The sequence below is a fragment of the Ambystoma mexicanum genome, chromosome 9, assembly GCF_040938575.1.
Source record: "Ambystoma mexicanum isolate Mex_15411 chromosome 9, UKY_AmexF1_1, whole genome shotgun sequence".
Taxonomy (NCBI): Eukaryota; Metazoa; Chordata; class Amphibia; order Caudata; family Ambystomatidae; genus Ambystoma; species Ambystoma mexicanum.
The window spans coordinates 1121452649-1121596827 of NC_090931.1; positions in this window are offsets into that span (position 1 = coordinate 1121452649).

Genomic DNA, 144179 nt, shown 5'->3' on the forward strand with positions numbered 1-144179 from the left:
GGTGTCGGCATGGACAGGGCGGGCTGCTGGGCAGGTAGATGGGCACATCCGTATGTTCCTGTACCAGGGTATTTGGTCGTCTGGTAGATAGGCAAACTCCTCTCGTGGCGGGTGTCTGGGCCGTGATCCTCTAGGCCAAGCGCGAGAGGGGAAGGGCGGGAGCTTGGTCTTCCATTCTCCCACTTCAGTCCCCCCTCTGGTCGACTTGTCCACCACAAACATATCCTTTTCTTTATCTCCTCTTACTCTCCATATTTTAGTTATTCCTCCCAAATGTCCATAGTGGTTAACATGGTCTTCAAATGACCAATACATATATTCACAGGTTCCTCCAGGAGTGCAGTATACCGATTTCCCTATGTAGCTCCTGGGGTTTCTTGGGTTCTCGAGCTTCACAGATGGTGGGTCCAGGTGGTTGGTGATGATCTGGCTGCGCAACTTCTCTCTCTCTTTTATGATTGTGCCTGTGTGTTGGCCGTCATCTGTTGGCATCAAGAGGTGTATACCAACCATTTCGATCATCTCGTCTGTGGTGCGTGCCTTCCGGGCTTTCCAAAATCTTATTATGATCAGTGTAGCTCCAGCCAGAATAGTGCATCCAACTATAATCTTCAGTCCATCTGACAGCCAAGATGGCATCCATGACCATAATATTGAAAACCAGCTCTCATCTTTTTTCACACCTTTACTTTCATCCATCATTTTTGAGTGCATCTGGGCCAATTGTGAGACAGCTTCCGTGAGTGTACCATTGTCAGCATCGTTAGCAGGGATGAATGTGCAGCATGATTGTCCTATCTTTGTGCAAACTCCTCCTTCCATTGCTGTGAGGAGGTCCAGTACATATCTGTTCTGTAGTGCAACCATTCTTACTGCTCGCAATTCCTCTTTTATTGCGTTGAATCCATTTACTGTAGAGTTAATTGTCATCATTAGTTCCCACCTAGTTATCTGGAGCCATTTTGCGTTTGCGTAAGCCTGCAGTCCAGGATGTATTATTGAGGAGAAGAACATAGCTGCTCTGCTGAATAGTCTGTGTTCCGGCGGTATTGAGGTCAGTGCTGTTTCCGACCTTCCCCACAGGTAATTTCCTGTCAGAGGTTCTCCTTGTCTTTTCCTTCTGTTGAGGACAGTGTTGTTGCCGTTGCGCCTGTTCTCTGGCCCTTTCCGAGGCTGTGCAGATCTCTTCTTCCTTTTGTTTCCTTCATCCATCTTGGGGAAATTCGCCATATTCACATGCTTCTGGGGTACCACTAGTGATGGTACATTAACGTGTACTATAGTGCATACACCTTTCCACAAAGGGGGCAGTGTGTGATACGCCTTGTCTCCACAGGCCCAGTAATGGTCCATTACTACTTCTGTTCCTGCTCCCCCCTCAGGTAACTCCATCACGCTTTCACAGTTGGTATTGTGTCCTACATCCACCTCTCCTTTATGTTGGTAGCATACCTTAGGCGCAGTTAACGGCAGTATTGTTATTGGGTCTTCATCCTTCTCCATCCACGTGAGCATGGGCAGTTACTTGATCCAAGTCATCCAACATCTATGGTTATGTCCATCAATAGTTGAAATATTTTCTCTAGTTACCATGTTGCTGCCAACCACTCCTATGTCCCATTTGTTGTCCATGTACACCTTCCCTGTTATTATCATCAGTGGTCTTTCCCAACATCCGTTTTTACCAGGGACTTCAGTGGCGTACCAATCACATGGTAGATACTGCAGTGTTACCTTCTTTGTTTCTCCTTTTTCAGGACCACTTGTTATGTATTTGAATCCTTCAGCATGTAAACTGCTCTTGTGGTAACTCAAATAAGTCTTGAGGAAGTTGTTTTCATATGGATATGTATCTCGTGTTTTCCACACCAGATCCACCACTGTCCCTTGAAATCTTCCTTTCGTCTGGAACAGTGCCAGGTATATTATACATCGTGCTATTTTTCCATCTATCTCCGTAGCAACAAATGTTCGAGAAGCGCTCATGGCGTATGGGATCAATGAGCAAACGTAGCAGCTGTCTTCTGTTGTCTGCTTGCCTATTTTGGTCATGTGTTGGTACCACATGTTGTTAGAGACGTGTGCTGAATCTTGTACATAGTTGTCAATGCCTTTATTATCTGGGTATGTGCTGCGTTTAACTCTATTTTCCTTGTGTGGGATTTTACTAGTACCACCTGACATAACACCTGTTGCAGCAGGGGGTGGGGGTATATTAGGTTTGGGTACAGCAATAATATCAATAGCATAGCTGTACTGCCATACAGAGGCAGCCAAGAACCCGGTGATCATTAAAATCCCTATCAATTTTATTACAAATGCTAATTTCACCGGCATTTTGCTCTTACCTTGCTGCAGTCCGGCAGCTTATTCTTGCGACGTTACAGTTGCCCGCCTGAAAATTCTTAATATGCTCGTTATTAAGGTTAGTTATTGTTATTAAGCTCTCCCTATCAAGTAGTCATTCAGTGCCCAGGGGAAGAGCTGTTCCCACGCCAATCTGAGCGATCTATCTCTCAGAGCAGGCAAGTATGGTTGGAGGTGAGGCATTGAATGTTCTATGGCCAAGAGGAATGCTGTGTAGTAGACACGTACCCTCCTTTTTTTCAGGTACGTTGGCCTTTTTACTTCATATACAAATTGGTGTGACAATTCTTCCAGGTAATTATCGTCTGAGGGTACCATCTACTCCTGGGCAGTGAGTTGGTTAGTTATCTACTTTCTTAACAGTACAATAATACGCTTTACCTGCATGTGCGAGAGAAAAGAAAGAGAACATTCAGGTGTTTACATGTGTATATGTGCAAAAACAGTGTCCTTCAGTTCAATTGTTACTACAGTGGGCAGGGGGTCAATGGGCAGAGGGTTTGGGGTTCAGCTGGCGGAAGTCTCTTTACCCTTTGATCGTGTAACCATGGGGTGGGCGGTATGGTGATCACCCCTTTCTTTCCTAATAGTTGTCTCTGGGGAATCTGGGGGGTGGCAGGGTATAGGGACACTTAGGCCGTTAGTTGTGGTAGAAGTCTCTTCCTCCGTTGGTGACGCTGTCGTTGTTCTTCCAGTGGCCCTGTCGGTGGCACTGGGGCGGGTCTGGAGTTTGTAGATCTTTACGTCGTGTAGGTGGTTCCAGGCACGTTTGTCCTGTAGCTTTACTGCTCTCGTTGATACCTCCTCTACCAGATGGGGGCCAGTGAATCGTGGACTATTCCACTTTCTGTTGAAATTGCGAAGTAGTACGTGGTCACCTTTAGTAACTTTGCACAGTCTTTCCTTTTCCAATTCTTTATCCACGTCTTCTTGTTGATTGCTGTTAGACCCGCCCCGCGTGCGCTCGAGCTGTTGAGACACAAACACTACACTAGTAATCAAAGAAGACACATATTGGTACATTTCATCACCAAGAACACTCGCAGTACTCTCGTGGTCGGTAAATGCTCTTGATGTTGGCGTTAGGGGAAGGCGCATTTGACGTCCGGTAACCACCTTGTGAGGGGTGAGGTGGTGGTCGGACCCTGGTCTATTCCTTAGCTCAAATAGGGCTAATGGAAGGCAATACAACCAACTCTTCTTTGTTGTTTGCTGTATCTTTGCAATTGCCTCCTTTAGAAGACCATTCAGGCATTCACATATACCATTGGCCTGTGGGTGGTATGCGCATGCAAATTTATGCTTGATGTTCAGCAAGGATGTAATGTGCTGGAACATTTCGTTTGCGAAATGTGGGCCATTGTCTGACCTTAATACCTCACACACTCCCCACCTGGGGAAGACCTCCCTCACTAGGAATTTAGCTGCTCTAAATGCATCTGGGTGTGAACAGGGCCCTGCTTCAATCCATCTTGAAAATGGGCATACTACTACAATCATATACCTATTTCCTTGACATACGTTGATCATATCAACATAGTCAATATGGAGATGCCGGAACGGTCCCTCTGGCTGGGGTATAGTACCTCTTATCACCTTCAGAGTGTGGCCGGCCGTAAACTGTTGACATGTGAGACAATTGCTGATAAAATTTGACACATGAGAATTTAACTCAGGGCAGAACCAGTCTTCCCTAATTCGTGCTGCAATTACTTCCTTGCCTGTGTGGGCAGTAATGTAGTTGGCTCAGGGCGGTGTTCCAAAGTGCCAATGGTATTACAACCTTTCCAGTGTCACCCTGGCGCCATAGTGCGTCGGTTGGTGACATTGTGCATCCTCTTTTTACCCATATTTCCTTTTCGGCCATTGGTGCAGCAGCTTGTAGCTCCATAATCTGTGTGGCTGGGAGATGGGTGTACCCTTCTCTTATCAACATCTCCTTAGCCATTCCCCTCCCTCTCTGTGACTCTGGGGGGTTCCATATCTCACCAAAGTATGCAGCATACTCCGCATGTGCATCTGCTGCTGCATTCCCTTTTGAGATGTGGTCTTCACCATTGGTGTGGGCGGTGCATTTCACCAAAGCTAATTCTTGGGGGTCATTTATTGCTTCAATTAGTTCAGCCAATAGGAGGGCGTGTTGCACTGGAGTGCCATCAGCTCTCCTAAACCCTCTTCTTTTCCATTTCGACAGCCCTGAGTGGACAGTGGATGTGACATACGCGCTGTCGGAGTATATGGTCACTCGTTTGTCAAAGCTTTCCCTCAACGCCAAGATCAGTGCAATCAATTCCGCTGCTTGAGCGGAGTAATGCTGTGGTAATTGTACACATTTCATGGCCACACACACCGGTACCTCCATCATTTTTACCACTGCTGCCCCAGTCCTCCTTATACCATCCCTTTGGTCGATAGTTGATGACCCATCAATGAACAGGAGCTCACCTCCCTCTAGTGCGTTTTCTTCAACCTTTCTAGTACATGAGTACATTTCAGTTATCTGCGTACAATCGTGGGCATAATCTCCTTCCTCAAGTACTTCTGCTAGGAACCTTGCAGGGTTGACCGTGCTACATCTAACAATTGATAGTTCAGCTCTGGATAAGATGATCTCATAACCTGATGCCCTTTGTGTGGTTAGGGTGGACTTAGGTTTATTCAATATGGCAAATAGTGCATGTTCCACAAACAGTGTAGTTGGGCACCCCATGGTGATTGCTGATGCTTTCTCTACCACAAAAGCAGCTGCGGCGAGACCTTGTTCGCAAGGGAAATGACCTAGCATCACAGGATCTAAGTGGCCGCTGTAAAATGCTACTGGTTTGTAGCCCATGCTTGTTTTTTGGGCCAACACTGCTTTCATTACTGCTGAGTCGCAATGTGAAAATATAAAGAATTGTCGCTCATAGTCTGGGGTTGCCAGTACCGGAGCAGTTGATATTGCATCTTTCAGTTCATCAAAAGCCTCTCTCATTTCCATTGTCCACCCCAACTTTTTCTCCCCTTTATTAGCTTCCTTTAACCCCTCAAGCAGGGGTCCTATGTATGAGCTGTAATCAAATACCCATGCTCTACAGTAGTTGCACAGACCCAGGAACTGCTGCAGTTCCCTCACTGTTTGTGGGATTGGCATTTTTGAAATGGCCTGTGCCCTTTGTGGTGCAATCTTTCTTCCATGTTGGGATATGAGTTGACCAATGTAAAGTACCTGTTCTTGACAGTACTGTAGCTTTTCCATGTCTACCTTGTAACCTTTCTCAGCCAATATTGTCAACATCTTTAATGAGTCCTCTCTGCATGTTCTTTCGTTTGTACTGCAAATTATTATGTCATCCACATACTGCAACACTGTCACACCTCGGCACCGTTCCACACTAAGACCCCGTGCTTTATACTTACCTCAGGGCCGACAGCGGAAAGGGACATCTGGCAAAACTATTGCGCTTCGCCGTTCTGTTCGGCATTCTGTAGCGCCATTCCTGATGAAGTGGAGAATGCCCTGGAGGCTAACGACTACCACACCAGCCAGACGGTCTTCGAACTACGGTTCCCATGAAACCTAGGGAATCTGTAGTCCATGACATCACGAGTGCCTCCCTCACTCTGCTCCACCTCCTCATTGATTTAAGCGGCTGCAGCCCGGAGGACGCTGCTTCTGTTTGAAAGTTACAGCCGGCGCTTAAGTTCCGTTTTATCGCCTTGTTTCTGAAGCTCATTTGTATCGTTTCCAGTCCGCTCCGTGGATTCCTGTCCCTTCATACCGCGCTCCGTGTATCGAACCCTCTTTCTGAACTAAGGACTGCCTGCCTGCTGATTCTGTTTACTTATTGCTCGCCCGTGTACCGACTTGAGGATTGCTGTAAGGACTGCCTGCCTGCTGATTCTGTTATCTTCTTGCTCGTCTGTGTACCGAATCCTTCCGTTTTGTGATACTGTTAAAGGACGTTGGCTATTTTGGATTCTACCTGGTTCCGCCCTTTAAGTGCACCTTGGGACGCCTTGCAGTGGTGCACCCACCCGGATCTAGTGCGTCCCTCGTTCCGCCCGGGAAAAGCTACCCAACTAACATTCCCCCGTTTATTATTTTGCACTGTCGTTGTGTTCTGCATCCTGGAGTATAAGGGAACTTCGACTTCCTAGGGTAAGACCTTCAGTTCCCTTAATTTTGTTCTCCTTGCTACCTACACCTCTTAGGATAATATCTAATTCCTTGTCTATAACTCCAGGGGGGGGGGCCAGGGCATTGTGGGTTCAGGATCCAGGGACTGGGTTGTTCCGGTATTATTCTGTCTTATCTCCACTTATTGGTACTACTGTTATTCCAAGTGATTAATCGTGTATTGTTTCTTGCAGCTGGGTCCGTGGCGGCGTGTTTCTCCCCGCTCTTTCGGGTGATCGGTCCCTCTGTCTGGCACAATAATCAGCAGTGGGTCATATCATCAGGAAGGTCATTTTTTCCCTCATAGAGAGGAGGCTCGGGTGGAGGCTCCAACCCGAGCTCTTCAATCAAAGCACCGTCTCGCCGGTTTGGCCTCCTGTCTTGTCCACTCCCGTTCGGTGAGTAACAAACACTGTGCTTTCCACTTCAATGTTACCCAAATCCATCTGTATTACTCTGTTGAAAATTGAGGGTGATTCGCAATACCCTTGTGGCAATCTGGTGCGTTTCCACTTTGTGTTTCTGTAAGTGAAGCTTGTCAGATCTTGTGAGTCTGGGTGTAATGGTATTGAGAAGAATGCATTTTTAAGGTCGATCACTGTAAATCGTGATGCTTCTGCTGGAATGCCACACAATATTGTGGCCGGGTTTGCTGCTATGGGATATTCTGCTTCCACTATGTTGTTCAAGGGCCTGAGATCTTGTATGAAGCGCCAAGAACCCCCTTTAGCCTTGCGCACTGGGTATACAGCCGTGTTACATGGTGATTCTGAGGGGACCAATATGCCATTATTTATAAGGGCCGTTATGGTTTCATATATGCCCTCATCTGCCTCTTTTGATAGTGGGTACTGTTTCACTCTGGGGAGTATTGCACCTTATTTCAATTTTATCCTTACTCCCCCTATACTTTTTATGCACCCCACGTCATAGGGGCTAGTAGTCCACAATGATGTGGGTACCTTTGTCATATCCTCCTTAAAGAAGGGGACTAGGGTGCATGCGGGTGCCTCAAGTGCCATTGCAATTTTCTGTGCTACTTGTTTGTACGCCACTCTTAGCCATATTTCCACACTCATCATAAACACCATTTCACCTTCCTCCTTTTCTTCTGAGAACAGCTCCTCATCTGACACCTGGGTGAGCCTACATCCTTCTGCTAGTGCCATCACTGCCCTCCATGCTCTTCCTTCTCTGTCTTGGGCATGTACAGCAATGTAATCAGCTGTTGCTATAATGCTCTCAATGTCCACTGGAACCACCTTTCCTTCTGGTTCATTAACTGGTGTTTCTGGTCTGAACAGATAGGCTGCTGGCCTCCTCCAGATTTTTCCTTCTATCCCTGGCATCCATGCAAATGCCATGTCTGTCCCGTACTGGAAGAGTTCGCCATCTACTGGCTCCGCCCTAATCGCTGTCTGTCCGCAGTATGCTTGCATAATCTGTCATGCTGTGAGCATGTTAATCCCTGGAGTAGAGCAAATTATGCCATCCTCAGTAAAGGAGATCGTCATATTCAACCTGTTCATTATGTCTCTCCCCAGTATATTTACTGGTGAGGCACTATGATATAAAAGTGGAACTGACATGTCATAATCTCCTATAGATAAGGGAATGTTATCAGTAAAAGGAACCAACCCTCTAGCCCCAGAGAATCCTTGGGTGTTCATGGCTTCGCCTGACATCTTAAATTTACCTTCCCTTATGCAAGACCGGGTCGCCCCGGTGTCAACAAGGAATGATAACTTTTTGTCACCTATCGTTACCTCTATGCGTGGTTCCTCTGCACTATTAGGTGTTACTGACAGGATGGGACACACCAAGGCCGTCTGTGGGCTGTCCTATTGAGGGTACAACGATTGGCCATTTCCTGTGTAAGGGTTGTGTCCCAGGACCGTCACCCTACCCAGTTGTGTTTGTTGTGCTTGGGGTTGTTGTGTTATCGCTACCTGTTGTTGTGGCAGTGAATGTGTCTGTGGCTGTTGTTGTGTTATTAGTTGTTGCTGTTCATTTCCCTGTTGCAACGTCTGCTGTTGCTGTATGCCCTGCTGTTCCTGTAAGGGCCTTGGTTGTCCCTATTCACTCCATGATGGTGTTCCTGGTCTAACTCTACACGTGCGTGACATGTGCCCTAATAATCCACAACTCCAACACACCGGTGGTTCCCTACTCTGCCATGGAAAGCTCCCTGTGTCGTCCTGGTATACTGGTTGCCCTGTGGGGTAGGAATTTCTAAGTCCTCCCACCTGCTGTTGGGTGTTATATCCATATCCTCTCCCTCTCATAATTCCTCCTCTCCCCCTGTTATAATTATAATACCCAGCTCCTGGCATTGGGTATCCTCCTCCCATGTTGGGCGTGTATGGTTGGAGTGGCGGCACCTGTTGTGTTATAGTCTGTGAAGGTGGTATTTGGGAGGAATCTTGTGCAGCCACTACTTGTGTGGGGCTTTGGGTCATTGTTGTAGGCGTAGTTATTAGTGCTCCTTCCATTGTGTATTTAGTAAGCTTTTTCTGTACTAGTTTGGCCTCTTCCGTTTTCCTGTCCTCTTCCTTTTGTTTCATTTTTCCTTGCCATGTCCTGCAATGATGCACTATAGTCAGTTGTATTTCTGGCCATGCTTTTGCTTCCATTCCCACTACTTTCTTTAGTTGTTTCTGAACTCCTTCTGGGAGCCCTTGTACTAGTATATGATAAAATATTGTTGGTGTTTTGTCCCATTGTTCTCTAGTTTCCATGCGCCACTTCTCTTGGATTTCCTGAATATAATCAACAGGATCTTCGTTCTCACGCATCTTGCGGGAGGTAATTGCTCCTATGTCTGATGTGTCTGGGTACTGTACCCTCAGTGCCTGCCATAGTGCATGTCTGCAGTTTGCGAATGGTGCCCCATCATGCGATGTGTTTGTTATTGTTACCCCAGGGAATCCCGCTCTCTTCCAAATGTCATCCGCTGCATCCCCTAATATCGATATTAGAAGGCCCTTTACATCTCCTACTGCCAGTTTCTGTCCTGCGGTGCGTTTTTCCATTTCATATATCCACTTACCCGCACCTCCACTTAATGATGGGAGCCTGCACTTTATATTCTCTTTGTCTGTGTGCTTCCAAGGGACGTACTGTGGTCTAACTCCTCCCCTCTCCAGAAGTGGCATTAAGTTATGTCTAGTTTTACCCTTTGTGTTCCATAAAATCGAGTCCTCACACCCTTCCTCTTCTTCCCTTTCTTCTACATCGTCAATTTCATCCGTATTTCCCCTGCTCGTAACTCTTTCTTCTCCATCTTTTCCCCTTCTTCCATCATTTCCTGTATTTACTGTGGGCATGTGTATTCGTCTTTCCTGCCTGCGTCTAGGGAGGTCCCTAAGCCGACATGCATAGGGTGTCAGTTCGTCTGTGAAGGGCGCAAGTTTTATTGTGCGTAACGAGCGTGAGGTGGTTGAGCATGTAGGGTGCGATGGGAGACGGCGTGATGGGGACGGTGCGGCCTCATGTGTCTGCCTTTCCGCTATTCCTTGCTCTCCCTCCTCACTTCTCTCCAGCTCATCCTTTCTCCTACAGATCCATGGTGAGTCTGTGTTGGTCCGGGTGATGTATAGTTTATCTAGGCTTTCCCTTTCACTGTTTCTTCCTTCCTTCTCCACTCCTTCTTCTTCCTCACTACAAAAGTCAGTCATAAACGGCACCCCCACTCAGTCTTTTTCCCCTTGATTGTTACTGTTTGTAAGTCTATTAGGTCCAGTTCTCCTTTTTCTCCTTTATCAACCGCTCCCCTTTGCGCTGATGTTGTTGCTACTTCTGTGTCTCTATATACATCCCCCCATACTTCACTCTCTCTTCTCCTATCTTCTCTTTCTCCTTCATTTCTCTCCTCCATCTCCCTACCATTTTCCTCCCTTTTCCTTTTTAATTCCTCCATTACTTCACTACTCATCTCTTCCAATATTCTTTCATCCTCTTTCTTCCTTTCCCATTTCACCCTTTCCCTTTCTAATATACTCTCTATCACCCTCCCTTCTTCGTATTTCTTAGTCGTTTCTGATAGTAATCTCCTCTTCCACATTGCCATTTCTCTTTCTTTCTCTTCTTCTTCCCTTTTCTTTTCTCTCAGCACTGCTCTTGATACCCTTTCTGCTGCTGCTTTTACCCTTTCAGCTTCTCTCCTTTGCTCCTCAGTTCGTTCCCTTATTTTTTCCAATTCGTTCTTACCTTCTTTCCTTTTCCTCGCTCTCTCTCTTATCTCCCTCTCGAGCTGTTTGATCAGTTCATTCTGCTCATCCCTTAACTCTGCTAGTCGTTCCTCCAAAATCTCTTCCTTTTTTCGTAACAGCTCTTCCCCCCTCATTTCACTCTCCCTGGCATTATCCTCATCTGTTTTCCTTACTACCTCCTTCTCTTCTCCTGTTAATGAACCTCGTAATTTTAGTAGTATCTGTGCAGCTACCCACTCATCATGTCCTATTTCCACAGTTTGTTCTTCTCCAGTCCTCCCCTCCCCTGCTGGCATCTTCCTATGAGCCACATATGGTGGAGGGCTGTATGCCGGGTTCGAGTACCCCTCAGCCGCCCTTAACTGTCCTCTTCCTATCTCTCCTAATTCTCTTAAAGGGTACAACCCCCCTCCCTCTGTTTTCACTCCCTTTGCTAGGGGTATATCGTTGCTCGGTTCCTTTTTTATTTCATTTGATGTATTATTCTTTTCTCCTCCCTCTTGTCCGTTCCCTGTGTTCTTTGGGTCTTCACTCCCCTTTTTCCCATCTTCTCCTTCCTCCTTAATCTCTTTTTCTTCCGGTATTTCCCCCACAGTGAACATTCCATTTGGTCCTGGTCGGGACCCTTGGAACATCCTCCATAAGTTAAACACCTCCACGTGGTTTGCCAACTTCTTCCCTTTGTATGTATTATGCAGATGGTTTAATAGTGAATGTTGGGCATATGGATCGAAGCTACCATTAGGCGGCCACGGTGTTATCATTTTGTTTTCCGTCCCCTGGGTCCATTCTATGCTATACTTAATCAGTTTCTCCCTATGGGGTGACAGTGTGGTACATATGTGTTGTAGTGGGGTAGTGAGGGTGTTCCCCCACCCTCCCGATCCTGTCCCGTATGACATAGTAGCGCTCCACTTGTTACCCTTCCCCTTTATGGTAGCGGTTATCTCAATAGCAGTTTACAATATACAGCCTTATATCGTTACCTGGCCCCGTAAGTTTGGGGACTTGCGATAGTCCGCTAAGGAAAATTATAAAAATATAGTATTTACATTTGTATATTTTCTTCTGTCTTTCTTCCTTTACACGACACCCTTACGGCCCCCTGCGGCCGAGGCGCACGTAGCCCCCTGCGGCTGCGTACCCCTTATGACGTTCTTATACATTCGTCCCATTTTCACTTACTCCTCCTCCTTCTTCTACACTTGCCGTGGCCGGCGTTCTCCGTGCGCAGCCACGTCCCCCGTTTCACCTTTCCCCGATCAACTCATTACCGTTTATCTCTGTTTCCAATCCCTTACCACAGTTCTCTTCCCCACCACTCTCAGAAAGAAAGATGCCTTGTGCTCGGGATATCCTATGAAAGCCCTACTGGTGACGTCACCGATCTCTTCGAGCTACTGGTAAGTTCTTCATATATTCTTCAAGTTCAAAATACACTTGCAATCTACCCCCGTTAACCTCACAGCTGTCTTCCTGTCACTCCTGGAACAAGGTAATCAATAATATAATCGGACTGCGCACGCTGCGTCGCCTCGCGTGTGATACGCCCCTCGACAGGAGGGCTTAACCAGCCAATTATCTTCCGTATTTGGCAACTAACTAGCTACCGCCTACAGGGAAACGTCATCTACCTATCGAGTTTCTTGCTCGAACAATAGGGATCCTCATCTACTCATTGATCAATAAATGCCAAATCGTAGGAAACCACACACACACACACACACCCTTACACGTAGTCGCGACCTAGGCCAATCAGTGTCTACGAGCGGCCGCACGTGATGTTTTCGTGCTCCACCCCCCTCTCTCGCGCAATGTAGCCGACTGCTCTCGCACTCGTTCGGCTACCATTCATTCCATTGCCAACACTAAACTGTCAAACCTTCGCCGCGCACCTGTGCAACACCTCCCACCTCCCGTATTTAATTCCTCCCCCCTCCCTCACAATTTCACATTGCTTGTTGTGCGTGGCATGCTCACCAAGTTCTCTTGATGCAGGGCCGCTCGACTGCGTGCACCCCTCCAAGCGGCTCACCACCTCCCCTCGTCTGGACCACGTCTGGACACTCGCCAACCGCGGGCGGGATACTTCTCAACCGGCTCCCGAAGGCCAATATCCGGATTGCGCTGTCCGGTCTTCTCGCAGCTCCGCGATGGTCCTGTAGTCCTCAGAAGGGGGCAACGGCAGAGGGGGCCGCGCCGCCGGGCCTCCTCGCAACGCGATTACCTGGAAAAAGTAAAAATAAAAAAGCAGATCTTAAACAGATCTCAGCAGTGCCTCCAACTTGTCGGGGGAAATTCTGCCGGGGTCGGCCGGGCCGTCCGTAGACCTCCGGGCAGGGAGGCCCCAACTCCTCCCGTATATCCCAAAAGAGATAGAGTATGAGACACACGCAAGAAGCAAGGTGACTCTGCTGTTTATTAGACAAAACGGCAGGGATGGGTCAAGGAGCGTATGCGTCCGTCCTGACACACACACAATCGCGGGGCTCGCAGGCCCTTTTTACCTTAGTATGACGCGCTACTTGCGTCACTTGGAAAGTTTAGCAAACAACCTATCTCCACTCTGGATTGGGTACTCGAGTGGTAGGGTTAGTATAGCATACATATAGAGAACGGTATTAGTGGTTGAGGGTTAGTCAGGTGGTATACCTGGGCTGTCCCTTCAATTTGATACATGAAAATTGTTACATGAAGACCTCTGAGGATTGGTCAATGTGAATGGCGTCAGTGATAAGAACCCCATGTTCTAATTGGTCCGCTCGCGAGCCTCCCAGTCTGGGACTATCGCTGTTCCCAGCTCGCGGTGCACCTGTCATTTGCAACAATGTTTTAATATGGGTAGGTGTAAACAATGTGAGGATTTATTCATATGTTGGGAGGTCGACTACTCCCACTGCTGCAGATGTCCAATGAGTCTTTTAATTGTATCTGCCTGTGTCTTGAAACGTGGGATTCAGGCCTCTCCTTCCTCCTGGGCTTGTCATCTTGTCAGGTTTGGCTTTGTCACGTGAGGTGGGACCGTGTTTGAGGCAAAATTCAACACAATTAATATTGTTTTTCCTACTGTGTGCCTGGTTTATCTTGCAGGTGCGACCTTGGCGTTGGCTTGCAGCGTGCGAGATTGCAACATCGTGCCCTTGGCGGTGTGCTTTCGCCGGGCTCATTTTGCAGGGTCAGCAACCTAGTTCTTGCTCATTCAATGTTCATGGAAGCTTTTGCCTGCGGCCTACTTGGACCTGGTGCATAGGTATCGTGTCCCCGTTATATTCTTCATTATGGTACATGGCTCTTAGAAGAAGCGTGAGCAAGCCTTTTTATATAAGTTCATGATGCGTCTTGCGTTTCTGCATTTTGAGAGCCTATGTGGAAAATAATAAAGATGTACGTCCGTGAGTATGTCTGTCGCCTACGTCATAGCACTGAGTATATTCTTCGTGTAGATTGGTGCGGGAGTGTCCGGTGTGTATATTTGCACAGGTGTGCTGACCGTTGGCTAGGTCGTCATGGCATCTCTAACGACGTGTAGGTTTAGTCGAGTTGGTCCGTGCCGCAGGTGCATGGACAGGGCGGGCTGCTGGGCAGGTAGATGGGCACATCCGTATGTTCCTGTACCAGGGTATTTGGTCGTCTGGTAGATAGGCAAACTCCTCTCGTGGCGGGTGTCTGGGCCGTGATCCTCTAGGCCAAGCGCGAGAGGGGAAGGGCGGGAGCCTGGTCTTCCATTCTCCCACTTCAGATCCATTGGTCGGAGATTTCTTTGTTTCCATTCAATTGTTACCACATTATGGTCGCTTTGAGGGGCCTTTGTTACCTTTAAGGTCCCAATCTCTTGCTCCATTGTTTCAGTTATGAAGAAATAGTCTAGAATTGATTTTTGAGAGCCTTTTTCCCAGGTCTCTGCTGGGGGGATATCACCCCTTATGGCTCCATTCATCATACACACATTTATTCAAGCCACTTTTTCCTTTTGTGGTTTTCCTTATGGTTTGCTCAATTTTTTGTTTGATCTTTATGATCTGGTAGTTCCAACAGCTTCATGTTCAGATCACCACACAGGACTATTTGTGGATCAGCATTTTCTGTAATTAGACTATCGATGGTATCTAGAAGTTCATCTTCAAACTTTGAGTGGTCTACCGCGTTGGGATTCCAGTAGACATTTAGCAGATATACTGTTCTTTTTATCTTTTTCTGCATTCGGCTGCTTCAAGCCTTACATGTTGTATATAGGGGGAAACAGTCTGGGCTGTTTTATGCTGAATCCACATTTACAGTTCACAACGATTAATTGGCCTGACATTGGTCTACCCTTACATTGAAGAATGCCAGATTTATAGCCACTTCAAATCTGTCAAAACATGGGCTTTGGCTAACCACATCTCCTGGAGACATATTATATCAGCCATCTTGAGAACATTTGGGAGGGAGTTAGCTATATGTGAGAATCCTCTCGTGTTCCAAGTGGCTAATGCAATATTTTTAGATTGCTCATGGCATTGGCTTTCTGATGTATCATTTAATGCTTTTGCTACCCACGCCCTTCAGTTTTTTTCTTCGCTTGTATACTCATTCTTGTCTGCTTCGCATATTCCTGTGTTCGTGCCATTTGTATTTCCCACAGTAATTTTTATTATCTTCCTTATCAATTCATCTCGTAAGGCTGTAGCTTGTGACGCCGACTCACCTGTCTTCCAATCTATTGCCTTATATTGTTCGTTGGCTGGGGTCTTTGGTGTTCTGTTGGTCATTGGTTACTTCTGTGCATTTTTGCTTTTGACACATGTTTGTGTAGACTCTGATAGTTCCTCATTCGATAGAGCATTATCAACCTCATAGACTTGATAGCCGGCATCAATCAGCTGTCTCACACATATCATCACAGATTGTGCGAGTTTCCAATATCCAATGTACAGCAGAGCACACTTACAGTGCGAGTCATCCAAGATTTCGACACGTTTGATTTCTGCTCTTTTTATGGATCTTAGTACCGGGATGAAATAAAAGAGCTGTAGTATCATGTGTCGATTTATCAGCGGATCCTCCTCTTTGTAATCCATTCGCTCAATCAGAATTCAATCAGAATTCTATACAAATAGTTAGGGCACATCAGGTCTAGAGACCGTGAATTTTGCTTGTCGCTCTGCTCATCTTCCTTTTTTCACCTGATTTCCTCTCTCTTACTTGGACAATAAACCACTCTTTGGAGGGGTCTTCTTTCATTTGGGACCACATTTCCAGTCAACTGCGACTCAATGTTGTTCACGAGGTGTGTCATAGTGCTGTTTAGGATGCTTTGCTTCCGTTTCTCTTCAATAGCCTGAAATACTTTTTTCTCGTACTCCTTCGTCGATTCTCCTAATTTTGCTTTACAGATTTTTTTGGGTGACGGATTCCATGTTATCATGCGTTTCTTTGTTTGCCCACACTCAATTGCGGTTGGTAAATTCACTGCTTGCGCCGAACTCGGCATGTTTTTGCGCTCTTCCACATCAGGGTGTGCATTTCTTTCAGCTTTATTTTCTGCATTTGCACTGTGTTCCTCGTCCTCACCCTCGTCTTTGGATATACTATATGTCGACATGTTCAATAGCTCCTCATTGTCATTCTCCCCATCACTGACCTCGACTGTGTCTTTTTTTCTGCTCACCTTCGCAACCCCTCCGTCCATGTTTACTTGAGTGTCTTTTCTTTTGCATTCTACTGCATGCTTTCTCACTTCTTCATTAAGAAATTGGAGGAATTGTGTGCATTCCTGTTCTTTTGATTTGGCATATTTTTTGTCTTTTTTTTGCATTTGCCATGTTTCAACTCAGTTTCATTTCCTTTATTCTTTTTTTGCACTTTATTCGACATTTGAGGTTTTTCAAATATATCCAACTATTCCACTTCTTTTGATTTGGACGACGATGTTTGGGGCATGGTCTTCGGTTGATCAATTTGAGCGTCCTCCCTCGCACAAGACGTGAAGGAGTTGCTTTGGGCGTTTGGATCTCTGATAGCTCTGTCTCCTTTGGGGGGGACTTCGAAGATTCAGTGACAGCTGGTGCAGTCTTCCTCCCAGTAGTCGCTGATGCATCTTCATTATAGTTGGAGCATTCTTTAAGTCTGTCATCCGTCACTTTCTATTCTGGTGCAGGATCATTTATAATCTCCTGAGCTTTATCTGTGTTCTGTTGGATTTTATGGTTTTCGCTGCCTCACCCTGTTTCTTGTTGGTCGACAGTTGTTGGTTGACATGGAGTCCGACAAGTGCCTTCATACTGAGTTTTTGGATAAGGAAATGGCTGTCTCTCTTTCAATGTTTGCTTTGGTTCCAAACGAGTTCTTCCATCTTGTTCTTTTAGCAGTAGATTTAAAGCCTGTCTGGTTACTTCTGCCAAAAGTCTTTTATCCTCCAAATTATTTTTCAGAGATTCTTTCATCACAGCTAAGGAGATATCATTACCTCACCTTGTCACTGTGATTTGGGTCATCATATCGACCAGATCCAATTCAAGTTTTATTATTTTTGAATTTAGAAGCGCTATTAAAGTCGTCTGATCGCGATAATTCTCATTTAGGTTTTCAAATAACTTTGTTAAAGGTGCGACTGATATTGCGCTTGCTGACATCAGAATTGGGCGTAGTTCACTTATGACTTTCTCAACAATCGCTGCTGATGGTTGTTGTGCATTTTGGTCATTCGGCAGTTGTCGAATAGAAGCATGATAGTTCTGTTGGTGAGTGTACTCTTCATCAGAGGATGAAGATGAGGAAGTCTCAGCCAATTCCTGTTGATTCCTTGGCAGTGGAGGCACTCTCCATGCTTCATTGGGGTTATTAGAATTACGCTTTTCACACTGGCCGTGACTCTTGAAGCGTTTTTGTGAATAGCAGAAATCGCTCTCTGGACTTAATTCATGTATGGTCCTTTTTTGTGATGGCATAATTTTGTCATTTCTTATGTCAAGTGGAGAAGTATTCGACTCTAGGCTGCCTGCGTGTCTCATAGCTTTGACCTGATACTGCATGCTTGCTGCCGGAGTCGTTGGAATCAAACTTGACGTTTTTTTTGTTTAATCCCATTGCGAGCGCCATCTTGGCATTCAGGGCTGCAAGGTCTCTATGGACCTGGTCAGCAATTACTATTGAATTGCGTCGGATGGCATTCGGGCTGTGATTTGAGATTTCCTCTTGGATCCTGTGATTGCCTGACGGTTCCCATGCTTCTTCCCACCTCACTTCTTTAAGTAGACTATCTACGGGCTCAGTGTGCATTGTCTGCGATGGGCATAAGACGGAATCGATCCGCTCTTTCTTCCAGTGCTAGATCTTTCCACACTAGTTGTGCCGCACTCAGCTGTCTTTTTTTCGGCATCTAATGTACTTGTTTTAGCGACTATCTTCCACGCCATTATTTTTAATGGGGGAATAGTCACCATACTCTTGCTGTTCATTGAGGGCTGCACTCGAGAAGCTGGCTAGGTATTTAGTCTCGAGTTAGCCTCCTCGAGTGTTGTTGTGTAGTCGCCAGGGTTTCCGCTACCAAAATGCCTCACCTCAATTCTGTTGGAATCCTCAATGTGACTCATGGATTTGTCAACAATAGGCATGGAGTGAACCAGAACTTCACGTTTGTGTTCACATTCACTTTAATCCAACCAAAGTGGCTTTGAATGAATTGAGTGCTGTTCATCGGGCTCGTCCAACCCTGCAGAATGAATGCGGTCGCTGCTGTGTACATATTGCTGGGCACATCCTTTCATACTTGGCACAGCTAACATCCGCGCAGGACTGCTGACTCGACGGTCACTACACGCAGGGAGCAGGGCGTCGGATGACTGCAATGCGGGCTCCCGAGTGGATTGCGATGAGTCTTGGGTAGAATTAGTAAGTTCGGAGCCAATATCAACACCCGCACCCCCCCTCGGCCCGATGGGACTTACTTCTTGAATCGTATTTGCAGGCTCCACTGCCGTTGTTATGGGGGCTAACTCTGCTGCTGCTGGTGCTGCATTTGTTGGATTCTTTACCGCAGCCAGTTCCACATCTCGCAGTCCAATACCTGGTCCAGTTTTAAACACAGGAGTTGTTGTCCTTAGTGTGCGTTTGACCTGGCCACGTGTGGAGGGAATGCCTTTCCTTGAGCTCATGATAAGTTCACAGCCTCCACATCCCCCAGGGAACACAGGCAACACACTCCTGCCACACTCTGTGACGCTCTGCGTCAAGCAGGCTGTTTTAAGGTGAATGCTCTACCTTTTGGGTGAAAATAGAAAAACACTGCAATTCAGTCTCAAAAACACTGGGCTCCTCACAGGCAACACACTCCTGCCACACTCCGCGACGCTCCACGTCAAGCAGGGTTTATAGTCATAATTTCGAAACCAATAACGTTGAAAGTCATTTTTTCGAAAAAAAAATGTCGAAAAAAAAAATGTCACATTTTTTTTATAATGCATTTTTTTCGAAATGGGGGGTTCCCCCAACCCCTCTTTTTAAAAAAAATGTTTTTGTTTTACCCATTTTTTTTTATCCCGAACCCCAAAATAAATATATAATTAAAAAAATGGAATTCGACATTTTTTTTTCAACATTTTTTTTTCAAAAAAATTGTCATTCGACATTAATTTTTTCGAAAAAATGACCGACCACCGTCAAGCAGGCTGTTTTAAGGTGAATGCTCTGCCTCTTGGGTGAAAATAGAAAAAACACTGCAATTCAGTTTCAAAAACACTGGGCTCCTCACAGGCAACACACTCCTGCCACACTCCGCGACACTCTGTGTCAAGCAAGCTGTTTTAAGGTGAATGCTCTGCCTCTTGGGTGAAAATAGAAAAAACACTGCAATTCTGTCTCAAAAACACCAGGCTCCTCACAGGCAACACACTCCTGCCACACTCCGCGATGCTCCCCGTCAAGCAGGCTGTTTTAAGGTGAATGCTCTACCTCTTGGGTGAAAATAGAAAAACACTGCAATTCAGTCTCAAAAATACTGGGCTCCTCTCAGGCAACACACTCCTGTCACACTCTGCAATGCTCTGTGTCAAGCAGGCTGTTTTAAGGTGAATGTTCTGCCTCTTGGGTGAAAATAGAAAAAACACTGCAATTCAGTCTCAAAAACACCAGGCTCCTCACTGACAACACACTCCTGCCACACTCACAAACTAATTGTTTGTATACCAGGGTCTCTAACAGTAAGCAAAGACTGGACTTAGTACACTCTAGATAATTATAAATATATATATATATATATACACACACACACACACACCCACCCACCCCCACCCACCCTTCTGAAACCCAGTGTACAATAACCAGTTTGGTTGTTGTATTATCACACGTGGCAAAGTGAATTTCCACAGGTGGTAATATAAGCTGACCATAGGTTATCCCCACTGACCTGTGTTACCACCACAGATCAAAACACATTATAAATATTCTGAGAAGATTCAACTTTTGAATTGGTATTATTTATAAGATACGCCGTTTTAATATACAATGAAAAATGTTCACGTGGCCCTGACATCAGTGATTCAGGAATTGAAAATAAAAATGTCTAAGTGCAATTCGCTTGTGGTTATTTTTCTCTGCAATGAAAGAGCCTTGCTATGATATATTTTGAAGTGTTCTTCTTTGCGATAAAATGAGCCTTGTCCACAGTGAGTTTCAAAACAGTGTATCTTGGTAACTAGCCAGAGCCCTGTAGAAACTGACCTTGAGCTTCTAACTCATCTTGGCAGAAACTAAACTTCTATTACATTCAAATTTTGTTGCATGAATAAAAAATATATAAATTGAGATTGGAAGAAATTATTGCCCATTTTTCACCCGGCCAGCCCAGCCTCTGCGCCTGCATTTGCACCAACATCAATTTCCTAAACAAAATGCCAGGCACGAAGCGGCGCCACAATGAGGCTTAGCATCCATTTGGTTGCCAAGCAACCGTCAACAAATTGCCCTCGTTTCTGCCAGCAGGCGGAAATGCCGGCCTCACCGAAGGCCACCTAAGGCCATGTTTGCCCCCTCAGCCCTCAGTAGCAGCATCCAAGTGGCGAGGGCCAGAGCCCCCACCTACCCCCAACCACCGTAGGACCCGAGCTGATCACCTCCCCTATGCTGATCACCGTCCGCCCATGTGATCCCCTGCAGCCGATGCCCGTGATGATCCCTGCAGTGGTGTCGAGTGCTGTCCAGACTCACCATCCGTGACATTGGAAGAAATAATTGCCCATTTTTCACCCAGGCAGCCCAACCTCTGCATCTGCACACACGCCAACATCAATTGTCTAAACTAAATGTCGGGTGCGATGCAGCGCCGCAACGAGGCTTAGCATCCGTTTGGTTGCCAAGCAACCATCAACAAATTGCCCTCTTTTCCGCCAGCAGGTAGAAGAGACGGCCTCACCGAAGGCCACCTAAGGCCCTGTTTGCCCCTCAGCCCTCAGTAGCAGCATCCAGGTGGAGAGGGCAGGAGCCCCCACCTGCCCCAACCACCGTAGGACCCGAGCTAATTGCCTCCCCTGATCTGATCACAGCCCGCCTGTGTGCTCCCCTGCAGCAATGCTGTGATGATCGCTGCAGTGGTGTCGAGTGCTCTCCGGATTCACCATCTGTGAGATTGGAAGAAACGATTTCCCATTTTTCACCCAGGCAACCCAGCCTCTGTCCCTGCACACGCGCCGACATCAATTTCCTAAACAAAATGTCGGGCGCGATGCGGCACGACAACAAGGCTTATCGTCCGTTTGGTTGCCAAGCAACCGTCAACAAATTGCTATTGTTTCCACCGGCAGGCGGAAGAGCCGGCCCTGTTTGCCCCTGTTCGCTCCAAGGAGCGTCTACTGAACCTTTGTGCTCCCTGGTTTCCTCTCGCTCACAACTCCAGAGACATCCGTCCCGGCAGTGCATGGACAAGTACCATACATGCCTGAGTACTACTGAACATGCCCCTGTTGAGAATCTAATCTGCTGCAATTCCATGGTATAGATGCTCACACGCCATTGTTTCACAACCCACAAACCATTGTTCAGCGGGTTTATGCCCACACTACCCACTCTAGCCTTGAAGGCAAATATGTACTGGCTCACACGGATTAGCCCTATTAGATGTTAAACGTGTCTCCGGTATCAGCCCAAAGTCAATTGGTGCTTTATATAAGTATCTAACAAACATAACACCCTGTACCCATGGGGACTGACTGTATAATGAACCCTTGAATGTATTGCCTGACGGACTAGCCTATTCAGCACTACTGCCTTACCTGTGATTTTACACTAGGCATTGCCTAGCGGACTAGCCTAATTAGTATTACTGCATTACTTGTGATTTTACACTATGCATTGCCTAGCGGACTAGCCTAACTAGTATTACTGCATTACTTGTGATTTTAGACTATGTATTGTCTGACAGACTAGCCCATTTAGTACTACTGCCTTACCTATGATTTTACACTATGACACTGCCTGGCGGACTAGTACATTAGCATTACTGCCTTACCTGTGATTTTACACTATGTACTGCCTAGTGGACTAGCCTAATTAGTATTATGGCATTACTTGTGATTTTACACTATGCATTGCCTAGCAGACTAGCCTAATTAGTATTACTGCATTACTTGTGATTTTCCACTATTTATTGCCTGACGGACTAGCCCATTTAGTACTACTGCCTTACCTGTGATTTTACACTATGACACTACCTGGCAGACTAGTATTTTAGCATTACTGCCTTTTCTGTGATTTTACACTATGTACTGCCTAGCGGACTAGCCTAATTAGTATTACTGCATTACTTGTGATTTTACACTATGTATCGCCTGACGAACTAGCTGCTTGTTTCCGGAGATATCCACATTGTCTCAAACTATAATGTTTATCATTATCCTCTACCTAACTGCTCCCAGGCCTATAGCATCCCTAGTGAGTCCACTTCAACAATACACGTCCACCAAAATGTTGGACAGTAATACTAGATTGTCCACGACCACCCCAGATACAGAATAGCTCCCAGGAAGGCCTCCCACTCCCAACTATACATTTAACTCCCTATCAACCAACATCCCATGTGACCTGACACTTAGGAACTCCAAACTACGCTCGAGACTACTGAAAATATTCAAACTGCCTGCCAGTCACCATACTAAACGTGCCCATTTTAGAAATCAACATGAGGCTACCTCTACCAAACAGAATTGCCCCCCACCAAGAGCCGCCACCAACCATTACCACAAAAGAGACAAACCTCATAAACTACCAACTTGCCCAGTTAAACACAATAGTCCTGCCTCACCTACTCAACTAACACCAAGCCCTGCCTTTAAAGGAGCCCTTATTAATGCCAGGTCATTAATAGCCCACGCTACAGAAACTGCCGACTTTATACAAATAGGCAATTATGACCTTCTAGCCATCACCGAAACCTGGCTTAACCAACCCGCCTGCCCTGCCTTGATGCTCGCTGTGCCTACCAATTACATTATCTTTAGAGAAGACAGAACCAACTCCCGCGGAGGAGGCATAGCTTTCATAGCTAAAACAAACTTGTCAATGACAATAGCAACACCCTTGCACACCAAATTTTGCGAGTCATTAACTGTCAAGATTTTCACACCTAATTCACAAACTATTACCATACACCTTGTCTACAGGCCACCAGGACCTATCGGCTCCTTCAAAGAGGACATATCTATGATCCTTTCGGATAACTTAAAAAATACATCACAAGCCATTCTACTAGGAGACCTGAACTTGGGTTTCAACTAATACAAAGATGCACTAGCTACGAACATAGCCAATGCCCTTTCAGAGCTCGGTTTAAGCCAAAAGTGACACAGCCTACCCATGAGAAAGGCCATACACTCGACTGGGTGGCTGACTATAATTGCAATACCACCATCACCTCCATCAGTCCACAGGCAAGGACAGGCCACGCTCTCATAGCCTTCTTGATAGATGCTAAAATCCTCCTGCCTCAAAATAACCCAGTAGCACCCCTGACGCTAACAAGGAATACAAAGAATTATCCCCACCTTAAATGTGTTGCCAGACACATTTGATCCATCCACCCTAGTTGATGAATTTAACACAGTCATGGCCAACGCCCTGGATACTATTGCCCCATTAAAGATGAGAAACAGTAAACCTAGAGCACACCTAAATGCTTGGTTTACCCCATACTTAAAATCTTTGAGGAATGAAAAACACAAGTGTGAATCCACTTGGCGACTATTACCTTCAGAGGCGAATAAAGCAATCGTTATCAATGCCTCTACAAAATACAAAACCGAAATACGGCAAGCCAAAAAAGGAAGTTTTGACAAAAGAATAATGCAAGCTAAATCAGGCACCAAGGACCTCTTATCAATACTAAAGGAAATGGAGAACCCCATCCTGGTACAGGACAACTGTGTCAAAAATAAAACATGGTGCTCTGACATTCAGAAGGCACTTAATGACAAAATTGCCACCCTCCAAGTTAAAATCGACAAGAAAGAACTAAACATACCACCCACTACTGCCCAAATTAACAAATCACATACCACTACCAAACCAGAACAGTGATTCAACTTCACTAAAGTATCCATACTGGAGGTTGAAAAAATAATACTATCGCTCAAGCCATCAAATTGTCGAGGCGATAATTGCCCTGCACAAATAATAAAAGACGCTGCAAGAGATGTATCTCCATTTATCTCTAAACTTATCAATGCCTCATTCACCTCAGGTACCATACCGAGTAATCTTAAGGAATCTTGGTTCCTCCCTCTCCTTAAAAAGCAATTGTCGGACCCAGCTATACCCACAAATTATATACCTATCACGACGGTGCCATTCCTACTAAAGATATTGGATAGAGTGGCCTACTTACAGATACAGAAATATCTGGAGCTGCACCAACTCCTAGGCACCCGGAAATCGTTTTTCAGACCACAGCACAGCACTGAAACCGCACTTATTGATCTTAAAGCCCAGGTCGACGAGCTTAGAGATCAGGGAAAAGCTGCCTTACTTCTTCTCTTGGATCTCTCAGCAGCGTTTGACCTGGTGGACCACAAAGTACTCTGTAACCATTTAGAATCAGCAGAGCTCTTCTCATCCCAAGCCACAGCATGGATCAAATCATTTCTAAGTGAGAGAACAATGAGGGTCTTCTCTACCACAGCAGCTGCTGATGCAGCTCCCATCACGTGTGGTGTACCCCAGGAATAATGCGTCTCCTCTACCATGTATAACATTTTTACCAAGCCCCTGTTCGATGATCCGGACCTTCTAGGTGTCACCTACACTAACTATGCAGATGACACCCAGATTCTCATCCCACTTTCGGGGGATTACGAAGAGGATTTGGCCTTGGTGAATAGGATATATATCATCACCCAGGCATGGATGGCACTTCATGGCCTATGTCTGAATGATGACAAAACGGAACTCATCATCCTGGGGACGACACCTAACATTAAGAAACTTAGCCAGAACTACACAGCATTTGTTATAGATGGACACACAATGAAAGTTGCTAAAGAGGTAAACACACTAGGTTTTTACCTCGATTCTAGCTTTACACTGGCAAAACAAGTGAACGCTATGGCATCATCCACAGCCTATACTTGTAAACTGATTAGATCAGCGAAACCATACCTATCCACAATCAGTCGCACCACTTTGGCAAGAGCACTTGTGCTGTCCAAACTGGATTACTGCAACGCTCTCTACTTGGGAGCTAATAAATACATTATTAAGAAAATCCAAATATTGCAAAATAATGCCCTGAGAGCTGCCCTAGTAATGCCCAATAGAGAACATATATCAACGATTAGAAGACAATCTAACTGGCTTTCTGCTATTGACAAAATCAAACTTAAAACTGCCTCCCTAACATTTAAATGCCTCAACAATTTAGCCCCTAGCTACCTGACAGAAAGGTTCAAAAGAAGTCACATCCAGACCCACCAGAGCAGCCTACACAAACTGTGTATCAGTTCCCCCTTTTAAAATGACTACAATCGGAGGGATCATCTTCCCTGTTAAAGCACCCCAACAGTGGAATTCCCTCCCGCCTACCTTAAGGAATGATCAATCTTACCCACACTTTCGATTAAACATCATAAAGTGGCTTAAATAAAACGATCCATAACTCCAGTATTACCAGATATTCCTAGTACTTGACCTTGTAACCTAGATTGGACCCTGCACTTCAGCCGCTGACCCATATCGGTAACTGAATATGTATCACATGCTGTATTGTTGTACTGACCTGTAGCCCTGTAGCTTTGTGACTATGTAACCTTGTAACTACGTATGTGATCTTAAATTATTCTTGTTTCGCGCCCTGATACCTCCGGGTCTGGCTCGCGCTACAAATAAATAAACAAACAAACAAACAAACACGGTCATGCACGTTTAAGATTTCAATGTACAGTACCTAAAAATGAATTATCCACATTTGGCAAGTTTATGATGATATTCACCACCCGACACTATCTAATACTAAGCATTCACTCATTAGCTTGCTCTTTAATTAACTGAATTTAGCAAAAATAATCTTTAATCATGTGTGTCCGGAACTGCCAACGGCCACCGTCTAGTTGCCGGACGCTGCCTTCTCACCTTGGAAAAGGCACACATGATCCTCTGTCAGCGCCTGTCTGCACACTTCTCCCAGGATCAACAAAACTCTTCTGATACAGCTGCTAGCCAGGAACCTAAAGGCCGAGAGTGAGGGAAAAAGCCCCAGCCCTTCTCTGACAAGCCCTTTTAAGCCTTTTTCTGAGACCTACCCAGAAGATAGGTCCTACTACATAAACTGTAGAAATGCCTGTCTCTTTCTCTGACATCATGTGCCATTCAAAACCACCTCTCTTTTTGTCAATCACTCTCCAGGAAGTTCTAATATATTTGACCTGCCTTCCTGCCTAGAGCAGTAGCATGGATGCGAAAGTAACATTTCTTATGTGCTCTGTTCTTCCTGTACCACAAAGTGAACAAGGATCCTTCTTAGAGATTGCCTGCAAAAGATAATTTTCTACATTTATTTGCTTGCATTTCGAAGGAACTATGCATAGCACACTCAAACATTGCACATTCAATTTATCAAATGTACAGAAACTTGCACATAAGAGCCGTGGACTGGCTTGCCCAAATATAGGAAATGCATGTTAGAAGTTAGAAGGATAAAGATTATTAATCATTAGTAATTAATACATGTTAATATATTCCCCATTGCAACCCAGTCCATGAGCAAAATGCATATTGTGCAGAAACAATCTCAAATTCAGCATTTAGCTTGCATGTGCTTTATGCTTTACACACTGACCTACAATCTTGCTCAGAGTAGGTAAACTTTCATCCATGTTGAAATGTGGAGTCCTAGTTGAAATTCAGAATACATTTCCCTACAAAATGGCCCTACGAATGATTTTCAAGGGTTTAAGCAAATCAGTGGTGCTGCTTACTTTCTTACGGTCCCCCCCAACATGCAACATATTTTTTTATTTCATCCTTTGTTTCGGAGCCCGAACCCCATAAAAGTTTCAGACGCCATGAGTAACTAAATATCATCTGCAATATAAACATTTAACAAGGGACTTGGCGCAATATCAAGCGGTTTTACCCTCCGACTATTATCTAAACTCTTTTTGTGGCACTGAAATTAAATCTAAATTATATTTTGCTAAATGATTAAGGTGACATTTCCAACAAATATTGCCTTGTATGTGCCCCGTCCAATTTGAAATTTTGGGAAACAAATGTTAAATGAATCAAAAGGTATTTAGAAAACAATTAAGGGGTCGATTCATGGAATTAATGTGCGCCGAAAATTCCCACGCAGAGGTGCCAAAACGTGCGAATCGCAGTAAAAGTGCGAAAATCGCAGTGCAAGTGCGAAAATCGCAGGTAAACCAGCGCACATCGATTCATGGAAGTCTGTGCGCGAGAAAAACATTGGATGTGCGCTAAAAATGTGCGCTGCGCACGCCGGCGCACAGGTCATCCAACAGCGTGCGCCACGGCCACTGCGAAATCGCACATAGCGCGGCGCACATCACAAAAGTAGGCGGAACACGGGGCGTAACACTCTGAATGGGGAACAACGCGTGAAAATATGGGCGTCACGGGGCAAGTACAGGAGGCAAGTGCGCGGAACGCCCACACGCTCGCCTACAACTCGTATTCATGGAATCGAATAGGGCAAACCAGCGCATGGTCAAAGAGGCGCACAGGGCCAAACAAGCACGCCACAAGAAAGCAGGCGGTAGCGCCCCTGCGACTGAAAAAAATGTGCGCCAAAATGTGCGCTCACAAAAAGCACCCATATACAGCCATGATGAATGGGCCGTACAGTGGCCCTCTAGGACAAATGAGGTGCAAAGGGGTACTGACAAACACGGACACCCGCTGTGTGAAAAATAGCGTGTGCGTGTGTTCCTGGGTGCGTGGGAAGTTCCACACGCGAGTGGCCTGGGTACGTGTACATCGGAGTGCGTGGGAAGTTCCACACGCGATTAGCCTGGGTACGTGTACTACGGGGTGCGCAGGAAGTTCCACACGCGATAGGCCTGGGTACGTGTACTTCGGGGTGCGCGAGAAGTTCCACACGCGATTGGCCTGGGTACGTGTACTTCGGGGTGCGCGGGAAGTTCCACACGCGATTGGCCTGGGTACGTGTATTCCGAGGTGCGCGGGAAGATTCACACGTGATTTCAGCAGGGTACGTGTATTTCGGTGGTGCCAGGGAATGCTACACGTGATTTGGCCATGTGGGTCCTCCCAGGTGTTCCCTCTACACCCTCCACGGCCCCTGCAGCCAGCCCACACCACAGGGGACTACCCTGCACCCCTGCTCATGTCCCACAGGCGACCCATCCACCATGGCCATGCCCACCAGCCAACCCACATGTCACCTTGCACTACTGATCACCAACACATGTCTCCCATCACCCCCACCCCCAGCCACCAGGGGCACCCTCCACCAGGCCCCCACTCATGTCTCCCACCACCCCCACCCCCCAGCCACCAGGGGCAGCCTCCACAAGGCCCCCACTCATGTCTCCCACCACCCCCACCCCAGCCACCAGGGGCAGCCTCCACCAGGCCCCCACTCATGTCCCCCTGCACCCCCACCCCCCAGCCACCAGGGGCAGCCTCCACCAGGCCCCCACTCATGTCTCCCATCACCCTCACCCCCCAGCAGTGCAGGGGCAGCCTCCACAAGGCCCCCACTCATGTCCCCCTGCACCCCCACCCCCCAGCCACCAGGGGCAGCCTCCACCAGGCCCCCACTCATGTATCCCACCACCCCCACCCCCCCAGCAGTGCAGGGGCAGCCTCCACCAGGCCCCCACACATGTCTACCACCACCCCACCCCCACCCTCCAGGGGCACCCTCCACCAGGCCCCCACACATGTCTCCCATCACCCCCACCCCCCAGCAGTGCAGGGGCAGCCTCCACCAAGCCCCCACACATGTCTCCCATCATCCCCACCCCCAGCCACCAGGGGCAGCCTCCACCAGGCCCCCACACATGTCTCCCATCACCCCCACCCCCCAGCAGTGCAGGGGCAGCCTCCACCAGGCCCCCACTCATGTCTCCCATCACCCCACACCCCAGCAGTGCAGGGGCACCCTCCACCAGGCCCCCACTCATGTCCCCCTGCACCCCCACCCCCCAGCAGTGCAGGGGCACCCTGCACCAGGCCCCCACTCATGACCCCCTGCACCGACACAACCCAACAACCAGGGGCACCCTCCGACAGGCCCCGACTCATGTCTCCCACCACCCCCACCCCCCAGCAGTGCAGGGGCACCCTCCACCAGGCCCCCACTCATGTCCCCCTGCACCCCCAGCCCCCATCCGGCAGGGGCACCCTCCACCAGGCCCCCACTCATGTCTCCTACCATCCCCACCCCCCAGCCACCAGGGGCAGCCTCCACCAGGTCCCCACTCATGTCCCCCTGCACCCCCACCCCCCAGCCACCAGGGGCAGCCTCCACCAGGCCCCCACTCATGTCTCCCATCAACCCCACCCCCCAGCAGTGCAGGGGCAGCCTCCACAAGGCCCCCACTCATGTCCCCCTGCACCCCCACCCCCCAGCCACCAGGGGCAGCCTCCACCAGGCCCCCACTCATGTCTCCCACCACCCCCACCCCCACCCCCAGCCACCAGGGGCGCCTCCACCAGGCCCCCACTCATGTCCCCCTGCACCCCCACCCCCCAGCCACCAGGGGCAGCCTCCACCAGGCCCCCACTCATGTCTCCCATCACCCCCACCCCCCAGCAGTGCAGGGGCAGCCTCCACAAGGCCCCCACTCATGTCCCCCTGCACCCCCACCCCCCCGCCACCAGGGGCAGCCTCCACCAGGCCCCCACTCATGTATCCCACCCCCCCACCCCCCCAGCAGTGCAGGGGCAGCCTCCACCAGGCCCCCACACATGTCTCCCATCACCCCCACCCCCCAGCAGTGCAGGGGCAGCCTCCACCAGGCCCCCACACATGTCTCCCATCACCCCCACCCCCAGCAGTGCAGGGGCAGCCTCCAGCAGGCCCCCACTCATGTCTCCCACCACCCCCACCCCCCAGCCACCAGGGGCAGCCTCCACCAGGCCCCCACACATGTCTCCCATCACCCCCACCCCCCAGCAGTGCAGGGGCAGCCTCCACCAGGCCCCCACTCATGTCTCCCATCACCCCACACCCCAGCAGTGCAGGGGCACCCTCCGCCAGGCCCCCACTCATGTCCCCCTGCACCCCCATCCCCCAGCAGTGCAGGGGCACCCTGCACCAGGCCCCCACTCATGTCCCCCTACACCCCCACCCCCCAGCCACCAGGGGCACCCTCCACCAGGCCCCCACTCATGTCTCCCACCACCCCCACCCCCCAGCAGTGCAGGGGCACCCTCCACCAGGCCCCCACTCATGTCCCCCTGCACCCCCACCCCCCATCCAGCAGGGGCACCCTCCACCAGGCCCCCACTCATGTCTCCCACCACCCCCACCCCCCAGCCACTAGGGGCAGCCTCCAACAGGCCCCCACTCATGTCTCCCACCATCCCCACCCCCCAGCCACCAGGGGCAGCCTCCACCAGGCCCCCACTCATGTCCCCCTGCACCCCCATCCCCCAGCCACCAGGGGCAGCCTCCACCAGGCCCCCACTCATGTCTCCCACCACCCCCACCCCCCAGCAGTGCAGGGGCACCCTCCACCAGGCCCCCACACATGTCTACCACCACCCCCACCCCCCAACCCCCAGGGGCACCCTCCAAAAGGCCCCCACACATGTCTCCCATCACCCCCACCCCCCAGCAGTGCAGGGGCAGCCTCCACCAGGCCCCCACTCATGTCTCCCACCATCCCCACCCCCCAGCCACCAGGGGCAGCCTCCACCAGGCCCCCACTCATGTCTCCCATCACCCCCACCCCCCAGCAGTGCAGGGGCACATTCCACCAGTGCCCCACACATGTCTCCCATCACCCCCACCCCCCAGCCGTGCGATTTGCCTGGGTACGTGTACTTCGGGGTGCGCGGGAAGTTCGGGGTGCGCGGGAAGTTCCACACGCGATTAGCCTGGGTACGTGTACTACGGGGTGCGCGGGAAGTTCCACACGCGATTGGCCTGGGTACGTGTACTTCGGGGTGCGCATGAAGTTCCACACGCGTTAGCCTGGGTACGTGTACTTCGGGGTGCGCGGGAAGTTCCACACGCGATTGGCCTGGGTACGTGCCCGCGATTGGCCTGGGTACATGTACTTCGGGGTGCACGGGAAGTTCCACACGCGATTAGCCTGGGTACGTGTACTTCATGGTGCGCGGGAAATTCCACACACGATTGGCCTGGGTACGTGTACTACGGGGTGCGCGGGAAGTTCCACACGCGATTGGCCTGGGTACGTGTACTTCAGGATGCGCGGGAAGTTCCGCACGCGATTGGCCTGGGTACGTGTACTTCGGGTTGCGTGGGAAGTTCCGCACGCGATTGGCCTGGGTACGTGTACTACGGGGTGCGCGGGAAGTTCCACACGCGATTAGCCTGGGTACGTGTACTTCGGGGTGCGCGGGAAGTTCCACACGCGATTGGCCTGGGTACGTGTACTACGGGGTGCGCGGGAAGTTCCATACGCGATTGGCCTGGGTACGTGTACTTCGGGGTGCGCGGGAAGTTCCACACACGATTGGCCTGGGTACGTGTACTTCGGGGTATGCGGGAAGTTCCACACGCGATTGGCCTGGGTACGTGTACTTCGGGGTGCGCGGGAAGTTCCGCACGCGATTGGCCTGGGTACGTGTACTTCGGGGTGCGCGGGAAGTTCCGCACGCGATTGGCCTGGGTACGTGTACTTCGGGTTGCGTGGGAAGTTCCGCACGCGATTGGCCTGGGTACGTGTACTACGGGGTGCGCGGGAAGTTCCACACGCGATTAGCCTGGGTACGTGTACTTCGGGGTGCGCGGGAAGTTCCACACGCGATTGGCCTGGGTACGTGTACTACGGGGTGCGCGGGAAGTTCCACACGCGATTGGTCTGGGTACGTGTACTTCGGGGTGCACGGGAAGTTCCACACGCGATTGGCCTGGGTACGTGTACTTCGGGGTGCGCGGGAAGTTCCACCCGCGATTGGCCTGGGTACGTGTACTACGGGGTGCGCGGGAAGTTCCACACGCGATTGGCCTGGGTACGTGTACTTCGGGGTGCGCGGGAAGTTCCACACGCGATTGGCCTGGGTACGTGTATTTCGGGGTGTGCGTGAACTTCCACACGCGACTGAGCCTGTGAGAGTGGGGTATGTGTATTCCAGGGGTGGGCGGGAATATTTACTCGCGACTGGGCCCGGGGGAGCGTGCTACGTGTATTCCTGGGGTGGGCGGGAAGAATCAAACATTCGCCTACGACGCGTCGAAAAATAAATGGTCCAATCCTGAAACACGTACGCCAGCATGAAGCAGGCGTACGTCGACCCGCTCATCATAAACGTGTGCACGAACAACAAACAAGCTCAGACGCCAGGATGAATATACCGTTCCTAGCAGCAGTGGCCGTGGGTTACCAAAGGAGGAGGAGGAGGATAGTGAGGGCCAGAATTTTCACTCCCAGAACCAGCCTTTTTGGGATGCCTGATGACTAGGTGTATGGGAGGTACAGGTTTCCACCACACATAATACTGTGCCTGGTCAGTGAGTGGGAGGATGACCTCACATCACCCATCCTGTGCTTCCAAGCACTCAGCCCCCTGGAGAAGGTCCTCAATGTACTGCACTTTTTTGCCACAGGAACATTTCAGCGGACAAGTGCCATAGTGGGTGGGGTGTCACAGGCCACGCAGTCACGCTGCCTACACCAGGTCTTGAACATCGTCACTGCACGCCCATCAGTTGTAGGCACATATACCTGCCCAGGACACCTGCAGAAAGGCAGGCTGCCACCCTCGATTTCTACGGTGTGGCACAATTCCCAAAAGTGCTAGGTGCCATTGACTGCACCCATGTGGCACTACGTCCCCCCAGGGCATCTGAGCACATCTATAGGAACCGCAAGCACTGGCATTCCATCAACGTGCACGTAGTATGTAATGCCAAGGAAATCATCACCTCAGCATATGCCAACTATCCAGGGTCCACCCATGACAGCTTCATTTACCGAATGTCTACCCTAAGCCGGGACCTAGAAGCTGGGCGGCATGGCGATACATGGCTGCTTGGTGAGTATGAATGCCACTGCACATGCATGCATGTCAGATGCAGAGTTATGTCACTACCCCACTAATGATACCCATCACCTCCTCACCAGGGGACAGTGCCTACCCTCTGAGCACCCACATGATGACGCCAATTCGGAACCCCATCACGCCTCCAGAGGTAAGATACAACACAGCCCATATTGCAACCCGGGGCATAGTGGAGCGCACATTCGGAGTGCTCAAGTCACGCTTTCGCTCCCTTGACCGTTCTGGCGGGCAGCTGTTATATGCGCCCCCAGTAGTGTGCAGGATCATAGTGGCAGCATGTGTCCTGCACAATGTTGCAACACGCCGGGGCCTGGCTGTGGACATGGTGGTGCCCCCACATCCCCAACCACATGCACGCCCGCTGCGCATGGGAGGGGAGAGGGCACGGGGTGAGGCAGCCCGTACGCAGCTGGTGGCTAATTACTTCACATAGAAATCACACCCCAGTGGAGTGCACACAGCCCTGGCACATACCATCTGATAAGCAATGATGACTCGACCTGACAATTAAGACGAACAAAGGGACAGTCAACTGTCAGAACCATAGCAGCCTGAGATTGTTCATGTGGAAGTCTCACAATGTGTGCATCCCTACCTACATAAACACCACCAATGCAGTGTCATCAAAAGACACTTCCATGCTGCAGAAATGAATACCCATTTGCAAAATACTACATGAAAACAGTGCCATGTCACCCAACCCCTCCCCGGCACGGCCACACAACACACCATGGCATGTCATGCAATGTGAGAGGAAACAAATTAATCCCCACAACATGCCCCAAGTGTCACCAGCTACAGTGTCCCTAATGGAAACATGTCCACACATGAAATGCTCATAGTAATGCAGGACCTACAACACACATTACCAAATACTTACCAAGAATACCAATCACCTACACAACCTCCAACCTACCTTAAACATGACATTACAGACTTAAAAATGTGCTAGCCTCACTACCTGATGATGCCAGCCCTCCGAACACTTCCAAGTATACAGTGTTAGCGCCACACAAGAGTGTAGGTGCACTGCTTACAACATGGACTCCAGTTCCAAGGTGGACCGCATTGTGAAGACATGAGGAATGGACCTGCAAAGTAGGAGGATGAGATGGATGCAGAGGCACATATCAATACACCATGCAGTGTACAATACAACAGCAATATGCACTATGAATGTATACACAGTATTGACTACAGACTGCCCACACATCGAATGGGAGTCCAATGTCACCATGTACGTCAATGTCACTTGGGCACACCCTTTGCAAGCCCATGGAAACGGGAAGCAGGAGGGGTGTGTGTCATAAAAACCCAAGCATCTGAACCAAATTCATGACAAGCCTGCATGTGCCCAGCCACAATGCAGCGTATGCCCACGGGAGCCACACAAGGCAACACACTGTCCCAAAAAAAAAATCAAAAATGCCCATTAATGGGCCCAGGGGCGTGGGGGAGGCCACCCAGGAGGTCCGAGGACAGGTTGCACACCAAAACCCACCTGTGTGGATCTTGCGAAAAAAAACACCTTCATGGGCTCATGGCCTACACGGCTACCCTATTGTGTGAGTATCACTGCTGTCGCTCTCCTCACCCTCTGCAGCTGCATCAGGAGGTGGTGGCACTATGGGAGGCAGCCCACGCAAAGCCCTAGTCTGTTCCTCCATGGCTGCAAGCATGCGGGTGTGGTAGGTCTCGTGCTGGAGGATAAGTGTGCGGAGGTCCCCATGCAACAACTCACGAAATGCCCGGACCTCCGCCCTAGTTGCCTGCATCTCAGTTGAGAGCGTACGGGTGAGACGCTCCAGCTGCTGTTCTGTCCTTCTGTTTGTTGAAGCCTCAAGCTCAACAAGAGTCGTCCTGAGGTGTAGGAGTTCCACCCTCAGGGCTTCCCTGTGGCCCTGGGACTCTATGGAAATGGCTTCCTGCAGAGTCGCCAGTGGTGCCCGCCTGTCCCTGTCGGACGCCAACATGTCCTCCCTGTGTGACTGGCAGATGGAGTCAGTTGCCTGCTGTAGTCGCTCCATCAGCCTTTCGGGGGGGACAATGGAAGTGGCCACCCTATCCATGGCCTGAGCCATCATCTCTGATGATGCTGCCTGTTGGGTTGCCATACCGTATATGGATTGCTCCCATGCGGTATTGCCAGGTGGCTGACGGCCACCACGTCGGCGGGCACCACACCTGTCTGGGGCAAGGCGAACTGCGCCTTGCTGTGCCGGCACTGCCTGAGGCTGCAGGACTGCATTCCCCCTCTGATCTGCTGGCCCAGGAACAGGATCAGATGTCGAAGAGTGTGACCCTGCATCCGTAACCACCAAAGGCGTACCTGCCAACACTGACATCCCCATTGAGGGTTCTAACCCTGGTGCAGGTGGGTCGGACAGAACAGACCCAGGAACACTCACCTGCGACGGCACATAGGTCTCATAATCCGAATCGACACCTGAATACAGCTCGTGGGAGGTGCAGCCAGAGACACCCCTTGAGAGCACGATCTGCAGCAGTTGTGGGTTCTCACCCACCACCACAGCACGTCCCACACTGGTGGTTGGTCGGCCCTCAGACCCCTCCTGGGTCTGCACCATCTCCACAACCCCAGCAGTATCAAGTGCGTCATCCCCTGCAAAGACATAAAAGAAAACAAATGGAAACAGGCATTAGCACTATGGCACACAATTAGGGCTGAGAGGCTACAGAAACAGTACTTGATTGACACATGTCCCACATGACTAAAACCCTCCCATGCATGCACCATCACTGTGTGTGAAGGGGAGGCAGATGGCACACATTGATGACACCAAGATGGAAGATGAAGACATTTGCTGCATGCCGCCTAGCAGTGGCATCACACATTGGCCAGTGATTGGCAGGTCAAATACACATGACATCACACAGATGGCATGTACCCTAGCCATGAAGTGAAGAGGGAGAGGAGGTCACCAATTGTTCATTGGGTCCAGTTTGCTAATGTAATTGATTTTTTCATTGAAATGGTTCAAATGTTTAATTTGCAGCTGCCAGTCCAAAATGGTCCTATAGCACAGGGACATGTCTAAACAAATCATGTCCAGGAAACTAAGCCAGTCCACTTTACCATAGCCATGTCAGACATGTGACAATAGGACTGAAAAATCCTGAGTAAAAGTGGTGGTATGCAAACAATCTGCCAGAATAAACAGAGGTAAATAAGCAACAATGTTGTGGCAAGATGACACTCCAAGGGCAACTGGCGTGGTGTTGGGCTGGATGTCTAATGTTGGCAGAAGGGATGCTGCTATACCCAAATGCTGGTGCGCAGAATGAATAGGAAGAGGCACATGGGTGACCCAAACCACTCAGGCACACACACCCTCACCTGGCACCCAAACAGAAGCCCTCCCACACACACCATGCACATGGATGACACACACATGCATGTGCACTCACCGGACAATGCCTCGTAATCTGCCAGTTCTCCCACGCCTTGGATCTGTTCCTCCGTGACGTAGGTCCCAGCAACCTGCTCATATGGAGTGAGTTCTATGTCGTCTGCTGGAGACCCACCTCCAGTCACTAGAGTTGCGGCATGACTTGAGGCCAGCTTATTCTTTGCCCTGCGCTTCAGGTCATTCCAGCGCTTGTAGCATTCAGTAGCTGTGCGCCTCACGATTCCAAGGGCACTTATGATGTCCGCAATGGTCTGCCAGTGTGCCTGACGTTGTGCAGGTGTCGTCTTGGATCCTGCAACAATCACCATTTCGCGGTCATGTGCGGACACATACTCTACAAGTGCATTCAGTTCGGCCTCATTGAAGCTGGGCTTCCTTGACGGGCCGGACTGTGTAGCCGTGTCTGGGGCATCAGCCTCTACTGGACGAGCACTCTTCCTTTTCCGCTTGGAAGGTGGTGGGGATCCTGAGTGTCCTACGCTGCTCTGGACACTAGGGGCAGGAGCCCCGGTGGACTCTCTACTAGGAGTATGGGATTGCACAGTCAGCATGGGAGTTGGTGCAGGGGTGTCAGGGGGAATGTCAGCATGATGGACTTGGGCCGACACTGTCCTGGCTGGGTGTGTGAGAGTTGGGGTGGATGGAGCCGCAGCTGCCCCTGCAGCCTCCCCAGCCTGCCTACGCGGGGCAGCAGATGACCTAGCTGCCCCTGATCCACGTGCCCTGATGACACCAACGTTCACCGGCGCACGTGGCCTAGACCTGCTGACCTGGAAGTCAGCCATGGAGTCACCCTGTGCCAGGTCTGGTTCCACAGTGGGCTGGTCCAACAAGGGCTGAGCCTGGATGGTGTCAGCCACGTTAACCTCAACCAGGGGGGGGGGCATGGGTGTCCCTGACTGCTCCTCCACACATGGGGGGCTAGGGGCACCCTGCAAGTCATGGCCACGTTCCCTACCGGATCTACCAGGGCCACCACTTGGGGCTCGGCCACCTTTGCCACCCTTACGGCTTGTTCGCCTCCCAGCCATGGCACTGATGTTATTGTGCATATGGGAGTCGATGTGAACTATTGTCCTGGGCAATTGGGGGTCAAAGGGGTTGGGTACCAGATGGTTATCGTACCCTAGTGCTCTAGCAAGGCTGTATGTCACCCCTGGGGAAAGATGACAGGTCACGCAACTCACAGGCACCCCAAAAAAGGGAAGTAAGGTGCAGGCAACCCCTCCTAGACCACGTGTGTAGAAAAATAAACCTGCACTACGCTGTGGCACCCAGAAACACAAGAATGAACGTATGCGTGTCACACGCAGCCTAGAATGACCTCTGAAGGGGTACGCGACACACGGGGCAAGCACAGATGTTAAATACGTGCGCGCCTCACCGTCTGCCAGGAACAAAAGCGTGCAAAATATGCGAATGTGCGCGTTGGCAACACCCCGGCCAAAAGAAGAATTGTACGCTGTCTGAGGAGACAGGACAACAGTAGAAGGGAACGCTGTTTGAGGAAACAGGCCCAGGAAAAAGAGGAAAAGCGAAAAAGCTGTCAGAGGTAACAGTGAGTATGAACTGGAAACGCCGTGAAGTAAATCGCGTGTGAACCGACAATAAGTATAGATTTCACCCACTCGCTCTCCACGAAAAGCACGTACAAAGAAATGGCTTTCTACACGTACCTTTTATACACATGTCACAGACGCGCATACGCAATGAGGCCATTTCCACCAATTACGCGCTTTGACACTCGGACGTGTATCTCTTTTTTTTTACACGCGCCATTCTCTACGGCCATGCGCGTGACGTCACAGCTGCGCATGGTGGCCTTTGGGCCAATGAAATCGCATATGCGAGCACACGTGGTGAAACTGCACGTCCGAGTGTCATCACGTGTAATCGGAGGGAAGTGAGCGTACACGCGATTGGCCTGGGTACGTGTATTTCTGGGGTGCGCAGGAAGTTTCACACGCGATTGGTGGAAATCCACGTGTGCTCTGTCATCACGTGTAATGAGGGAAACACCCGCGCACGTCACGTCACAGATGCGCTTACGCGCTAAGGGCCTTTGGTCCAATGAAATCGCGTATGCGTGCAGACGCGCTTACGCGCTAAGGGCCTTTCCTCGAATTACACGCAGACGTGCAGGACTTTTCACGTGCCAAATCACTCCGTATCAAGCTGGCCACGCGTAAGCAAACAGAAGACCACGTTCCTGCCCAGAAAGCCGATTTACTGGCCCCCAGGCCCCGAGCACACTCCCACCTGCCATCTGCTGCTGCCTGACTGCCTGCTGCCCACGTGCCCTGCCATTTGTTGCCTGCACATCAGCCAGGGGTGCTGTTGCTGTGACCACCCCTGCTGGAACCGAAGACTCCTGACTGGGATTCCATCGCTCCACAGCCCAGCCCCAGGACCCAGTTGCCCACCCACTCCTGCCTCTGGGGTTGTCATGTCGGGCACTGCAACATCTGGCACCACTGACAACCCCCGGCCAGAGAGGCAGAGGGGCACCAGCTTCAGTGCCAGGGAAGTTGGTGTCCTGGTGGAGCAAGTCCTGGGGCAGTATGATGCCCTCTACGGAAGGTTGCGCGCCGAAAAGGAAGGACGGACTCGGATCTGGACGGACATCATGACTGCCATCAACACGGAGGGGGTGGCAGTCCGCGACTTCCAACATGTCAAGAAGCGCTGGGAGGACTTCAGGTCCAGGACCCTGAACAAGGCCCGGCACCTCTTGGAGGCAGCGGATGCTAAGGGGCACCGGGGCCACTTGTCAGAAGATCAGATGAGGGTCCTGGAACGCATATCCCCAGCGCTCCACGTCCAGGTCCTTGAGAGGCAGACCCGTCTGGAGTCGAGCGGTAAGTGTACATGCATCATGATTGTAAGGTGTGCGTGTGGTGATGTGCCAGTAGTGTGCCGGTTGCACATCTGTTTGTATGGGGCCGAGTATGGGTGGGGGTATACAGGACCGTGAGGCTAACACATTCGAGTGCCGTCATGTGTGAGACATGGATGGTGCTTGTGTGTGTAGGCTTGCATGCCAAATGCAGTTGTGTGGGCACACATGTTCGGATGAATGTGTATGTAAGTAGGCATGTTCGTGATGTCACGCATGTATGTTGTTTTCAGCTGCATGTATCAGCACTGTGTACATGTGCATGTGTGTGTATTTGACAAGGGTGCAACAGTGATGCAACATGGATGCATGTGACAGCGGGATGTGGAAGCCTGATTGGCAGATGTGACATGGATGCCCATCGGAACACTGCGACAGTTGGCTGAGGTGTACACATGCATGCAAGTGTGGTGGTATGCGTGCATGTGTAGTGCACTCCCTGTGTTGCATGTGATGTCTGGCTCACCTTTGCCCGCTCATGCTGTTGTATGTGTATGGATGGTGCTGGCAGTTGCGATGTGGCTGTGGTATGGCTCATGTGTGCATGTAGAAATGGCATGTGTGTTGCCAATTGTGGTGCCATGTCTGAGGTTTGCCAATGCCACTCATGTGCAACTGTCATGTGTGTATGTGTCCATTGTACAGTGCCCTGATGCCTGTGTTTTATTTCTCCCTGTCTGCAGCGTCAACTGATGAAGAGGGCGGAGAAGGTGCTGTGGAGCACAGCGGCGGGGATGGCACCGCCAGCCGGAGACGCAAGGCCCGGCTCCCCTCCCAGGTTGTGATCTAGTCGGGGAGTGAGGAGTCCGGTGCCGCGTCACAGGCCGCAGCTGCCGGGGGGAGGTCCAAGAGGCGGAGGTCGGAGTTGGACTCCTCGGCAGCAGAAGGGGCAGCTGGGACCCCACAGGGCCCAACGGGAGAGGATGGCACAGAGTCATCCAGGTTGGTGGGGGGTTCGGTGGAGGAGGAGGCCATGCAAGCAACAGAGACGGGGTCTGGAGGTGGGGATTCCACTGGTGCTAGTGGTGCAGTGCAGGACCAGGGACAGGAGGCAGCACAGGTCGCCGCTGAGGTGCCTGTGTGCAATCCTGTCCCTGATCCTGTCACTGCATCATCTTGCACCAGCAGGGATGCCTACATCCAGACCTGTTTTCAGGCAGGGGATGAGCTCATGACAACTGGCCTTCCTCTGCCTGCGGACGTGGCTATCCGGGTCCGGGTTGAGCCTGTCCTGACTGGTGTGGCGTTGCGTCAACGGGCCATGCGAGGTGACCTGCAGTCTTTTCATGAGGAGACTGCACGTCATCTCGATTTGGCTTGTTGACCGCGTCAGCCTACTGGGACAGGTCACACAGGCCGGATTCCTCCGTTTGATGGGGCTTGCTCCGACCCCCTCCTCAACTGAACCCCCTATGCGCCAGTCGTCCTCCGTGCCATCTTCCCACCCATCAGTCAACGGGGTGCCCTGTGGAGCTGCCTCTGACGGTGCGGCCAGGCTGGTGGAGGAGGCATCCCTGCCACAGTCGGGAGTTGGACGTCCAGCAGGGGTGGCCACATCAACGACTGCACCCCAGCCGGCGGAAGATGGGCAGGCAGCAGGAGGCAGTGCACGGGCAGAGGCGCAGCAGCAACAGCAACGTGGTGGGAGCCATTATGGCTCGGGGCCTTTGACATCGGAGGGGCAGGCATCGGCCGGAGCGCAGGAGGACCCAGGACGGGAAGTGTCTTCCGTGTGGCAGCGGTTGGGCCACGCCATAGATGCGGAGCGGCAGCGGGCGGAAGAGGCACGGCTCACGATGGTCAGGGCGGAGAACTCCATGCGGAGGGCCCTGAGGCGGGCCGAGTGCCTCGAGGCAATCCGCAGGGAGTTTGGGGGGAACATGTGGACGGCCCTGCGGACCCTCGGGGCCATGGAGGAGGACCGCCTTCGGGACATTGAGCAGGAGTTCGATGATGCCCTGGCCCGGAACATCCCGAAGTGAGCCGTCGGACTAGCCCGCTGCCCTTGTAAATAGTTATGTAGTTAGTGTTAGGTTTCCTTTGGTTTTGCATTTTTTTTGGACCTTTTGGACAATGGGCCACATTTTTGTATATAGTTATTTTTTTATGTAGTGTTACTAGATAGGTTTCATTTCTTCGGTTGGGATCATGGACCCTGGATTGTTTATCTGTATATAGTTGACTTTTGGATTTTAATTTTTTTTTATGATTTCACCATGGAGCAATGGTTTTCGATTTTAATTTTCCATTGGATTTACTTTTGTGGACTGTGACTTTGGACACCTTTCGTTTGCATTATGATTTGTGGTTTTGCATTATTTCACGTAGCTGCTTGTTCTTTTTTTTAGAAATTTCCATTATTGTTTGTTTATTTTTGATTCAATTTATGTTGCGTTTAATACATATTTTTTCTTCAAACTTCAATGTGTAGGATCATCTCATTGGTTTCATGCATATCATGATATGGGTTTTGACATTTTCTGACAACCATTGGGTGTATGTGAGGGACATGTGTTCATTTCCAAACTTGCAATTGGGGTTATATCATGTTTTTGCCATTTCTAAGTGAGTGGATGCAATACTCAGGTGGGTGTTTGCAATTTGGAGGCTGACCATAAGGGCCAGGGATCTAGATTGTGGTGACATGTTGGCTGGGGGACATGAGTGGGGGCCTAGTGGAGGCTGCCCCTGCACTGCTGGGGGGTGGGGGTGATGGGAGACATGGGTGGGGGCCTGGTGGAGGCTGCCCCTGCACTGCTGGGGGGTGGGGGTGATGGGAGACATGGGTGGGGGCCTGGTGGAGGCTGCCCCTGGGGGATGGGGGGTGGGGGTGGTGGGAGACATGGGTGGGGGCCTGGTGGAGGCTGCCCCTGAGGGGTGGGGGGTGGGGGTGGTGGGAGACATGGGTGGGGGCCTGGTGGAGGCTGCCCCTGGGGGGTGGGGGGTGGGGGTGGTGGGAGACATGGGTGGCGACCTGGTGGAGGCTGGCCCTGCACTGCTGGGGGGTAGGGGTGATGGGAGACATGGGTGGGGGCCTGGTGGAGGCTGCCCCTGCACTGCTGGGGGTGGGGGTGATGGGAGACATGTGTGGGGGCCTGGTGGAGGCTGGTCCTGGTGGCTGGGGGGTGGGGGTGGTGGGAGACATGAGTGGGGGCCTGGTGGAGGCTGCCCCTGGTGGCTGGGGGGTGGGGGTGGTGGGAGACATGAGTGGGAGCCTGGTGGAGGCTGCCCCTGCACAGCTGGGGGTGGGGGTGCAGGGAGACATGAGTGGGGGCCTGGTGGAGGCTGCCCCTGCACTGCTGGGGGGTGGGGGTGATGGGAGACATGGGTGGGGGCCTGGTGGAGGCTGCCCCTGGTGGCTGGGGGGTGGGGTGGTGGGAGACATGGGTGGGGGCCTGGTGGAGGCTGCCCCTGGTGGCTGGGGGGTGGGGGTGCAGGGAGACATGAGTGGGGGCCTGGTGGAGGCTGCCCCTGGTGGCTGGGGGTGGGGGTGCAGGGAGACATGAGTGGGGGCCTGGTGGAGGCTGCCCCTGCACTGCTAAGGGGTGGGGGTGCAGGGAGACATGAGTGGGGGCCTGATGGAGGCTGCCCCTGCACTGCTGGGGGGTGGGGGTGATGGGAGACATGGGTGGGGGCCTGGTGGAGGCTGCCCCTGGTGGCTGGGGGGTGGGGGTGGTGGGCGACATGGGTGGGGGCCTGGTGGAGGCTGCCCCTGCACTGCTGGGGGGTGGGGTGATGGGAGACATGGGTGGGGGCCTGGTGGAGGCTGCCCCTGGTGGCTGGGGGGTGGGGGTGCAGGGAGACATGAGTGGGGGCCTGGTGGAGGCTGGCCCTGCACTGCTGGGGGTGGGGGTGGTGGGAGACATGAGTGGGGGCCTGGTGGAGGCTGCCCCTGCACTGCTGGGGGTGGGGGTGATGGGAGACATGGGTGGGGGCCTGGTGGAGGCTGCCGCTGGGTGGTGGTGGGAGACATGGGTGGGGGCCTGGTGGAGGCTGCTCCTGGGGGTTGGGGGGTGGGGGTGGAGGGAGACATGGGTGGGGGCCTGGTGGAGGCTGGCCCTGCACTGCTGGGGGGTGGGGGTGATGGGAGACATGGATGGGGGCCTGGTGGAGGCTGCCCCTGGGGGGTTGGGGGGTGGGGGTGGTGGGAGACATGGGTGGGGGCCTGGTGGAGGCTGCCCCTGAGGGGTGGGGGGTGGGGGTGGTGGGAGACATGGGTGGGGGCATGGTGGAGGCTGGCCCTGCACTGCTGGGGGGTGGGGTGATGGGAGACATGGGTGGGGGCCTGGTGGAGGCTGCCCCTGCACTGCTGGGGGTGCAGGGAGACATGGGTGGGGGCCTGGTGGAGGCTGCCCCTGGTGGCTGGGGGTGCAGGGGGACATGCATTGGTGGGCAGTAGTGCAAGGTGACATGTGGGTTGGCTGGGAGGCATGGCCATGGAGGATGGGGTGCCTGCAGGACATGTGCAGGGTAGGCCCCTGTGGTGTGGGCCACCTGCAGGGGCCGTGGAAGGTGTAGAGGGAACACCTGGGAGGACTCACATGTGCAATTCACGTGTGGTGCTCCACGCGCACCCCTGTAATACACGTACCCTGATGGAATCGCGTGTGATACTTCCTGCGCACCCCTGAAATACACGTACAATGCTGCTTTTGCGTGTTATACTTCCCACGCACCCCTGGAATACACGTACCCTGATGGGATCGCGTGTGATACTTCCCGCGCACCCCTGTAATACACGTACCCTGCTGATTTTGCGTGTGATACTTCCCGCGCACACCTGAAATACACGTACCCTGCTGCTTTGGCGTGTGATACTTCCCGTACACCCCTGGAATACACGTACCCTGCTGCTTTTGCGTGTGATACTTCCCGCGCACCCCTGAAATACACGTACCCTGCTGTTTTGCGTGTGTTACTTCCCACGCACCCCTGATGCACGCGTACACAGGACAATCGCGTGTGGAACTTCCCGCGAACCACTGAAATACACGTTCCACGCTTGGCGTTTGCTGTTTGCCAGCCCTGTGAACTGGTCCAGGGTTAGTGCAGCCCTTTGCGATGATTTGTGGACTTTGAAGGCTTTTCCTTGCGCAAGGGCGTTCTTGGGGGAGTAACTGGCGCTGCTGCAGGGTCCCTGCGCCACTCTGCGCCACGGCTGCTTTCGGAGCCTAGAATCCATGAATACGCTGTGCGATGAAAAGGATTTTTTCACACGCGGCTGGCGCAGTGTATCGCACGGGGACACTGTGCGCCAGCCACGTGCTCCATTTTTGTGCGAATTTCTATGAATTACCCTGTAAATGTTTTTTTGGCCTACTCTCTTTTCTTTCACCATAGACAAAAGGGGGGTTTGATTGAAAACAGGTAGCGTGAAAACCAATAGACAGATTTGCAACAAAGTACGAAACAAGTTGGCCAATAATCGTCGCAAATATTCCTGTTTCCTGTCTGAGGTAAAACCATCCAGTATTTTTTTTTAAAGTTGGGTGGTGCCCAAGTTCCAAAAGAACGTTTCTATATGTCAGCTGATGCATTGCAGCAGTGAGTCTTTTCTGAAATGTAAAACGAACATTTGTCTTTTCGATGTAAGCAATTACAGCAGGAATCACGCAGGAAGCCGAAAGGAAAAAGGCTCAACAAGATTTTTGGAGGAGTAGGGTAGAGGCTGGGAAGGGACAGAGCGCCACATGCGCAGTGGGAGAGTTTGAGCTGACCTGTAGTGCCCGTTGGGTTGCAGAATGTTTTTGTCTTCTCATGGTAACTTCAAAGAAAAAAGATGTGTCACTTGAACCTGTGAGTAAAAGGGGATACAAAGAGAGGGTCTGAGTGGAGCATATGGATGGACCTAGAAGGAAGAAGGGGCATACATGGGGTAGGGCCCTGGGGTTGAGGAATGCATTCAAATTATGAAGAGTTTTCCCATTACGGTGTTAATTGGCGAATTATTGTTTACCACGGCACTGATTACCGGGAATGATTCCTGTAGTAATACAAAGCAGCGTTAAAGATCCCGTGGCAGGCTTCTGCTTTATTTACTAGGGGAACCTACTGTGTAAATTAAAGAAAGGGTAAAAAAAGGTGACATTGCCAAATGGTCAGTGGCCCATGCACTTTTAGTAGTGTTTAGTAGTGTTTGGTGTTTTAGTAGTGTTGGAGTGATAGGGACTGTGTCAAAGGCTGGTACGATCAGAGAGTTTAATAGCGAGGGGGCACTGTGAAGGCCCCGGCCAGTAGCCCCAGGAAAAGATATAACATAACAAAGCCCTTGAAATTCAGTGAATACACTTTATTTAAGTTGGAGTTAAGGTGATAAGATTAATTAAAACAAGACCCAGGCAATTCTGCATGTTTGGTAAGTGATGACCATCTTCGCAGTTGTTGTCCCAATCCTCCACTGCTCTCACCATCCCTTTCCCAAAACTGACTCCCCCGACCCACTTAACTGCCTCTTCCTGCACTCTGTGGCATGCTGTGCCCGCTGACAGCAACCTGTCCCAATAGCTGCCATGGAAAAAGAGGAGGGACTAGCAGTAGTTCCCTTTTCCATTTTCTTCAGCACATATTTTAATACGTAGTTTTTTAATATCTTGCCAAATAGTCACAACGCCATTTCACAACTTAAAATAAAAAAAAACACATTAGCACCCCTGGAAAGTATGCTGGGTTTCCTATAGCTATAAGCCTTCCGTGGCATGGCCTTGTTGCCAGGTAATGCATCTAGGGCCACTAACATAGGCCACAGACCACTATCGGCAGGAAAGTCCCCAATCTCGGGGAGGGGCGTATTTCTTAATTAGAATAGGCTGGTTAGAGTATAGCTGAGAAAGGACTACGAGGAAGAGTCAAGAAAAAGGGATGTGAGAAAGCTGTGAGAAAGGACCAGCACCTACCTTGTGTACATCACAGCCTTGGATCATGTCACTTATAACTGCTCAACTGCACATTTGCATATCTCAGAAGTGGGATTATTGTGGGGGATATGAATCTGATGCTGAGAGTACATAATGTCACACATTAAACAGAACAGAAAAGAGATTCACCTCTTGCCAATGAACGTGCTATGGTTGCCAAAACGAGGGTGTTATTCATGCGTAACATTCTAAATATATAACGTAGCAATCATACTATTTGTAGACCTTAATTGGCAGAAAGCCACATTTGAAAATATATGCGCTTGGAAATTCAAATTAAATAACAATGCCCATGTTTACAATTCTAATTGTATCTCAGTCCCAGCTGTTGTAGTGATATTTCCAAAGGTTATTCGATTGTTTACCATCTACTGGCCCTATCACGCAAATAGCACGCCCATTAAACTAGTGATTTGGTGACACTATCTTAATTCAGACATTGTTTTTGTTGGCTACGTTATTAGGTATTTCTGAAGGGGCTGCAAGGCCCCATCTCTAAGAAGGAATGTGTGGGTCCTCTTTAAGTCAGAACTTATTGCCGCAGGGTGTGGTCTCCTTTTTGTGGGGGTGTTCCCCAAATTGCACCCCCACTAAAACAGGACACTCACTGGGAATAAGTTTTCTGGTAGAGTAGCAGAATATTAAAAAGAAACATGTCGAAATTCTATATTTTGCTTGCCTCTGGTGGATGTAACAGGAGTTTGTTTTTGTTGTGGAAGGATCGGGGTAGTTTACACATACTGGACTTTCTACTGGTTCTGGTGATATCCCAAGGTCTGCAGATCAGTGGCAAAGCCAGAAATACGATTGACTGACTCACGCATCAGACATATGGGCAGCGGAGACAGAGTGGTCCGAGACACCGAAGAGAGAGAGGTATAGGCCTGCAATAATACTGAAGTGTAATCAAGTCGCTATGCCTTTCTAGGCACTGCAATGAATTCAGTGCTACCCTATGAATGAATAAGGGAACCTGAAAACCAATACTCTCTGCACCCCTAGCCAAACCTATCAATAAAAGAACTATGAGAGCAGCCACTAGTAAGATATTGAATTCAATTCAATAATACTTTGTCGGCACAATGCCATAAAAGAACGCACAGACAAGATAAAACTAGAGCATAAAAAATACATACAAGAGAAAGAAAAAGGGAACAAAAAAGCATAATAAAGTGCAAGTGCTATTTATTTTATTTATTTATTTGTGCATTTATAGCAGCGCTCAAAGCCTGTGGGCATCTAGGCGCTAGTTACAGGAAATACAGAGAGAAGTGGAGAAATGGTGGGGAAGAAGGGAGGGAGGTTAGTTAAACAGCAGAGTTTTTCTATCTATCTATCTATCTATCTATCTATCTATCTATCTATCTATCTATCTATCTATCTATCTATGTTTTTGTATTGCGCCACTATGCTTTTGGAAGACAGTGTAGGAGGGTTCGCCTCTCAAGTGAGGGGGAATCTTGTTCCAAAGTGAAGATGTCCAGTCTGGGAAACTGGATCCCTGGCGTTTGAGCGCATGAACCTTGGTACGACCAAACAGTGTCTGTAGGCAGAGCTTGTAGATCTTACTGAGCTGTTATTTTTTAGTTTGTCTGCGATGTAGCTTGGTGCATCATTTGAGAGACATTGATTGTTAAGGGAGAGCATTTTTAAGTTGATTCTGTCCTTGACTAGGAGCGTATGGGCTGCTTTTCTAGCATCAGATATGTGGTTCTGTTTGCCAATGTCGAGGGCAGCTCTGAGCGCATTGTTTTGGGTTATTTGTAGTTTGCGGAGGTTCTTCTCAGAGGTGCCACAGAGTAAGGAGTTGCAGTAGTCAAGATTCGAGCCTACCAGTGCCCGGGCAACTTCCAGGCGATTAGTGGTAAAGAGGAAAGGTTTGCTCGCGTTGATCAGTTTGATAGCGTCATTGTTAGAGAAGAGTTTAGGTACACCCCTAGGTTCTAGACAGAATGGGAAACAGGTATCGTGTGGCTGTCAATGATGAATGATTTGTACTCCTGAGGTAGGTTGTTCAAGTGGGCAGTAAGCCTGATGAGTAGAAGTCCCGTTTTTTCATCTTTGAGGCAAAGGCTGTGTGTAGCCATCCAAGATTGGATAGTTTCGTAGATGATGTTGATTCTGAAGAATTTGGTTGTCATCAGCATAGTTTGTGTACGATTTTGGGTCTTGGATAGTCTAAATATTGTTCATAACCCTCAAATATCTGTCTTTGCTGCTATCTCAGGAGCCGTCTTGTGCCTTGCTGGCACTTTATTAACTATTTTATTATTAGAAATGTTATGCATACCTATTTGTTGATGTCACGATTTGAGATGCTGGTATTTTAGTTATTGTTGTATTCATGTACTGTTTTATTTTGGCTCTGTAGGTACTGCAGGTTTGTGTAATAATCCGCTACTTTATACTGTGTTTGCTTCTATTTTAAGGGCTGTCTTGCACCTCGACGGCACCTTATTAACTATTTCATGACTAGATTGCTTATATATAGCGATTTCTTGATGTTATGGTATGGGATGTGCCATTTTCTGAAACGTTGTATCATGTACTGTTTTTGCACTTCATTTTTTCCACTCTCAAGTCAGGATGGGCCATTGTTATCATTATAATAAATGTATGTACAATGTTTGTTGCTTTTAAGGTATTTCTATATTGGAATACATCAATACTGGCGGTATAGTAATAGCACGTGTCAGAGTGTGTGTCATAGGAGCATGTGTTGCAAGAGAATGTGTTGCAGTGTGCATTGTAGCAGCGTTTCTTGTAAGTGTCGTATGTGTGTCATAGTTTGGTGTGTCGTAGGAGCGTGTGCAGCATAGTAACAGGTGCTTTGGAGCGTGTATCATAAGTGTGAGTATGATATGTCTGTCGTAATAGTGTGTTTCGCAGGATCGTGTGTAGTAGGTGTGTGTGTCATACCAGTGTGACGTAGGAGCATGTGTCATAAGAATGAGGGTGGTGTGTCTTAAGAAAGTTTGCTGTAGATGCATGTGTTGTAGAAGCGCGTGTCGTAGGACCATGTGTCATAGGACCGTGTTTTGTAAGACTGTGTGGTGTGAGGCATTTGAGCATTTGGTGTGTAAGTGTTTTGCATATGATTGCATGGTGTAGAGGTAGTGCATGAGTGTTTGACATAATATCATAAAATGCTCCTCTCCTATAAAAGCATATAGCATAAATGTTTGTGTCATGTCTGTCATGAGAGTGTTTCTGGTGAGAATGTGTTGTGTTTGTGTCATAGGTGCATGTGCCATAGGGGTGTGTTTTAAGTGTCTGTGCCATAGAAGCTTGTGTAGTAAGAAGCGTGTGTCATATGTGTGAACCTCATAAATGTATTTTAAGAGCTTGCAACATAGAAGCTTATGTCAGAGGCACACGTGTTATAGGTGCATGTATCATAAGTGTAAGTGTCATAAGTGTGTCATAATAGTGTGTGTCACAGGGGCCTATGTCATAGGTGTGTGCATCATATCAGTGTGTGTGATAGGAACATGTGTTGAAGTATGTGTGTGGTAAGTGTGTCTTAAAAGAGTGTGTCATAGAAGCATGTGTCATAGAAGCCTGTGTCGTAGGACCATCTGTCATAGGACCATGTTTTTCAAGACTCTGTGGTGTAACCGATATGAGCATTTGGTGTGTAAGTGTTTGGCATGTGGCTACATGGTGTATCAGTAGTGTATGAGAGTTTTCAATAAAGTCACAAAGTGCACTTGTCCTATAAAGCCATGTGGCATAAGTGTTTGTGTCATGTGTGTCATAGGAATGTTTGTGGTAAGAATGTGCTGCTTGTGTGTGATAGGAGCGCGTATCACAGCGGAGTGTCTTAAGTGTTTGTGTCATAGAAGCATGTGTCATAGCTACATATGTCATACGTGTGTCTGTCACAAGTGTGTTGTAAGAGTTTGTGTCGTAGGAGCATTAGTCATAGGAGGGTGTGTCATAGGATCATATAGCATGAGTGTCATAAGTGTGAGTGGTCTAAGAGTGTGTGTCATAGGAGTGTGTGTGTCATAGAAGCGTGTGTCATAGGAGAACATGTTGTACGTTTGTGCATCATACCAGTGTGTGTTGTAGGAGTGTGTGTCATAAGTATGAGTGTGGAAAGTGTGTCTTAAGCGGGTGTGTCATAGAAACATGTGTCATAGAAGCTTGTAACATAGGACTGTGTGTCATAGGAGTCTGTGTTGTAAGAGTGTGGTGTAAGGCATATGAGCGAAAGGTGTGCACGTGTTTGGCATGTGACTGTGTAGCATATAGCTGATGTATGAGAGTTTGGCATAAAGTCATAAAATTCAACTGTCATATATGCCTCTTATAAGTATGAAAATTCACACTGAAGTGAGGTTTCACTTTAATGTGAGTTTTCAGTATGTACAAGAGGAGTATATGAGTTTTAGAGTTCGTACATTATGCAATTTACATCTCCTGAAAAATCACATGAAAGTCAGTCTTGACTTTCATGTGAGTTTTCAAACTTATATCAGTCTACATGTACATCTCCCACACCTACGTCTACACCACTTCATATATACAATTGGACATTCATTCTGCTCACATACTTTATGTCTCCTATAGGCATGTAAACTCACATTAATGTGCATTCTAACTTTGATGTGAGCTTACAAAAGGCATGTATCAGTTTTACAGTTTTCACTTGAACGCAATTCACATCTCTTGAAAACTCATATTAAAGTTAGTCCTGACTTTGATGTTAGTTCTCATACATGTAGTATAATTCATGTGTATATTGTACAGTTACACATGTGCATGTACATTTTGTACAGAAGCTGTTTGTATGGAGTGTGTGTGTCGTAATAGTGTGTTGCAAAATGATGTAGTGTAAATGTTTATGGTGTAAGAGTATGTTGCATAAAAGCATGTGGCATAAGTACATGTGTGATAAGAGCGTATGTGGTAAGAGTGTGCCGTGTGTGTCGTAAGAGCATGTGTCATGAAAGTGTGTCATAAGCATGTGTGACATAGGAGCATGTGTGATAAGTTGTCATAAGTGTGAGTGTCATAGGAGTGTATGTCATAGGAGTGTGTGTCATAAGAATATGTGTCCAAGGAGCATGCAGCGAAAGTGTGAGTGTCATAAGTGTGCCATAAAAGTGCATGCCATAGGATGGTGTGTGTGTCATAACAGTGTGTATCATAGGAGCAATTGTGTTAGGGGCATTTGTCATAGGAGCACGTGCTTTAAGTGTGAGTGTCATAAATGTGTCGTGAGAGTGCATGCCAAACGAGCATGCATCATAACTGTGAGTGTTGTTAATGTTTCATAAGAGTTGTGTTGTAGTTGCATGTGTCGTAGTAGCATGTGTCGTAGTAGCATGTGTCGTCAGAATGTGTGCCATAGGAGTGTGTGTTATAGGAGTGTGTGCTGTAAGTTTATCATAAGAGCATGTGTTGTCAGAGCATGTCTCGTAGCATGTGTCATAGGAGTGTGTGCCCTAGGACTGTGTGTCATAAGTTGGTGTGGTGTAAGGTGTATCATTTGGTGTGTATTTATCTGACGTGATTGCATGGCAAATAAGTAGCATGAGTGTTTGGCATGAAGTCATAAAATACACTTGTCCCATACACCTCCTACACACATAAAAACATACATTGAAGTCAGCTGACTTTAATGTGAGTTTTCAATATGTAGAAGAGGCCTAAATGGGTTTTACGGTTAATAATGACACAATTTACATCTCCTGAAAATGCACCTCAAAGTTAGTCCTGACTTTGATGTAAGTTTTCTGGTGTATGTTAGTGTACATGTATGAAAGGTGCATCTCCCACACATATGCTTACACTTTGTATTAGAAATGTACATTAATTCTGCTAACGTATGATAGATCTCCTTTATGTATAAAACCTCACATTAAAGTGAGCTCTAACTTTGATCTGAGTCAATATGTGCAAGAGGCATACATGGTTTTGACAGTTCTCAGCTCTACTCAGTTTACATCTCCTAAAAACTAACATCAAAGTCAGTCCTGAATAAGCACATGGATCTCCACAGGCAAGGTGATAGAAGATTACGATAGACACAAACTGTGGCAAAACCTTTGGAAGCAACTCACACCCTAGATTACTTTAAAATCACAATGCTGAAAGGAATTTTAGGACAGAAAATGCATGCAAAATATTTGCACACAAATGCATGCAGCTTTTTAATCAACTGGAAGATCATTTGAATGGACATTGCGGCTTCATGACTCACTATCCCAATTAACAAATCCCCAATCCATGCGCCCATAAAGACCCATAGATTACAACAGCATAGCAAAATGACTACTGCTCTGAATGAGTAAAGGGATGAGAAGTGACTGAACTACCTACTCAGCTACACACTACTAATAAACCAGCAGTGATCTGTGCACGAACTAGAAGAAGGACTCACTCTCAGATGTGCCATGTTAATTGGATGTTTATTTAAATAACATTCCTATCTATCCCTACTGCTATGAGGGAAGCTCCCTGCCTAAGAAACTAAAAAGTAAGGGTGCTCATCAATGTCCAAAAGAAATAGTCCGAATCCTATCAGCTAACTAGACCCTACCACTTAAGAGAAATATAACAGAAAAAGGAGGCCAGAGAAATAGCCTCTGTCTTTGGCTTCTGCCTGGCTCAATCACTTGGATTCCTTTTCCAAGAGGTTTTAAAGTTTGTCAATATCTCGCAACAGTTCACAATATCTCTGCAAGTTCAGTATGACAAATCTTACTTCCAGATGGTTCCCTCTTTCCAGGAAGTAAAAGTTTTATTAAAACAATCCCACCTTTTCTGTCTTGGTACTTGACAATGTTCCTGTTTTGTATTTACAGATTGGAACTCTACAGGTTTTCTCTCTCTCTCTCTCTCTCGCTCCATTTCTGTACGTTATGTTTCGTGGTTCTTGAGTTTCCCAAAGCCCAATGGCCATGTAATAGATTTTCATTAGCTTGACTTTGATAGGGTGTCTGCCTGCTTGGGATTAGCTGGCTCCCGTAACTCTTGTGGCTTTCCCAGCTTCGACTATTAATGTCTCTTGGTTTCTCAGGGCTCTCTAGAGCCCTCTGGCACTCTGATAAGGCTGGCTTCACCTCGATTTAGGTACGGTGTCTTTCACACAGGTTTATCAGGCTCTATTAACACTTTTGGCTTTCCCAGCCTTGAATATCACTGTTTTCCCCTATCAACAGCGTTAATTCTTCAGCAGCATTTGCTTCCCTTGTTCTGCTTGTCTCAGCAGCTAATGAACTTGTCGTGCAGAACTCAGAGATGCAGTCCCTCTGTTGCAGTCTGGGTCTGCATCAGTTAACGGGCTCCAGACCCACCACAGCTTGCCTGTGGTCATGCCACCAGGCAGAGATAGTCACTTTCCCTTCTCCCTCTCCTTCTCGATCTTGGCTTTTTCGTTGGTCAGGACGCCAGCCTTCCGGCGTAATTACAAGCGATTTGTTTGCTCTCCCCACAACCGCTGGCTCTGTGGTCTAGAAGGGTTCTGCCCGTCCAGGTCGTCTTCCAGTCAGAGGCTCACCTCTGCATAGGAATCTCTCTCCTCCATTCAAGATTCCTCATGATTTTATGTATGCCATCACAAACCAAAAAGGTGTGTTGTCTTCTTTGACTGTGGAATTCAGGCAGAACCCAGCATTACTTAAAGCCAAAGGGATTGAAGAAATGTCACTATTCGATTCATCTAAAACAGGGTTGACAACATTCTTTCCAATTCCTATGTAGGCACATTGTGTGCTCTAGACAGGGAGTTCCTTGCAGGCAGGAATGGGAGTCCTTGTCCCCAAGATGTGAGTCACTCACAGTGAGGTTCCACTTGCCCAGACCCCTGGGCTAGGTCTTGCTGAGCGGGCTCACCTCCCCAGCCTCAAAGGGGTGGCTCCCCTGTGGAGAGAAGGGACGAATAGTCCAGATTTGTTACATACCCCTCCCATTAAATGAGATGCTTCCCCTAGATTGGGAAGTGGGAAATGACTCAAAATGTCCACATTACCTGGTTCTTTCCCTTTTCAATGTTTCACCAAGAAACAAAAAGGTTGAAGATCTATACATGACTTGGACATTGTAATCTTTCCTTAGACTCATCCGGGTCAGAAGAGAGTGATCTGTCACAAGCTGGAATCTTCTTCCTGTCAGAAAGTAATGCAGGTTTAAGATTGCCCATTTGATGGCCAATGCTTCCAGCTCACATTGGCATTTGATTGCTCTCTAGGGAACAACTACCGACTCACATACAAGATGGGATGTTTCATGCCGCTATGCTCTTGTGATAATAAGGCTCCCAACCCGACCTTAGAGGCATTGGTCTGCAGGATGAATTCCTGATTGAAATCAGGCATTTTCAACACATGTTCTTGGCATAAGATTTGTTTTAAACCTTGCAAAGCTTCATTGATCTTCTTTTCCCCCAGACAATCTTGTGTGTTGAGAATTATTTAGCTTGTCTGTAAGATTGGTGGCCAAGGTGGAATAATTAGGTATAAAACATCAGTAGTAGCCTTTCAATCCTAGGAAAGCTTGAAGGTCTATCTTCGTTTTAGGTACAGGTGTTTGTTGTACCGCTTTAACTTGTTCCCCCTGAGATTTAATCAGTCGATGTCCCACAAAGTAGCCCAGATACTTTACAGCTGCCTGGGCCAGATTGCGTTTCTTTGAGTTTGTCGTTAAACCTACTCCCATGAGGGCTCTAGTGATTACATTAAAATGGTGCATGTGTTCAGGCCAGGTCTTATTGTGTATAATAATTTTGTCCAAGTAGTCTCCAGAAAAGCTAGATTATGGTTAGTCATTTCCCTGTCTGCCCTTGACTGACTGCCTGGTTTCTACAGAGTCTTTTAGGGCACCTTAGACCACTCTACTCCTGCACTTGGTCCCCCCTTACTCCCTGCACTTGTCCTTCCAGGCCCCTCCACACGTACTAACCTGGCTGGGCCTGCACCCTTGTAGCCTTTCCAGCCCTTTACCTTGCAGTTAGCTCATGGACCATCCTTCCCCTGCACTTCTCTGCTTTCCCTGGGTTCTTTCCAATGCCCCCCCCCCGGCACTCACCTTCTCACGGGCCCTTCTGCCCTGACCTGCACTTCCCCCATCTCTTCTCCCCTGCACTTCTCATTACTGCACTTGCCCGATCTGAATGTCACAATGCCTAGTAGGATCGTTACTCTTTGCCCTCTCTGTTCCCCACTCTGTCTTGTTGCGCCTCGAAACACTTGGGTATAGGCACATTATAAAAACCCATAAATAAATAAATAAAATCCTTTAACCACTGGAATGTGTAAGGAACATTGTGCACACCATAGGGGATTACTTTAAATTGAAAGAGCCCTTGTGGGGTGGAAAAGGTAGTCTATTCCCTATCGGTTGGGTTTGGGGGGTACCTGCCAGTATCTTCTGGTTAAATCCAGAGTGGATATATATTTAGATGACCCTAACTTTTCAATGACCTCATTGATTTGTGGCATGGGGTAGTTATCGAAAGCAGAAATGGAGTTCAGTTTTTGGAAATCTATACAGAACCTCCAAGTCTTGTCCAGTTTTTCCACTAAAATTATTGGGGAGGATCCCAGGCTCTCTGCCGGCTCAGTAATGTTGGCTTTCAGCATTTCGTGGAGCTCTGTTTGAATAATTTTCCTTCCTGACTCCGGGATCTGTTAATGTTTTAAATGTAGTTTGCCTGGCTGATTTTCTTATATAATGAAAAAAGTCTCTACTCTCTCTCTCTTTCTTCATGAAGATGTCCTTGCTGGGAGAGTGGTAGATGGTTAAAGACTGACTGCTGTTCAAGGTCTTGATCAGTAAGGAGTGTGGCTATGGTTACAATAGTCTCCTCTACTGGATACACTTTTCACTCTTTCAATAAGTACAAGTACATGGAATATTTGACATTTATCTCATTGGACCACTACATAACTCCAGGGACCTTTTCTCACAAGAATTCTATAGGCACCATACCATTTAGAGAGCATTTTGTTCTCTGAGGTGGGAAGGAGAACTAACATAGTTTCCCCAATGGGGAACGATTGGCTACTGCTTGTCTATCCTCTAGGGTCTTTTGATGTTCTTGGGCACTACCTAACTGATGTTTTACAATTTCACTAACAGCAGCAATATGGGATTTTAGCTGTTGGGCTGTCTGGGAAATGGGTAGGATGGCCTCTTCTCTTTCTTGCAAAGTCTCTTTAGCATATCTAGTATGTCTCACGGTTCTCGTCTGGTATAATAACTCAAAATGGGAATACTTTAGCAACGCCTTAGGTGTTTTCCTAACCACACAGGGAATTATGACATCCCAATTTCTACCAACGGCCCCCGAGAGGGGCGGTTCTGTGGAGGAAGGTGGCAACAATTCTCTGGAGAATCAAATAGAGTACTTCGAGGACTGGACCCAACATGGTTGTTGTGTGGCATCCAACTCAGACTGCTTCATACACACCAGACCCTGTCATGAATGAGTCAAAGCCCACTAAATTGAAGATAATATGACATCAATTACTCTTGGAGGTTTAATTATATAATCCCAGCAATCATTATGTCAAACCTAAGAATGTCGTATATGTATTTAGTATAAGTGCTTGTTCACTTCCAAAGATGTATGCTTTTTAGTGAACAGACTGGCTTGGCAATTATTTTAAATTCATGCCCAATTGTCAGTCTAGAAAAATGGATACCTCTACTTTGTGGCCGCAAATGTATTTTGATGGCCGTGGTCCAACCGTCTCATGCACGATATGACAGAATATAGGTTTCCGAGTTTGCCAATGAACGGCAATTTTGATGTAACAAGAATCGCCATTTTGTTTTCTAACCATTGCTCATTGCTTTCTTTTCTTATTGCTTCGCAGTACATTTTCTGCTTACACTGTGCGACTGTAAAACATTGTTGTCTGCACGTAAAAGGACAAGGCCGCAGGGCCGCGAGGATAACAAGAGTTCGTTGAAACACAACGTAGGCAGAGCCAGGAAGAATGCCCCGCTCCCTCCCGAATGTAGCCTTGAAGCAGAGCTGCAGGGCATTTAATCATTTCGCAGCTGCCAGCCAGTCTCGTTATATGGTAGAATATGTTAGAATAAAGCAGCTAAAGGCTTGAATTATGCTCTTCTTGCGGCCCCCCTTTGCTGAGCCCCGTCAGAGCGTGTCGGCTCCCAGGACACGAATAGCACCTCATAGATAGCAAGGTCTGGAATGCAAATCTCCCCCCGTATGTTGCTCGCTTCCAGGAACACAAGCACTTTGTTCTGTTCAACAACTGAAAGATGCCTCCGCACTCACAAATTGCAAATTGTTACTAGAATAGATGTTTGAAGGTGTCATGGTTGTCGAAGTGTCCATCATCACACCAAGTTCAAAGAAACCCAATAAAGGGGGGTGTTAAACATGTCATAGCTGATTGTTTAATATGCATTTTGTATATATGTAACTGATGTACGTAATTCACTCTCTTGCGTCCCTCGAGGTCTAGAGATACATGTCGCGGGGCGTGAGACCGAGTTGGCCAACTGAGACTTTTGCTTTGCAATAAACCCCAGCTTTGGGAATACAACCTCGTGTCTGGTGTATCTATCGTGTGTGGTGACTCGCCTTGTATTCCTAGATGTAAGGGACCCATGGGGCCCCTTTCAAGATGGTGCCCGAACAGGGACCCTCCCCCTCTTGTTCCATCGCATACGTTGTAATTGAGTAAGGTGGAGAACGGCGAGGACGGGAAAATCGAGCCGGGATCAAGAGGTGTTTGGGGTGCCCTGTAGAAGTGATGAGAGACTCCTTTGCAGATCTGCACACATCTGATCCCTGATCGACATGCCTGGCTAGAGAACAAGGAGGCGAGGGTCCCAAAACGAGGCGGAAGCCAAGAAACGCAGACACGACATCATTTGGTGCGTCAGTATACAGACAACTTGATTTATCAGGTGAGTCATTCCCCGGTTCAAAGTAATCCTGATATTGGTTGAGAGTTGACTTTGCAAAATGAAACGCCCTAGCTAAGGTTGATTAACCAGGGGGAAGGTTGAAACATGCCTGGGGTATTGTCCACCCTAGCTGGGTTTTTCCGCTGTGGTAGACAATCTTTGGAAGATGGCCAAATTGTACCACCTGGGGGAACGCCGGCGTATAAGATGTATGTGAAGTATGGTGTGGGTGCGATAATATTCTGTGAGACTTGGCATAGGCAAACCAGAAAGCAACAAGACCATCAGTGGCCGATTAATGGTAGTTTTGAGATAGCGAGAATAGATAACCTGGAAAGGGTGTTGATAAGGAAGAAAGCGCGTCCTGCAGCATTTGATATCGTTAAAGACTGGAGAAGGGAAGCAATGCTTCGATTTAGAAGTAGAGCGAAGCATGCGCACAGGCATAAATCGAAAGGTGAAGTAGCGGAAGAGAAAGAAGAGGAGGAGTGGACTGAGAGTCTGAGAAGGGCAGGTAGGCGTGACCAGTTGAATATAGAAAAAATATACCCACAACGAGAATTACACATAGCAGATGAATTGATAGAAAACATATTGACCCATATAAAACAAGGCCCAAGATCAGAAGTGAGGCCAACCACGTCAGTAACTATTGCCCAAACCCCGCCCGTAGCCCAAGCTCTCCCTCCGGTAGCTCAAGCCCTCCCACAGCCACACACCGCGCACGTAACACTTCCTATTAGCCAACCAGGCCCACAACAGACACTCCCTGTTCCCATTGTCCCATCCGCATCTCCCGCCTTAGACACAGACTCGGTACCGTCCATTCCTCCTGGGGTTGAAATTGAAACCACGGGGGCGAGAGGCGGGACTGAACAACGGGGATGCACGAGGGTAACTCACAGTGCGATCAGCAAAGAAAGGAAGGTGGAATTGCAGCAACAGGCAGAGATGTATATAGATGGGAATGATGGGACGACAACATTGGCTTCGATATATGACTTCCCAAGAAGCAACGAAAAACAGGTAGTGTTGGAATGCATGGGTGAATATTTGGTGGAGAAATGGAAACAGCGATTGTTAGATTTGAATGCATTAGCACGCTGTAGGGAGAGGGATGAAGAAGTGAGAGAACATGTATATGGACTTTCTGAACTTAAAGATGAATTAGATAATGATTATGCCGAAATGTTTACTACACCTGGGTACAGGTGTAAGGATATCGGGAGATCCTGGAAGGGAATGCAGGGGTCACATAATGAACGGCAACAGTTACCATCACTGGGGCAGAAGGAAATGGTGGACGAATTATCATTGTTAAAACAGATGGGGGCAGACTTAAAAGCATGCCTATTGAAAACGCAGGTACTACTGCAGCAAGTAGTAGGACATAATAGAGGGAGAGGGAATGCACAAGGAAGGAGTAATTCGAATATGCATGGGGGAACAGTGGGACCAAATCAATGTGCGTATTGTAAGGAGGAAGGACACTGGCGAGCGCAATGCCTGCATCTGCAGAATAGAAATGGGTCTGGTCAGAGGAGACAGCATAGAGGACACCAAGGAACGAATGGACCAGATAGGAATAGCATGCAGCAGCACCACAATAATGGAGGTAATCAAAACCAAGCCCAAAACCAAAGTGCCCCTAACCAGAGTCAGGGACAGCAAAACCAACAGTATGGAAACCAGAGTGGGGGAAATAGAGGAAAGAGTGGGAACGTTTTCTATACACAGCCAAACACGTATTATAGTAACAGTAATGATTACAAATCGGACGATGTGTTATTTCCCCAATAGGACAGCCCAGGACAGGGGTCGGAACCAGTGTCTATTCCCGTGAATCAGAGAGGACCCTACGTAGAAATGAGAGTCGGGAATGAGGAGCACCGCTTTCTTGTAGATACTGGAGCGCAAAAGTGTTCAATAGCCCACCACTTGGTTCCGGATATACCACTGTCAGGGCAAAATAATGTTTCCGTAGGGTTCGCAGGTACACCAGTCATAAACCCAGCGTCACAACCAGTCCCAGTTACTATAGGACCATTCACTGAACACTGTCCTTTCCTTTTAACAGAAAATTGTGGAGAGAACCTGTTGGGATTAAATTTGTTGAAAAAATTAGATTCCGTTATACATTGCACGGCAGACGGAGTGTTTCTAACGATTTGGCCACACGATGCCCCTGTGTCAGAATTCATGTCCGAAGCGTTACCAGGGGAACTAAGTAAAGTACCAACCTGTATATGGGCAATGCATGACAACAATGTAGGATGCTTGAAAATAGAGCCAGTAAAGATCATTTTGAAAGAAGGTGTTACCCTACTGTGTATTCCCCAATACAGAATTTCGGCTGAAGGTGAGAAAGGATTGAAGAGTATAGTTACAGATTTGGTGAAATTAGGGGTAATTGAGGAAATTACAGGCAGTACATGAAACAGCCCGATTCTTCCAGTTTATAAAAAAGGAGGCAATGAAGTACCATACCGTTTTATAATTGATTTGCGCGCATTAAACAAGGTAGTAGATCCACAATTTCCTTTAGTGCCAGATGTCACTACAATATTGACAATGATGCCTATTTCAGCAGAATATTTTAGTGTAGTTGTTCTAAAAAACGCGTACTTCAGCATTCCAGTGGACAAGGACAGCAGATATTTGTTCGCGTTCACATTAGGAGGACGATCATTTACATTCACGCGGATTCCGCAAAGTTACACGGAAAGTCCGAGTATTTACAGTAGAGCATTGAAAGAACAGCTAGACATGCTAGAATTAACAGTGGCTTGTGTACTCTTGCAATACATAGACGATCTATTGTTAGCTGCTGAAACAGAGGGGATTTGTAAAGAAAGCACTGTATTACTACTGTCACACCTATTGGCACATGGCCATAAAGCTAGTTTGAAGAAATTTCAATATAATCGAAAGGAGGTGGCCTATTTGGGCTACCTACTTTCGAAAGAAGGGAGAAGGCTAACACCAGAACGCATAGAAAGTATTTCTTGTATGCCTATTCCAAAGACACAGAAAGGAGTCAGAGCCATAATAGGCAGGGCTTCATATTGCCGACAATGGATTGGTAATTTTGCGTTAATTGTGAAACCGATGGTGAACTTGACTAGAAAGGATGCGGTTATGCCTTTACAGTGAGATGAGGAATGTCAGAAAGCATTTGATCAATTGAAAACGGCATTATATTCGGCTCCAGTTTTGGGCACACCGAATTATGAGAAGGTTTTTAGACTGTTTGTGTGTGAAAGTGAAGGATGTGCATTGGTGGTTTTGACACAGGAAAAAGCTGGAAGATATAGGCCATGCGGCTATTTTTCTTCTGCGCTGGACCCTTTAGCGCGCGCACTACCACGATGTTTGTGATCTGTCACAGCGGCTGCTGCGTCAGTGAAACAAACGGAAGGGATGGTATTGGGGCATACTTTAATTCTGATGGTGCCACATGCCATAGACGTTCTATTAAATAGGACACAGACGCAACACCTCACCTCTGCTAGATTGACAAGATATGAGATTATCTTGTTTGCGCCCCATATCCAAATTATGAGGTGTAGCGCTTTGAATCCTGCAGAATTAATGCCACTACCCATAAAAGAAATTGGGGAGAATGAATCACCCCCCCTCTATTGCTTAATAGTCACTGAGGAAGAAACCAAGGGGAGAGTTGATTTAAGTGATTCCCCACAGAAAGAGCCAGATGGAGAGTTATTTTGTGACGGCTCAATGTTTTAAATTACCTGACGGCACAACAACTGCCACATACGCTATCACTACTCTCGAGAGCGTTGTAGAAAGCAAAAGAATCCCCTACAACTCGGCACACGCCGCAGAGATAATAGGATTAACCAGAGCCTGCGAGATTTCTGAAAAATGTTATCTGAATATATATACTGATAGTCAGTATGCTTTTGGGGTGGTTCATAACTTTGGTCAACTCTGGGCTGAGAGAGGCTTTTTGACATCACATGGTGCCAGAATTCAACATGGCCCTTTGATTGTACGATTGCTGTCTGCACTCACGCTTCCAAAACGCCTGGCAATAGTGAAATGCGAGGCACACAAAAAGGTAACATGCAAAGTAGGAGAGGGAAACGCTTTTGCAGACAGAATTGCGAAACAAACTGCCACTGATTTAAATACCAAAATGATGACGATTCAGACTGAGGAAGTACCCTGTATGATAGAAAATGGAGTTGCCACTGTCAAAGAAATGCAGGCCGAAGCTACGGCCGATGAAATACAAGGGTGGGCAGAGGGCTCTGCTGAGTTAGATCTGGAAGGTTGTTGGGTGGACAAGGGAACTAGAAACTGGATGTTGCCAAATTCCTATGTGACTGCGATGGTCACAATAGCCCACAGCCCTACCCACATCTGTGCGAAAAAGATAATACAGCACCTATCTACAGTATGGCAGAATGTAAACATAAAGAAGTATGCAGAGAGGTTGGTGCAGAACTGTATCACGTGTTTACAACACAATGTAGGAAAGGGAACAGTGACTCCAATAGGCAGTTTTGGCCCGCCCTCTATGCCTTTTGAGGTGATCCATTTTGATTTCATAGAGATGGAGAGATGCCAAAATTTAAAATACGTCTTAGTGGTGATCTGTGCATTCAGTAAGTGGGTGGAGGCATATCCCTTGAAGGACTGCACAGCAATGAGCACGGCAAAAGTAATGCTTAAAGAATATTTTTCCCCGTGTCTTATGGTCAGATAATGGCCCGCATTTTGTGGGTGCAGTGGTGTTACAGATATGTGCGGGTCTTCAGATCGATAAGAGATTCCAAAGTTCAAGGCATCCGAGTTCGGCCGGTCTTGTGGAGAGGCACAATGGGATTCTCAAGTCAAAGTTCGGTAAAACATGTGCGGAAAGCAAGTTGAGTTGGGTGGATGCATTACCAATAGCGCTATTATGCATGTGTACGTCTGTACAGGCTAAAACTGGGCTCTCCCCGTACGAAATCGTAATGGGGAGGCCGGCAAATGTTTGGTGCGCACCTCAGCCAAAACGACTTAGAGAGGTAGAACATCCTGTGCTTAGTACTTATTGTGGCCTTTTAATGCAGAAATTGCGTTTGATTCATCAGCAGGTGCAGGAGGCATTACCAGTGAGATACACCGGTCCGGGGCACGCGCTGGAGCTAGGAGACTGGGTGCTGCTTAAAAATTTTGAAAGAAAGTTATCGTTAGCACCCAGGTGGCGCGGCCACTATCAAGTACTCTTGGCAACACAGACGGCGATACGGGTGGATGGACGGAAGTCGTGGATCCATGCCACCCATACCAAAAAGGTTCCAACGACACTGAAAGACTTGCCTGACCCAGACGACCGGAAAGAGACAGCGGTCCCAGAAACGGAAGAAATTGTTGCCAGTAAGCAGCCAGCAAATCTGCCCAAACGAGAAGTGAAACTCGAAACAAGGCCTGAGACGATTGCCAAAAAGGGGGAAGGGCAAAGAGTGCCCCAACGTTGCCCAGCAGATTCAACATCACTGTTGGCCGACACGAAATCTGCCTTGCAAATACCAGCAGAAACGAAACGTGTACCCCTTTGGCGCCCACCAGCACTTGCCAGCACGCCAAAGACCGAATCTGCATCACTGGCGCAGTGCACACCAGCACCTGCAGTAGCGCCACAGGCTGACTTTGAGCCTGAATCTGGAAGTGCACCGGTACTGTTCACGGATCACACGATACCAGGAATGAGGCGATACAATTTGCGGCCTCGAAAGTCAAAGTGATCCACAGTTCTTTGGTGTTTATATTAACCTCTGGTTCTGCTTATGGACGGAGAAGGAACTAGAGGTGTAGAGGAGAGAAGCGTGAGAATTGTGCAAATCGGACAATTCAAGACTCGCGGCTCCTCGGTGCGATCATAAAAAGTACATGTCCTGAACCAGAGTGGACAAGCTGGGCGCACATGGTACTAAAACAATAAGATAACTGATCAAAAGTCCTCTGAGCAGTATGAGAAAGGACAAGTAATCTTGCCTAAAAATAAATAAGCAAATCCAGGCTATACGGGACTGGCAGAACTGAACTGTGACAATTCTGTTTAAGTTATTGACATCAGAGCAAGTGCAACGAAGAGAGATATCCACGACGAACTGTAATAAGGAAGAAGAAGGACGATGAGAAACATGTCGGGACCGGTTCCAGCCTCCTCCTGCACCACTGCTGAGAATGAGTCAATTATAAAGACTGTAAGCTTAAGAAAAACGCATGGTAAAAAGAATTGTATGCTGGCACTGACAATAATTATGTGCTTTATGAGCGTGGTAGCACCGATAACGACAGCCCTAATATTATGGTATGTGGAATCGATACACCCATTAGAAATGTTTTTACCAATAGTTAATATATCCATACTGAAAGCCCGGTTCAGGTGATTACTTATACCCTTTCCCCAATGGAAGAAAGAAACAGGGAAGGTTTTGGGAATAACACCTTCTTATTAATTATGTATATGACACATGCAATTCTGAAGAAAACAAATTGCTGGGTATGTGCCCATTTACCACAGCATGCTGGGAAGGAAATAGGTTGGTATGTACAGCCATTACCATTAAGTTCTGCATGTAGTGCATATTTAGGTGCAATGTTCTATGGGAAATGGAATGAGAGTAGTACGGGTCAATTAGACAGAACCAACAAGAATGAGTTTGAGGAAATAATAATGAAGCCTGTGGGTTGTTCCATATTCCATAAAGCACAAGTACTGGCCCCAGAGCGTACGAGGAAAAGTATGCGAAAGATAACCCGATAAAATAGACAAGATAGATTGTCCCCACCAGTTAAAACATCTGTGATGACGTTTCGTGTAAGAACAGGCAGGGACAAAGATGCAATCCCCCCATCTTACACAATGAATTATAGCCCAAGAACTGTCCCTTTTTGTTTAAAAAAGAAAGGCTCCTTTTCAGTCGGAACATATACTGGATGCATGAATACAGTGGTATTGAAATGGGAAATAGAACCAGTATATGTGGGAGATCCAGTTTATTTTATATGTGGAGAGAAAGTATATCCTTGGTTGCCCAGAAACTGGGGAGGTACATGTTACCTAGGTCTACTGTTCCCAGGAGTATTCCTCTTAGAAACAGCAGACATGGCCAGACTATCCAGAGTCAAAAGGACGAGCGAGGGTGTTTTGATAGCGACTGACGTAGCAAAATCATTCATTCCATTCTTAGGGCAGATAGTGAACTCCTATAATATAAGGCAGCTGTCCAGAATACTAAAAAAATACCATAAACACAACGACAGATATACTATTTAACATGACGTTGGAAGAAAGAGGAATCAGGTTAATGACGCTGCAAAATAGAATGGCTCTCGATTTGATCCTGGTTGATCGTGGGGGAATTTGCAAAATAGTGGGATCAGCGTGTTGTGTATATGTAGATGACTATTCCCCTACGATCTTTGAAGCAATAAAGAAAATGCATGTCCTAAGTTCCAAACTCCCTACTGGAGAAGGAAGCTGGGGAATAGGGTCTTGGTTTTGGGGAATACTGCGTTCTTGGGGATGGAAGTTAATTTCGATATTAGTAGTGGTGTTTGGGATATTCATAACGTGCTGGTCAGATTGGAGACAAGTGTTGCATTTGCTTTGGTATACACTGATGCATTTCTGTTTGTCTTTTGTATAATACAATTGATTTGTTGGTTGGGGACAACTTATTTATCCTACAGGAAACATTGATTGTCTTAACCTGTGTGGGATGGTCCCCCGCCATATACATATATATGATTTTTTGTTTATTTGCCTTTACTTATTTTCCTTCTTTATATTTTTACTTTTTTCTCTTCTCTTTGCCTTATTTTGGTTATGTAATTTTGATTGTGAATATAGATTGGGCATTGATTAGAGATTCAAGCTGTCCTCTGATGCAATATGTTTTTGAATCATCTCATGCACAGTGTGTCCATTTTACACTTTAGGAAGTCTACTAAACCTATATGCACTTTAATTGGATATGCGTAATATTGGTTGTGTGTTTTTATGCTGCTTTTATCGTGATTTTGTACTATGTGTAATAGAATTCAATATGTGTTTATTAAAGATTAATTGATAAATAAATGTATTCGTCTTGACCTGGTCTATCTACCCATCCAGCGCCTACAAAATGAGTATTTCATTCGGTTGATTGATTCAATGGTTTGATTCAGGTGAACCTCCTTCCCTTTCTTGTGCTTATTGTTCTGTGCTTCCCCTGGGTTCACGTTGTCGGGGACGCCTATCCTGGATTATATGTTGTTGCATACACTGCCTACCAATAGTTTGCGCTGAGGTAACTGAGGGATGTACGAAGGGATGTATGCATATGATGACAAGAAAAAAATAAACTCATGGTCGAGCTGAGCAAGACACAAATGAGATGAAAACAGTAAAAGAGTTGATAGCTATTGATGAAGATTATGATGTTTACGATAGCATGCAAAATTCAGACATAAGTACTTCAGACTTAACATCATTAGAGGAGCTTACACTAAATAGATGAGACGTTTGGCATACAGCCAAAGGAGGGTTTGTCAGTCTAGAAAAATGGATCCCTCTACTTTGTGACCGCAAATGTATTTTGATGGCCGTGGGCCAACCGTCTCATGCACGATATGACAGAATATAGGTTTCCGAGTTCGCCAATGAATGGCCATTTTGATGTAACAAGAATCGCCATTTTGTTTTCTAACCATTACTCATTGCTTTCTGTTCTTATTGCTTTGCAGTTCATTTTCTGCTTACACTGCGCGACTGTAAAACATTGTTGTCTGCACATAAAAGGACAAGGCCGCAGGGCCGCGAGGATAACAAGAGTTCGTTGAAACACAACGTATGCAGCGCCAGGAAGAATGCCCGGCTCCCTCCTGAATGTAGCCTTGAAGCAGAGCTGCAGGACATTTAATCATTTCACAGCTGCCAGCCAGTCTCGTTATATGGTAGAATATGTTAGAATAAAGCAGCTAAAGGCTTGAATTATGCTCTTCTTACGGCCCCCCTTTGCTGAGCCCTGTTAGAGCGTGTCGGCTCCCAGGACACAAATAGAACCTCATAGATAGCAAGGTCTGGAATGCAACTCTCCCCCCCGTATGTTGCTCGCTTCCAGGAACAGAAGCGCTATGTTCTGTTCAACAACTGAAAGATGCCTCCGCACTCACAAATTGCAAATTGTTACTAGAATAGATGTTTGAAGGTGTCATGGTTGTCGAAGTGTCCATCATCACACCAAGTTCAAAGAAACCCAATAAAGGGGGGTGTTAAATATGTCATAGCTGATTGTTTGATATGCATTTTGTATATATGTAACTGATGTACGTAATTCACTCTCTTGCGTCCCTCGAGGTCTAGAGACACACGTCGCGGGACGTGAGACCGAGTTGGCCAACTGAGACTTTTGCTTTTGCAATAAACCCTAGCTTTGGGAATACAACCTCGTGTCTGGCGTATCTATCGTTTGTGGTGACTCGCCTTGTTTCCATAGACGTAAGGGACCCATAGGGGCCCCTTTCACAATGGCATTTACACATGCTTCTGACCAATTACTCATGCCCAGCATCATATAAACAGAGAATGTCTTATATGTGGATGTTGGCAAGTTCAACAATGCACGGCAACAGAAGCACTCCTGCAGCTACTAATAGCCAAAGGAACATCACGGGGCACCCAACCAGGGTCGGTTCCATTGCCAACGGAACAGGAGACGATTACATCAGTGCGGAACGAGACAGCACTATACTGTTCCATCTACTGTGCACATTTAAATGCACTACGAGTGGCTGAACAGCCAGCTGCGTTTTGTTTGACCTTTGACTGCAACTACACAGGATTTAAGTCCGAGATATCCGGAAGATTGTACTTCGGAGAGCCTCGGGAACTTTTTTTTACTTAAGTATTTCTTGCTGTTGAGTCTCAAACGAATCTTGGACCATTTACAGAACTTGTAAAGTTTGGACAATCAATCTGCATGAACTCGTGCCTTAAGCCTATGTATTTGTAATTTGTCTTTCTTGTTCATTTTTTCTTGTTGACCTCGCAATAATCAATTGTGGATGACACTAGAAGAATTGTATCCTAACAAATACCACCATTAGGTTACATTTGGTTTGGTAGATGGCAGACTACCCCTGATGAATTTCTGTTTACCTACTTACACACACGATCAGAAAGAAACATGTTGGGAATGTGATGAAAGAATGAGTATGTCTGAATTGGAATTAGAATGAATGTAGTGTGCGATGAAGTTTATTTTGGTTACACTTGCACAACACTACCCCGGAGTGACCCCAATCTTGAATCACTTCCGGTTTACACACAATCTCGTATTATTTGAAATATGTTGTGATTTTTTTTGTGTTTTTTTGTTTACTCTGTTGGTTTACCTCCTAATTTGTAGGGGTACATGTTATTTGCATTTTCACTTTATTCCAGATGTCTGGATAATGACGTTTTTTATATTTGTTGATTTTGAACAAAGCTTTTGTTTTAATGAGTATATAACTAATAAATGACATATATATTTTTATAAATCCATTTGGAATCTGGTTTGGAAGTGTTGATTGATGCTCTAGGCATCGGGACGCAAACTGAGAAGGGAACAAAATAAGCCCCTTGGCACTGTTTTGTTTGTTGTGCTAGGCTTCGCCTAAAATTATTGAGGATGTGCTAAGCAGAGGGCTAATAATCCTCTTACCTCCCCATAGGTGTTTTTTGAAGTTCAACAATGCACCAATTGGCCATTTGGGTACAAACACACCAGCACGAGTTTGGAAAGCACAGAGCCCTATCTGAAAGTAGTGCTGTAGAGCTCCTAAAACTTCACAACATCTGGGAGATTGCCCTCAGCAGGTGGAAATGTATCACACTGTCTGACAAATCCTAACCCTCACTGACTCTCACTCCAAACCTCTTGGCCGACTACAGGGCACCATAAAATCACTCCTCACTCCTCCTAGGTTCCCTCCATCCTAAGCCTCCTAGGTCTATGACTATCAACTCCACTCTCACGGCTAATGACCTATATCAATACTTCACTGCAAAAATGTTCTAAATTAGAGACACTCTCGTGACCTTGACCCACATTCCTGCTCCTTTATTTTACACTCTGCCTACTCTACCATCATCCTCTGCCTCTATCTGTCACTTCAGCCACACTAATACTAACAAAGTGCTATCTCTACTGATGAAGGCTAAACCCTCGGGTGCCCCATCAGACCCTTTTGCTCCTCAGTTAGTTAAGCCTGTTGCCCTTTAGTGGTTGCTCACCTCGCTGAACTCTATAAATTGTCCTTCAACTCCACTTGCTTTCTCTCTGTTTTCAAAACAGCCACGGTCATTCCTCTTCTAAAAAAGTAAAGGGCTAACCTGAACTTACCAGCTAACTTTCGCCCTGTGTCTCTCCTGCCGCACCCCTCTAAAGTGCTCGAAAGGGTTGGGTTCAACCATCTCACCAATTTCTTAGACATCCACAACCTTTGAGAGCCCCTAAAAGCAGGTGTCCGCTCCTGTCACACCACGAAAACTGCTCTCACGAATGTCTCCAAGTTCATCGACTCTGCTAAGCACTCCAGCCAATCCTCTATCTTAATGCTCCTTGACCTATCTGCTGCCTTTGGCACTATTGATCACTCTGATATCCTTAATACTCTCTTTCTTTTTGGGACTTGGGATCGAGCCCTTGCCTAGTTTGAATCCTACCTTGCACCTCACCAATTCCCGGTCTCCTGGAGCAAAAAAACACCTTTCAATTCGCACCTCTAACTGTTGGTGTTCCACAAGACTCTGTCTTGGGTCTGCTCACCTTTACTCATCTCCTCTTTTGGGTTCTCTTACTAACTCTTCGCAGATGACACCCAAATTATCTTCTCTTTTCCTGAACCCTTCTCTGATATCTCTATCAGAATTTCCAACTGTCTCTCTCCCATTAAATAATGGATTGCTTCACACTCCGATGCAAACTCTACCAAAACAGAGGTGCTCTTCTTCCCTGCAAATGGCTCTCTGTCATCTCTTCCTCTGCATATGCAGTTCCCACCTAACACTCTCCTCTGCTCTGCTTTAGCTAGAAACCTCAGCATCATCTATGACCCTTCTCACACCGTCTCTACTTTGATCTCCTAAACTGCAACAGCAGCTTGCCTCAACTTCCTAAATATTAAGAAAATCAAGCACCTCCTTCCTTTCAACACCGCCAAGCATCTCTTAAAAACGTGTTTCTTCTCTAAACTGGATTACTGTGCAAGCATCCTTTTTGTTCTCCCCAACTATGCTTTCTGTCCTCTCGACAATATCATTCACTCCCTCACTTCACACCACCTTCCTCGTACTGTCACCAAGCTGGATGTCTGATGATGCCAAACAGGGCCATATTTAAATGTCTTCTCTTGATTCACAAATCTATCCACGGCAAGGCACCACTCTCTCTATACAACTCTAGAAGTCTTCTTGTAATCTCCGCTCTGCCTCCTCGACTATCCTCGTGCCCCCTCGCACTCCCTGTGTTTCTTCTCGCTTCTACTCTTTCTCTCTTCTTGCTCCACTTTCATGGAATTCCCTTCCCCCGGACATCCGAGAAACAGTCCACACAGATTTGTTCAAAACCAAACTAAAAGCCTACCTCCTTGCCTTGGAGTTACCCTCTTAGCCTACCTCTCATCTGCCTGTCAGCTAAAAATGTTTGCTCGCCTCTAACCTGCCTCTGTCCCTCACTACATCTGCCTCCACTCTAGCACTTCACCCATCATGGTCACATCCCGAGCAACAGCTGGCTGAACCGCATACCTGTACTTAAAAATGTCCGATGTTTGTTGTCCTTAATCTATGTGCGTCCACTTATGTATTGTCCCTGGTGACTGTTCCATTTACTCCCCTGCACAGCCTGGTCAGAATGTCCCTCAAACTCACCCCATTGTAAGAAGCTCACCACTTCCCGACAAATCTGATATCTTATCTATTGCATGTTCTTTTTGGATCAAAAGAGTATTGTTACTCCTGTAAATAAATAAATGCATAAATAAATAAAATATCCCCAGACTCGCCAGCTGCTCTGAGGCAATGGTCTATTGCCAGACTCTCTCTAACCCAAGCCCATCCAGTGCTGCAAAAGCACTGCCCCACAAGCTTCCCAGAGGCTTGTCAGTATAGACCCTTTTGAGCTTACAGGGTTGACACAGGTGTCTTGATATTTCTATTGCTCTTTCCATGTTCATGGCTTATTTTTTTGAGGGGTTGCTGATTGACATAAGTTCTCTTGGATCACCAGCTTGGTGGCGTGGTTCATAAGCTGACCCCTAAGGTATTCCTCCTGAACACTTGTAAACATACATGTAGAAATGAGTCCCCTTAAAGCCGCTTTGAAGTTATCCACCCCATCACTTTTCATTTGTTTCCTTGAAATAAAATTGTAATTAGGAGTTCACTGAAGTTTGGCTTTGAGTAAGTATTTGGATGAATTGCGGCTCAAAATGAGATATTTGGCTTCGGCCGAATACTTCATTAATTATCACTCGAAGCCAAATAGATTCACCTAGAAAATACATTAAGTACTGCTTTGACTATGTACCTGGAATCATTCAAGCATCTAATTTTTATCCTTGAAAAGTATCATTAGACAAATGCTACTGTCACTTTTTTGATTGAGTACAGGCAGAGAAGAGGTTTTAAAGTGCAAACAAAGTCCCTTCCCTTCATGTTCTGAACAGAGAGACTTTTTCATATGGTGGTTTGCTGGGGGGGGAGAGCTGAAGAAAAACCCTGAAGATTTTGAATGTATCTCTGGTGTCCCCTGTCTCTTGCAACTGAAAACTATTGAGCTGGAACAATAGTTTGTGAAGTCGCTATTGGAAAATGATCTCTTGTTTAGGTGCTCAGTGATTTTCTGAGGACATGTGTGGAAATCTGAAAGTTAGATGTTCCAGTGCCATCAATTTCAAAACCACACAATATAATAAAGGGGATTAATGCAGCTGTGGCAGAGAACCCAGTAATTTCCAAAGCCTGCGTTAAATAACTCAGGAGGTAGCGTGCCTGCAGCAAAGAGCAAAGAACTGTATTCATCCTGCAAGCAAGGTTATAAAGCAAGTAAGATTGATCAGTGGGATGTGTGCCTGCAGTAGAGTTGTGCTTGTCATATAGAAACATAGATTACAATTCCTTCCCTCCATACTTTCTCGTGTTGCCAAAATGAGTCCTTTGAATTGAGTAAAAGTGACAGAGGTTACTAAAGAACATTGTTATATTTTTTTACCGAACTTGACCCAGTTTGTGGCTGAAATACTCCTCCTAACATTAGGGTTAAAGAAGAGGGATATTTGTGTAATAAAGAAAAGGAGATACAAGTTGACAATTTAGAAACATTGGGCCAGAAGGATTTACAAGCAAAATAAATAACTAAAATAAGTATGCACATGCCAATTAAAGAACTGAAAATCAGCACTGTCCCTTGCCTGTAGGGTCAGCTGAGAGCCATGGAGGACTCAGAATTCCCTATATATGTTTGTCTGGTGTCTTTTGACATGCTCCACATGCCCCAAAACCTCACAAACCATGCCTCACCTGAAAAAGAAAGAAAAATACTATCTATATGCATATGTTTGTCAAAAGTGTGTTTGTATGTTCGGGGTTGGATCCAGCCCCACAACAGTTGTTGGGCTGACATTTTGGCCCAAGGTCGGCATACCAGTCTGGGGTATACTGATGATAGTGAAATTTGACCAATCCCATCCATTTACCATCCACAGGGTGGGGTCTGGCCCTGTGCTTTCAGTGTAAGCGATTTCGGGAGATTGCTGATTTTCCGATTGTTGGCTCCAGCCCCGCAACAGTTGGTGGGCTGAGGTTTTGGCCCTCGGTCGGCATACCAGTCTGGGGTGTACTGGCAATGGTGAAATCTAACCTAAGCTGCCCATTAGCCCTGCACAGGGTGGGGGGGTCTGGCCCTGTGCTATCTGTATAGGCGATTTCAGAAGATTGCCGATTTTGCTCTTTCTCAAAAATAGGACGGTATGACACAATAAAACATACACAAGGCTATAGCAGACCTCCACATGCATGCCAGCTGCAGACCTGTGCAATGCCAGGTTGTACCGCTAGTCTACTAATAATAAGACATTTGTCAAGTGCCTTATCCCCATTCAGTACCACACTAGAAAGCATGGCTTTGGCCTCCCAAATGTTTTTTTTCAGTAGCACATCAGCAGTCAGCAGGGTGCTAATTTATGTAATCACTTCTTTTGTGGGTCAGTACATTGCTGGACCCAGAAGACTAAAGATGGGCAGGCCCAAAGGACCATTTGAAAGCACAAGTAGACACATCTCAGGCTCCCTCACAGTGTTTGCATACATGCATACAATACCTTTGGACTACTTTTAGTTAGTTGGGCCCTTCCCAACAAACAACACCTAAGAATACACAAAAATACAAATCGTGCCGTTATTGAACAGTTTATTTCTGATAATGTATTCCTTTCATGGTTTACACATACCTCTTTTTTAATTTACAAAGTCTTTTCCCTGTCTAAATAACTTTATTTTATTAAAAGGTAACTATTTGGCTCCATATACAGCTTTGTATGAATACTTATCCAACTATTTGGTATTCAGACGAATATTTAAGGCTACTATTCAGTACACCCCTAATTGTAATGTCTGAGAGCCACATTAGCTGTGTGTCAAGGATGGAAGCGAAGCATTCAGAGTGCCTTTTTCATATTTGGACAGTGCCTGAGAAGCAGATACTCCATCTCCAAGGTCTTCTCTCTCCACGCTGTGTCTGGGTAGGGGGTTCACTATGTAGAGGCAAGAATGCAGGCAGGGTTGCTAATTTCTCCATACTTGGATTTTTTGTGAAAAGTACCACACCTTGCTGCAAAACACTTTACTTTTCAGAATACATCTGTACTGTGGGCCAATCCACAAACTCCAAACATCACTACAGTGGCACACCATGAAATTAAACTAAGAACAAATGTCTGTAACTAGCGCCATGATGCCCCTGGGCTGCAGCGCGCTCAACAAATGCGAATAAATAAATGGTGTCCTCAGCCAGTGTCAGTGAGGCATTACAAAAAGTACTGGAGCCAAACAGGAGCTTGACAGGCATTCTTGCTTGTATCAGATGAACACACATACCACTTCTATGCACAAGCATGCAGACAGAACCCAGAATAAATCAGCTAAAATGGGGAAATCACTACAAATACAAGGGCATAATACAGCCGAAGAAATCAACGCAATGGAAAATTAGTGGAGAGAAGTTGCAACAGTACACACATTAATTGCTCTGAGAATAATCATACAATAGGAGATTATATTCTTTTTGTCGATTTGCAGTAATAATCTGTTCCTGTTTTACACAGCATTTGTCTCACCACTCAACTGACACTGTTTTATCATTTGCCTTCTTACTCTCTTGACAAAGAGAGTAAGAAGGCAAATGACCTCCCACTTCCTTACACTGAATGCCGAGAAAACTGAAGTTCAATTCTTTCCCGCTAATATCCTCCCTGCTCCTTCTCCTCCTTCTTCCATTCTCTTTCCCGCCTCCCATCTCCCTATCTCCCCCTCTGCCCGCAATCTTGGTCTCCACCTTGACACCAATCTCTCCTTCACCCACCACATCTCTCTTACTTCACGGGCCTGTCACTTCCACCTATGCAACATACGCGAAATGCATCCTTTCCTTACTTTCCACGCCATTCAACTTCTAATTTCCTCTTTAATCTTCTCTCGACTTTTTTGATTGCTCCGTTCTGCTCTTTGGCCTTCCTTCCTCACGACTAGCCCCTCTTAAATCTATCTACCATTCTCAACTCAAGTACAACTTCCTCTCTCTTGTTTTCAAATCTCTCTACGGACTTGCACCCCCTCCTATCTCAGGTTCCTCTTCTCCTTCTACTCTCCCTTTTGTTCTCTCTGCTCAGCTGATCACTTCTGACTCACGGTACCACCCTCCCCATGTGCTCAATTCCATTTCCGCTCCTTTCAGCTTCTTGGTCCACTTCACTGGAACCGTCTCCCTCTCTCTCTCTGCTCCATCACCTCCTACTCCTCCTTCTGCTATTCTTTAAAAACCCATCTACTCCAGTCACCTGCCTGACAGTTAACGGCTGACCTGATCTCTGTCCCACACTGCACAAGTTTGTATTACTGTGTGTTTCATGGTAAATTGTTCTGTATATTGTTCTCTGCTACATGATTTCTACAGGAGCCTTGGAAGCAAGACGACACGGGGCAACACAGGTTCTATCCCCATGTCCGCGCTTAGAAACCTCTGGGTATTAAGCACGTTATAAATAACCAATCATATCATATCATATCATAGCATGATTCATAAATTAACTCACTCTTGCTTATGTAATCTAATTAATGTTGTTCTATGTAAAGTGCTTTGTTAAAAGCGCTGTATAAAATCCAATAAATACAAATACTCTCATTGAGCTGCTCTCTCAGCCTGCTATTGTCACAACGTCCTCCTAATATTACCTACCCCTATGTACAGACTCCTCTTTCTTACTGCTTCTCTATCTACCATTCACTTCTGACTCACTGCTCACTGATATTGCCTGGTTCCGTCTCCAGGCAGCCTTACAATCGAGCTCTGCTGGGCTGGTGGGACATGAACATTTAGACTGGTTTGTACATCTAAATTGGAGGTAGTGGTCCTTTTACCCTGTGTTGTGAGAGTTGTGTTACTGCAGTTACTGATAGTGCCTGCTAACTGGAATATTCATGCACCATTGTGTATTTTAGTAACAGTATATAGAATTGGTTGTAATTGTAGTTGTTGGAAACATAATGCTTTATTTCTAATAGGTATGGAAGTAGTTCTGAAAACAGCATAGTGGGTCTTGGTCAATCCATGTGGCCACATGTTCTTGCTTCTGACAATGCAGTGTTGCCAGTGTTTTAAAGATGTAGGGTATTTTATCATGCTTGGTGCTACTCTAAGAGTAAGTGTGTTTTGACATTCTGGTAGTGGCATGGTCAAATGGTCAATGAATCCTCTCTTTCTATGTCCTATGTATATATACCATTATATCTCCCACTAGCCTCAGCCCAGTTTTGCCACAGGGGTGTGGTTACTTTAAAACATGACTAAGAAAGAAAGGAGGAACACTACTCTTTTTTTTTAGAAAAAATAGTAATTTTGTATTTATGGATCTTTTGACACATATGTGCTACCTCTTGATATAACTTATATTTTCAGATTGTGTAAGTCGGGCAAACATTCAGAGCCATTAATGAATATTGTGTGATGAAATGTGACTATTTTATTTATTTGTACCGTTTTCGGGCAATTTGAAACATGGTGACCCTCATTTTATTGTAAATAATCTGATAGATACCATCCCTCGCTACAACATATCAGCATTTCCAGTCAATCGGAGGGTTTATGGAGATGCACTGATTAATGTCAGGATTATACATTTTTTATGTTTTGTTTTCCCATGCATTTGATTTTCTATTGTGTTATTGAAGCTGTTCTCCATGGGAGGGAACACACTGCCTACAAATCCCCTGTTCATGTTCTCACTATCCAGAGCAAAATTCTCGGCCTGTGCATATTTTTTCCATAACGTTTTAACTTGACAAATTAAACTTAACTAATTAAAGCAGATGTCTGTGTGCCAGACATTTGGATGTCAGTCACCTTTTTATTGGCCTCTTGAGTTAATGCAGTTTTTACAAGTTTATGTGAACTGATTTATGTGAAATGATTTCTTTGAAGCTGAAGCCTCTTTCCATTAATGAATGACTGAAGTACATTTATAGAGTTGATCTCCTTTAAAAACCTGCCCTGTCTACAATGGAGTAGCATTCTGGGGTGGCCTAGAGCCATGTGGCCTGGCCATGACTTGTAATAATCTAATAAACAGGCCCAAGCTGGACCATGAACCTTGGTGCTCTTCATACATCTGATTCTGAATTTCTGGGCTAGGCCATGCTTGGATATGTACAGATACATAATGCTTGCAGGTCTGTTCTTGAGCAGTTGATTCGGGTATGTCATTTTAAATCTGTAATGCAAGAACTCCAAGTACATACATATGTTAGAATGCATTGAACTGTAACAACGATTCCACTCTTACTTTTCATTATGTACTGTAGGTAAATGAAATCCTACAGTCCTAGAAAATGCCATGTAGTTTGTGTTCTACGTCACACAATTGTAATTTTAATTTCCTGAGCATGAATGGAAGAAAATAGGTATCTGTACATAGGTATTGTGAAGACTGGCTTTGAAATTAAAGGCAGTTGAAAAGGTATTTACCAATATTCTGGCATGCTACGCAGTTTGGCAGGCACCCACCAAACCTATTAATATCAGTTTGCTTGCTCTGCCAGGAAGGTCGTACACATTATATTTTATTGTATGCCTAATTTTTCTTGTAAAACACCTGACAATGTTTAACATGTGAATAGTCAACACTGTGCATACTTTGGGTGGCTTGTCAGAGTATGTTGGTAATCTAAAGGAACACTGTAAAAGTATACTGAGTAAACTCAATCTTGATGTCAAGGCTTTGATTGTTAACCCTGAGAAAGTAAAAAATTAACTTTATAATGGGGATTAGATCAATACAATAGATTCTTTCTATGGATACCGGTCCTTGACACCCCTTGCTCATTAGCAAAAAACAGAGAGGTACTTCTGTTGTTTCATATCTGTATTTGTTCCTTAATCGTTTTTTATAGAGTTATTTTAATGCAATTTTGTTGGAATGTGTTGCTAATGAAAGAGATGTTGCTAAGGAGAGGAACATTTTTTTATTGCTGATGCTCAGAGCACACAGCTTTTGGCACTTCCCACTTTAGTCACAATAAGTGACTTACATTAACAGCTATATATTTTACTCATGCAGGATGTATTGGTGGAGGTATGCATCGATGGATTAATGGATTCTTTATTGAAATATTTTGGTCTACAAAAAGCTCTGAGGCAATATACTTTTATTTAATAATAGTTACAAAACTGTACATTTGTGATGAAATTACTTCTGCTCTTCAGAAGTATAAGGATGGGTAGTGGCTAAACCACCTACTCAGTCCTAAGACTTCTACCGGCAACAGTGAGCCCAATCATAAAGTGTATGCAGGTGCAGCTAAGAGAAATACCTCCTTCACCTTTGTGTTAACTTAGACCGACAGAAGTCTACAATCTGAGAATAGGTGTGATTGTGATCTGTTAGCCACCTAAACAGCAAAGTACAACAATTCAAAATAATAGGAATGTCCCATTAGGATAAATACAAAAATGTATACTGTAATTAAACACACAAATTTACAAGTAACTATTGAAATCACTATATAAAACACATCTCTGTAAAGGAAGACAGAGAAATGGAGAATGTAAGAGATGCAGGCACTCAGAGTATTTAGCAGGGAGAAAAGAAACAATGTTCAAAAAAGATATCTTGTGTGTGAGAAAAGGGATCAATGGTGACCTAACTAATCTCCAGGGCACAGAGCCAGACCAGGGTGGCAGTTAGGGGTCAATAATACCTTCTCAGTGTTTTGTCAGTTCGACAGCATCAAACAATGCTTCTTATTAATGTGCAACTGGATTGAACTAGGAATGGGTGAGGCGAGCCATGTAGTAGTGAGAGGTCATTACGTTTGTTCGAAGTGGTAGCTTAGAGCAGTTCCAATTCAGCATTCGAGTGTTGCAATTCAGAGAGCTCACCAGAGTAAGTTTGAGGAGTGGGCTGGTTTGAGATGTGGTAACTGCTGGTTAAGATCGATGATGACAGTCCAGCAGTTAGAGTTGAGGCACGATGATTGTTCAAAGCTGTGATCCTGTTGGTCCGATGTGTGGTTCAACGAGATGACAATTCAATGTCAGGATGGTTCCAGTCATTAGTATCTAGTTTTGGATATATGCATGATGCAATTCTTCCAGTGGTCTAAAGATGAGGTCTGACGATTAGCAGTTGATTTGAGGCAGGTGATGGGCTGGACATGGTATGATGCAGCCTCATAGGTGCAAGCTGCAGTGGTTTGAAGTTTGAGAGAGTGCAAAAAGCTGCACCGGCAGGGCCTGTTGATTCGTGGCTGTTGAACACAGTTCAATAATGGCACAAAGAGGTTTGACAGTCAAAAAAACAGGGATCCTGACTCTCAGGATGCTGTGAGTCCCAAAACAGATGAGTACTTGTTCTCAACATGGGGAGGCTGGCAAACATCTGCAGGGGACCTTCACCTCCAGTGAAGTCACCGGGCACTGGTGTAGCCGGTCTTTCTCAAGCAGAAGGTCACCACCAACAAGCCTTGGGGATATTTAGGGAGCAGAGCTAGCCTCTGCATTGGAACGCTCAATCTTCACCTCCATGATGGAAGGCCCAGAAAGGATCAACTCTTTCAAACCAAGTCCAAATTAATTCTTCTTGAAGGTCCAAAGTGAATCCCAAAATGTGTTAAAGAGCAGGTGGAAGACCCCCTCTTTTAAGACAAAAGCCACAGGTTTGGATGGGGCAACCAACATAAGCTAAGCATACGGCTAGACACCAGCACCCTTGATCAAGTTCTGCTGGTTTCAGCAGAAGGAGCGGCGGGCCTGAAAGAAGCATTTCTCGGCTTGTTCTCCAAAACAACAGGGAAGATAAAAGACTATGTGCCAAGATTCGCCTCAAACCGAATGCTATTCCAGTGAAGCACAAGATCAGACCAGTTCCGGCCACAGCAGGGTCAGCACTCGAAGCTCAACTCAAGGAGATGGTCAAAGAAGGCACCATAGAGACAGTGGAATCCTCTGAATGGCTGAGCCCGGTGGTACTCATCAAGAAAAAGTCCTCCAACGAGCTGAGAGTCTGCATAGACCTATGCAGTTTGAACTTGGAATTGGTCACCGACAGCTTTCCGCTTCCCAGCATCAATGAAATAGTACTCATGGTGAAAGAAGCAACCATATTTACAAGGCTTGACATTCGAGATGCATACCATCAAATAAGCCTGCACAAGTCCTCAAGCCCACTCACTGCCTTCATCATCCCTTTCAGCACGTACGAATACACACGCATGCCGTTCGGTCTATCATCATCAGCAGCTTTGGCTTTCCAGAGGATGATGAACTAGATATTGCATGGCATCACTAACGTTTCGTACTTCCAGGACGACATCCTGCTATACGCCAAGGACACAGTAACTCACGACAAAGCCTTGGACGAAGTACTAAGCAAACTACAAGATGCGGGTGTCCACCTGCGCCATGAAAAATGCATTTTCAGCGCTGGAGAAGTTGAATACCTGGGATACTGCATCTCGAGAGAAGGTGGGCGCTCCAAGAAAAACCTGCTCGAAGCCATAACCAATGCCCCGGCCCTGATGTCAAAGGATGAACTTCGGTCTTTCCTGGGGCTCAGAGAATACTAAGCAAAATGAATCCCTAGGTTCTCTCAAACCACATCGCTCCTGAGGGAGCTCCTAAAAAAGGGTGCACCTACACATGTGAACGTCAACAAGATGAGGCCTTTGCAGAGATCAAAAGGAGGATCCTGCATGCACCCTGTCTCAAACCCTTCAATCCTGAATGGGAAACATGCATCACGACAGATGCCAGCGCCTATGGATTAGCATGTCTTACCACTTACCCACTGTTTTCTACATGTGCTCATGACATTGATTCATGAGCTTCAGGGCACTGTTATTCCATCAGCCCCCACTAATGTAATACAAATGTTGCTCAATGTTACTTTAGTCTCACCAGCATACCTGGCAGTCATCTGTTTGATGGAACAATGTGTTATATTACTAGCCCACATCCTCCTACATGTTTCACACTTGCCATTCGTCCGTCCATCCATCCATCCATCCATCCATCCATCCATCCATCCATCCATCCATCCATCCATCCATCCATCCATCCATCCATCCATCCATCCATCCATCCATCCATCCATCCATCCATCCATCCATCCATCCATCCATCCATCCATCGTCACCTGTAATATAGTGGTAGCCCATGTTAGTATGTATGATTGTTTATGGCTCTTAATTAAGAAAGATTATTTGGAGTATCACAGAGGGTTGGACTGGGGGATAAAATCGGCTCGCTCACCAAGCAAAGTGTCCCTCACTCGCAAATGGCTAATTAATTTATTTTTTGACATATTGTCTTCGAAATTAGGCATTTCAAAGAATATATTTTCAGTGCCATTTCTGATCAAATCAACATCCCTGTCCTTTAAATAAATACAAATACACCCTGCTGCAATGTGAGGCTGTGATGTAACAGTATACGTTCACTGGGTGAAAGACACACAGCAATATGCACATGGACTGTTTTCACACAGAGCCACTTTCAATGTTTTGCAAGCTTTGACGTGCTGCTTGCATGACATTGCTGAAGCTTTATCATGAGCATGGGCTGATGAGGGTTCACATAAAATAAGTTCTCAATATTGCTCTTTAAAGTCTCTACTCGGCAGTTGACTCTAAGGCGTCTAGTTAACATTAACACAACAATGTATGCAACCTAAGCAGCCACCCTGTGGGGACTCTGTCTCGTGAGATCACGCGCATATGATCTCGTGAGATTTGTGGAGCACGAAAGTCTGCAAAATGATGGGAAGCGAAGAGAACCTGCCGTAGGCTGCAGGAGTCAGCCAGCCCCGGCGCTCCTTCTGCCAGAGGACTGCAGCTGGTGCAGGGCCTGCCTACAGAGGCCCCCAGTCAACCAGAGCATAATACCAAGGCTGAGGACAGCCTCCTGGGTGCTCTCGCTGTCCTGAGTGTGTGAATACCAGCACACCTATATGCAGTGAAGCCAACTACATGACTGGACTGCTCCACAGTGAGTAAACCCCCCAGCCCTGCCCAGAACTCTAAATACCGCAGATCTAATGTTATAAGGGTGTCTCAATAAACACCTGTGAGCACAATCTGTGTCCTGTCTTTTGTCCAGACCTGTACATAATTGGCGACGAGGAATAAGACCCACCCGGACAGACCATGCAGGGCATCACGCCGCCCCCCACTTTCCTCCCCTCTCCGGGCCCCCCCACCATACCATGGCAGCAATGGGAGCCCCTGTTTTCCACTTACCTGGAGGCTCTAGGCGGCACTGAATACGCACCGGCCAGGAAGAAGGCCATGCTGGTCAATGCCATGGGGGTAGAAGGAAAGCGCATCTTTGCAGGGCTCAAAGCCATGCCCCTGACGGACAACGATGATGATGTCTACATGGAGACAGTCTGCTGCATTGTGAAGAGATTCACAGACAAAGAAAATGTAGTGCTTCACAGACTCAAATTCTACACCAGGAAACAAGAAAGCAATGAGCCCGTAGACGACTACATCACCAGAATGAGGGAACTAGCAGCATTGTGCGGGTTCAGCAACTACATCGAGCAAGTCATCTGCGACATGCTGGTAGTCCACACAAACTCCAGGGAGGTCCAGGACAAGTTTATTCAGGATAAAGAGATTGATCTAGATAAAGCAGTATAGATCGCCCGGGCTGAAGAGGAAACCTCCACCAGGCGCAAAGAAGTCAGAGGGTCATCACCAGTCTCTGAACTGACCGCTCTACAGTGGAGAGGGCGCATGGACAGACAGCCCCACGATTCCGCCAGAGACAAAGCTCCCAAACAGAGAGAAGCACCAAAGTGCTACAGATGCACCAGCTCCAAGCACATGGCCAGCGACCCGGATTGTCCAGCCAGGAATAAAGAATGCTCCAAATGCAGACGTTTCGGCCACGTGGCTGCAGCCTGCACGTGGCGGGGAAAGGTTGTCACTCATGTCGACGGTGAAAGAGACTCTAGCAAAGACGACGACCGGCACGACAAGCCCATGGTGATCATGGTCAACGCACCCCGAGCCAGGAGAAAAAAAAAACAGTGCGTCGTGAAAGTGGATGGCATGGAGATGCGGGTCATGGAAGATTCAGGGTCGGACCTCAATATCCTCCGCATCCTGACGTACAAAGAAATGATGGGACGGGACCAATTCGAAATTAGGAGCACCAGCCAGAAATCGACAGTCTTCGGAGGGGCCACAGTGGACCTTCTAGGATATATAAAGGCAAAAAGTGAATTCAAGGACAGGACCACCACCACAAAAGTATACTTCTCCTCCCATGGCCTAGCCATGTTGGGATGGGACAACCAACATAAGCTAAGCATACGGCTATACACCAGCACCCTCGATAAAGTTCTGCTGGTTTCAGCAGAAGGAGCGCCAGGCCTGAAAGAAGCATTTCTCTGCTTGTTCTCCAAAACAACAGGGAAGATTCGCCTCAAACAGAATGCTATTCCAGTGAAGCACAAGATCAGACCAGTTCCGGCCACAGCAAGGTCAGCACTCGAAGCTCAACTCAAGGAGATGGTTAAAGAAGGCACCATAGAGACAGTGGAATCCTCTGAATGGCTGAGCCCAGTGGTATTCATCAAGAAAAAGTCCTCCAACGAGCTGAGAGTCTGCATAGACCTATGCAGTTTGAACTTGGAAGTGGTCACAGACAGCTTTCTGCTTCACAGCATCAATGAAATAGTACTCGTGATGAAAGAAGCAACCATATTTACAAGGCTTGGCATGCGAGATGTATACCATGAAATAAGGCTGCAAAAGTCCTCAAGCCCGCTCACTGCCTTCATCATCCCTTTCGGCACGTACAAATACACACGCATACCGCTGTTCGCTCTGTCATCATCAGCAGCTTTTGCTTTCCAGAGGATGATGAACTAGTTATTGCATGGCATTGCTAATGTTTCGTACTTCCAGGATGACATCCTGGTATACGCCAATGACACAGTAACTCACGATAAATCCTTGGACGAAGTACTAAGCAAACTACAAGATGCGGGTGTCCACCTGCGCCATGAAAAATGCATTTTCAGCGCTGGAGAAGTTGAATACCTGGGATACTGCATCTCGAGAGAAGGGGTGAGCCCCAAGAAAAACCTGCTCGAAGCCATAACCAATGCCCCGGCCCTGATGTCAAAGGATGAACTTTGGCCTTTCCTGGGGCTCGCAGAATACTATGCAAAATTAATCCCCCGGTTTTCTGAAACCAAATCGCTCCTGAGGGAGCTCCTAAAAAGGGCGCAACCTACACATGGGAACGTCAACAAGATGAGGCCTTTGCAGACATCAAAAGGAGGATCCTGCATGCACCCTGTCTCAAACCCTTCAATCATGAACGAGAAACATGCATCACGACAGACACCAGCGCCTATGGATTAGGTGCCACCCTCACCCAGAAAAAGGGCAATACAGAAAATATTGTGGCTTTCGCGTCCAAAGCACTATCTACTTCGGAGTTAAACTACTCCACTGTGGAAAAAGAGATGCTGGCGTGCGCCAGGGCCGTGGAATACTTCAGGTCCCGAGACTGGCCAGAATTGCTGCAAAGCTCCAAGAGTATACCTACGAAATCACTCACATTGCAGGCCGGAAAAATGCTCAAGCAGACTGCATGTCCAGACTACTTGACCAAAACACCCAAGGGACCACATTCCTCAAAGATGAATGTGTGGTGGCCTCCATAAGCGACCTTAGAAACAGGGACTTCATGGAGATGGGCAAGCAACACTGGCAAGAAGAAATGGAACAAGATGGAGCGCTGCACCGAGTAGCAGAGTGGGTCTGTGAAGGATGGCCCAATGAGAGGGCAGTCCCGAAAGTCTTCGCCTGTTTTGGAAAGTTAGTGATGAGATCACAGTGATGAATGGATTGGTACTGAGAGGTGACCGCGTCATTCCCGTGACAGGCATCCGCAAAGTGATATTCTTCAAAGCACACTCGGGGCACTTGGGCAGTAACATGACGAGGCGCAGAGTATGTGATGCCTATTGGTGGTCCGTAATGGATCAAGAAATAAGGGCGATGATTGAAATGTGCCACGAGTGCACAAACAGTGACAAGCGGCTCACAGTAAGACAGGCACCCATGGTACCCACAGAAATATCACACAGCGTCTGGTACAAATTAGGATTTGACTTCATCGGCCCGCTAGATGGCATGTCGGCAGACCACAGGTATGGAGTAGCAATGGTGGACTACTTTTCCAAGTGGGTAGAGGTCAAATGTGTGCCAGACATCACCACGAGCACAGTCATTGAGGTGCTCAGCGCTGTGTTTCAGAGGGAGGGGCTCCCCAAGGAGATCGTAACCGACAACGGTGAGCAGTTAGTCTCCAGGGAAATGGAAAGATTCCTGAGAAAGCACAACATTCGCCAACTGAGGGCAAGTTTGTACCATCCGCAAGCAAATGGCCTAGCGGAAAGGTCGATCTGTTTTATTAAAGGCGCTCTGCAACTGGCCTGTGCATCAGGCCTAGAACCACACAAGACAGTGAAGGAGGCCGTTGCGGCCCATCGCATCACGCTAAATGCAATCACTGGGGTATCCCCATTTCAACTGTTGAGGAGGAGAAGGGCTGCATCCACGCTAGTACCCCCGTGGCTACATCAAATCAGAGAAGATGAAGACATTGGCCCTCATTCCGAGATTGGAGGTAGCCATGGCGCTATTTGCACCATGGCTGCCTCCAATAGCGGGCTCGGCACCGATCTGGTTGAATGGGGACTTACCGGGACATTCCGACCTGTGCGCACCCAGTAAGTCCCCATTCAACCATTCAACCAACCATTCCCCATTCCCATTTGAGCCCCCATAGGGCTCAATGGGAATGGGGAAGGCGCTAATAACAGGCCCGTGAATAACAGGCCCGTTATTAGCGCCCTGGTCCCTTAGCGGGACCCGTAAAGGACGCGTGGTCAGACCACATGTCCTTTACGGTTCCTGCCAAGGGACCTCGGAATTGGGCGGTAAGGGCTTACCGGCACCGGTCTCATTACCGGTGCCCGGTATCCCTTACCGCCCAACTCATAATGACCCCCAATGACATGAGAGACATTGTGTTCTGCATGCAAAAGAACAAGGAAGCATTGAAATCCCAAGGCAACAAACGCAGGGCGGCCCATCGCACCGAGGTCAGTGAAGGCGACCTGGTAAAGACACGCCTGCCCCACAAAGACACCACTACCGGCTCCAAATATAGCAGGGCAATGGAAGTAACCAGCAAAGGGACCAACCATGTCCGCACCAGTGACGGAAGACGATGGAATCTAGGAAGAGTGGCTGTGTACCGCAAGAGAGCATCCACTAACCACCCCTCTGAAGAAGCACGAAGCAACCAAGACCAATGGAGTTCGGTCAGCGACTACCAACACTCAGAAACCGACGCTCCAGGAGAAAAGGACCAAAGAACCTCAGCACCCCCGATCCAGTCCAGAGAACCACCGTGGGAGATGACCCCAAAGGACCTCACACCACCCGACACGCCACGCATCATCACCCAAGACTCAGACATCATCCCCAGCCTGGACAGACCCCGAAGGGAGAGAAGAAGGTCCACGTGGTTCACTGACTTTGTCATGAACTAACATCCACCTTTTTCCACCAAGGGAGGTGTGTGGGGACTCCATCTCGCAAGATCACACGCACATGATCTGGCGAGATTTGCGGAACGCAAAATCCCGCGAAAAGACGGGAAGTGAAGAGAACCCGCCAGAGGCTGCAGGAGTTAGCCAGCCCTGGGGCTCCTTCTGCCAGACTGCAGCTGGTGCAGGGCCTGCCTAAAGAGACGCCCCCAGTCAGCCAGAGCATTATACCAAGGCTGAGGGCAGCCTCCTGGGTGCTCTGGCTGTCCTCAGTGTGTGAATGCCAGCACACCTATATGTAGTGAAGCCAACTACATGACTGGACTGCTCCTTATGGGTAAACGCCCCATCCCTGCCCAGAACTCTAAATACCCCAGATCTAATGTTATAAGGGGTGTCTCAATAAACACCCATGAGCACAAGCCGTGTCCTGTCTTTTGTCCAGACCTCTACATGCCTCCTTGCCACCCTTTCACTTCTTAGCCTCCATGCTGTGCTGTGCACTTCAACCCGAATCGAAGGATGTGGGTGGAATCTGGCTTTCACTGTAGAACTGTCTCACACTGGCCCCCTGTTCCCTTTTCCTGTCCTGCACTCACCTTCATATCCCACATGTACTCCTTTTCGTTGCACATTTACAGGGAGTTGCGTATCTAGAACACAACGCTCTGACGATGACAGAAGAAAACACGCTCCCTTATTATAATATTCAAACCTCTTAAAACATATCTAGGATACAAGAGCATGTCCTTGGGCAGTTCTTATATCCTCAGGACGTCACAGAAAGCGTGTTAATGTGTAATGGAATAATTTAGGAAGCAGGTAGTATACTATATTTTCATTCTCACGTGTGAACTCGGATGGTACAGAACAGAAACGTAATATATTGTATATTTCTTTCCAATTCTGTTTACTGGAAATGACTAATATTTAATTCAACTCGAATGAGCAAATATGCGTTGCAATATATAATACGGACATGCTCATGGTTTACACGAAGTGTAATTTCTTCTGGGTTCCTTGCTTGGCAACGTGCACCGGATTATCACCGATTCTAGCATCTGGTTGCAGTAATTCACTCTCTCCCCCTCACGGTAAGACGCAATAGAATGTGTCCTTGATGCAATCTGGAGTGGATAGATTTATGTGGCCATGAGTACTTCGGAATTTTAAAGTACTTCGGGTTTTAACTGGGGCATTGGAATTCAAGGAGTACTTTGCATGTCCACTCATAGAACAGCAGAACACTGATATCTTGGTGGTCCTGCGCTGACCACAAAATGGATGCTTGCATTTCAGATAAAGTGCCTAAGCAGATCCCCAAACGCCATTGTCACTGAATATGATGCACACTTTGATCAATGTTCCTGAGAGGGCTAATTGTATATACGCTCCATAAACAGCCTTCTGAAACTCGGTTCATCATGTTGTAATAGGTGGCCCCTTGCTGTTCAATGGAGTCGAAGCAGTTGCATCTGCATGCTCGATACACAACGCACACGGACGTATTGTGGGTAAAAGGAGAGTATGACGTAGCTGCCCTTTCATGTACATGAGCAATTAGATGCCCATCCCATACCATACAGTTGGTGGGCATACTTGCAATTGATTGGGAGGCATGGCTCGATACTGGTTTAACTCCTCAATCAACTGGGTGAGCCTCTCAATAAACTGGCAACGAGATTTCGAGCTGCTTCACCCGTGGAAGTTTGTCACCATCTACAGTGAATTGGCGGCCGCCTATTGAACGCTGAGATAAAGAATGAGGTGGCGTAGCATATGTTCTAGTGAACTGCTACAGTGAAACGCCATACAAACAGTACACTTTTCCCAGTGTCACTGTCAAAGTACTTAGCACCATAAAAGCTGGCATGAATGGTGAACTGCTCCCTTCCTACAAGGCTGCCCTTCTCTGTGAACTCCTTATCCGGCAACCCTGAACCCCAGGATCATTTTCAAAGGGGTTTGCTGCTAGAAGTGCCATTTGTGCCTCCAAACAATGTATGCTTTTTAGTGGAGTCTGTTAGCAGGTACTATTGGGTGTACTGTAATAATATTTTTGTATTGTAATTTATGTATTTTAGTCCCTAACACTGAAAAAACTCAGTACCTTACTCAATTAACGTTTGCATTTAAATGTTAGCTATTGTATTTTTTGATTTGTGATGTGAATACCCAGTTTTTTTTAAAATATTTGTATGGTACATTCATTTCAGTGCATTTTTCTATATTCTTATCCTGTGAATGTGCACGGAAAAAGTGCATCTAGTAAAAAAAAAAGACTGAGTTGGTTATGCACGGGGAGTGAACTAACTGAGGGCTACTGCAAGATGAGATACAGTGTAAGTTATTATAGCATTTGTTCCAACTAAGAGGTAAAGTCAAAAGGCATACAGTATGGGCCACTTTACGAGTTTGTTGCATTAATGGTGGTAATTCCACCAGGCGGAATTACCGTTACCGCCAATGAGTCTGGCAGAATTACTGCCACTTTTTCCGTGGACGGGTGTGCGAACCAAACATAGGCGTTAACTGACGAGTGTTAATTCCACCAATATTTGGCAGAAATACTGTTCCGCCACTGTTTCCACTTACTGCCCAACTCGTAATGAGGCTCAACTCCCAGTGTCACTGTAAAAGTGAATTTTAATCACAGCTCCCGAGAATCTGTGATGAATGTTGTCCTGCTCCCTCCCTCTGAGGGGCCCTTCTTGGTTAACACCGCACCCCACGATCATTTTCAATGACCCGCTCTGCTCATGTCATGCGTGCCTTTTAACTTTAATAGTCATTAGACAGAAAGAGACACGTTCCCAGGAGGCTTCTCGCCTAGACAACAGTCCCTGTGGTGAGCATCACGTAAACTGATATTAAACATGTTGATTATAAGGACTGGGCATGCCTACACCACATCCAGCAGGTTTTAGATGAAGACCAACCTTATTGCATGTGTGTAACAGCCACCAGAGCCTCCCTGCATTGCAAGGGATATCCAAATACTGTTCTGTAACAGGTCAACCACCATAGTACACATGGTACTTTAAATTTGGGTCAAGGGGAAAGATATTAGCTTGACCCTGAAAGCGCTTTTGCCTCACAAATTGGACAATTATTATTTACATTTTGGAATGGGACTCTTATGCTACCACTTAGAATTAAACCACAGAATAAACCACTCTTATCAATAAACCGCCCCCCTCAACAGCTCGATAGACAGACAACACCAGGTTTAGTTTCTTTAAAATGTCTATGTAACTCTTGCTGGCTTACCATCCTCTTCCACACCCATTTGCACAAGACACACTGGCAAGAGCTTTCATCATATCAAGCAAATCAATGGTACTTTGTTCTGTGGTGCAGCACAAATCCATTGCAATCACTTCCCTGGGAATTGTGAATCAACACTTTCAAGGTGAACACCTGCCGTAGCATGGTGGGACTTCAAACGGGAAAAAGTAAAGCATTTTCATGATAGCACTCCTGCTGACCTGTCAATGGCCATTTAAGCATTTAAAACCAAGGGAGATATTGATACAATTTCACAATTACCGTGATTGAACCATGAAATCAGTATTTGCTATGACCTGATACAATACTACCTCACTGATCTTTAAATAGATACTGACAGGTTCCACAAGATGTGACTATGCTTTGCAGAAATCTCTCCTTTATTGATAGACCAATGGGGAGATGTGCCTGCCATGAAATGTGAGAGAATGAACCTTCCAAATGTTAAGAAAATATGAGCACCTCCAGCGTAGAACAAGGGCTTCGCCACCTGCCATGCTTTGTTGCTGCCCTGTAAGTATGCCTCTTTCCTGTGTCTTCCCCTCTTGTAAACTATTCTCAATTCTGTATGGGGTTTGTAATAATGGAGAGGAGAGTTGCACCAGTAATGGCTATGGCCCCACCTGTTCCCAACCAGGCAAGAAAATAGAAGAAGAAGGTGAGAAAGGATCCGTAAACTGTTAGCAAAACACTAGTGGCAGCCGCTATTAAGAGTAGAATAGTTGTGTGACACAAGTAGAGCATAGTAGTTGAATTCACATAAGTAGAAAGGTTGCAGAATACCCAAACAGGGTTAAACAAGTAGCATGGATATGAGTATGTAGGGGGAGGGTGCAGGTTGCAGCATACACAGGCAGGGAACAATGAATGGTGGCATGCATACAAGACACAAAGAGCACGACATGTCGCAGAATGAACAGGAGTGTCACCATTACTCAGACCAAACACTGCTAGGCCTCAATTCTGAAATACTGCAGCCTGACATAAAATTGTTTAACACAAGATTCCAGACTTAATGATGCTCAGAGGAGCCCCAAATCTAAGGTCACTGCGCGGAGGGGTGTTCTGCTTAGCAAGCTGAAACCATGCCAGATAACGTTTCCCAGGGCATATAGCGTACAATTATTAAAGTGAATTAGTTCCACTTGGTAGCAGTGAGAAATAGCAACATCCTTGAATGCCAGGTAGAAGTAGCTACCATGCCAATTGATCATTTAACCAATTAATAAACGGTGCCCCGAGTGGCTGCTGAAGTAAAGCCCACACACGTTAGTAGCATACCACCTAACGCTACACATTTTACAGTGATTGACTTAGAAAACACTTTCTTTTCCATTCCATTGCACATAGATTCTCAATATTGCAGGATCCGACTCAAACACAAAAGATTCCCACAGGGGTATTTTAAGTCCCCCAGTGTTTTCAACAAGTGTTACAGGCGGACTTGGGAAACGTACAGACACCCACTACAATTATACAGTGCGTTGAAGATTTGCTGGTGGGCAGCACAACACAGGAAGAGTGCAGGACAGACTCAGTAATGTTATTAACAGTATTGGCTGAGAAAGGATACAAAGTAGACAAAGAAAAACTGCAGATTTGCCAGGAAGAAGAATTATGTTTGTGCCAGATAATATCAAAGGAAGGAAGGAGGGTGACACCTGACAGAGCAGAGGCAATTGCAAAAACTCCTTGTCCAGTGACAGTGAAAATCTTACAGCAATTCCTGGGGCTATGTAATTATTGTCGCATGTGGGTCTTTGAATACAGCAGGTACTTTTGGTCCCTTTTTGAAGCACTGACGGAAGCATAGAAAGAGAAGAGCCCCAATACGTGGACAAGATGATAAATGTATTTGAGGCCGTGAAAGAAGCAATAAGTACAGCCCCTATTCTAAGAATACTGGATTATAAAGACACATTTTTTTAATTCTCACATTCAAATGGATACGTGATGATGGCTGTCCTCACACAAAAAACTTCAATGGGGCAAAAACCCTTGGCATGCTGCTGTGGGATTTTAGATCCAGTGATGAGAGGACATTTCCCAAGTGCACAAGCACTGGCTTCTGCAGCCTTTGCAATAGAGAAACCATCTGCAGTAATGATGGACTGTGCAGTAACATTGTATATGGACCATTCCCTGTTTGCCGTTCTTGAGAATCCAAAGTCCACGCTCACTATACAGTGAGCGTCTGGATACGAGGCAATACTGGAATCAAAGAAAGTTCCCAAATTGGGGGAACTGGCGTCCACTGCACACATTGTGTGGCTCAAATGATAAGCCAAACTTTCAGGAAAGAGCTGACCCAAGAAAATGGGAAGTTGTCACAGTCATTACTTGTAATATATTTGAGTTAGAGATGATCTAGTATCATACGCTTTCAAAAATGACAACTTCACATGTTCATGTAAAACATTTTATTCCTATTTCCCTACGTGTTTCGAGACGCATATTCACTTCATCAGGGGCTCTGAATTCAATATATTTCTACAAAGTACTAACAAATAATAATGTTTCAGATAGATTGCTCCAAATTGCTCGACTACACATTGTTGTGTATTTTTAATTTCAACACATTCAAAAATGCAAGAAATGTAGAATCCTCTTAGTGCTACAAAGCAAAGTTCTGTGACAATTCAAGACAAAGTGTTCAGAGCAAAGTGTTACCCACTTGGATCAGAATCTTAACCATAGATGCAATTTCTATTGTACATGAAATAGGTTTAGATGTTATAAAGCAGTGTCTGCTTGTATAGGACAATTTCATAAGTCAAAGTTTCATAAGAGCTCAACAGACAGTGTTATTAACTTTAGTCGTATCCTTGAGTATCCTTATAATTATGCATTAAATGTTAAATAATTATGCATTTTCTCACTCCATAGGTGTGAGAAAATGGGTAATTGACAAGTTATAAGGCATTAACAAGTCTTTTTAGGCATTTCAACAATTTTCAGAAAGAATGATTATGATAGCTGACCTTAAGCTAGTAGCTGAGCTTCTACTGTGTCTCCAGTTTCGGTACCCCAACTGGGTTCTATTTGTATTCTCTTGTTTGCAGGGACAGTGGATCTGTACTTGGAAATGGACATATTGTAAAAAGTCTGTATTTGTTTCTAAAGAGGCCTAAAAACATGGTAAAGCGAGCAGTTCAAAGCGTACCCGCTTGCTTGTCTGCAATCTGTGCAATATGGATAGATGATAGCCCACATGGTGGTTTAATCTAGATAAGAAGAAATCATCATGTATGGGGTGAAATAGAAATATATCACCCATTCAGATAAAATTATAGTTATGTGTATCCCTTGTTTGTAGTTACTTACTTCATATGACCGCCTGTTGTGTCTACATACCAAACGCCGGTGTAGAAACGCCGGTCAATTCAAAATGGTTGCTTAAAATAGTGATGTTACCATGTCATTGTGATGTCAGAAAGTGGAAATAGGATGATGTGACATAAAAAGTAAAATAAATATGAATAATACTATAAAGTGAAAAATGCCATTTGTATGGCAACTTGTAATATCACTACTATCTGTGCTTCCCTTATTAGGAGATTGTCTTACTGGTCTGTAGGGAATTTGCCTGGTATTATTATAGAATTCTTGGCAGGTATACACAATATCTCCGGCGTAATATAGCGTGTCTCTTCAGAATGTTCTCATTTTCGGTTGTCCGATGTTTTTTTTGTAAGAGTCTAACTTTTGGTTGGTGTCCTCTAAGATCTTACCGAGTTTGTCTCCTGACTTCAGTGTGGATAGTTGTTCCTTAATTTCTTCTATTTTCTGATTAATGGTAGAAAGGGATTTGGCGAACTCTTGATTTTCTTTGCACAATGTCAGACGAAGGTAGACTCTGAGGCCATGGGGAATCCTCTTGGATTTGTGATATTGTGGCAATGTAGATGCATGCAATTTCTAAGAGATCTCTTTCCGAATGAGCTTTTCCAGTTTATATGCTAGTCTTTCTGGGTTATTGCCTGATGGGGTCTCTCTGTCTATATTGGAAATGAGGCCTAATATCCCTGTAGCTTCGTCTTCACTAAAAGCTAGTGTAGTGGCTGACTTGTTTGTCAGAGAGTTGATTTTTGAAAATGACATATTTATTATGGTCGGTGCATTGGGTATGTTGTTATGGCAACCCAATGAAAGGTAATGAAAATGTATAGTCTCAGAATACCCTGCACTCTTTTTCAATCTTGATGTGGTTTTGATAATTCAGGGGTATTAAAAATGTTACGAAGTTCTAAATTGGATTTAAGTTTCAGAGGAGAAAACAACAACCCTGGCATTTGGGTCCTATTGCCCAATGCTTTTCGACAAGAGAATAAGAATCTCGAAACGCGTTGGGCAATAGGAATAACATTTTTTACATGAACATATCTGTCATTTTTAAAATGTATGATACTAGATAATCTCTAACTCAGAAATATTACAAGTAATGTTAAGACTGTGACAGCTGCCCATTTTCTTGGGCCAGCTCTTTCCTAAATGTTTGGCTCATCATTTGAGCCACAGAAGGTGTGCAGGGGATGCGAGTTTCCCAATTTGGGAATTTTCTTTGATTCCATTTTGTTACAACCCATATGCCAGGGTTGTTGTTTTCTCCTCTGCATCTTAAATCCAATTTAGAACCTATCTCATAACATTTTTAATTCCCCAAATTGATCAAAACCGCATCAAGATTGAATAAGTGTGCAGCGTATTCTGAGACTATGCAAGGTCATACTGTCCAATCCATCCATCAGCATTGTCAGATGCTGCACAGTGAATCCTGTGAGATTCATTGCGGAACCAGTAGATGATATGAGCATTTGAAAGGCATGTGGAACAGGTAGTGATGATATTTTCTGACTTCGCCTATATGACGTCAACACTGCACTCAGGACTGTTACATTGGAGAAGCAAGCAGACAGCACACCAGATCAGAAATCCCAATTATTATGAAGATTGCTAGATGCACTGGCATATTCTACAGCAGCTGCCGTGGTGAAGTGTGCAGTCCATACAAGGGGGACATACTTAATTTCCCGTAGAAACAAAGAAGCAGATGCAGGATTGAAAAGGGTGCATATTTCCCACAAATAGCAGAGATAGCAATCATCCCACACAAAATGATGCTTAACATAGAAGTAAAGGAGGTCTATATGCATTATCATTGACACAATTAGTGGAACTGCAGGGACATGCACCAAAGAGCAGGAACATGTGATGCCTCTGAAGCTGCTTACAGTAGTGTTAGAACAGTTTCACAACCCAGCACACACCATAAGAGAGTATGTGACAGCAGATGTTTCAGATAACTGGTTTGTCCCAAACCTGCATGAACATATTGTGAACGCTATTGTTAAGTGTGCCACGTATCAGCAATATACTGCTGGACATACCCTGAGAATGGTGAGAGGAGCAATACCCTGCCCTACAGGTCAATTTTTTCATGTGATTATAGACTATGTCAATTTGCTCCAAAGTTGCAATGGATACCAATATATGATCATGGTGGTGTGTCCCTTTTCACGCTCCATAGAAGCAGGACCATGTACCCATGCAGAATCCAAGTCAGCTGCTAAGTTCCTCATACTTGAGATATTTTCCTGAAGGGGAGTGTGCGAAGTGCTGCGGTCAGACAATGGACAACACTTTGCACACAAGCTATTTTCTGAAGTAGCATCCCTGCTTGGCATCAAGCACAAGCTTTGATCTGTTTGCCACCTCCAGATCAACAGCTTTGCGGAATGTCTAAATGGCCTGTGAAAAGAGCGCATTGTGAAATTAAAAGACATGCTACACAAAAACTGGTTGCGCTGCCTTTCCCTGGCTCTTTTTGCCTTATGCATGTGAATATGTTTGTAGGCATGGGCCCCCTTTCGGACATAGAGGAGCAAGTAGAAGAGATGATCAGACCACAGACGAGGGCGAGAGTCCACTTATAGTATGACACATGAACTTGCACAATTGAATCATGTAGCAAGGGAGACTGTTTCCTTCATAACTCCAACTATACGCAGAAAGGGATATTTGGAAAAGATGGACTCTGACAGCAACGCGATTAGTGCTTTTTTTCATTTTGTTTTCTTTTTTTGGCTGCCGATATCATGGCAGTGAAATCTTTTAGTGATAATGATATTAATGAAGCTGCTAACATAAGCGAACAAATGGCACGAGTTAGGAGAGATGTGAGTAATGACGAATACCTCCTGAGACATCACTTTGGGGGCTATACTGAAATAACTGGCAACCTTTGGTACAGGCACATAGGTAAGGTGGTAGGGGAGAAATCAGATGAAAACTGTTTTGTGTGCTCACTCAATCCATACACCTTGAGTGTCTACAGATTGTTGGTGGCCGAGTATTAACAGTAAACAGGGCACATCCCTTAACTCTCATTGCATAATGCAAAACAAGCGGACAATTCCAGGCGAGTTTGGCTTCTTTAAAATGGGTAACCCAAGCAGATTCCTGTTATGAAGATAAGTTTGTCAAGAAAAAGACAATGGTGAATAAAATAATGAAACAAACACTGTCAGAGCCACAAAGGGGTGAAGTAACAATAAGTGAACATCCACCATTGAAATGTACTGACCATCAAGGAAAGGAGATGCCATTCTGTTGGAACAGACCAGAGCTACACATAGCTAGAGAGGTGTTTACTTCTCGAGGTTGGGTAGAAGGGATAATGGGATGTAAAGCAGAGGCGTTTATAGATTTTTCATGGCATCCTGTAGGAAATGTTAACCCAAAATACGTAGAAGAATGGAAACAATATGCCAGATTGTTGACATTGGTGGAGGATGAAGAAGGCCAGTACACATAACAAGGTCAGAAAATCTATTGCTATGTTTCAGAAATAATGGCATAGTGCAGTTACGGAACAATGTAGGATGCAAACGCATCATGGATCTTCCAGGCATGAAAGTAGGCACAACAGTACTTATGGACCACTATTGGGTCTGTGGTTCACAGGCATACATGCAGCTCCCATCAAATTGGATGGGATCTTCTCACTAGCAGTGTTACATGCACCAGCACTGGTGGTCCCCCAAAATAATGACGTGTAAATGGAAGACTACCCTATGATAAAAAGTGACCAGAAAAGGAAAGCATACGATAGATCACAATGCACAAAAAGAGACAACTATTTCTCAAGTAAATCTAACGACGCACAGGACAATATCCCATCTAAACACAGGCTGTTTAGCAAGGGATCAATGTTCTTTGTGTCTCTTCTCGCCCCTGATTTGCAAATGGCAGCAAATATCAAAGGGTTGCAGAAAACTAGATTTGAGTTACTGCAGGCCATAAATGCCACTGCAAAAGGGCTCATTGCAATTAAGAAAGATTTGAGAGCTATCAGATTGATGACTCTCAAAGGAAGGAATGTCCTCGACCTCCTCACTGCCATGGAGGGAGACGTTTGTGCAAAAATTGGTTCAAGCTTTTGCACATTCCCACCTGCACACGATGAGCAAAATGGGAGCTTGATGGAAGCAATATCTTCCCTGCAAAATGTGCACAAAACAATGGTCCAGGAAACTATTGAAGCACAGTGGAATTACTGTTGCGGTAATTCCGCCAATTCTGCCGATTTTTCGGCGTTGAGTGGGAAGATTTACCTCCAGGCTTTTGCTGGAGCTAAATCCTCTACTCAAAACACAAACTCATAATTTGGCATAGTGGTAAAATTGGCCAGTTACTGCCCATTTTACCACTTACCACCTAACTCGTAATGTGGCTCTATATGTTCTGTACTCTACCAACAAGTCAAAATAAGAGAATAGACGTTTTTATGATGATTACTAACTATGAAGTCAGCCATGATGATGTTCTTGTTTTCAAGCTTGTTGTTCCTAGTGCCATTTTGAGATTGTCTTTCATACACTCTTCCAGCAGCTGTTTGTATTGGAATAAAGATGGGTTTTCTCGTGCACTTGGAGCTACTCCGTAATTGCATTTTTTCTCTTTATGTTACATTTGGGCCTGTCTTCAAAGGTTACATTAGTGTGTGCTGTGTTTTCGTATTATTCTTTGATACTATAAGTGTGTCAGACACTTTTGCTTGGCATTAGAAAGCTACTGTAGGTTTAATAATGTATAGGGTGCTGTGTGTTGTATGTATTTTACATTTCTGAGGCCCCATGACATTACCAAAGTTTGTGTTTCTCTTCTTTAGCACCAACTCCTCTGTTGACACTGTCAATGCTGGGTATCAACTTGGCATAGGTGCAAACCTACCCATGGTGTTGGTGCTGAGGTAAATGTTTGTGATAAGCAGGATATCCTTAATTAACTTTTGGTGCCAGCATACAAATGTCCAGCAGCTGATGGGCTGTGCCTATGCTCTGCAGCCTTCAAAGAGGAACGGTTCTCTGAATTGTCCATCCAAAAGTGCATTTGTGCCTCCTAATGTGCGACGAGGGGCACTTGTTAAGGAGGATGCTGCAAATGGAGAGTGGGTAGCTTGCTGCACAGGTCCAGCTGAAACATGGGGCACATTTTACTATTGATTTAATATATATCATTGTGTAGAAATCCCAACTTGAACAGTCTATGACTATGACTTGTACTCCTGCATTCCATGACTTGTACTCCAGCACTATCAAATGTTACTACCAAATATTTCTGTATTCAGAAATCCGCCCCACCACACCTTTTACCAATCATCTCAGTTCTCCATCCTCTCTTTGACATCCTGCACACTGGACCTGAATTAAGTCCACTCATGGCAACCCTCATTGATATGATATGATAGGTTATTTATAACGCGCTTAATACCCAGATGTTTCTAAGCGCGGAACCGGGGATTGAACCTGTGGTGCTCTGTGTCGTCTTGCTTCCAAGGCGAGCATGTTGCCCCTGAGCTATCCGCCTGAGACATTACACCTATCTCCTTGATTGCATTGCCTGTGACATCTTCCACCATACCACCACAAACCTACATACTGGACATCAACACCACGGTGACCCCAACAGTGCCTTGCAACCCCATGCCATAGTTTCTCCTCATACTATACTATATCCCTCGCTCCAACCCCATAGATTGCCCAACATGTAATTAGAGGAGCAGGTAATTGTTAGTATCTATATACACTCTCTGGGTGAGATGGTCTGCATGCTATTCAAACATATGTTTACCTTTGAACAGCATCAAGAATTGCATTAACAAGGCAACTTTGATGGAGTCAACAACACATCATACTTGCCTCTGAATCTTGTTGAAGCAAAATTCTAGACTAGCACACCCAACACATTAAGAATGCGATTTCTTGCTGTTCTCTAAAGACATGTATGGCCATGTTTTGTTTTAATCTTGATAACTATTTGACTATGTTGTATACTGTACTTGTATGTACTGTTGCTAAAATGTCCTACTTTAGATGGTATGTTTGGATGGTCGGGTGGCATGTAATCTGGGAAAGGAAAAGTATTGCACCCTCCTGCCTTGTACATCTTGCTGTACACCTGACTGTAGAAAACATTGTCCCATTGATTAGGGTTTTAAGAGAATGTAACCCTGCATGTATCTGATCCCAGAAGTGGGGATCACACCGAGTATGGCAGAAGGTTGGACTTGAGTGATATAAGTGAACAGGAAAGAAATGTGGGTGTTCTATGAGAAAGATAGGCAACACAGACTTTTTATTCATGTGCACCTTGCCTGTAGCAAAATAAAGTTGATGTAAAGTTACATTTGAGTCTAGAGTATCATCATTGACATGGTTATCATGAAGAAAGAGAGTAAGCTTTCCCCCCACACAATGATTGCGTGTCTTCACATGTTGGTATGGTATGCTTATACAGACATTACCATGGCCCTACAATGATCACACACCACTTAGGGTGGGTAACACACTGAAGACTGGTATTACCAACCGATGCAGATATTCTTGTGCAGTCAGCTAGATGAAGTTCACACAAGCTACCCGTCACCTATTCAAACTTTTGGTGGGTGGTCTACTTAGTATTACCTACCTTTTGGTGGCTTCTCAGGAGATGGACAAAGTACTTTTCCTTTAGGTGCTGGGCCTCTTATATTCACTGGACTGTCCCTCACCCATGTCTGCCCTGCATCAAACAGTCTCCATGCATATTAACCCCTTTCAAGTATTTCTCTTGTGTATTGCAACTTCTCCTGAAGTGTCTGTTCCCAGCCCTGCACTTGGGGAAGCCAGTCCCTCCACTTGGGAGAGCTGTAAAGAGAGCAAACCATTTCCTGTGTGCACTCAGCCCTTATATTATGGGTGCATCTTCAAAGGCAGAAGACTGCAGCAGATGTCTTTTTCAAATGTAGGAAAAGTGCAATGCCAGAGTGGGGGAAGACAGTATTGTCAGCAAATTATATCTAACTTTTTAAAGGGACACAGTTTTATCTTTGCTTTTGCACTATTTAAAAAAGGACAGTTGCCTTGCGACCATATTCATGAAGTCAATATGTACCAGTTGAATCCTGTTTGTTTATCCTCTGTTGGATTCCCATTTATTTTCGAAAGAAGGTCAGTGTCAAAGGTAGCATCATTTTATATCTAGACAGGCTAGAAATGTATACTTTGGAGGGCAGCTCCCTGATGTGGTCAGGGACAATGGAGTAACTTTGCTGAAAATGTTGGGGGCGACATGACAACTAAAGGAAAAGGTGCCCCTGCCAAATGAATGGCGACAAAATGGTGTGCCACGAAAGTTGGGGGGACAAACACCTTGTCCCTCCCTAAAATTACGCCCATGGTCAGGGATGCTCCCTTTAATTTGTAGCTGGCACTTTTGCAGAAGGTTCGCCAATCAAAAAAGGATTTCAAACTTTGTACCATTGCTGCTCCCATTAATTTAGTTTCAGCAGACTGTAATTCCACACCACACTTTCTGACACCCTTTAACACTTGCTAATAAGATAGGATGTACCTCTAGAAAGCTGTAGCATATGAAAGGGGTTCCTTAGAGTCAATTATGATTTTTAAATAAAAACCTACATAAGAAGCTGTTACTCCGTTTCTGTATGTGCACGTTTCCTTGCCGGGCTTGCTATGCAATGCCAATTACTGATGCCCAGCAGGAAGTATACACGGGGTGTCTTGTATATGGATGTTTGTGAGTTCAATTGTGCGCTCTATTGCGGTTGTGAGACTAGACACAGAGACACCATGCAGCTTGACGGCTTGATGGCTAGACGGAGTCTATGCTGCTGGTTGCTTTCCTTTCTTTTTAGTGAGCCATAGCTTGGTTAATCGAGTGCGAGCTATGGCGGTGTAGCGGTGCATCGGGTCCCTGTGCTGTGCGTTGAGTGTGGTGGGGAAAAGAGGGACCTGGGTGCCGCCTTAGGACCTATGGGGCATGGCTCTGATATTAGAGAGCATGTGACTTGTGCATATGAGCAGCCATTGAGACATTGAGGCAGTGGACACGATGTCAGAGACTGTGAGGTGGCATAACAGAGAACCATTTTACCACTCATCCTCCGGTCTGCTGAGAAGTTGGAGGTGGAAGCAGGAGTACAGGGGTATCTTGATGTGCAAGTGTGAGTAAGTTAAACTCTTGCCTGTTTTCTAAACTGTCCTCACACTACATCCGCAGTTGATGCAGCATCATCATGTCTGCTACACCAGCCCAGTTATCAAACAGACCAGGAAGACCCCATAATTGTATGTGCCCAGGACTGCTCCAAACGTTAATTGGAGGAGTTAGGCATGGGCACCGGGCTTTTCACAATCCGAGCAATCGCGTGGGTGCCTGTGTGCGGGCAGTAACCATACTTACATGCATTGCTGTATTTAAGGAGTTGCCTTTGGGCACTGTAGAACCATCATTCCTTATTTTAGGTACGATAATGCACGCCTGTGAACCCAAACATATTGTGAGAAGCACATATCTACTACTTGAAAGAAGACATGTCTGAGCCCGCCCGCTCGAAACCTAAGTACTATGTATGAGCTCAGGAGTAGGAGCGTGTATAGCACGGCCCCTCTGCTGTATCCTTTGGCATCTTCGGAAACCGAGATCCCTGCCAGTTCTACCCATGTGCCTCCAGCTAATCATTCAACTAAGAGCCTGTTTACTATCAACTCGACCTACAGTGAACCATCAAAAGCAGCCCTGAAACTATGCAGATCTATTAAGGACTTCTTCTCCCTAACACAATCTAATATGGAGGCTCATGTTCCGCTGGTTGCTCCAGATTAATTACCTGAAAGCATAACAGATAATTGTTCAATTGCTCCATGTGATTTGGAACTATTATTTAATGATGCAATGGGCTGTCGGGTGATGAATCCAGATACCATTAATTTCCCGGGCAAAGCAATCAACTTGGTCTCACATGGCCTATCAGCTCCAGGTATGGGTACCAGGATTGAAGCCTCTACTAATATATCTTCCTTATCTTGGTTTGATTATTCTTGCCTCTCAACACATAATCGAGATCATAATTGACCCCTGACATCATGTGGGACTGCAGCAGACCCTAATCTGGGTACAGTTTCCATCACCACCCTAAACATATTAGAGAAGAGACAAAGCAACGTTCAGATCTGCTTCATGCAATCATTAAACACCTGGATTCCAATTTGCATTATTGAGATTAGTTCCCAAACAGTGGGTGAGATGACCACTTTGATTCAGCTAACAGAGAAGCCTGTGGAGGAATTAATTGCAGAAACTGCCTCCGTGAAGGATGGACAGGCTGAATGTGACCTCAATCCACAGAATAAAGGCAATGTCATTGTAGCCCTTGAATCAGGTGTACGGGTTAGGGAACAAAGGACTGCTCCCAAAAAGGAAACTAAGTGTGGCGTGGCCCCTTTAAGGGCAAGCACGCGACGGAGTGACGTTCACTCCGTCGCGTGCCATATAAATAAAGGGGCGTCGCCCGGCGGCAGCAGAGCCACCGGGGAGCCCACACGAACAGCATCGGTCTCCGTGTGTCTCTGTGTGCACGGGGGTGTGGGGGCTCACGGGGGCGGCGGGATCGCCCGCTAACACTAAGCATCAGAAATCCACTAACCTGAATACAAAATCTTTAAGAAAATTCCTGTGAAAGCTGAAAATACCGTATAAGGACCAAAGTGGCAATGCTAAGAGGACTCTTATTCAAACAAAAATCATACTGTGCCAGAGCCCACATTCTAACATGTCTACACAAGTGGACCCCATTAGCCCCAATGATAGTACTTCTTCTAGCACTTTAACTGAGGACGCTGTTCAAACCGGGTTGACCAGTTTATCGAACATACCTATCAACTTAAAAGTACACTCTGGTAATTCACGTGAATTTGGAACCCAAACACAATTATGTGACGATATCTCCCTGTTTGTACCAAGGGGTTATTCCTTTGTCACTAGGGTACATAAGGACTCCAGATCCACTGTGAAACCTCCACTTATAGGTACTTCCAATATAACCCAACAAACCAGCACAATTACTTTTGGCCATGATACTATTGTGACCTTGAAACTCATTTAAGAGTTTATTTTACTGGGCCAGAAAAGGCCACTTTTATATTGTTCAAATATTTGGCTTTATTGCATGAGATCCCTAACCTTAGACGAATATTCTCAAGAGTTGGTGGGGTTCGTTGTGGATGACCGTAGTGATCTGGTCTCTCTCCTCGTTTCCTCTAGAATCATACATGATATGATTATTGTAGAGCAAGACGTTTTGTGTGCTATGTGTTATGACATTATACACACATGTGGGAGATCCCAACTAGTTACACAATGGCCTACTCAACTGAAGAGGCTCTGCAATATAGGGGTGACAATATAAAGATAACATGCCATGTAGGCCCAAGAGATTCTCGCAAAGTCATGATGGCTGGAACACTCCACCACAGCAACCAAATGCTATCAACTGGTCTTGGCTACTCTCAGTACTGGGTTCGACCCTGACAGCAGACAAGCACCCCCAACGCTATTCCTAGCCACTCTAGCTCCTTAACACTAGCTTCTTGGAATACACAAGGGCATCAACAACTTATGACTAATCACTCTTTATCCTCAACCCAGGCAAATGTCACTGTAATATTACTGCAGGAGGTGTGGCATATTACTTGCCTTTTTACGATTAGAACCAACGTGCTTTTTAAGCTGCCATTCGCATCCATCTAGGCCGACCTCTAGTGGCCTGCTAATGGCTGTAAAAAATACAAGTGACTGTGTCAATGGAAACACGTATGTTTCCTTTGAAGGTATTTTAGGTGTGAGCATTTTTCACCATTCTAATGATGTAAATATTATAATTCTAGTTGTAAATTTCTATTGGAATCCAGTGAGCATTATCAATGAATGGCATACCGAAGACCCCAATGGGCTGGTTTTGATTGCAATTTTTAATGTGATTTGTTCTGTTTTTGATTATCTCGAGAATTGGTGGATGGAGGGTTTGTGGTGCTACCAAAAAGAGGTCAGATATTCTTGGGCAGCTTTTATGAGAAACATTGGTCTACATAGAATAAATGGTAACACACCAGGGGAACTAGAAGGGAGTACTACTTGGCATAGAGGCACTTCTGCGACATGCATTTTTTATATTTTAACAAGCAAGTTGCTCTTTGTGAAATGCACTCAACTAACCACCATCAAATATTATCGCACTGATCAGTGCATACTAATCACAGATTTCGACCATGCACAACACTCTGCCTCCTTTGAGAGGCCCACAAATGTATCTGTAAATACAGCTGGAACCTGGATCGCCTGGAATCCTTACATCACAATCACGTTTAATGAGCTGATTGTGGCCACTGTAAAAAACCCTCATATTTTATAATTTTGTACGCCATCATATAAACAATTTCTTAGAGGCTTTAAAGCTAAACACAAGCACTTACATGTATTTGATGAGGCGATTTTAAAATGAAAAGATAGTTCTGATGCCCAATTAGGGCAGTCCACAATGTAAAACTTCCTCACACCAGTGTAGGGACGTCATTTGGGGGGTTGCCAGGGGTAGTACTTGCTACCCCTGGTTCCCCCTCTGCTCCCCCTGGAACGGTTCCTGCTACTACTGGGCCACTGGACAAAGAGGCAGTGCCAAGAGAAGATATCTGTGATGCACCTGAAAAAGGCTGTTGTAAATGCAGCAACATTTCTCCACACCTTTTTTCACCTGAAATCTCGATCTTGTTCGCTGGTGAAATAACAGAGATGCAGGAAATACCATGATGCCAGCTTCACTAACAGGTTGGCAGTCCATTGGTGAAGAATGCCTGAATGGTTGGGTTCGGAGAGACGTGGCTGTCTGTGCAGTTCATACCCAGAACTGTCGCAGCAGGAAGGGTATGGGGGTTAGGTCTAGCTAGCTGGGAATGGGTAAGAGTAGCCTGCAGGAGTCAGTGACAGCACAGCATGAACGCAATCATCATCAGTGTTTCTCGTTGTCTGCTTTGCACATCCAGTGAGCCACTGGGCCTGTGATGAGAGGGGTGTGCCCCAGTAGCTTCTGCCAACAATCCTGCCTGGGCACTCAGTGACCTGACTCTGATCTGCCAGACATGCATCACAGGCACACTGTAGATAGATGCAAGGTGTACATGAAGCTGTTTTCCACCTTTGAAATAAACCATATGTTGCTTCCTAAAGCAAAATATTAAAGTAGTGGCTGTGTAGTTATGGTTGAGTTATGGTTAAGTTGCTAATCCCATAGGAAGAGCACTTTTTGGGTGGCATATAACTTCTCTCCCCCTGGACGAATCCTCACCAAACTTTGCAAAAAAAGTATATGGCCCACTCTGAATTTTTTGCAAAGTTTGGTGAGGTTTGGTCTAGGGGGGGGCAAAGTTATAGGGGGGTCCCAAAATTATTTTTTTTTTCCCATAGACTGAATGGGGAAAAAACTTTGCTCACGTCTAGAGCCCAAACCGCTGGACGGATTTTCACCAAATTGGTGGCAGGAGCAGCGGCTTGGTCCCAAAAGCTTTGTAAATTTGGTGAAAATCCGTCCAGTTGTTTTTTTTTAAATTATCAACAAGTAGGTCTAAAAAAATTAGTGATACCTATGTCCACTCCACGGAGTCACTTCCCTGTTCGCTCTGCAAAAGTCACACGGTACATTTGGAGGTGTCCCACAATATGTGCCTAAAGTACAGGTGAAAGAGATTGCATTTTGGCATTCAAGGGATGGAGATGTGTAATCATGGAATTGTGGACTTATAAATATAGATTGTTGCTTGTGCAGTCTGCAACCCCAACCTTACCTTGTGGTATTACAGAGTAATACTACATTCTGAATGCCCGTTCCTCTATATTGTTTATATTGGTTGCCCAAAATGTATTAATGTTAAATAGAAGCAATTTTGGATTATTTTACACTTTTAATTAAAACGCTTGATGTTTATAAATTGATGTGCTGGTGGTACACCCAGAGAGCGGCAAATCAAGGGCTAATGTGTCTGTGTTAAAATGTAATTAAAATAATAATGGAATCAGACTGTCGCCCCCTAGAGCCTGGCATCTCAGGCAGCGACCTGCAGTGCCTGATGGACGTGGATGAGAATAACAGCTCTCATGGTTTCGGTGAGGCAAGTTGTTGCAAAGTAAGAATGTATTTTGATTCTGAGTGAAGGTCACTAGCTTTGAATTTTTGGTTGCGAGCTAATGAAGCCCACGCATCGGACACACAGTATAAGGTTCAATTGCTTTTTGACCTTGAGAGAAAGGGACCATTCCGAAAGAAATTCAATGAAAGGAGGTTTGTAATAATGAAGATATGATAAGGTTAAACAATCCAAAAGTGGGTAAGGAACATGTACATTCAGTTTATGATAAATCGTTGGTGTGAACGCAGTGAGCGTTACGGTCTGAACATTATATTCACAACCCCTTGTCTGAAAATAAATGCACATGTGATGTCATCAGTGATGTCATCAATGACATTTGTGATGTCATCATTGATGGCATCTGAAATTGTAAAATTGTGTTACACAAAATATACTCAACTATGAAAAAGGACACATAAAGATATAATAATTACTAGTAAATAAATAGGGAAACTTAAACTTCTGAAACAAAAAACATACATTTAATGACCATGTAGAATGAAATGGATTGTACCATAAAAAAAGAAAGTATGACTCCAACCTATGTACCTTTAACAAAGTTTTTTTTTAACTGAATTTCACAGGTTTTCTGAAGGGGAACCTAATCATAACATCGCGTTAATAAAGTTTTTCTGCTGAATATACACTATCATCATGTTTTCTTGGAAGATATGTACCATAATTTGATGACTTTATAAACATATAACATAGACCATACAGGACCCCCCATTAGCGATATTGGAGAGGCATGGACTGAGCGCCTGTTTGCGGACGGACACAGACAAGGTCATCACTACCCAAACAGTAAGGGCCATCTGAAATTGTAAAATTGTGTTACACAAAATATGCTGAACTTTGAAAAAGGACACATAAAGATATAATAATTACTAGTAAATAAATAGGGAAACCTAAACTTCTGAAACAAAAAACATGCATTTAATGACCATGTAGAATGAAATGGATTGTACCATAAAAAAAGAAAGTATGACTCCAACCTAAGTACCTCACAGAAACTCTGCAGCCAGGACCAACAGTAGACGCACGCATTTCAACGAAGACAAATTACAAAAAGAAAAAGAGTAAGGCAACTTCATTTTGCTTATATGTGTGTGTACTTTTTTTGGTATGAGGGGAAGAAAAAATAATTTCTTTCTGTTCTTTTGACACAGAAATGTGCAGTACTTTGGAGTGGCTGGAGGAGAATGTTCCGCATGGGGAATGTCCGAAGATAGCAACAGTAATGGTACATACTACTCTGCATAAGCAAATTAATGGTCAGTATTTTATGGGCATTTAACATATATATATTTATTTGTAGCAGACCAGGAAAAAAAAGAAGAAATGCCAACAAACGACACAGAGGAAGATAGGCTGAAAAGGAGAGAACTTAAAATGGACACACTTAATGACAATTTCAATAGTTTAAGACAATTTTTGGAGGGATTTGTGAGAGGGAAAATACGTTATCACTGCCCCACCTGTACCTGCCCCCCTTCTCCATTCCCTAGTGAACGTCCCCAAACCTTCAAGAAGAAAATAGACGTTTTGATGAAAAATCCATCCCTTATTCCCCACACAAATCATCTCCTCACAATCAGCCGTGTTGAACCCTAATTCCCCTATATTTGTGTCAGTGTCTGCATCCCCCTGTATTTCTGTTGATTGAAGTGTGTGTGTGTTTTTAGAAAGTTTTTGTATATTTGTTGTAGAGTTAGGGTTTGAGTAAAAACATTTTTTTTAAAAAGACTTAAGATGTTCGTGAACAGCGCGCCTGTTCGAGCGACCCGTAAGCAATACAATATGGATGTTCTGACGGAAATACACCTACCCGTACCAATGCCAACCAAGTTGGAACTGATCTTAGAATGCACCATCTGTGCAAGTTGTGCCTAAATGAACAGAATGGGGCGTGCTAAGGACATTATACCTCTCTGTACCGCTCACAAACGAGATAAAACATGTTCCTATAGCATACCAGGTGGGCGAGATGTATGTAAATGAGCCAAATTGGAAGTGTCCTAAGTACACTATACCTGTCGGTATTGTCCACAACAAGATGGAAACATCCGTAGAACATGCGCGGTGGCCGGCATGTTTGTTATCAAACAAAATGGAGGTTTTCTAACGAAAATGGACCTGTCCGTACAGTCATCAGATCAGGTACGCACATGCGCAGCACACCCATAAGTACTGCGAATATCCCGCCTGTCCCTAACTGTCCGTCTCACTGGTGTCGCACTTTTAATTAGTTGCAGGACCCGAACACTGTCCGTAGAACACTGGCGTGCATGCGCATGTTTGTTAGTCTGCATTTTCTGTCCAGCGGGCATGCTTTTCCTGAGCTGAGCTTGTGGACTAATTTGCGCACTTTGTCTACTTCCGCAACATTACAAAATAACTTACACATACATGGAAAATTATTTTTCAGTATAAAATCTCCATTTGACATGTCCCATACAATAGCTCTATCTGTGAATGTGTCATTTACAATTTTTGCAGCACTTTTGAGTGATCAATATGGTCATGAGCCGCACCTCATGACCCCTATAAATGGCCACACCCCCAAGCTCATCTTCATTGTGCTTCTGGCTATAGCAGTTAGAGTTGTGCTGCCTTTACTGCTGTAGTGACCATTAGGCAAATAATCCTTATGGCATCCATGGCTACTGTCGCTGCATTAGCCTCAGCACCACCCCCAAACCCTCCACCGCCACCACCTCCCCAAGGGCCTGCAGAGGGATATACGGGTGAGGATGTAGAGATCAAGGAAGAAGAGGAAGAAGAGAATGAGGTGGAGGAACTCCATACTACAAACACTTGCCGGGAGTCGTGGGTGTGGCGCATGTTTTCCATTTTTGGAAACGTACCAAAAGCACGTGCGAACCTGGTCAGGTGCAACCAGTGCCAGTTGGCGCTGAGTCGTGGGAGACCGGGCGCGTACAGCTTTGGTACGACAACCATGAAGCGACACCTAACGTCGTTCCACAGTGCGGACATTCGCAAGGTGGTGCCATGTGAAGAACGTAGTAGATTGAGTTCCTCCACAGCATCCTCCGTGTCCGATCCTCTCACCACAAGAAACACTCCTGTGGAGGAGCGCATCCCTCCAGCTGCTTCACAGCCATTCGTGGTGCTTTTGACCCTTACCTTTCGAGGGTCACAATATTGTGTATGTACTGTGATGCAGTACTCTGCAGGGGGGAGAGACTTCGAAGTGCTTTTGAGGCTACGGTCACTGAGCACCAGAAGAACTGCTCCCTACCTAAGTAAAGGCCACCCTATATCTTTCTCTCTGTACCTGGCTCTTCTTATCCCCGTGGTTGGTGTCCCTTCCTTACCCTCCTTTGGCCTCCTCTCCTAGTGTGTCATGTCCATAAAAGCAGTAAATTGGAAAATTACAAAAATTACAAAAAAGGCTCTTTTCAGAGCCGCCTTTCTCAGTTTAACAATAGAACCATCAAGTGACTGTCGTAGAATCTCTCGCATTTTTTAAAAAGTCTGCGGACAGTCGTAGAACACACAAAAATGGAGGGTGAAGGCAAAGCAAAACCAATGTATTTTTTGCTGGGAGTAAGTGGTGGCTCTGAAAAGAGCCTTTTGGTGGTGTTGTGTGTGCTTCAAAAACTGCAGGTTGGAAAAAATGAATTGCCAAAAATCTGATTGCCAGCATATGTGAGGTGGACTCCATCTCTGCAAAAAATGAAAGAGCTGCGAAACAAAATGTTTTCATAGTGGAATGAGGACATGCCAACATCTCTTAGAAAGGCACAAACAGCCTTATTCACATTGCGCCTCACTTTCCCCATTTGTGGGCCAAATGCAGAAGAACGCAGCCACTTTTGTCTTTGTGCAATACGGGCAAAAAATATTTGGCAATTTGGAAACATGTCCATGACTTTCGCAAGTCCTTCCTTCATTGCAAATTGCAAAGAAATTCCAGAAACATAGCCTAAACTGTTTCCTCTGCAATGAATGAAAAGTATATCAGGATGACGCTCTGTCTGTAAAGTAGCTCAGAAAGGTACCAAGTCCAGCCACCTCATTCCACGCACGCATGAGGAAATCCAAGATCGGCAGATAGGCCGCAACTTTCTGCATGCACCTTCAACCAATGTATCCATGAGTCTCCCAAAATCCAGACAATCTGTTTTCGAGCACACAGAGCCATGGCTGTCTGGTCTCCTGTCAGGCAAAAGACGTTCTGACTAAATTTCTCCATACACAACACACCCACTGACCTTTACTGACCAATCCCTACCTTCGCACATTCTCATTTGCATGCGTCTCCACCCCAAAATCCCCGTTGGTAATAGGCACCGCCTGCAAACTACTGCCATGTTCGCGGGCACGTACAGGATCAGAGCGTGACGACTGTACATTTAAATATTATTCCACTTTTCCTCCTGAAGGTGGGCTCTGAAAAGAGCTGTTTGATTTTTGGGGGGCAGATGCCTAACAGACACCTGTTATTTATTTTATTTTTTTATATTTTTTGTTCTTACTTTACTCCTACAACCATTACAGGACCCTCTCCAAAGCAAGCCTCACATTCCAAAAGAACATGGCATTTCCCAAAGAAGATAACCTAACACCATCTGCTTGAAAACAAGCTGCATTACTGGGTACAATGTTCTCGTGGCTGCAGAAAAACATACCAGCACATAATATAAAAGCATGCATGCCGCGATTGATGTTACACCTCCCAATACTTTGATCAGGACAGAAAACAGAACTATTGTCCCATTTCCTCTAGGCAAGTAAGACAAATTTAACTTTGCAATTGGAAAGATGTTCATGACTGCTTCAACCAACTGTTCCAAATCTTTCAACAAAGTACGTGAACTCATGTAGGCCAAATGGCAAGCACTGTAGTGCAAAAGTACCACATGAGGAGTGGTCATTGTACGCATCTCGGTGCAAACTTAAATGCTGCAACATTGCCATCAGTCTCAGCGCTCCACACCACCTCCACTCCTCTCACATCAAAATGATGTGCCACATGCCTACTTTCGGCATAGAGCTGTAAACCTTGCACAAAAATATCTCCAAGGACCAAAACCCTGACCCTCTGCACCTCTGCCATCTTCAGAGTACGCACCGTCTTTCGACACAAAGGAACAATGTGAACATCTGATTGGCTGATGCCCACAGTCCCCTTTCCATGCTGGATTTGCTGTAGAAATCCGTATGCGACACGCCCTACCCGCGGACAAGCGTTGTCTAAGCCAGTCCTTCTACCCTTTCCACATCACTCGTGATTCCATTTCCTCATTGGACACAGCTAAGCAGTCACACAACCATCCACCAATTGCATTAACCATCTCTACATCTAACTCTGTCATCAAAATTTCGCACTTCAAATGTACTATTGATCATTCTGAATGCAAGTCGCATATCATTGCAAATCACCTACTTCAAAAACTACTGTGCAAGTGTCGTGGATTTGTATGTACAGCTCCATCCATGCGCATATGCATGCGTATAAACTACAGGTATGCATATTTTACATGTGCAATCCTTATGATTTCATTTAAACAAATTAATGGCAATAAATCTGCATAGCCAATACATACCAACAATCTCCCTTTAACTACAAGATGTCCGATTTTTCATTGACAAACCGCACTACTTCTTACTGTCTCCTGCATAACCTATACATACGTTAGAACCCTCCCTATTTGGTGCAAAACTCAGACTTTTTCCGCATTTAATATAATGACCTATCGCTGACAAACCTCTCTGCTATAGATAACACAGCTTAAAAGAAACAAGACATTTTCGTAACGTAAAAAGTGTACGCATTTCTGAAGCACGTGCAACATGACATACTGCAAGTAACAGAAAGGCCGCACATAGTGAAGTGAAATGCACACATGCACTGTGTTGAAATATCAAAGGAGAATAGTCCGACGAAAAATATAAAATTAACGTGTACAGTAACATCACAGCTTTAAACACACAAAGTTACTAACTTCTTCTTTTTACAATTGCAGTGAAGAGTACTCTCCTGAAAATCAACAGCATCTACACTGCAAATCACATATCCGAAGAAACCTGGTCATTCTGCAAAAAAAAGTAAGTACAGTACGACCTTTATATTCTAAGTATTCCTCAAACAGACTGTGTGGGTTATGTATTTAATTTGCGCACCAAAGGAAACAGTGATTCCTAAACCATTCTACCGACAAATTCCCATTTATTAAACAAAGAATAACAGGCAGAATGACTCACAAATCCCTGTATGTTTGGAACTCAAATAACATACAGATCCCTTAGAATGTTAGTACTAGAAAACAAATAGCTGTTTCAATTGTATGCCAGTACGTTGACTATTCATACTTCTCACCACTAGCCCACTTTCTACTCTCATCTGAAGCACATTGTAGTAGTATGCAAACAGAAAAATAGCCTTCCCAAATCATTGTAAGAGGCCAAAGCAAATTCACACACCACCACAAAGGGCTTGCCCATCAAACTCATGCATGCATGCACACAGCACACATACATTGTACAACAGACCAAACCATGCCTTCTTTTTTTCAACAGACCCCAAAAAATGCTGTAGAAAGGAACGCAGAAGTAGAGCAAATAAAAATAAAAGTTTCCAACCTAAGCATCCATATGTAGCAGAGTTTGTAGAGAACGTTGGAACAAAACAGCTAATACAGTCGTTAACCAAAACAAAGGAAGCTTCCAATACCAAAACTTTACCTCCTCCAACAGAATGTGGCACGAAGCACAAAACTCTTCACAAAAAATCGGCTACCAGTACTGCTAACAATACTTCTATTAATCCTGATGCAGTAACAAGAACCTATAGTAAAAAAAATATTTTAGCAAAAATGTTTTGCCACTGAGTCCTTCAGAATCTAATAAGAAGAGGACCGAAATCACCCTCACCCCTGAAAACCTACCGTAGAAAAGTAATCCTACAAGCTCTCGTGGACAGTTCAATCATTCTCAAAAGGAAGTTGTTTACATTAGTATTAAATAGAATGAAACCGCTAACAAAACTAAGTACCAAACTGCAAAAGAAACTTATCAATGAACGGAATGTGAACAAAATAACTTCTTACACATTTGTGGAGGGGAATGGAGTAACACAACAACCACAGAACCATATTTTAATGAAGAAGCATACAAACAAAATCAAACAAACACAATTGCCAAACATAGCAGTGGACGAGGGTATGAAAAAATCAATAATAACATCATGGAACAAGAAACACTGCTTACAAAAGTATCCCCTGAAAACTCAGAATTACCTCTCGATTCAACTGAACCAGACCGTCCAGTATACAAGTGGCCGTGCACATCAATGTGTACCATTCCTAACAAATCTTTCAAATCTTTACGTCAGTTCCTAAATCTGTATGTGAAAGGTAAAGACAACATTAAAATGAAAGTGCTGCAAAATATGGATATCTGTCCAGTGCGCAAATACACAGGACTACAAGGATATTCATTAGCCTGCATTGCTGGACCTATTTGCAAAAGCACCTTCCATGATATCAAAAGGATATCAATAAATCATTCAAATGTAAGAAATCTAGATTATAAAATATGCTATGCTGAAAGTCCAGCTTCAGAATTAGCCAATTTAAATAACACTCTTCTGCATGGTACACCCAAACATCTACAAGAAGGAATTTACAGTATCCAGAGAAAATAGTATGGAAGTGAAAGTCACTTACAAAATGCAATAGTTTTAGAACAGACTACCAACATTTCTGCACATAGCAACCTTCTATTACACACATACAAAAAAGAAATACTAAAATTTAAAAGTGCATTGGCTGAAATACCAAACCATGTGTGTGTGTGTTGCCGCAGAACGTTTTACAAAAGGAACACAAAAAATATAGACATAGCATACAAAATAGAAGACAATGAAGATTCCAAATGGTTTGAATTAGCTCTCTACCTTTTAGCCAAAAACAAATATGAAATAAGTGAACCCCTAATATGTTGTAGTTACTGCACTACAAAACAAGACAACAACCAAACTCCTTCACGTGCTATCACAAATAATTTGGAATTGTTTCCACTACCAAAAACCCTGCAAACACTCAATTTGTACGAGAGCATCATAATTCAAAAGGTTCACCCATTTTAAGCAATTATACGCCTTCACCCAAAAACAGCAAAATTACCTCCCTCTGAATTGGTGAAAGGCATTCGTGGCAAAGTAGTTTATTTGCCATTAGATCTTACAGAAAATGTACACACTCTAGGATTGCAACGTTCAATAGAGCATTATTTAATTGTCTTAGTAAATGGTGTACCAACAAAAGACAAAAAAAATGTGCAACAACAGGTGGACTTACATAAAGTTAGACAAGCCTTGCAATATCTAAAAGGCAAAAACGAATACTACAAGGAAATAAATATTGAAGAAAGCTTAAGGGAAACAACTGAAATAATTGAAGAGTCATCAGAAACTGGACAATTCAAACTTCTGGATCCTGCTGCTGTATCCACTCTTTTGGACCAGTACACAATTCATCCATTGCATTCCAATGAAAGCATAGATGATGCACTAGAAACTTACCAAATGCGACAAACCAAAGGTTCACCAATGAGCATATGGGAAAAAAGTATAGAAGCACATGCTTTTCCACTGCTATTTCCTACTGGCAAAGGTGGAAGGTACAATGATAGACCCACTCAGATTACGGCATCAGAATACCGCTCATTATGAATGTATTCACAAGATCCCAGGTTTAGACAAAATGTGGAATACATATTCCACCTACTCTTTGAAAGTGAACTCGCAACCCTATGTTACGGAGTTGCACACATTTTGAAATCTCGAACCTGCTTTCAAAATATGTCAGCTATGCAATTAATACAAAAAAGTACAAGAAAAAGATGAGGGTTTACAGTCAAGTATAACAAATTTGTTTGCAAACATGCATGGTACAAAATAATACTGGTTCCAATGACACAGAGACGTACGTTGTATGATCAGAAACCTTGGACCACCAACTTGGTTTGTTACACTAAGTTGTGCAGAATATGCATGGGAAGATTTACATGAGTTCCTACGCATATCAAACAACAACAAAACCAATATACATTTATTAACACCTGGAGAACTTTGCTCTCTAAATCCATTTAATGTGTCAAGATATTTCCATCATCGTTTCATTGCTATGCTACACTTTATTTGCAATAAAACTGTTCCTCCCCTCAGAGAAGTGCAGCACTTCTTTTGGAGAAAAGAATACCAAGCGAGAGGAGCACCACATATTCACATGCTTTTATGGATCAAAGGTACTCCTAAATTTGGTCACGACACTGATGCCACTGTTTTGCAGATCATCTGAAAATATGTCACTTGTGAAATCCCTTCACAACAGACACCTGCACGGGCAGATTTTACAATTTTAAAGACACAAATGTGGCAAATATTGTCGGCGCAAATACAAAAACGAATACTACAATAAATGCCGGTTTGGTTTCTCTAGACCAGTTACAGAAAGAGGTGAAGTGAACAACTTCATGTCTTCAGTTCGACATAGTGTGAAAGGTAAATCACCTTAGAACCCGCACTACATAAAAAGAACCAAAGAATGTAAATATATCAATGATGGCAATGCAATCATGGCCCTCTTATGGAATGCAAACATAGATGTGCAGTACATTGCAGACTATTCCACTGCTGTTGCACAATATGTTACAGCCTACTTAACAAAAGCAGAAAAAAACAGAGCTTCAAGACCTCTGGGATGACTTATCATCAGACAAAACACTATCTCAGAAATTGTACAGCCTAGGCATAAAAATGCTCTCTCATAGAGAATGTTGCACCTATGAAGCGGCAGATTGCTTAACTGGTACTTCTTTGTACGGAAAATCAGACAACATAGTATGGCTAAGTCTTGGTCCTGCTAAATCTAGAAAAGGAGTTCTCAAATCATATGAGGACATAGAACCAATTGCCAGAAATGATTCCAACAGCCAAGACATTTTAAAAAAACAATTTACTGGACACATACTGTCCGAACAGGAGTAGCACTTTGGAAAGCATGTGTCTATGCCACATAGCTCAAAACTTTACATACAAAAATAATATAAAACCAGATGAAAGCAAAGGCAGATATAGAGTCACAGATTGTGAAGGCAGCTTAGTGAAACTTACAAAAGGAAGCTTAATTAATCATGTTAAATTGTCATTGAAAACTCCTCAACAGAAATAACTATATTACATGTCTCTGCTACAACTTTTTAAACCATGGAGAAAAGAGGAAGAGATACTAGATAACTATGACTGCTATGAAGATGCTTTCAAAGCAAATGAAAGCACTATTACCAATGTGTACTTCACGCTGTACAAAGCAATATTGCACAATGAACAGCAACACGAAGAAGAACTTCAGGCCCAACTAGATAAGGGCTCTTCCGACAGTAGTCAACCTTCTGTAACAGGAAGTCAAGAACCACTAGGACAGCCATTAATAGCAATTGAGAGGCAGAATTGGCTATGACAGAAGTGGAAAACACCATGTGTCACTATCAAGAAAATATAGAAGACTTAACTGTACAACAAGCAAAACTGATCAAAGATCAGCGCACCATTTTTGAAGATGTAACAAAACAAATTGCCCATGGTGTACAACACGAAAATAAAGAATGTACCTGCCAAAATTACAAACCAATACTGCTGTATGTCAGTGGTGAGGCTGGGTCAGGAAAAACATTGTTAATCGAAATCATCAGCAAGTTCCTTCAGCAATTGACAAACAACAGACTGTCAGCTGTTGTAACTGCCCCCACAGGTTTAGCTGCCTACAACATAGGTGATGTCACTTTACACCGATTACTACTTCTTCCAGTAGAACACCAAAACAAATTAGACTACTACAAACTTTCTGCAGAAGCTGCAATGGAACTATGCAGAGTATTAAAGCAAATGAAAATGCTACTAATAGATGAAATGAGCATGGTCTCCAACGTAATGTTGGCTTTGTTTCACTTCAGATTGCAAGAAGTACTTAAAACAAACTACAAAGAAATCTTTGCAGGGAAACACATTATCGTTTTCGGAGATCTTCTACAATTGACACCAGTGAAAGGTGAACCTATTTTTAAAATCGTAGGACACAAACTCTGCCGTAAAACTGTTGGCAGCATGGGAAATGTCAACCTTTGGCAACATTTCCAATACAGAGAATTAACAGAAAACATGCGGCAATCTGCAGATCTCACTTATGCCAACATCCTAAAAAGTATTAGAGAGAGTTGGTTTACAATCTCAGGAAGCACAAGCAATATTGGAAAACCGGCACATTTATGCACTTTATGGCAATAATGCATGTGCTACTGATGTTATGGAACAATTAGCATACAAGCATGTCAATTGTATGGCCTTAATACCAACTCTTGCAAGCTGTGTCAAATTCAATGAAACAATGTTAAATAAAGAAATGCAACCAATAATAGAAATTAACGCCACAGACAAACTAGACGTAAATGGTATGACACTACCCATGTGTGAGCAAGCCACAACAAGACTAAGTAGTTTAGAAAATTCAATATCCAACACAGCTGAGTTGGAAAAAATATTAAAATTATTACTTAAATTGTAGAGTAATGCTTAAACGTAACCTTGACGTGGAGCAAGGGCTAGTTAATGGGGCACTGGGTACAGTTGTTGGCTTTCAATCATACCCACGTGACAACAACATACAGTTTGTCTATATTCGCTTTGACAAACTTTCAGAAGTGAAAAGGATAGGGCGCTCAACTGCTCGATTCCTTCTGTTCAAAGACAAGTATGTACGTAGAGAACAATTTTCTCTAACTCTTGAATATGCAGTCACCATTCATAAATACCAAGGTCTTACCCTAGACAAAGCATTGATAGATATAGGAAACACAGTCTTTAAAGAAGGCATGAGCTACGTAGCACTATCACGCTTACGTACACTTGACGGTCTATTCCTAATCAACTTTGATGTAAGTAAAGTGACCACTGATATTCCTTGCATTTCAGAATACAATAGACTGTGTTCACTGTACACCCCCCATCTGAAACAATATCCTGTTCCAGAAAAATTGAAACGTGGTAAAAGAAAACTAATTCAATCAGAAATGCAACAGAATCTGACATCAAATCCTTCAAAGAAAACAAAAGAAGGAAAAGGTTCACCAATTACCACAAGCAATGAAGAACCTATTAGGGAAAGTAAACCAGGTACTTCTTCAAAGAAGGAAGAGAAACTCCGAAAAAGCACTCTGATACGGAACTAGCTGGTCCATTCAAATTTTCTAATGAAACTGGTGTAAGTTGCTATGCAAATGTAGCAATGAATATTCTATTTCCATTGCCACCAATTGTTAACAATATTTACTTACACAGTACAGACCAATTGTGTTTGCAAATGTTAGTCCTTCATAGAAACGCAACAAACAATCCTGACAACACGTACAGTGTTTACGGAATAGGACAAGAATTGGACTACTGTGCTGGAATGGTGAGATTCACTATAAACACACAAGAAGATCCACAAGAATGTTTAATGCACTTACTACAAGTACTGGAAAACAAAAGGATACCTATAAATGAAACTTCCAGATTTCATACATGTGGAAACATACATGCACTCTCTGTAGCAATGTCATACAGGAACAAATCCCAAATGAGTGATTTGTATATGTATCCATACCTAATTGTGAATCCATTCCATTTCAGCAACTGGTACAGAATAGAAACAATGCCAGATGATGTACTATGTGCAATTCAGACAATCGCTCCACCTTACTGATACAAACTCATAATAAGTACATAATACTAATGCTGCTACGTTATAATGCAGATGGTACGAAAAACATCTGCATGTTGACTGCATTCACACACGGTCAAGTGTCACTTGGAAAGAAAACCTTTACAACAGTCACTACACTGCATACATTAAAAAGAAATGTGGATGAGTGGAATGTAATGATAGCACCATTACTCTAAAGCAGAGATTGCCAGCTAATCTGACAAATGCATATTTAATCTTCTTAAAGCCAAAATTTAATGACTAATGTGTACTTCAACATTACCAAAAAATGAAGTGAAAGCCTACATACAGTTAGAATAGTTGTAGCATAGCAAATAAAGGTTTTTTTTTAATCCGACAAGGATTTTTTTCCCCCGACCCAAGGATTTCAAAAACAAACGCAGAAACTGAGCAAAATGCACCGTACACTGGTTTGTAAACTAAATATGAGGGTAAAAAAAAAGCTAACCTGTCTATTACACAATGTAATAAGTCTTCATAAAATGCAAACACTAACATGCTTTTTTCTTTTATCACAGAAATTAAAAAAGGCTAGGTCCGCCAAGCACTGCAGTCATGTGAAACATGTATGGATTCTGCACAAATTAAACAGTAAGTATAATTACAGTCATTTCATACATATGCGTATCAACACGGCTAATCTATAGCAGTAATATGGTACAGTGGCTGTAGGCTGGGCCTAGAATCTTTGATGTATAACCCACCACCTACGCCCTACGAGCAAGCAACCTACACTATAGGTCCTACCCACAACCATCGCTACATATCAAAACCATGGTGCTTCTAATTTCACTACTTCTAAGTTAAGTTTTGGGTGCATGGTCTGCAGCCATGCAACCAAGACACTAGAACATGCACACAACCACAGCACCACACCACACCCATGTTCATGTATAACCTCACTGCTTATCACTTCAGTCTTGGGTGCATGGCCTATGGCCTATGGCTTCTAATTACACTACTTATAAAGTTGGTTTTGGGAGCATGGCCATCGGCCATGCTCCCAAAACGCTACGCCCTTCCCACAACCATCTAATCGATAATCTATACTACACGTGTATCCATGGATGTGACATGCTGCGGTGGTTGTGGCAGGGCCTACAGTCTTGGAAGTATGGCCTTTGGCCTACGGCCTACGCCCATGCACCCAAGACTCTAGGCCCTGGCCACAACCACCGCAGCATGTCACACCCATGGCGGCGTACTAATCAATAGCACACCCATAGGAAAATATAATGTAATAACGACATGTACTCTATCTCAATGTTCGCTAACACCACGCATGTTCTTAGAACAGTTTCAAGGTGCCTGTGCGCAGCACAGACTAAAATAGTACCCCTATTAAAACCCTCATTTTCTGTGAGTGATGTGCAATACTAAAGGCGTATGTATAGCTGGGATATGCAGCAGTGATTGTGGCCAAGGCCTAAAATCTTAGATGTATGTCCATACATATTTCAATGCATGGGTGTGAAGTGGCTTATAGCTCCAGTGAGTATAACTTTGTTCTTGGGTGCATGGCCTTCGACCATGCCCTCAAGTCCCTACACACTCTCCAGAACCATTTGACGCATAAGCAATACTACAGTTGTATCACTTTTTGAATATGCTGCGGTGGTTGTGGCCAGGGCCTAGAGTCTTGGAAGTATAGCCTACAGCCTATGGCCATGCACCCAAGACTCTAGGCCCTGGCCACAACCACTGCAGCATATTACACCCATGGTTGCTTATACATGAGTTACACACCCATACAATGAAACATTATAGCGGTTGCATGCACTAATTTGTACCCAGGAGTCTAGACCCTGCCCACACCTACCAGATACATAATCAAATGTATGGGTGTGATGTATGAATGAGATATCCTGCATTGCTGGTGGGCAGGATCTACACTCTTTGGTGTATGGCCTACAGCGTGCAGCCATGCATCCAAAACTATACGTCCTGCCCACAGCCACGGCACTATGTAAAGTCCATGTTGCCTTATAACTGTAGAGTTGCCAAGTGTGTTCTCAGGTGCATGGCCTTTGACCATGCCCCAAAGACCGCACATCCTCCCCACAACGAACTGAGTGATGTGCGGTAGTAGGGGTGTATCGATAGTTGTAGTATGCTTCAGTGCTTCTGGCCAGTGGCTAGACTCCTACCTGTATGTCTACAGATATTACAATGTATGGATATGCAGTGGCTTATACCTTCAGTGCTTATAACTTTGTTCTTAGGTGCATGGCCTCTGGCCATGCACCCAAGACTGTACACACTCCCCACAACCATCTAATCGATAATAAATACTGCAGGTGTATCCATGGGTATCCATCATTGGTATCAACCATTAACACCTGAACAGACTGCCTCCCTGATGATTGCAAGAGGCAAGAAAGCGCTAGGAGGAGAAGATCTACTGGACTGTGGAAAGGTACACCTAGTGGGGAACCAGAGTGCGCGCCTCACCCCGTTTCTGTCTAATATTTTTGGGAGTCCCGGGCTCTAGAGGTGGCGGCACCGGGGTGACACATGCCCCTACTAAGGAGAGCCACACTGTAGGTTTTCCCCCTCCCCCCAATTGGGGGTTTACACTGTGTAATTGGAGGGTGAGTTGGTTCCTGGCTACTTGAATTGACTACAGCAACCAGAATTCCCTGAGGCCATCATTGGTATCAACCATTAACACCTGAACAGACTGCCTCCCTGATGATTGCAAGAGGCAAGAAAGCATTAGGAGGAGAAGATCTACTGGACTGTGGAAAGGTACACCTAGCTGGGAACCAGAGTGCACCCTCACCCCCTCTCTGTCAAATATATATATATATATATATATATATATATATATATATATATATATATATATATATATATATATATATGTTTGGAAGGATAGCTCAGGGGCAATGCACTTTCTTTGGGAACAAGAGGATGAAGTGCAACATGGGTTCAGTTTATGTTCTAGTGCTTAGAAGCTGCAGGAGGCTGGCATTAGGCAAGATATAAAGGACCAAAGAAAGTAATAAAATGGGCCTTTTCTAGGGCTGATGTCATGGAGCTACTGCTGCTGTTTACATTTAAAAAAAAAACTGCAATTACTGTGATCTGCAACGCATCCTTATTCTCTCTCTCCCATCTAACAAAAAAACCTGTGGATTACTTACCAGATAAGCAAAACAGAAAGGTGATGGCTGGAAGGTTTAAAATCATTCATGAGCACTGGCACAGCTCTGGGCAACCCTCCAGACCATTGTTTTTCTAGTTGGACGTGTATTGGTCAGTTGCTGTTTCAAGTCTGCGGCCAGACACTTGGCAGGTACAGGATGTCTGCGCATTGGGGTTTCAGCCCTTTCGAGATGCTCTGTCTGTTTACAGGTTAGCCAGAGTAATGTACAATAGTCCAGGTTTTCATGCTGGACGTCAGCTTACCTTCACAGTAAATTGGTAATATGGCCTATACACACTGCTATAAAAGCTACATTTGGTGATCCATTCTTGTATGAAATATATATCATATAACAGTGATATCGTAACCACATTTGTCTTGAGGAACAATGCTATGTGATGCCACTTCCTGTTTTCTCAACGGGCGAAAGTTCCTGTGTCATCACTTCCTCTGATGTCACTTGGAGGCCGAGGTCAAATGACATCATTTCCTGTGATGTCATCAGAGGTCAAGGGCCATGGGATGTCACATTCACTACCCCAGGCATTTTGATTAAATGAAATCCCGGCACCACGGTAAAGGAAGGAGTTAGGTACCTCAAGGAGAAATACAAAAACTGCCAGACCCAACATTGCCACCTTCTACTGCAACAGGATATCAAAACTATGTTGGGTATACTGGCAACAAAAGCTGGTGTTTCATTTTGGTCACTAGTAAATATGTCGGAACGTAACCAGATTGAAATCCAGATAATCACAAGTAGTAATGTCATTTGGACAGCGCATTTCTCCAAACTTGATGTGGTAGGAAAACCTTCCCACAACTGGGTGTGCAAGCCAGAAGAGTCTGACTCGACCCTCCATATAGATGCTGAATCTATACTTCTAATAATAAAAAGGGCTAGTGATTCAAGGGCACCTGGACCTAATGGATTATCCAATATGGTCTTAAAAATAACCCAGAGATGTGGACTAATATACAATTTTATTCACTAGCATCATTGCAAATAAAACGACCCCTGAAACCTGCAAACATACATACGTGGTTCCCATATTCAAGGAAGAGGATTGTCTAGATTCACGTAATTATAGGTCAATAACGTTACTACATGTAGAGATGTCCGGCCCTTATTCTTCATGGGCTTGAATCCTGGGCTACCAAGATCAGACAGCTCAATATATTTCAATCCGGGTTCAGGTGTAACGTCGACACCTCTTTAAATGGGCGAATAATTAACATGATGCAACCGAATACCCTTAAAACTGGCCAGCCGCCTGTATACATGGGCTTTGTGGATTTCCCATCCACCTTTGGCATTGCAATCTGTGAGATCCTCTGGGGGAAATTGGCCTAGTGGGGCCTTCCTCCAGGGCACCTTGATATACTAGTCTATGGGCCTCATTATGAGTCAGGCGTTAAGGGGTTAACGGCGCCGTAAACGGCGCCGACCCTTAACGCCTGATTCCGAGGTCCCTTTGTGCCATGGTGAGTTTAACGCCTGCTTTTTGCAGGCGTTAAAATCCATGCCGCTAAGGGACCATGGTGCTAATTACGCCACCGTAATTTACGGTGGCGTAATTAGCGCCTTCCCCACTCCCATTACGCCCTATGGGGCAAAAATGGGAATGGGGAAGGGTAAATGGGAAATGGGGATTTACCGCCCCACTCACCTTGGAATGGGGCGGTAAATCCGCCATCTACCATGGTGTAAACATAGTTTACACCATGGTGGTAAGGGTACGACCCAGGCGGTAGCTTACCGCCTGGGTCGTAATGAGGCCCTATATGTACACCAATACTTGCATTAGGGTCAGGTTTAACCTAACAGAAGACTTGACAGACCCCATCCAAACTCATCATGGTCTTAGACAGAGAGAGGTGCCCTGTCTGTTTAACATCTATATTTCAGACCTAGGATAATATCTGGAACCATTTACATTTGTTACACCCTGCCTGGATACACTCAGGCCCTTTTAGCTAGCACACGTGGATGATGTGGCCATGCTGGACCACACTCCTATTTACCTGCAGAGATTACTCCCCTCATTATCCCAATATGCAATTAGTAGTGGCCTTATCATTAATACAACGAAAACAAAAATGATGAGGCTATCTCCATCTAGACAGGCGCTGGCATATACATGGATAGTTGAGTCTGTTAAGCAATTCATCTACCTTGGTATTCCCTTGGTTGCAAATGGCTGTAGAACCTCCTTAAATAATGATGTTATATCCAGAGTGGACAACGTAATACTGTGAATGAAATATCTACATTTTAAATATGGGGGATTCGCTCTATAAGCCCCTAATCGAATATTATAATGTTAAAGCCATCCCTAAAATCACCTATTGCTTGGAAACCATCTCCTTGTTCAACATCGACAATTTGGGCCCTGTGGAGGAAAACATTTGGAGATGTGTGCTACGTCTGCCCAACTGTGTACGTCTGCTGTGATTTGATTCAAATTAGGTTTACTTTCCCTTACGGTTAGGGTCCACTCGAATATCCACGCTCTATAGAGAAAATGAGTGCCCCTCGATCTATCACATTATTTGAGGGCATAAGTAATGTGATTGGTGGAAGTAGAAGTGGTAGTGCTGGAACATGGATTGAGAAATCTTGACTTGCCACCATGGGTGGTACAGTTGAAATACTAGTACAACATCCCCAGTCCCTTAAGAAGCGGGTGTGGGAACATGACTGGATAAACACTAAGGAAGAGCTGGCCAAATGATATGATGAGCTGAAGGCATTACACAAGAAAAGGTGCTGGTTGCCCATGTACCTTGCAAATGTGAGATACCAGTTCATGAAAGTCCGCTGGAATCTACTATACACCAAGTCAATCTTACAGACAAGAGATACAAGGGAACATCCATCACCCTCCTGCTGCTTCTGTGCTCTTGAAGAAGTGGAGATAGTGAAGCATCTGCTTGTGTACTGGCCTACTCTAACTCACCTGCGGACTATCACCCTAAGGAGATTTCTTACCGATTATGCTCCCTTAGATACAATTCTTTTTTGGAATCGTATTTGCTCTGCGACATCCATTTCCTGACCCTGGCTCCCAAACGCTTCCTGCAACAAATGAAGCTCTTGGATTAGCGTTGTTCTCTTTGGTGTTTACTACACAATGAATTGATTCTAAGTGGAATATTGTATAGGGGTTTAAGACGTTCTTCTCTTAAGATTGTATTACTGTGGCTTTTATAGTTCTTCACATTTACTCATGTATGAATGTTGTATTGTGTGCTCTCATTACCTATTAGGAAGTTCTAGGTCTTATTATTTTTTATTTCTAATTACTTCTATGCACATATTGTTACTGTATCTCTGTTTTATCTTTTTTTATTTTTTAAAGCATTTCTTCCTGCACGATTCACAAATGAGATTTGCATATCCCCAGTTTGCATTGCATGTGCAAAAAAGACACTCTGCTTGCATATGAGATGCACATAGTTTCACAATGAGTATTACAATGGATCTGGCGTATCTCACCACATTTCACTTATTCAAATCGGAATGCATTCAGATATTTGTTCCTCCTTTTGCTGCATACCCATTACCCTAAGCTGACTTTTCGTAGGGCAAGTGCAGGGAATGGCGCACGACAAGGAGGGCTTCTTTAGACTTCTCCCTGCATTGTAGAGACCATTACAGCAGCACATATGCAGTGCATGAGAATGGCTGTACAGTTTTACATTCTCTTCTGCTTTTAGCCATGGATTTAAAAATGGCTTGAAATGCAGACACTGTGGTTAATGAAGATGAACCAAGAACATGGCCTTCCACATACGCATTGCACAGGGCGTGGACATCCATGACCTATGCAATCAAGCAGTTAGTAGATGTGGAATTGTCAAACAAACACAGCGTCAGTAGTTAGGACCTTTTAAAGCTTAGTACCCACATGGGTGTAGTAGCGTGGAATCCTCATGCCAGCAAGCACCAGTCCTCTAACCACGTGAATGCTGATAGCTGTTGCATGTCTTGGTATAAGAATCTCCCCTGATACTTATATATGCCTAATGGGCTGTCCTGTACATCTGTGAGCTCCCACAACACTTGGGGACGACCTTGTGATTGAGGAGACCAGCATTCCAACTATACCGCTCCCATTGACATGACACATTGTGAATTTTCACTTGTTGGTTCAAGATGCAGTATTATTATTATTATTATTATTATTATTATTATTATTATTATTGTTGTTATTATTGTTATTATTATCTTTATTATTATTATTATTATTATTTTATGTTCATATTTTTTTATTGCGATACAGTTTCATAACACTTTACAAAACCATTGTTAAGGACAAATAGTCAATTTGATTTTTTTTAAAAAAATACACATTGTAAAATACAAAAGAAAATAAATATAATGTAAAGTGCTCTTACAAAAGCATTAAAGACTTGGGAGCAGAGCGTCTCCTAAAGGTTAATGAGTTTGTAAAATATATAATATATATATAATATATAACATTAGGATCACTTGTAATCAATAGCCGGTCAGGTCAAGTGGCACAGCGAGTAGAGCGCTCGCTTTGACATCCGTGCAGAGCCTGCTAACCGCAGGTTCGAATCCCGACAGGGCCAAACTCATGCTTCCGAGGTCGATAAATGAGCACCACACACGTCGGTAATAATAAGCAGCGCTCAGATACCTGAGGGTTCATAGCGCTATAGAAATGCCAAATCGCTAACTGAGGCCCTGATGAGTGTTCCCAAGATAGTAGGCTATATCACAAGTTGGGAGGTGCGGTAAAAATGCAGTAGTATTATCATTTCCGCTGTATCACGGCACTGCCCAACTTGTGATATTTAAGCCGTTAAAGTAGGGACCCGCAAAGGGCTAAGTACGGTACCACAATTTGTGGTACCGTACTTAGCGCCTTCCCCATTCCCATAGAGCCCTATGGGGCGAAAATGGAAAATGGGAAAGGGCCTTGGTTCAATGGGGAATTACCGCCCCGCCAACCTTGGAATGGGGTGGTAATTCTCCATTAAACCATGGTGGACCCGTTACAACACCGGCACCAACCATGGTGCTAATAGCGCTATGGTTTAGCGCCAGTGTTGTAATGAGGGCCAATCTGAGTAAAATGGTTTTTAAGTTATCTGAGGAAGTTGTCAGATCAGGTTTTGGCAACCCAACATTGTTTCCTAAAAATTTTTCCAGAATGGCAGTGTCTGGTACTCAGAGGGTCACTGGTAAAGGGCCAGTCCAAGCCCTTCCTCCAGCATCCCACCAGGAAGAATTCCTGTATCGCATAAGAGCAGCCCACCACTGAGTTCATAAGTCTTGACTGGAGCAAAGAATGCGTCTTTTTGATAAAAAAATATGTATATATTACTCCTGTTCCGAAGAAACAAACTTGCTCAAGTATATACAACTGGGACTCATGTAATTTCATATGGATACTTAGAAAAAAACTCTTGCTTTGAATAACGTTTACGTTTTTCAAATTATTTCTGATGGATAAGGCGCCTTACATCGCAAGATGTCTGCTGCAACGTGCCAAAGGCACTATTTATGTTTAGCTAGATTTATTGCTTTGTGAACTGAAAAAATGCTCTCTTGTTTACTCTCCATACATCACAGTCATAAATAACTTGTCGAGGTACGTTTACTGTTCCAAATAGGAGCCAATTAATGAGACTGTGCATGCTTACCGTATGTCTTGAAAAAGTCATATTTCACAAAGTATAACTGCCTTTTAATTTTCGTTATTTATTTATGTGTGTTTTAGTTGATTACTATAAACTTTACACAACGCTTTACAATAAACAAAGTCATAAAAACAAAAAAAGACAACAGAAAAAAAACATGTTAGTCACTACGTACTAATACAAAGTTCTTTCATTTTTTTTTGGTAAAGCAATGGTAAGTAAGATAACATGATCACAAGTGCATTCCACTTATTTCTATACATTTATCAGTATTGTTATCCCCAGAATACGTTTCAACACTTTGCCATATTGCAAGAGAATCAGTGTTTAAACAGTGGGTCCAATATTCACTCATTTTAATTGGCTCGTAGTTACAAACCAGATTGCCAAGAGTAGTCATATACAAAGCCCCTAGTTGGGACATTCCGAGAAGACATGCCTCACTGATTCCAAATTATCTTGTAATGTACATATCTAACAGAATCTCACATATTTAGCAAGACTCCATCTCGTCCCCCAGATGGTTCGGAGAGGTAACTGATTTGTCCTCATCAGGAGGCGTAGCATACGCATCACTGGATAGGGCATAGCACAAGATATCGTTGAGGTTTCAAGGAAAGGTGAGAAACTGTAAAGACAGGTCTGTGATTGCTCAGTTTCCCCAAGTGTGAGTCATTATTTGTCCAGCCCCACCTTATTAATCTTCTCACAAAGGCAACCCTAACAGCTTCAAATTGTTGCCCCTGCGTGAAATCTGGTACCCAAACAAGCATTCCAAACAATGATTCAACATTAACAAGTTGGGCTTGTTTCCATTGGATTCTACACTGAGGCTTCCACTTATCACAGCTAATAATGGAAATTTTGGATTTATCTGTGACTGAATAAACAAAGTGTCCCATCTCGTCAATACTAGACCCTCAACGAAGTTAGGCCCAGTTTTAGACGTAAATACTCGATGGAAATGGATCTGGGGAGACCCAGGATTTTTCGCCAGGAAGCCCCCTCAAGTTTGTTAAGCCAATAAAGATCTTGCATTGCGAAAGATTCGAGGACAGAAGGGCAAAACCATTGTTTGTACAAAGCCAAATGTTCCTGGTTAGGGAATTTATTCATCAGTGCCCTGAGCTGCGTAGCTTTCCTTATTTTCGAAGTTTTAATCGTAGCATGATTACTACTACTGGTAATCTCTAAACCCAAGTATTTATAATGATCAGTATTTTCAATTACTGCCAATCTGGTAGGCATAACAGGCCTATTCACCTTCTTAGATGAAACCAACATTACTTTGGTTTTACCCAAATTAATCTTCAGCTTGTTTTCACAGGCATAGCTTTCCAGTTCATTTATCATCCTTTATGTCAGCAAACGTCTGAATAAACATAATCAAGTCAACTGCATAAAGTATTGAAGACACTGCTATGGATCCAACTCTTGGAGGGGATTTGGCACAAAGATCTAAACGTGCTATTAAGTCTGTAACAAAGCCAGCACGCACCCCTGCTTGACTCCCCTTTTCACTGACAAGAGCAGACCCCCATTTCCCAGTCGAATATGGGTCATTTTAAGAAAAGATGGGGAACAGCCACAAGACTGTGACTTGCATGTATTTATAAAATACTCCTCCCGATTTCGTGGTGGACATGCAAAAGACCTGATATAGATACCCATATGGTCTAGATCGGCATGAGCGTGTCTATGATACAGCAGCAGACATGCGGATGGAGGGGGCAGTGCAGACCCTTGTCTGCATTGCAGTTTCCCTTACACCTGGCAGGAGGGAGGGAGGCGTAATGCAAACAGCCGCAAAGGTAGGCGCATCCCAGAGATCAACCATTCGAGTATGCAGGTTGTGCTCTCGATGCACTTGTCACACCTACTGCACACCTTCAACTATGGGCAGTTTCTCAACTGAAAAGCCGTGCATCTTCCGAATGTGGTAATCTCTGACGCTTGTGTGAGCACTTGGCGAAAAGAAGTGGCATCATTCATTTGTATATCTGGCCCAAAGCTTTCTCACGCAACCGTTTGGGAATGGGTACTGCTTTGAAATATGACTCATTGTGACTACTTCAACTGTTGGCCCAAATAAGGAGACAGATGCATATTAAAGTCCAATGCTGGGTATGCATCCCTTATTTGAGGGATCCCTGTTGTCAATAAATGTTTGTTTCTGACAACACACACATATGCTATATTATGTTATAATATTTTTATACTGCTCCCAACACTAGCATAGTGATCTAATGGTGCCCAGCCTTCTCTTGGTATCACTGTATGGTGTGCTCGCTAATAAGTGTCCAGACTAGAGTTTGTTGAAGGAAACACACTTTTAGAGATTTAGGGCAGGGGAAATCGTGTATTTTGTTGGTCACATATTTTTAGCCACCTGTTATAGTCACCATTGTAGAGGTCATGTGACTCAATGGTACACGTGCACAGGCAGATATTATGATGGGCTTTCAGGTAGCCTTTTATGCAAGCACACATTTGCTGACACGTGTTAAGAAGGATTTCTGAACTCGTCCAGGAGGGACAGAGGTTCAGAAGGCCAACCTAGTTTCTTGGAACAGGGTAACCTCTGGACAAGCCAGACCAATCAGGGTAGCTATGGCAGGCGGTCAAGACTAAGGGCCTCATCACGAGTTGGGCGGTAACGCCGGCGCTAATCTGCCCTGCCGCCAAACCCACCGGCGCTATTAGTGCCGGATCACGGGTTTGGCGGATTTGGAATTCCCCATTGAGCCCATTCAGGAATGCCCCATTCCCCATTGGGCTCAATGGGGAAATTTCGTGCTCATACCGCCGGCAGATTTCCCGCCGGCAGTATGAGCACGAACTTTCGGCGGATTTCTCCCCAGCTCAGTGCTGGTGAGAAATCTGCCAAGGCCATGATCTGGTGGACCCTTAAATGCGGCGGTAATAGTGCTACCGCCACATTTAAGGGTTACCGCCAGACTCGTAATGAAGCCCTAAGTCTCAGGAGGGGTGAGGGTGACCGAAGGACCTCAATGAGCACACAGAGCAAGGACACTTACCAATTACTCCAGACAGGTACTATATTAAAAATATAGACACATTTATTACAAGGCCTTTGTACATAGACTATAGCAAAGAATCACAGTAACACCAAGTAAACCAATACATCACACTCAATACAATGTATATACAAGACCAGGGGGGGTCAATAGGGATGACTGCACAAAATATGTTGACAACCTAGAGGGGACGAAAACAGGCACTGCAGTTAGTCCTTAGACCCAATACAACATCAGTTATTCACCTAACTAAGAGGTAGTCCCAGCCCTAAGAAGAGTGGAGCCTTGTGCTCAATAGTACATGTATGCCAATGCATGGTTTATAGTGAAAATTTCGACTGCAAAAATGTTGAAAAAAAGAATGTAGAAAAACAAAATGTCAAATGTTTTTAAAAAAAAAATATGGGGGGGGTTCCCCCCCAACCCCCTGTTTATTTTTACTAGCTAAACCCAAAAACAACATGCAAATAAAAAAACACATTGGCCCTCATTACGACCCTGGCGGAATTCGGAAAACGATGGCGGAAATGCAATACCGCCATCGAATAGCGCTCGGTGCGACTATGACCCGTCACCGCAAAGTACGATGCCATTAGCGACACCGTAGTGAACGCCAACGCTAACTGCACCAAGCACGCGCGCGCGCGCCATGCCAAACCGTAAACACCACCATGGCGCAAGGGTACGCCAATTCCGACCCTAGCGGACATGTACCTAACGCCATCAAGCATGGCGGAATGCACCATTCCGCCATGGTGAGAAGTACGGCATCGCGAATCAACCGTAAACGGCCCCACTGAGTGCCCGTACACTGCTCCCTGCCCACAAAGTACAACTCCCCGTAGGTGCAATGAAGTCACAATGCAACCATTGAAATGTACAAGTCACCCATGCATGCCAACGAACAAAAGAAACACAACAGGGGCCAATGGGAGCTGCAGGGCACAGATGGCACGAATACAGAAGCCATCCCAATGGACATGACCACAGTCCCCCACCAAGAAACGCACGCAAACACAGGCACCTGTGACCAGCAATATTCCGAAAATCACATCATTCCACCAGTCCACCTGGCTGACCGGCATCTGTTACACAAAACCCAATCCCCCGCCCCTGAGCATGACAACATTCAAACTGTCATATTGGCAGCCCCCATCCCTGACCTCACGGGCTTCGTAGGCAAACGCGCCCAGTACAGTACCACGCAACTAAACTCCGAAGCTGGAACCCAGTGCAGATCTCCTCACAATACATCGCCCCCCAAATAGGCATATGCCACATCACTTGCAAAGAAGAACGCTACACGGGCCAAATCAGAATAGAAATTTAATGCACATCAAAATCACCAAGCCCATACAGCCATCAGGCCATGAACTCCAAAACACATTTCACCATTGTGGGCTGCATCCGCAAGAAATGACCAGCCACTACTTGTGTGACGCCCTGTTCCCTCATGGTACACAGAGCCACATTCACGTACGAAAAGGCAACATGGAAGCGCACAGAACCGCAGGGCCGTCCCAATGGGGAGGCACTAGTCCAGCTGAAAGGCCGAAATGTTGCTCCGAGCCACCAGTACTGCGTAAGGGCATGTGGCCCATTGGCGATCGTCCCATAAGATCGTAATGCTGCTCCACTGATTAACACGAAGCAGCAGGTGTCGGGAGTAAAACCCATCTGCAGGAGTGGCATACAGATGGCAGTGGCAAAAGGGGAGGAGATACCTGTTAAATAAAAAGAAAAGAAAAAGAACAGAATGGCCATCAGTACTACATTCCAACAACTCACTGCAATGATCACACTAAATCCACAGCCACATGCATGCTAGCCCACTCCAAAGGTCCATCACCACCCAAAAACCACTTGCGACTCATAACTATCCATATCGAGGTGTAAACACCATCACAAACGAGTGTACCTGTGCATGCGCCTGTGAAAACAGAATCCATCTGATGGGATTGGTAACGTGCATGGACACAAGTGTCTGAGGGCGCGTCGAGACAGGGAGGGCTCAACAAGGCCAGATAGACGATGGTCCCACTATGGCAGCCCTGCATCACATAGCGTAGGGGAGGCGGATAGATCCCAAGAAGCCCTGTACATGGCAAACTCTGTATCAAATCACCTGCCCATGCATCCATTCATCATTCCCTCATCCCGGGATTAAAACGCCTGAATATTTACTCACATAACATTAGAAATATCCATTGAGTCTGTGCGTTATGCAGCCTGCAAAATCCACAGTGCCCCAGCCCGTAATTCCAGTGTAGTGAAGTAACATGTATTTGGGAACGTCCGGCCTCATCGCCCACGTCGCTATTGCGCATCCCAAACCATTCATATCAATCATTGCATTCTCGCCATGGCCCCTGTCCCAAGGACATTGAACAATAGAACGTTATATTTGCAGTCAGACCTGTGGGCATCTCCTCGCCGCTAGCTGGAAACCGAAAGCGCCGCCCTTCGAATTCCTCATTTGCAACATCACGTCGAAGAGGCATCTGTGGCCGTTTGAATACACTAATTAATCCATCGAGTGCGGCTGTGTGTGAAAATGGCAACTGCCTTCACCCACGAATGGGACGCCCCGCCCGTCGTTGCAACTCGGTACAGTGATGAATGAGGGCCCACCGTTACTCGAGTACTACGTTCCACTGACCCTTCACAACTCTGTTAGCGACTGCACAGATAGTATGTGAACCAATGGGACCACAGCAGAATGAACATATCAACCAATGTTACACGGCCATCGGGTACAAATACATGATTGCAATAGCAAGATGCCATTCCACGAATTGCAGCGTTGTGCGCGGGACGTGCTCGGCCAAAGGGGAGAGCAGTTTGCACAGGTGGAATGAATCACCACAGGTGGAGGCCATTCAGCCTGAAAACACATAAATTGCACAGCCAGTCTCCTCCCACAACCACACCGAAATGCTACCGGCAGGACTCGCGATGTTGGCCCTGGGGGACCTGATAGCACTGCAAGTACTCCAACTCCAAGAAGAAGACGAACACCAACTACAACCGGCCGCACGGAGGAGACGCAGGAGGAGGAGGAGGCCAAGGCAGGGCCAGCAAGGGCCGCCAGCACAGCCACTACCACCACGCAGGCAGCCCGCAATCCCACGCCTCCGAGCACATCCGTTCAACCTCACTGATGAGCAGATCCACACCCTCTACCGTTTGGACCGGGACACCATAGCCGCCATTGTGGACATGACACAGGCTGACCTTGTCAGCATGATAGATAGCCCAACCGCCATCCCACCCCTACTGAAGGTGGTGTCTGTACTCCACTTCCTGGCCACAGGCACCTACCAGCACACAGTCGGACAGTTGCATGGCATTTCTCAGCCACTGTTCTCACGGACACTATTGCAAGTGCTCGATGCCCTCCTGCAGCACGCAGACGACTACATCTCCCTACCACGCTCGGAGCAGGAAATTACCAACACAAAAGTGGGATTCCATGCACTTGCCGGCATACCGGGTTGCATTGGTGCCATCGACTGCACCCATGTGGAATTGGTCGTCCCACATGCCATGGAGGCCCAGTACCGCAACCGAAAACAATTTCATTCTCTGAATGTACAAATGGTGTGTGACTCCAACAGGATCATTACACATTGTTGTGCCCGATTCCCTGGATCAACCCATGATTCTATGGTCTTGAGGAACTCTACAATACCACGCTACATGGAGCGACACGCAGCGAACAGATCCTGGCTACTCGGTGAGTCTCATTTCATGCATGATAATGTGGGGTATGTGATTCTGCAATGACCTGGCAGGAAGGGGGGGGGGTGTGCGTACGTAGCAATGGCATTCCACATCATACGTTTCTCGTCCACATACAGGTGATGCTGGATATCCACTGAAGAGATGGCTCCTCACACCAGTCCGGAACCCACGGGACCAGCATGAGGAGGACTACAACCATGCCCACTCACGTACCCGTGTAGTCATTGAACAGGCATTCGGCCTACTGAAGGGTCGTTTCCGCTGCCTCAGCAGGTCTGGCGGGGCACTCCTGTACCGCCATGAGAAGGTTGCAAAGATGGTGATGGCATGTGTCATGCTCCACAACATGTGCGTACGTAGAAATGTGCCCATGCCCCCTGACGCAGAACTGCAAGCACCTGATGATGGTCATGATGAGGGTGGGGATGTGGCAGCACCTCAAGGAGTCTGCGAGGCACCGGAGGGCCGTGACATTCGTCAGCATCTCATTGATGTATGCTTCTAGCAGTCACGCCTGGTGGCTGATACATGGACACGGGACTCGTGGCACTGTGTGTGTCTGGGACATGCACAATATGGACTGTACGCCTATGATGGCCTAGTACACAAAGATCAATGTCCACACATCTCATTGGTTGATCGTGCACTTTTTATGGCATATGTGATATCATGTTGTACACCCTATCTACCCGCCACCCAAGTGAGCCCAACACACCCCCTCCACCCTCCTACCTCCCCCCGAACACCAGTGTCCAAAGATGCTCATTGTCAGTGGGCAGTCGCTATTGCAAGCCCCCTCTGCGGGTATCAGGGGCACCCCTGCCTGTGGAGCGCAGGTTCCTCCCAGATCTACGTTGGGGGCTGCCCTGGACGGAACTTGCAACGGATGATGTCTCTGCCTGCTCACGTCCATGCATGTCCCTAAGGGTTTGCGAGAGCTCAGTGAGCACACGGCGCACTGCGGCAAGTTCGGCACATACGTCCTTGGACGTCGCATGCAGTTCCCCCCTCAGGCTCTCGGTGCTTCTCTCCATTTGTGCCCTTAGTGTCTCTGTACCTCTCTCCATTTCTGCCCTAAGTGTCTCAGTTGATGTTTCTATGTCTGCCTTGGTGCCCCCACATTCATCGGCATGGTCCTTGAGGAGCGTGGCCAGTTGCTGCTGTTGCACGATTAACTGGTCGAGGGACTGTTGCCTCTGCTGGGCCATGGCCATTTGCGGGGGTGTCACAGAGGGGCTGTTGTCCTCATGTTGCCTTGCCACAGGGCTTGTGGGGGATGGCCAGTCGTCGTCTTGTGGGTGCCCCTGCGTGGTATCCTCATGTTGTACGGGATGGGACAGACAGGGGGATTGGGACAGGTCATGGATGGATCTGACTTCGACATCCCCGTCTTCTGTGTCGGAGCATGCTGCCATCAATGGGGTGTCACCTATGGTGCTGCTGCCACCGGAGGCAGTGCCTTCTGTGGCATCCGTTGGGGGGACCTGTGGTGGTGGTGTTGTGGGCATGCTGGCTGCTGGGGTGCCTGTTGATGTTCCCTCCTCTGTGCTAGCACCTGATTTGTGCTGCTGCCGTGTCTTGATGCGTGCAGCTGAGGTGGAGGGTCTTTGGCCGTTGGTCTTGGCCCTCTTTGCAGGTGTGCTGGTAGGGGTGTCCTGAAGCTCGTCGTTCGGATCGGACCCTGTGGTGGAGTAAAGGAGGGCGAGGGTTATTGATGGGTCTGTGGGAATTGGAATGGCATTGTATCACATGCATTGGGGTGGTACCTGAGGGTGATTTGGGTCGGGGCCTTGGAGGTGCTTTCATTTGTGTGTGGAGTGAGGGTGCAGTTGTTTGGCAGCCTGCAGTTAGGGTGTGCCTGCTGCACGTGTAGTGCGTGTTTTAGGGGTTTTTAATTATTTATGTATTTATTGTGGGTTTTAACGTACGCTATCAGGCCGATGTGTGTGGACGTTCTCCTGACATGTGTTTCTGTTGCACTATGTGGACGCATGGTACTTCACATGGATGGACTTTGTGGATTTGGCATTGTTTTATTTGGGCCACCTACCTGAATCTTCGGATGTCTGCACTCCTTTCTCCATCCCTCCGACTCCCTCTATGCTCTCCATTCCGATGGTGGAGGCACAGATTTCTTCCCAGGGGATCAACTTGATGGGTGATTCAGGACCTCCCCCGGTGGCTGTGGCAATGTTGTGGTTGGCAGAGAGTATGCTGCGGACGCGTATCCGCAGGTCGTCCCATCGCTTACGGCATTGCTGTGGGGTGCGGGGTGCAGTCCCCACCGCACTTACCCGCTGTGCCACCAGAGCCCATATGGCCTTCTTGTTTGCAAGTGCCGTCCTGGTCATTTGCGTGCAGAAGATGACGGCAGCATTCTCCTGGAGGGTCTCTGTTAGCACGGTGAGTTCCTCACGGGAGAAGTGGACCTGCCGCTTGCGGTCGCACGCTTTCTTCGCTACTTTTCCCATTTTTCTTGGTTTCGCTAGGGTGGATGACGGGTTGGGGTGTGTCTCAGGGTAGTGATTTTAGTGGTTGTGTGGTTTTAGTGGTTTTATAGGTGTACGGCGGGATGTTTCCTGTTCCGGGCCCATGTTTTAACTTCCGTTTCCGTATATTTCCGGTCACCGTACTTTCCGGTAGGCGCACACTGCGGTGTCCGCTGTGATGGGTGGCGGTATTGCACCTAGGGCGCCGTACGGCGGCGGTGTGGGCCGTTTTGGGGTCATTTCCGCCATCGCGGACTTTGCACTTCCGCCATGCCGTGGTGCTCGTGCCCGATGGGTCGGAATGGGCCGCACTTTGCTCCTTCGTGCAATGGCGGAAACGCTATTTACGCTGTGGCGGTCCGGTCAGTCACTTTCCGCCAGGGTCGTAATGAGGGCCATTGACATTCTTTTTTTCAACATTTTTGCATTTGACTTTTTTTTTCGATATTATAACTGGATACCCCAATGCACGCAGTTGTTCCAATGGACTAAGCAGGGTCTCTTTAGGGGTCTCTAGCAGCTCAGGAAGGTGGATAAGGTGATGAAGAATCATTTCCCACTATTCAAGAAGGACCTCCACTTGCAGGCAGAGGCAGTTTGAGAGTTCGGGATGGAGTCGCTATTTCGCAATAGCAGTGGACAGGAGAGGGGTCCCAGGGGCCACTCCCGCATAAAGTTGGGCTCTGGCGCTAGGGGCCACCAGTTGGGGGTAATGATTACTCACCAGTCCCTGAGGCAAGGAGACCCAAACTTCGGCAGGTTATTCCAATTCGGTTGCAGGTTTGATGGCGGCAAAAAAGGACATCTCGGCATCTTTTAGTTCCTGAGATCCAGCAAGGATTTCCAAATGGGACAGTGGCGATTTCTCCGCTCTGGGAGGATGAATCGCCCCAGTTTCACTGCCAGAGGCTTCAGGGTCAAGAGGGTCACAAATGCAGCTTACTTGCAAAGGACGTCGCCGCAGCAGGGCAACAGGATTACCGCATTTACTCCGGTCCGGCGCACTCATCTCACTTCAGACCTGGGAATGGCAAGTGTACGAAATTCGGTGTGAGGGTGCCGTGGACACAGAGCTAGCAGTATACCTCGAAACAACGGTGGAGACAGAGCAAAGATCCTGCATAAACTGGTCAGCCCACTGGTTGGCCCAGGGACACTTCCGAGAAAGCTTACTTACAGGTTTTGGTGAAGGTGCTGAGAATAGTTGGTCCCATGATTCCAATGGGTCGAAGCATCTTTGCAGACCTTCTAGGACAACCAGATGCAGAGGGGTCCCACGGGACAACAGCGGGCTCAGGGCGCCAAACCTTCCAGCGGGTCACCAGCAGTTCCTCGACTCAGCTTCGTAGTTGCAGGATACTTGGATCCTATCCCTTGTTCAGTGTGAACTCACGAGATTGACCTGGTAGTGGTGTTTACAGCCTCCTCTTATCCAAAGGGAGATGGACCCAATGGGAGATCTGCTCACAAACACTCACTCCATACGTGGATCAATCATAGACCACAGTGGTCTCAGCCCTTCAGGACACTCCAGACTCTGTGGCACCTAGGATGTGTATTGGGACCAGACATCCCAGCCCACATCCTGGAGGCGCACACACAAGGCATGCAGAAGCCTGCAAAAGCATTGGGATTCGCAGGAAAATGCATGCCCAAATAAGGACTGGCCCGGGTCGACTCGACCTGGGAAAGGTGTAGGGGCAAGATGGCCAAAGGACAGGACAAAGAACCTCATGGCATGGCCATTTTGGAGTCAGGCCACCTATTCGTGCCAAATGCGGTTAACGCGGTTAACATGGCAGGAAAGGGTTCAAAATAAGGTGAATCGATAGCTGCCACCAGTCCTGTCCATGACACATCTGCACAGTTCATAAAAAAGTCCAGCAAGAGTATCTAGGGCCTTTGGAAATGACTATAGTCCCAAGTGTGCTGTATGGTAAAATACATTGCACACTTGCTACATGTTGCACAAAAGTTGCAACATGAGAAAAGGACTAAGGGAAACAAAGTCTCCCAGTACTGACTGTTTTATGGGCATGTCAGTTTCCCCATAAAAAGTGAGAGAAAGCCCGGAGGAGTACAGCTGAAGGCTGTGCTTCTCTGCCAAAGTCAGTCAGTGGTGTCTAAACAGCAGCAAAAAGTTTGGGGGTTGACACATGGAGGGAAAATTACATACACATATGAAATCTTTCCTAACAACACGCACACATTTCTAATAGACCGTGTGCACGCAGACATGTATTTCGGTAAAAGTGGAGAAATGCAACATTATCTAGGAGCGAAGGACTGCAGCCAATCCTAGCAATCATGGAGTCATGGGTTGAGCAAGGGAACATGGCGACGGCAATTTGAAAAAGAGGTGTGTGTTACACAGCAGCTCCACAATCATTTTATTTTGCATCCTTCTTATCCTAACACAATCCTGGCCTCAGTGCATTTTGAGTAGTCTGGTCCTGGCGGAATACAGTACGCTGCAGCATGTGACATAGCCTGGTGTCCAGCACTAGGCTCAAAATCTTTGAAAAAGAGAGCAGGTTGATGCCAGGGACAAGTGACAACGCCCCGCAGTGGTTCTGTTGCAGAGAAGAGAGGCACATTTGGCTGACACAGCAGAGATCATAAGACCATACCAATTTCGGAGTTGGGCTACAGGTCATCCTGGATGTTCACCAGATTAAGTGAATTATTGGACCTTCCAGCCAACTGGTCGAGAGTATCTGCTGGTCAAGGAAATAATGCTGTGATAACGTGGGCCTGTGCACCCTTTGGCCAATCTTCCTCCACTGAGGCTGAAGCCATGCAGACTTCTATAAAGGCTGCTGGGTTGCCTGCTACTCTTGTTGTTTGTAATAGTGGAATCTTCCAGAGGACATTGCTGTATGCTGCTACTCCCATATCTGTCATATTTATTTCTGGAATAGTGTTTTCACAGGTGATTTTTGCCAATCTTCAAGTGGTGCAAACTTCATGGGTTATTATCTAAGTTGTTCCATGTGTCCACATGTATCAAAATCCCCATACAAAGATTCCTTGTTGATTAAGATATGTTCGCATTGGGTCAGCCGAAATGTGGAGAAAATCCTCACATTCGAATACTCCTCATCTGAAATTCCATTTTAGGTGTTAAAGCTGGCGCATTCGTGCTGGCACACATACAGGTCAGTGAGATTTTACCAGCTGGGAAGGTTTTCTGTCCCTACATCAGCATTAGTTTAAAAAAAATACATTTTGTTGATGACATTATTTTGAAAAAACTCATCAAATTACATTTTTGGATATTTGGGTGGTCCCCTGCCAAGCACTCCCTTCCCCACATTGTCAACCCCTCCCACCTCTTGTTCCCCAATACCTCCACCCCCTCATATATTTCAATGAGGTTTTTTAAATCATTTCAGGGAAAATAATGATTTAAAAAATAACTGTTGGGGATGAATCAACCCGCTATCACTTGGGAACATGTCACATGTCAGAATCCGGGTGGTTGGTGTGTGGTCAGAGCGGCATTATGAAAGGGATCCTGGCAAGAAGCGGGCACAGGCCCAGCTAGCTAGAAGTCATGATTTGGGGAGGATTGTGGCAAGTTCTTGGCAAGGTGAGTGGAGGCTGGCAGGGGGGATGGCAGGGGAGCAAGGAGTAGATGTTGCAGTTGGGAAACTCTCCCTTGAAGGGGATGGATCATGGCGGCATCAAAGATATGCCAGTGAGCCAGAAACCTGCCAGCATATGGTCCTAGGGCATGCACCGAGAAGAGCATGGTAGCAACAAGCTACCTGCCGAAGAATGCCGGCAGAAAGAGCATCCAGTTGTGTTCACATAGATAACTTCTTGTAGATCCCATTTTTCCTTGGGAGTATGAGAATGACCGCCATGGCCCTACAAGAGCAGCAACATTAGGGGCTGCCTCATGGGCAATGGCAGGGTCTTGGTTGCTGTTAGGGGCAATGTCCGGGGGGGGAACTTGTGGAAGGGGGGCAGCGACAGAAAAGGAAGGGTACGCCGTTACCTGTATCCGGTGTGTCGTTTCATAAAAAGATGCTGAGCTGCAACTTCATCCTCTTTCCCAGCCGCCCGCGTCCAGAAGAAGATTGAAACCGAAGAAAACATAACTGGATTTTTCTGTGGTTCTTGCTGCATCCGTGGCCATACGAATGTGCCAGTGTGTAGCAGTAATTTGGCACCCGTGGCTTGGGAGAGTCACATGTTACTGTGACAAATCACCACCATGAAGCCTCCGAGCTCTTGCTTTGTCCATGAATTTGCATATTGCAAGAGGTAGCCTGATTCCAGCATGTTGTGTCAATGTGCTTACAATGCACTGCACGTGCACGCAGGTCTATCCTCCAAAATAAAAACATGGTATTCCTGAAAAAAGTTCTCCCAGAATGTGTGCGAGACGGGTCAGGAAATGATGACGGATGATGCTACATCTTTATGAACAATGGCACCTGGCTTCAGATGCTTAGCCAGGATTGTCAAACAAGTGGGGCCTGAAGCTAATGTAGTTGGGTCCACTACAGTGACATTGACATCTGTAAATGCCCACACAGCGCTGCTGAGTGGGCATTAACAGGTTTTGTGTGGCCCTTGCCTGCTCAAGCCCCACCCTGTCTACGCCTCTGCATGGCTTTGTTAAAGAAAAGACACTTACCTGTAAGTGATTTCAAACCGGCACACACCCAAGTCAAATCCCAGCATGCAGTGCACAACTGAAATCCTTATGTATTTTTGTCTAAAAGTTCAATATTCTGAGCGATATACCACTCATATCACACACTTCTCCTGGAACCCCCGATCACACTGAACCAGGAATCAGGCTGGTTTGCAAAGGTAAATATTTTTTTTATGTATTTAAGATGTAATCACAATATGTTTTAATAGGTACACAACAATCACCAATGGGGTGACAGAACACTGAATATTATCTTTAATACACGAGGAGTAAGTAATGAGCAAAACAAATGCAGCACAGAAAATAGTACTTTTGTGTTGGTTCAGATCAGATAGCACTGTGGTTAGCAGTCCCCCCTGCAACACCCCTGAACCCCCCAATAGGCAATGTAAGGAGATAGGAAGAGAGAGCAGGTATTCAGGAATAGCACAAATCAAACAGAATATCAGTCCCCCTCTCCCCCAGCAAACACAAGAGAAAAACGGAATTGGCTTTCAGCTGTCAGACTGGCTTTCAATATTATCTTTAGAATGGACTGGGCAAAAACGCTAAATATGGTCAAAAATACTGAAATTGTTATAAATTCCTATGGGAGCCGCTTTGAATAGTTGCTCACAAGCAATGATTTGGTCTGAAGAAAACAATTGAAATCTTAAGGTCCAAGTCGGAAGCAATTTAGAGGTATTTTACACGTGTAGATTTTTAAAATCGCGGCAAACTTTTCATTGCACGATATTCGCGTTAACAGGAGAATCGCACTGATTGAAGTTCTTTGGATAGCTATGGATGTTGGGTACAAGTAGGAGTTGAAATTTCGTTTCTAGGCGCGAGAATGGAAAACAGGAATGCACTTTTAAAAATGACAAATGGGTTTGCTTACACTAGAGGATGACTATGAAGAAGCGAATACCACACAGGGATCTTACAGTCACTTGATCAGGGTGGCCCACCTGAAAAGGAAACTCTACTTCTTCAGATGAGAAAAGGGTCAGCGCAAAGATACTCCTAACAATACTGGTTCGGAATGAAAGATAGGATGGGTTGGATATGGATAAGACTATGCAAAGTACATATGCTATGGAACACAGTTCTTCCTATTTATACTCACTGGATACGTTTTTAAATGGGACCATCAGCTCTGGTCAGGATTGGGTCTGGTCTAGGAAAGACAGCATATCAGGAACAGGACTGGATCCTCTAGGCCGGTCGTCGGATTGGCACAGGATCTGCTCTCCTAATCTGTGGGTATTTGGATCAGCTGGATGGCGAGTTCCCCAGGCAAGCCCAGTTGTGGCAAGCCAGAGAATTTCTGAATACTGGTTCAAAAGGCCTTCTCACACCACACAGCGCTTTAATGAGTGGGGAGAATAAATTTGAGGATTGGGGCCTTGCTGGAAATCAATAGTCTCTATTGCTGGCAAGAGATTTGGCATCTGGATCTGGAAGAATATTCAAAGCTGCATGTAGAAAGGTGGATCAGAGTGCTTCGCCGGAATCAGGAAAGTGGCTGGATCTGTGAGTCCCTATGTGTTGTCAGCTGTCTCTATTTATGCCTAAAAATGAAATCACAAAGGGGTGTGTGTGCCGACCTAGCTAAGCCTGCCCCTGTGAGTGTTAAGACACAGGGTTTCAGATCTGAAATACACAGAATACAGAATACAATGCCTTGGATTCTGTGGAAAGGATACAGACTGGTAGCTGAAAAAGGATACACTTGGCATCTCCTTCTAACCGTATGATGGGAGAAGTAAAACATAGTGCAGTCAATGAAAACCTTCTAACTAATGCCTCTCTTGACTGGTAATGATTCAAGTCAGAGAGAGTAATTAGAGGGAAGGGCGTGAGTG